The sequence below is a fragment of the Helicoverpa armigera genome, chromosome 10 (assembly GCF_030705265.1).
Source record: "Helicoverpa armigera isolate CAAS_96S chromosome 10, ASM3070526v1, whole genome shotgun sequence".
Classification (NCBI taxonomy): Eukaryota; Metazoa; Arthropoda; class Insecta; order Lepidoptera; family Noctuidae; genus Helicoverpa; species Helicoverpa armigera.
Genome location: NC_087129.1, coordinates 5595540 through 5703903, shown reverse-complemented (window position 1 = coordinate 5703903; position 108364 = coordinate 5595540). Strand labels below are relative to the sequence as shown.

The 108364-nt window shown below is 36.6% G+C and overlaps 8 protein-coding genes across 21 annotated transcripts; 3 read left to right on the top strand and 5 right to left on the bottom strand.

The window, feature by feature from the left end:
- Nucleotides 1-9214: 9214 nt before the first annotated feature.
- On the bottom strand, nt 9215-26377 carry LOC110377332 (cell surface glycoprotein 1). Of its 8 annotated transcripts, none has more exons than XM_064036459.1 (9): nt 26147-26377; nt 20254-20434; nt 18675-18809; nt 15902-16081; nt 15006-15265; nt 11367-13704; nt 11079-11285; nt 10703-10827; nt 9215-10367 (listed from the first exon to the last, which is right to left on the bottom strand). In XM_064036459.1, the coding sequence occupies exons 2-9, from the start codon at nt 20357-20359 to the stop codon at nt 9591-9593; spliced, it is 4128 nt and encodes a 1375-aa protein (XP_063892529.1). In that variant the 5' UTR covers nt 20360-20434; nt 26147-26377; the 3' UTR covers nt 9215-9590. The 8 variants fall into 8 exon arrangements, with proteins under 8 accessions (XP_063892529.1, XP_021191854.3, XP_063892531.1 ...); XM_021336179.3 differs by lacking the exon at nt 26147-26377 and adding an exon at nt 20648-20778; XM_064036461.1 differs by lacking the exon at nt 20254-20434.
- An 863-nt stretch (nt 26378-27240) lies between these two features.
- On the bottom strand, nt 27241-30717 carry LOC110377313 (uncharacterized). Its single transcript, XM_049841008.2, has 10 exons — nt 30650-30717; nt 30187-30378; nt 29892-29996; nt 29550-29805; nt 29063-29190; nt 28574-28768; nt 28121-28488; nt 27985-28039; nt 27730-27897; nt 27241-27457 (listed from the first exon to the last, which is right to left on the bottom strand). Exons 1-10 carry the CDS (start codon nt 30689-30691, stop codon nt 27290-27292), a joined length of 1677 nt encoding a protein of 558 aa, XP_049696965.1. The 5' UTR covers nt 30692-30717; the 3' UTR covers nt 27241-27289.
- A 1676-nt stretch (nt 30718-32393) lies between these two features.
- LOC110377324 (proteasome maturation protein) lies at nt 32394-33872 on the top strand. The gene is made up of 4 exons (XM_049840940.2): nt 32394-32554; nt 32632-32790; nt 32983-33084; nt 33653-33872. The coding sequence occupies exons 1-4, from the start codon at nt 32552-32554 to the stop codon at nt 33812-33814; spliced, it is 426 nt and encodes a 141-aa protein (XP_049696897.1). The 5' UTR covers nt 32394-32551; the 3' UTR covers nt 33815-33872.
- Nucleotides 33873-33923: 51 nt separating this feature from the next.
- On the bottom strand, nt 33924-35450 carry LOC110377325 (2-oxo-4-hydroxy-4-carboxy-5-ureidoimidazoline decarboxylase). Its single transcript, XM_021336170.3, has 3 exons — nt 35207-35450; nt 34864-35017; nt 33924-34169 (listed from the first exon to the last, which is right to left on the bottom strand). Exons 1-3 carry the CDS (start codon nt 35400-35402, stop codon nt 33992-33994), a joined length of 528 nt encoding a protein of 175 aa, XP_021191845.3. The 5' UTR covers nt 35403-35450; the 3' UTR covers nt 33924-33991.
- A 24671-nt stretch (nt 35451-60121) lies between these two features.
- On the bottom strand, nt 60122-72751 carry LOC110377322 (homeobox protein CDX-1). Of its 3 annotated transcripts, none has more exons than XM_049840879.2 (3): nt 72287-72751; nt 62170-62333; nt 60122-61802 (listed from the first exon to the last, which is right to left on the bottom strand). In XM_049840879.2, exons 1-3 carry the CDS (start codon nt 72621-72623, stop codon nt 61560-61562), a joined length of 744 nt encoding a protein of 247 aa, XP_049696836.1. In that variant the 5' UTR covers nt 72624-72751; the 3' UTR covers nt 60122-61559. The 3 variants fall into 3 exon arrangements, with proteins under 3 accessions (XP_049696836.1, XP_021191842.1, XP_021191843.1); XM_021336167.3 differs by having other exon boundaries at nt 62170-62330; nt 72287-72750; XM_021336168.3 differs by having other exon boundaries at nt 62170-62315; nt 72287-72750.
- A 6677-nt stretch (nt 72752-79428) lies between these two features.
- Cass (cassowary) lies at nt 79429-82987 on the top strand. The gene is made up of 8 exons (XM_021336138.3): nt 79429-79660; nt 79757-79918; nt 80114-80458; nt 80565-80768; nt 80900-81094; nt 81217-81477; nt 81559-81723; nt 81844-82987. Exons 1-8 carry the CDS (start codon nt 79586-79588, stop codon nt 82132-82134), a joined length of 1698 nt encoding a protein of 565 aa, XP_021191813.2. The 5' UTR covers nt 79429-79585; the 3' UTR covers nt 82135-82987.
- Nucleotides 82988-83363: 376 nt separating this feature from the next.
- Nucleotides 83364-84853, bottom strand: LOC110377305 (mediator of RNA polymerase II transcription subunit 7). Its single transcript, XM_021336139.3, has 3 exons — nt 84469-84853; nt 84126-84394; nt 83364-83954 (listed from the first exon to the last, which is right to left on the bottom strand). Exons 1-3 carry the CDS (start codon nt 84655-84657, stop codon nt 83750-83752), a joined length of 663 nt encoding a protein of 220 aa, XP_021191814.1. The 5' UTR covers nt 84658-84853; the 3' UTR covers nt 83364-83749.
- Nucleotides 84854-87385: 2532 nt separating this feature from the next.
- Nucleotides 87386-108162, top strand: LOC110377297 (tyrosine-protein kinase Btk). Of its 5 annotated transcripts, none has more exons than XM_049841021.2 (18): nt 87387-87627; nt 87711-87867; nt 90858-90965; nt 95309-95440; nt 95593-95686; nt 96335-96523; nt 98831-98901; nt 99195-99272; nt 99989-100053; nt 100133-100198; nt 101257-101385; nt 101891-102084; nt 104285-104456; nt 105453-105618; nt 105920-106015; nt 106094-106235; nt 106352-106485; nt 106898-108161. In XM_049841021.2, the coding sequence occupies exons 2-18, from the start codon at nt 87718-87720 to the stop codon at nt 106997-106999; spliced, it is 2088 nt and encodes a 695-aa protein (XP_049696978.2). In that variant the 5' UTR covers nt 87387-87627; nt 87711-87717; the 3' UTR covers nt 107000-108161. The 5 variants fall into 5 exon arrangements, with proteins under 5 accessions (XP_049696979.2, XP_049696978.2, XP_049696977.2 ...); XM_049841020.2 differs by having other exon boundaries at nt 101891-102093; XM_049841022.2 differs by lacking the exon at nt 90858-90965 and having other exon boundaries at nt 87386-87627; nt 101891-102093; nt 106898-108162.
- The last annotated feature ends 202 nt before the right edge of the window (nt 108163-108364 follow it).

Below are 108364 nucleotides of genomic sequence, written 5' to 3'. Positions count from 1 at the left end.
ACTGGAGACTTTGTTATTTTAACCATAATAAAGCTAGTTCACTAAAAACGCTTGACCTCAATTGACCTTTATTCTAGTTCACTTATAAAGAACGGAGTAGTTTAGCTACTTTCATACAGCAGTGTTTGATAACTTTATTCTGTGAAAAATTGCATCATCGAGTATACAATTTCAGAATCTTGATAAAAATCAAATAAATTGATAAAGCCTGCCGATATAATAGTACTTGGAAAGATTTGAAATATTTCTAAATCTTGTACATATAACTTAGCTGCACTTTGGTCGGTGCAACATTCCGGTTTTTTGTTATTTAAGTGAAAGTCGCGGTCCATGAGTCATCGTTGATCCGGTTTTGCTAATGAGTAGCGGACAGTCATGACGTCGCAATTACAAGAACTGGTGACGTCAATGACCTTATTTTGTTGATAAAACCTCTGACGTAGATTATACCTGGAACGTTTAATTTTATCTTAAATAGAAAAACATTCAATGCTTCCAGGTTCCAGTCGGTGGCGCTGCTACTGGAAAACCAAGACCGGTCGATTGGCGATGCTTGGCGACTATCTAACGGGATTGTAGATGTCAAAAGGCGAAAAGGAAAAAAAAATACAAAAAGGAAAAATTATCAATGGAAATATCGAACTAGCTAAAAAATCTGTAGAAACAAATGCGCACGGAGTCAACTAACTTTAGATACGCTAAGCGATTTTTCGCGAAAAATCTAGTTAAAACAATACAGATATCGATTTCTTTTATATCATGATCTTATCTCTAATTTTTACAGAATTACAGCTACAAGTTTATACCTGTATTCTATCTCTGAAGTCACAATTTGCAAACACACTTTACACCGAGATAAGTTTGGCGCCAAATCGCAAACAGTTTCTGCCACTTTCAGTACACGACTTTCAGTACGTCTTTGAAAATAATTTTCCTCTTCGGAAGGCAAACATATATGGATTACGTATTTTTACCAGCAATATAGTGACTAAAATTCTTGGGATTGCCGGTAAACAATTGATTTTCGCGAATACGAATATTGTTATATTCTAATTTACTTTTTTGAATGAGTTAAAAGGAAAATACTGTATATTTTTATTGGAGACGGAATGAATTGACTTTATAAACTTCTTACTACTTTACTCATACCGAAAACCACGCTTGTTACGATCAGGCAAAATCACATTTAAATATGCTGCAGATAGAGCTGTGATTTGTCTGCGACTCATACTAAATATTGCCCCAGCAATAGCAAACCAAACTAGCAGTTTTCCCGCGGTTTCACACGCACCACGAGAGAACTTCGTCCATCAGGTATCCGGACGGAACTTCATCCTGTAAGTACCTGGATAAATATAGCTATTTTACTCGGGCATAGTGTATGTACTTAGTTTTCAAACACTGAAATACTTTTTCCAATAGGTTCAGTAGTTTCGCAGTATTTGGGGTACAAACGGAAACCAATACTCCTCTTTATTACGAGCATATAGATATCATGACTATACAACAATACTATAATATTTCATTCAATATAATTTATCAAACGTTTACTGATTCATCATTAGTTAGAAATGACGTTATCGGTCCGTAGACATATGTAAATGATAAATTGTAAATACATACTGTATTTAAAGTCCTTTGCAGCAATAATTGTTAAGTATATTAAAATCTAGTACCCGGAAAATCAAACGAAGGGACTTCGTCTGTATTATTATAATTGTGTTCTTTTATTTCTTCATCGACAAAAAAATATAACATTTATAAGGAAAAGGCATTTGTTCAAGACATTCATTCTGCAAAGGAAACACATTTTTACATCACTTTTAAATACTTTTAGCCTAATCTGCAATTCGCTACACGCTTTATTATTATCTCAGGAAAAACATTGTTTGCTATTCCGAAAATCACTAATAGGTACCAGCAAGTTCTTTAGCAAACCAACGTCTAGTAATTACATATTTTTTGCATTCCTCTTTGGTATTGTCTACAAGTACATGGAATACAAATTATCTGGTCTCCAATACAATGTGTGAGAATATTTGCAGCGCCCAGCCTTAATTTACGACGAGGTGCTCTGGCACGCACAAACACTAGCCACGCCAGTGTCGCACTAAAACCTGCTTTTGAAGGTCACTAAACGAAAATTATGTAGAAAACTAATAAAGTGAAGGATAAATATAGAACGACTCGACACTAAGTTTATAATGTTTACAGTAAAATAAACTTAACGGACATCTTTTTATTTCATAATTTTTAGCCACTTAAAGGCTTGCATAAACTCTTAATTGAACTGTTTAGTACCTAATATAAATCTTTATTACTGAAGTATTATTTTGTCAATTTGAGGCAGAAGTGTGAAGGAACTACCTAACTATATCTTGAAGTTCAAAATTTCGCAAAACAACAAAACTACAGCTAGCATGACGATTGGCGAAGCAACTAATTGAAATAGGAGTTTTAGGGGTATCAAAAGAACAATTTAGACTATTCATTACTAAAAGAAAAACCAAAGCTCTATCGGCTACTATCTCCCCACGTTCATAGAAGGCAATCAGGGTATATAGGTTACTATACGTTACACATAACTAATCAATTGGCCAACTGTCACCGTTTACCCAAAACGCCTATCTTCAAACAAAATGCAATATACAAAAAACTGAACACGCTTTTAGGATACCTAACAGGGTATAATTTAGATGTTATGTTCCGAGTGTTATCGTTGTTAGATAGTGCAATCAGAAATAAATATACTTTGTAGAGTCCACATGATATGACATCTCGCAAAATGCTGGTTGCTATCTCCTCATTTGTGTTTACGCTACGATAAGCGATAAGAGATAAAATCGTTGGGATTTGTAATTATTTTTAGTGCATGCTCGTTACAGGCTCAGTGTTGTTTACTGCACTCTCAGTTCATAATTATAAAGTCTTATCTAAAGCCGAGACATAATACCTATATGCATATTTTAAGTCACGAATAAAATAAAATAAAATTGAAAAACGCTCCTGTTAATAAAAATGGAAAAATGTAAATATGATTAACAACACTTTTAAGAATCTGTCTGTAACCTAGACTTAAAATAAAATTAAACTGCAAATCTAGATAGATAGTACCTACAGTATTTAGACTAATTAGTTATATCAACGTTATTACCAATATCCACAATGGGTTCCACAGTGTAACGTTTCAATTATGTGTATCCCTTGGGTCCAATTAATTTAATTGGTATCGGTGGTAGTTACAATAAATACAGCTGATAATCTCACCGATTAAGGCCAACATCTGTTTTCCCCTGATTGGTCTCTGTCTGAAAATGTTTTCATACATTTGGCATTACAACGATTTGGAAACAAGAGGTTACCTGTTAGTTCAAAATTAAAAGAGCTAATTATTTGTACTATCGTTTTGTTTGACCTTCCTTAGAATTAAAATAAACGAATTCGTATTCAATCCACAACGTTTCTTACATGCGGAATATTAAAATACTACGTACGCCCAAAGCTGTGGCTCTGTTCAATTTTACGTGAAAATATTACTTACGAAGCATCACACTAATTAAATCATATATGTATATAGTGGCACCATCGAGCATTAATTCCACAAATTGGTCTAAATGACAATTGCGGTGCGGACCTCCGCCGTCGCTTCGGTCGCGTCGCCCTCCACAGTTAGCGAGCCGCCTCACCTTGACCTGTCGCGTGCTAACTCAAATGCCGCCTGAAACTTGCCGCTAGCGTTTTTCAGTTAAAACCACACGTCCTCAAAATGTACAAATATTATACTTAATATTAATTGAACGCAACAGAACATAATGTCAACCTTGTGCTTTTCGACAAGTACTTTTTAACGTGTTAGGTATGTTTTTTTCTTTTGTTGAAAGCGTTAATACGCGTTTTACGCAGAATTCACAGAAATTAAATGTGAATGTATTTACCCATGAGACAATTTACTTAATCTTTCCTTAACACTTCTCTGTCGATTGTTCTTTAGTTAATTCATTGTACAAAATTAAGAAACACAAGTTATGCATATATGTACCGTATCGGTACAGTTATCATTAGTTCTGGTACATAAGTAACGTATCAATTGTATGTTTGTTGTCATTTAATAACAACATTGGAAACATCGACGCAGTAAAATAATTACTATAAATTGGCAACACGAGTGGCAGTGTAATCATAGGTAAGTGTCCACTAGTATGTAAATGTACGACAATTACACAACTATGCCTTAATTAAATCATTATTGTCGTCTTTAGTGAGCAAATAAATAGATGGCGACGTGAATAATATCTACGTCGGAAAGATACGTATCACATAGGTAATCTATTCGGCTACAAATGATTTCCAAATTACTAAAAATGGTATACCTATCATAAAAGGCGTACATTATTCATAAGTCCAATTTGGTTAAAGTCCTTTGAAGATAAATACTGTGTTACCTTTGAAATTATCATACATGAACGTTTCATACGAGTCTATTCTACTACTTAAAAAATTGTTAAAGTAGACGTAGTTACGTTGTCAGTTGAGGGTTCAGTCAACTCTAAAGTACAATGGTCATTACGAGGCCCATATCCGATAACATGTACAAACAGCATCCGAGGCCTTGAATATCCAAATGTAGCCGACTGGACCGGTAGCGACCAATTAAACATGGTGGCAAGATCTTCAATTGTTTAATTTTTGTCAAGGAAATAGTAATCTGATAGGAGAGAGTGTGTTTTTGTGACAGTGAATTGTTTATATAGGCTGGCAATTGCAACTACCTCAGTGGTAGTATTTTTATAGCAATCTCAAAATGCGTACTGAAATAATTGTGAAAGGTATTATTTTTGTACAACGCTAACACTACATGTAAATACTTTGTGAATGTCGAACCTGACTGTAATCTGAATGAATAATCCAAAATTAGGCTTTTATTATGACAGCGAAATGTAAATGCACAACTAAGATTCTGCGATAAGGTTGATGGTGTGCGGTGTCGAACCTACACATGCTTATCGGGAACAAACATTAATTTGGTTTATTGTGGGGTGGCAGGCAGGGGCGACAGGGGTGCGGGACGCGGGGTGTGTTGGTGCTATTACGTCAATCAGCCGGCAATGTCGCGTGATTGTACCTACTTCATTAGCTCCGCACTTACTCGCTGTCCTGCAAATAGTGCATTAGAATTTTCTTCGCTTTCCCCCGTGACCAGCGCAAAAGTAAAAAAATACATTTGAGAAAAATTACGGTAAAAGGGTTGAAACTCGGGTCTCCAATGCTGTTACAGTAAGTAGAATGAGATACGCGTAGGAGTTGTGTGTGAGGTAAGTTTATGTCGAATTGCCTGTGAGCATCATAAAATAAAAGTTTTACACGTCTAGCACAAAGTTATGGAGATTGGTTTAGAAGATACCTGTATTTTCGCTACCAGAAGTCGATGAAAACCTACGCCCGCTTCTTTTCTTTAAACATGCAATCATGTAATTAAACAGTAATTTAAATAGTGTCGTATTAAACATCTGGCATCACGAGTTACGTAATAACCATTAATGTATTCATATTGTCTCACTGCTGCACTTTTATGTCACTCTTCTGGCTCTTATTAGTAGAACGATAAAATCCAAACTAATATTATAAATGCGAAAGTAACTCTGTCTGTCTGTCTGTCTGTCTTTCTGTCTGTCTGTCTGTCTTTTCTTCACGCCTAAACTACTGAACCGATTTGTGTGAAATTTGGTACAGACATAGTTTGAAACTTGAGAAAGGACATAGGATAGGTTTTATTACAAAAAAATAAATAAAAATAAAATTATTCCGGACATATAGCGCCATCTATTGGTCAAATCAAAAATCTGCTGGTAGTCACTATTCCACGCGAACGAAGTTGCGGGCAAAAGCTAGTAAAAAATAAATAAAATAACGTTTAATGACAAGAGAGTAACATAACATTCTGGTAGTTGACGTCGAGCCACAAACTAAGCTCTGCTTGTGTCTTGTGTCTTGTGATAATTATGTATATCATTGTTTCAACCTTACACGTTATGTTAATTAGTCCAACGATTAGCAGCTGTAACAATGCTGTTACTAAGTACATCCAAACAATATTTTCCCCTACTTCTTAATTAGAAACGAAGTGCTTTATAGACGCATTAGTGAGTACATAGGTACTCATGTTATTTCCTCAAGGGAAACTTAACAATTCAATAAATTATGTATTCCAATTAAAAATCGAACGACCCACAATCAAGTTACGAGCGTTTCCTGTTTTTAAGAGATTTGAATATGGATATCACCCGACGCCATTGTTTGCGATAAATAACGCACAAAACATGTGCTGCAAAAATGATAAACTGTTTTTTGCCGTCACAGAGCATGCCACGGACAGTCCTGAAAACCACATCGACTAATTCATAACTTCATCTTGTAAATAGATTGTCTTTATAAAACTTCCTTGGGGACATTCCGAAATTCAAAACTGATGTTCTTGAAGTCTGTGTTCTCAATCAAGGAAGACAAGTGCCTCTTTATATTTTCTCGAATTCCAGTTGTTTGTAAACATCTTTTAACAAATACACCCAAAAGTAAAGTGGCTAACGTACACAAAGTATTAAGATAAAGGTATCATAAACTAACATTGAGCCATAACAACTCAAGAACCCAATTCAACAAACCGAGTGTGTGATATACTTACTTAACTATTTAGGTGATGGAAATATCCACGCCCTTTATTTTTATAGCATAAACCACTTATGCCGTACTATTTCTATACACAAATATTTATTAGTTACTTCTGATTCAACATATCGTGTTGAAAACTCTACTATGTACGCATTAAAGTTCTATCTACTATCTAGTGAGGTGTTAAAAGGGTGTCGATAAACCATAAATGTAATGACGTCATGGCCGCATTTCTTACCCACGTAAAAGGGTGTTTTATTAAATGGATTCTAAAATATTTTTCAATAGAAGTCAAGGTAACGCAAATTATTTTCATCCGTTTCATTCTAAAGTAATGAAGACGTATTGTAGTCGCGAGCGCTAAGGATAAAATGGATTAAGCGTTTCGGATGGAATCTTACATTATCATCTTGTAATATCAGCAGATTTAGCCCAGTCAAGGACATACTTTCTTAATTCATCATGTTTTAAATGCACTAATGTACCGAATTTTAAGACTCAAAATCATACATTTAAAAATGGCAAATATTTCCCACTGTTAGCTGGTACTTAATTGGCCTTCACATAGTTGGATAAAAGCTGTGTTGTTATCGAAGGAAGCTGAAGCTTAATCAACAAAGACTACTATTTCTGTTTTAGTGACACATTATTCTAGTTCCACATTACACATTATAATTTAACAATTGTTTCTGTTTTAGTTCTAGAAAATAGGCCATTCGCTAGCTCAAACCAAGCGCTGTGTTTATGATCGTCCATTTTAGCAATCTGGGAACTGGGAAGCCCACGTACAAACGTGTCCACGTTTACTCAGAATATGACTTGTTTATTGGTTCGTTCATTTGTTTAATATATGTTGCGAGCAATGTTTGTTTTCTCAGTATTGAACATTTAAACGTTCTCTTTCGAAGGCGCGTCAACATACAAACTATGGCAATGTACATCAATACACAATGGTATACAATACAATATGGATTTCTGTAAGGTATCTATCTAAAATGGTGTCAGAATAGTATTTTCAATGATTGATAAAGAAAAATTGCCGTTTGACACCACGTAAATAGTAATTCGAGCGCTACGAGTCTGAAATAAAAATAGAAAAGCCTAATCGCGGTAGTTAACCGTTCTTTGTGTGTAAAAGTGTCATTAAATGAATGATACACATTACACACGAACGAAATAAATAATAATCGATTTTATAACCTTTCAACTTTTCGCTCACTAAACTTTTAGAGGGAAAACCTGATTGTTGTTTTACCTTTCCATTCTGAAATATCTACTTCACTTACAATTTTCCTAAGTAAGTACCAATCTTACCTGGTTACCCAGATACCTACCTTGTTTCAGGCGGCAACTACCTATCTCAATAGGTAATCTCCATATAATACACTGGTGCTCAGCTTCACCCTGTTAGACTGGAATCATTTATAATATAGGAAAATGAAATATTTTGCCCATCTATTCACCCCATTACGCTCAACAATATAAACACGACATTGAAAATAAGGGTGTTTACAGAAGGTCATGGAAACTTATTACTTGATTAATAAAGGTAATCGTTCCAATTATGACAACTTTGTTTCAGCCTTGGAATGTTCAAGGCTGCGTATTCGTTATTGTCGCAAAAGGAAATTAATACACGGGCCTTGTTACTCGCAGGTTCCATTTGTGATAGGTAGATAGGAATTTCACTAAAATAGATGGAAATCTTGGTAAATAAAGGTCTTTGTTAAAATTTCGGGAAAACTGTTTTTAATTTGTTTTAAACCTAATGAATTACTAATACCTAACCTAAGGGCGCCTACAACTATTGTATCGAAGTACCTTCTTCTTTGTGAGCTATTGCAGATTTGAGCGATAGTTAAATTTAGGCGTATAGGCATTTTATAACTTTTAGTTCAGTTATGTCATGTAGTTTCGAGAGCTTAACTGACCTTTTTTTTTAACTTCGCTGTTATCACTATTGGGTGTTTTTTTTTTTTCAAAATTATCGCTGGAAACCCATAAAAGATAGAACAGTTGGATTTTTTGTCACATTTCTACATTTCGCGTGTCAGTTTATCTAGGCGTCATTGTGCCGTTGTCACTCTATTGTTGCTGCGTATGCGTGGGCGCACAGTTCACTGTCCACTTATCCAGTACTACATTCGTAAAGTTTCCGTTCCGAAGCGCGTACGGCCGTGGCCACACATCCGTCTGATTATGTGTGACTCAGATAAAAAATAACAACTGCACACTGTAAATATTTTTGAACGATAAGGACAAATAAAAAAAAATATCGACATTGTTTTCCGCCTGTTTAGTTATTTTCTGAGAAATTTTGTAACAAAGCTTTTTGCCACTGTAATTTTAATGTAAAAAATATATGTTTAGGTTCAGGCAGTTATCTCTAACTAAATTGACCTTAGGTGTTACAATATTATAAGTTTTGTTAACAAACATACGCAATATAGCGTAAAACTATTGTTATTAGCTATAACACCTTTCCTAAAATCCGCAGACCTATTGTTAGGTACCAGATAAAATATTTTGAAAAAATATACACTTTAGATACGTAATAATAACTTTATTAATAAAATTTTCATCGTATAACAATATTAGTGCTTAAGGTTAAAAGTAAAACAAAACATTTTACTGTAAATAAAATTTCTTAAAAGTTAGATATTTCTAAAAAAACGAGTAAAATTGTAAATCAAGAGATTTCACTTTTCTATAATACGCATAGAAAAACGAATCGAAATAATGGTAAATAAATTAATAAATATAGCTGGCATTAATAGCTAGTAGAATAAAGCTTTCATAATCATAAAAAAGGATCAAAGGCGACTTACAATGGTTAATCATTCAAAAATATTTAAAAGATAATTATTAGTTTATGTTGGTAGGACGAATACTACAGCTAAATGGTTATGTTTAATCGGCTCGAGTTACTTGACACCAATGTCGCGTGACGTCACAACAGTAGCGGTGCGGGTGACTGCAGTCGACTCGTTGGCTGTTCTGGCCGCGGTTCCTACCTTTCTAATAGTAGTTGTGGTCGTTGTCTTAGAAATACCACCGTTGGCAAGTTTTTGGACATCAGTGTTGGAACGCACTTCTTCAGTAGCTGCCTGCTTCTTCTCGTGAGCACTTGCATTCCTCACATTCCTTTCAATATTCTGTTCGAAGCCTTCCCTTCTAATCACTTCGTTACTCCTTTCTTCAGTGCACCTGCCACCTCTTTCTCCCTGTTCCGCGGTCCTAATAACTCCATTCTCAACGGGAATGATCTCACTGTTTTGATAGTGCTCAGAATATCCATTACCGTCATTTGTTTCGATAGTGTAAGAGCCACGACGGATAGGTTTCTCTGGAACCCACACAATTTCCTGTGTAAGAGTTTCTTGGTGTTGAATTGGATCGGGAGAAACAGTGGAGCTTCGAATTTCACTGTCGTGTCTCACTTGGGTCAGGTGTGCGGGTGTGTATACTTCGTTTGTTTCATAAGAGTCTACTATTTGTTGGTTGACATTCCTGTTATCATCAATCTGCTCCCTATTCTGTTTGATAACAGTTCTTTGCACTTGAGTGACCTCCCTAGAGTTACCGGTAGATGTCGTGGTTGTTCTCTCAACTGGACGCTTCGGCTCAATAGGCTTCAGCTGTCCTAATAAAGGTGAGTGTTTGATACCGAAAGTTATTTGAGGCGTTCTGTTGACCTGCACCTGAAATCACAAAATACAACATAAATCAATATGCGTTGTTAAATAAAATCACAACATATTTATCGTGTTTAGGTATGTGTTATTCCAGTGTAAAGTATATATTAACATATGACCAATAATACATAACTGTACAATAAGTTTACGTTTAACCTTGTATAGGTTAAACGTAAATAAAAGCGAAGGAATCTGGTTTGATAATACCGACAATACATAAAATAAAATACACACAAATGTAACATGGGAATTCAACTCTTCTACAAGTTTGCGAACTATGCACATACATCGCGACTAGATAAAGCATTGGACGTATTTATTGCAATAGGAATTTGATTTACCTTTTCGGGGGAGTAGGTGCCAGGCGCGGGCACTCGCGTGCGATCGTCCACGGGCACCTTGTGGCGTCCCGATATCGTGTACACCGGAGTGTCCAACACTGACGGGATGCGGTATGAATTCGGAGCTGAAAATCATTCAACAATGGTATTAGTTTTTAATCTAAATATTACCAACATTTCTTCCCAGTCTTCTTGTTATAGGTGATTAATATCTTGGTGGTATTCTTTTTGCCCTACAGCATTAAATGTTAAACCCACTGCATAATTTTGTTACAATTGTTCCAATAATAAATAAATATTTATTAGTTCATCATCTGCCATGCTTTGTTACTGTGATTAGTAACACCACTATCTCCAGGCTATCTTGTAAACTCACCGGGGGTATCAGCGAATTTAGTTGTATGTATTTTAATACCAAAAGTGTGCTGTGGAGAATAGGTCAACATAAACTTGTAACCCTTCTCGGGGTTATAAGTACCGGGAGCAGGCACCTTCAGCCGCTCGTCTATCGGTTCCTTATGTCTACCCGAGATCGTGTATAACGGAGTCTCAACAGGCGTTGGGATATTGTAGGAATTCGGAGCTAGAATATATTGACAAAGAAATGTAAGATCGCTCATGAAAATAGTTATTTAAAAATAAAAGTAATGATTGGTTTATTTACCTGGAGTGTCCGCGGCCTTCACGGTATCAGTTTTGATTCTGAACGTGTATTGAGGAGAAGAATGCATTAACACTTTGTCTGCCTTGTCGGGATTGTAGCTGTTGGGTGCAGGGACATTGTCCGGTTTGTGGGGATTCGTCTTTATTCTGAACGAGTATCTTGGTGCACTGTCTAGCAGAATCTTATCAGCTTTCTGAGGATCGTATACGTTGGGCCCGGGTGTATCGTTAATTTTACCTTCTTTGCCTCTTGGGGCTAAAGAATAAGCAGGAGAGTGGTCATGAGTGACATTATCCGCCTTTTCGGGATTATAAGCATTCGGGCCTGGGGTGTTGAAGATTTTATCAGTATCAATTTTTGGTCGGAACGTATATGCTGGCGCATGTTCATGAAGAATTTTGTCGGCTTTTTCGGGACTATAAGCATTGGGAGCGGGATTGTTTGATGGCTTATCAGCCGGACCTTTTGTACCAAATGTATACTTAGGTGCTCCATCCAACATGTAGTCGTACTTGCTAGGATCATATGAATTGGGGCCAGGAGTATCTTCTGGTTTGTGGCCTGGATGTTTAATTCTAAATGTGTATGCTGGAGAACTCTCCAACAATACCTTATCACCTTTCTCAGGGTTGTATGCATTTGGAGCTGGATAGTTTTCGACTTTTCCGGGATGCCCTTTACCACCCATAGTAAATTTCGGTGTACCATTTAAAATATGTGGATCGTATTTATTAGGCGCAGGATAATCTGAGACCTTAGCGGCTGGTCCTTTACCTGAAATGGTATACTTGGGTGTATTGGAAGGCAAGTGTGGATCATAAACATTCGGTCCAGGCGTATCAGAAGGTTTGCCAGAGTGTCCTTTTCCTGAAATAGTGTACCTGGGAGAATTATCAGGCAAATGAGGGTCATAAACATTTGGGCCGGGTGTGTCAGAAGGTTTGCCAGAGTGGCCTTTTCCAGAAATTGTGTATCTCGGGGAATTGTCAGGTAAATGAGGATCATAGCTGTTTGGCCCAGGGGTATCAGATGGCTTCCCCTCATGCCCTCTACCAGCAAGAGTGAACTTTGGAGTTCCATCAGGCAAGTGGGGATCGTATGCATTTGGAGCGGGTACATCAGATACTTTCTTTTCAGGAACTCTTCCTCCCATAGTATATTTAGGTGTGCCATCAGGTAAATGAGGGTCATAGACATTGGGCCCAGGAGTATCTGATGGCTTGGCATCATGGCCTCTACCGTACATGCTAAATTTGGGAGTTCCATCCAATAAGTGTGGATCGTAATTGTTTGGCGCTGGTGTATCACTTGGCTTATCAGTATCAAATTTGGGTCTGAAAGTATATGACGGAGATGACTCGTGCAGCAGCTTATCAGATTTATCAGGATTATACGCATTAGGAGCAGGTACATAATCCGTTTTAGGCGTATGACCTTTTCCTCCCAAGCTATATTTCGGTGAACTGTGATACATTAAAACTGAATTTTCTGGTGCATACACGTTTGGTGCGGGGGTGTTGTCAATTTTGACGACCTGATCTTTTGCTCTAAACGTATACGCTGGTGATGACTCGTGCAAGATTTTATCTGCCTTATCCGGACAGTAAGCATTAGGAGCTGGAGTATTTTCTATTTTGTCACTATGCCCTTTACCGCTTATTGTAAATTTAGGGGCACTGTCTAACATATGCATCGATTTTTCCGGTGCATACACGTTAGGCGCTGGTGATTCACTCCTAAAAACAGTTTGTTCTTTAATCCTGAATGTATAAGCTGGGGAGCTTTCGTGCAGAACTTTGTCTGCCTTCTCGGGGCAATAGCTGTTTGGTGCGGGAGTTTCAGCCAATTTAGAAGAAACTCCTTTGCCTGATATAGTGTACTTAGGTCCACCATTCAACATGTGTATCGACTTTTCTGGTGAGTAAACATTTGGAGCTGGTGTTTGCTCAAACTTCTCAACCACTTCTTTAGAACGCATCGTATATGAAGGGGAACTTTCATGTAGTATTTTATCAGCCTTTTGAGGACTATAATAGTTTGGGCCAGGAGTCACATCATGCTTCTCGGCGACACCTTTCCCCGCCAATGTATACTTAGGTCCATGTTTGAGTGAATTAATAGATTTTTCTGGGGAATAAATGTTTGGAGCCGGTGCATTATGTACTTTAACAATTTCGCTCTTAGTCCCAAATGAAAATGCTGGTGACTTTTCTCTGAGTAATCTATCTGCCTTTTCAGGGCAGTAAGCGTTAGGTGCAGGAACTTGTTCGGATTTTTCAAGCTTCATCTTTCTTGAAATGGTGCTTCTTGCAGTTTTTTCACGCACTGTTCTTTTACCCTGGAATTACAGAAATTATGATTGAAAACATGTAATTAATTATTCTTCTCCATGAAATATCTCAATAACTTACATAAAATAAAGACAAATATATAAATTATATAAGTACCTTGTTAGTAGACGATCAGAAGAAGCAGCGAAAACATGCAGTTATTATTGCCCAACCATTTCCCAGAGTAATAAAATAATAATGGTTAGAAGTAGGATTAGATATGTTAAATATTAATTTTTGCGATAATACATAATTTTATTGTTAAACTGATTTTTTAGAAGAATATTTTAATAATCAATTTTATATACATCACAAAATAAATAAATACACTAGAACGATCACAAGTTCTTAACTCCCCAAAAGCATGGTGGCGTATGGTGAAGTGGATGAATAGTTGTTGTTACAGCTAGATGTTGGTTAGGCGGCGATTCCCTCAGGTGCAGGGTGAAGCACGGCCTGGCCCGCGAACCGCGAGTGCCGGATGCCGAACGTATGCGCAGGCGCCCACGGCAGGTTCACGCACACCTGCCACCCACCCCCAAACGTTAGTATGCAATGACGTAGTAAGTGGCAAAGCTTATAGAGCATTTAAACAGGAGCATCCAAAACCTTTTTCTGATAAGAGTCAGAAAGAAACCGCATTATGCAGTAGGTATTTTAAGTCTCCAGTTTACATGCTCTACGTAACATGAGTATTATGAAGCATTAGTCAAAGTCGATATTAGTAGGCGGAAGGCTCATGTCGTCAAAATGTTAGTTGCAAATGCGCGCCCACTAGCTATCTAACCCTCCGTGCGGGCGTAGCCGGCACTGCAAGCAAGCTTCCGCGTGGAGTGAGTTTAGGAAGCATTCAATTCTGACATTAATTTATGCACAAAATTCACGAGCGCGCTGACATCATTCACCTCGCCTCGACTCGGACTATTTCACATAGGTAATACAGACAATGATTAATTCAAGCAATAAAACAGAGACGGGACAACATAAAATACTTAGATTGGTCACAGTTATTTTTCTCTAAATGAATGCCATAATATGAAACAGTTTATTAAGAATGTAATATTCAAGGATGAAATGAGGTAAAACATGACATCATGGATGATTTATTATTCTGTCATGATTTTAAATCTGTTAGCTTTTCCCGTGGTTTTAACATTTTAAATCCTTGAATGAACTATGCAAGCACTGGTTTGGATGACGAATTTTGTTTTTTGTTAGTGAATTCTTGTAACATTATTAATTGCCAAACATCAAAATCTACAGACCACTAGTAATGTTAGTCGATAATGATAAATCTGTTTGGCTTTACCTTTTCGGGGCAATAGACGCCGGGTCCGGGTACGATAGCGGTCGGTGGTTTCGGCTCTCGTCTCGGCGCGATGGTGTAGGCAGGCGGGCGCTTGGTGAGCACTGCAGATGCCTTGTCAGTAGTGTAGGTGCCAGGTCCCGGTAGCGGGATCTTGGACTCCGAGGTCTTACCACGTCCTGTGATACTGAACGCTGGAGCAGCGCGTTTACCTCCCTCTTTTGCTTCTCCAAGCACCGGGGGCATGGAGTATGTATTCGGGGCTGAAAATGATACAGTCAAAAGTTTATAATATGACCGTTTATAAGTTAGTAAAAAGTTTATAAGTTTATAATCGATCAATAGTTTGAGCAGTTCTAGTAAACGTCTATCAACTGCGTGATTACCTAATGGTAGAAGTACATAAGTGCCCACAAAGCAGAGTAATAAATCATAAGTGAACAAAACAATGTGTCACTAAAACATCAAATGAATAAAAAATAAAAATGACATCAGGCATCGAACAATAATGAATATCTGGGAAGCTAGATAATGACTGGTCCTTGAACAGCTTTAGGTTTCAAATACGGCAACACAGTTGAAAATAAACAATGACAAATACAATAACAGATAAAAGAAAGACAGCAACAGCAACAATCTTTTCGAATGAGCTCAAGACTACATGAAAACAAACTCAAGTTAAAAATAAAGTCAGCGACGCAAATCCATACCTAAATACAAGCTAAATGTAACTACATCAACGAATATCGACGCATATGTGCTGCTATAGCTATACAGGAAATATGCATGCTCTTCTGACCTACAGTTACAAATACAGTAAATCAACATGAAGGTAATGAGGAGCGAGTTCAACTACATGCCCAAAGGCAGAGCATGCTACGGAAAGGTCGTGAGGACACCTGGCGTTTTGCCGCCGGGCTGAGGGGGGCTAACTCGCAGGCCGATGGAGAAGGCCGGAGCGTGATCGTAGACGGCACGGACCGCCTTGATGGGCTCGTAGTCACACGGCGCAGGAGTCGGAGCCACGCGCGGCGGCGGCCAGCGACCGTGCAGGGACGCCGCCGGCGCTCCGGACCGCCCTGCTTGTTCGATCAAGCGAGACATCGTACATAACTATTGTTTATCACATATTATATTCAATGAGTATTATTTACGTCTTGACAACATCATAACCTTCTGTTCAAGTACAGACGTTATGATATTTTTATATGAGGGAATTGTATGTGACTTGTGTAAATAAACCACAAAAAATGCTTTACACAGAATATAATTAAAGATTGACAATAATATAATTTATTTACACTTGAACGGTATACATAATTTAAGACAATTCAGAAATATGACAGTATTAAATAGTTAAGACTGGTTTTGTCTTATTTTCCTTACAATGCCTGTCGAACTTAAATATTTATTCCATAGAATAAAAATAAAATTCCCTCCTATCCTATTGAACAATCCGTCCTTCTGTTTAAAGCTATTTAAGTATAACATAAACTTACTAGGCCTTGCCCATATTGCACGTGCCAATTTACCCCCTGTGACTACCTACCCTTTGTGCTTTACGGTCCTATCTACAGTCATTTTATATAGTCGCTTTAAATGTCTAGTTTTTATTTTATTTATTAAATAAGACTGGCACAAACAGTTGCATTGTTTAAACCTTAAGTAAAACAATAAAGAAATCATAATAAGCTCTTGGACTGACTTATGCTAACTTAGCACGAACTTGTAAACTGTAAACCTAAAGCTTGTATTTTTAAGAGTCGACTCTTTACTTGCAGTTAAAGCTATTGGATAACAATTTCTGTTATAAAAGATAGTTTGTTAAATGATAATTATTTTATCAGTTTTAGTGCCAACTGTCAGAGAAAACCTTCATAATGTCCTAATACTTCACAATACTCCTATATATACATTTTGGAAAGTAAATTATCAAAAACAATTTCATAAAACGATATTAAAATAATTTACCAAATAAATCCTCTCAGCTGCAAGTGAAACACTGCACTCGAAAGCACTGATATCCTAAACACAACTTGTTTGAACAAGCCCTAGGAACGTTGTAGTATCGAGTGGAGCGAGTTGGATGCGCGACTGAGCCTGTATAGGACCGTCGCAGGCAGGGTCCGTTCGGCACCTACACGAAGCCTCTGACTCACCGACAGCCGATCACCTTCGCACATACGGACTTATTTGGCGACATCAGCCAAATGCAGTCGCAGCCGGAGAAACTTAGCAACTGTTCGATCATCCAATGCCACAGTAATTCTCCAATTAAGAACATAAACATAAATGAACGCGATATCTACGTATGGTATTACATTCATTCTTGATACGATTTATACCGGTTTTAATAAATGATTTAAGTGTTGCTAATTTGGTAACCAAAACAGGTTGATATTAGCTAAATTAACTTTAGCCATGACTGTCAGACTGAAGGGTAAAATTGTGCGTAATCACTCACATGAATAGGCGTATAGATTAGACCAAATCAGAACCATTGAATCTATTTTCCACCTAACGCTTTGTGTTTTGAGTCAATGACATTGTAAATAGCAAACAGAATTCAATGACAATTTATTTGTTGAATCAGAGCCGACCATGAGGGAACTTGAAAAAAAAACTCTAGCCTACGCATAATGTCGCTCCGGTTTATTTACAATATTTAAAATTATTTACATTTAACATTTTAATTTATTCAAATTTAAATACCAGAAAAATAATGGCTAGGATATCTGCAGTAAGTACATACTTAGTAAATGGAAATAGTCACGTAACTACTTAAAATACTTTAAATGCCTAAGGTAAGGAATGAAATAATACTGCAGACGACATCGGTTATGCAAATTAGACTGCAGTCATGGCCCACTTACAGATTATGTGTCGCAACGTGATTCACGATAAAAACAAAAATGTAACTAAAGGTACTGAATTTTCTGGAAGCCATATTGATTTCTGTCAATCCACAAGGCCTTTTGAGTGAGCCAAATGTTATAGCATATATATACAAAGACAGATACTCGTGGATACTGAGGTAATTAAGACCGCAAATGATCAAGACGAATAAAATGCTGCGTATAATTCGTGGGCGGCAGACTGTATAATTGTCTATAGAAAGATAAACGGCTTTACTCGAGTATAGGTAACCCGTGCAATTATCCAGTAAACGACAATTGCTGTCGGCTGCCCACGATACTATTATACGAGCTAAGAACAAGTAAATTCGATTGCTCCATACGTTACAGTCGTCAAGCTGGATGTGCTCCACTAGTTACGTGGTATCCGACCAGTGGGCGAGGTCAGCAATTTAAAATCAATATAATACCAATTAGGCGGTCAAGCTGTTTGACCTAGGTGTTTATGTTTTTATACCTCCATTATAGGAAGTAAAGATTAACCGTGCATCAGTATATGCGGATAATTTTGGTGTTTTTCAATAACTATTCTAAGCAACATCGGTCAGATTTTATAGGCTCCAAACGAGCGCTTTGACGCCCAAATGATGTGACTGTCGTAGGCAGGCGATTTGGTAAGTAGTTTTGGCAAAACAACCACAGAACACGCGACTCCTTTATGGATTGGATGCCATCGATTCACTTAACTGGCACAATACAGTATAAAAATTTCTCTTTTGCGCTTTTTTGGGGTAAACTGGTTGAGGTTTTAACTCACCTTTAGCCGTCATTCCTTCTGTGTTGTAGGTAGCAGGTCCAGGGCCAGCTTTGGAGTTGGTGCCAGGTGGATCGAGCTTATGGCCGAAGGTGAAAGCTGGAGCACGAGGTCTGCGCGATTCTTGCGGTGGTTTACCTGGATAATAGGAATAACTTTATTTAAGGAAGGACTTTGGTAAGTGCATTCATAAGCGTTTGGGTGTCAATTCAACCCTGTTTATATTGAAAATATTGCAAAATTGACATTAAACAGAAAATTGGTTTCTTCAAGCTTTTCCTCCTTTCTTCTACTCACTAATTATAGGTACTAACTACTGTAACTACTGAAAATCTTGTAGATAAACAATTTGGACGAAAAAGTCAAAAAGTATTCGCAGAAGCATATGCATCTAGTAAGAAAATGTCCTTAAGAAAATACATTTTTCACAAAAAACATTTAAAAACATACTATTAACCATTTACCTAATTCCTTTAAACCAAAAATCCTTTATTTTTAGTAAAAATTTGTAAAACCAAAAATAAGCAGAATCCGCATGTATCTATAACATAACTATAATACTAAGTAATTGCTCTCGCTTGGTCAATGTCACACCATATTGTGTACCGCACGCACTGATAGCCCTCACCTTGGACAGGGTCAATGCTTTCGCCTACGCCTCTTACCAAAACACCTATTTACTAAGAGATGATGATACTTCCTAGAAAATTTTAAAAGCTTTTCTACTAAACTATGCCTTATACAATAAACACTAAGTGCTACTATTGCTTGAAGGTGCGAATAACATTATTAGGTACGTGCTTGTGCAATATTAAAATACTCACATACTAAAGAATCCGTAGAATAAAGTGCTAAACACAATTCCAATCAATCTAATTTACTTAGCAATAAAACTAAAAATAAGTGTGCGAAGTTATTTGGCGAATAACATAATAAGTATGATCTCACTTTGTATATCAACACAGGGGACGAGCAAGGCCGGTGCTTGCGGTGCGCGATAATCTCACAACTCAAAACACAACCTCTATTGGTGTGGGATGGGTGACGTAAGCGCGAGCGCACGAGACCGACGCAACGTGAACAATACGGACGAAATAATGCCACCAAAGAAAATGACCATACCGACACCACGCAAACTTAAACATACTAAATAAATACTACATTACCATTGTACCAACTTCATGTTATATTGTAAACAATCGCTGCTTTACATAAGAAAACACTGGAATTTCCACCATTTTATTTAATTCGGACACATGTTTAAACTACACGTTTTCGTTCTCGATCAGCTCATTATAATTTCATATTGTGTTCGTCATATATCTTATTTTTTACACATCTGTATCTTAAATAAAATTAATATATGTATTAGGTATGTAAGATTTGTCAATCAATCTTTTTAAATTCTTGGAATTAAGAATTTCAAATAGCTACTATTTTTATTAAAACTGGTTGCTTGAAAACTTGTACTTGACTTGTTTAACTCTACGTTCTGAGATTATGCCTATAAATACGACATGATCACACTAGCACTGCGGCTACTTTGCATGCACTGCTACAATACTGGATGCTACAATGTTACCTATAAGTGTAGGAAGTGATACAACAGCTGGTCCCGGACTAGACGCCTCGGCTGCGATGGGGCCACGGCGAGTTGTCGGAGTCCAGGGGTTCTGCCGCACTCCCATTGGACCCTCACACGGAAAAAAACTCTTCGAGAGCGACGAAGATGTTCGTACCGGCTTCACAGGTCTTAAATACCCCTAAAATATCATTTTTCTTTAGACTAGCTTCTACTCGTAGTGATGAAATTCTAAATGTAGATGATCAGATTCTACGCGCTTGTCGTGGTGACGATGTAAATATTAATTTAATGTTGTTTTACGAAAAATATGTCATGTACACATGATACACGATTTTTAAGCAAATTGAACTACTGTTTAGAACCTAAACATAAAAATAAATGTGGAGTTTACTGGAATCGTTTGGTTTGGTGGACTCGTTTGCTGCGTAGTTTTACTCATTTCGTTTTAACTTCACCACAACAACCTATGATTAAAAGTATTTCGAAATTATAAATAACGTATAAGAATGTTTGATTTTAATTTAATAAGCACAAGCCATAGGAAAATCAGGTAAAAATAATTAATCAATTCCCAATAAAATTATCGTATTATGTATAAAATGTGTCAAAATCTGACGCGTGACATATCGTTTTTATCTTTAGCATTTACGTAAAAGAGGTCGTCTTTCTCCGGGTACTTGCTGATAAATTAGCATTAAAACTATTTTGATTAATATACCTATCTCGTTTAATTCTGTTGATTGCTTTGTTAACTCAGATCACCTCACGCGTCGAGGTGTCGTCATGCATCCAATTTGGTCATTTAGATAACTATAATATTTGTAAACGCCACATTAAAAAAATAAAGAACCATTTAGCTTAGGTTCTCCATAGTGAGGTTTGTTTGCATATATTGTTGTTATGTATTTCAAAATAAGACTCTAAACGTGTTGTAATTATAAGTATGAAAAGTAGGATTCGAACTGACTACTGAAAAGACAAAATTACAAAAATTGCTTAAATATAAGTAGAAAGTCTACATATACTTACTACATTAACAAAGGCAAACTATGCAATTAATTGCACATAAATCATTTAAAGTAATACAGCAAAATATCTGAGCAATTAAAGAGCCGTTAGAGTTATAACTCCCACACGAAAAGTCGGAAAACTATGAACCAATCAACACACTAAAATAAGACAAATAGGCTCGATAGCTAGAAAACTAGTATAGTTTTGAAAAGAGAATAAAGAATAATACATTAAAGAATAACAAGAATTGAGTTTGTCCCACATACAGACTTATATGGATAGATTCTATCGTTTCGCAAAAATCTAGGTAGAAAGTTGTAATTCCTTATAGGTACAGTTTACGTGACATAAGTTAACATGCGTGGCATACCCATGGCAGACCTACATATTTATTTCACATCCGGTTCGTTTACTGTAGTAAAACGATATAAGGCCGTGTTATAAATGGTTTTTACTGCCCCTTTTTCAGTAAAGGATACAAGGGTTTATAAATATTTCTTTTCTGCAGTGGTAAAAAACACTTTCTGCGTAGAAACATACCACACTGGTACATACCATTTGCATAACGTTCTGAAGATTTTTAAGGAAAACCAAATGGCTAGTTCTATTTTCGGTGTCAAAGTTAATAGCATTAAAATGCAAACAGAAAAACTAACAAACTCCTTTTAAAATTAAAGATGACCACAACATTATGCCTTATTAAGTTTTTTATCACATGGCCGTAACTCGATAATCCAAATCTAATCTTTTATGCATTAGGTATCTAAAATTCAAAACATTAAAAAAACTGTTTTTATTTTATAAAATTACGTCTAATTTTCAGATATTTTCTTCAAAGCAGTTATATCGGACCAATCAACCTCATCATCAACCCTCGGTCACAATTCTTGCAATTTCATTAAGAAAGTCGTAGCATATCTAGACGGATTTATTTTAATAATATAATTTAAATAAATTAAGCTCTCAACTTTTACATTTTAAATAAGAACCTAAACTATCACTTCCTATAAAATAATGATAGCGGGACTTCAATAAATTAATTCCGTGAAAGCGTTGACAATATTAAAACAAAACTTGAAAGTTGTTACGACATAAGTAAGCACCTACTATAGTATTTTATATGGTTAAAATCTCGTTAAGATCCTATAATGATGCTTTATGTATAATTTATAGCGGATTACAATAGGTAACTGATCAATCTATTGTTTTTCGATTAGAGATAGTTTGTGCGGAGCTTTTTTTTTAACGACATCAAAAGACATCAAATTAACCCTCCCGCTGTTGGTTAGCAGCGGTGATGGAGTGCCAGACTCTTACTGACTAAAAACCTTCGTGTTCCTTCGTAGGCCTTTTATGTACCAGGGCCGCGGTAACTCTTTCGAACAATCCCGCAACCCCGGGTTTGTACGGAGCTTACGTCAAAATCTCGAATGGATCGGTTATTGTAATCCGCAGTAACTGAATAAGAATTAGTAAATTACCAATGAGCTAATATTGATGAAAGGGAGGAGTTGTATCCTTTACAAAACAATGGTGATCATAATGCATGATATCGCTAAATCAATTGCCACCATACAGTATTTATAAGGTAAAACTAGTTGGGTTGCTCATTGAACGCCTTCGTGCGTCGCCCACATCCCTAAAGCCTGAGTGACAGGTTTGTTAAGTACTGATTTATTTTGTTCCTACGTAGCGTATGGTTGGAAAATACAATCATGTGTGTAGGATAGTCAACAGTAAAAACAGCTTCTATTAACAATAGTATTGTCATTCCCTTTTCAAAGGAACATTTGTAATGTTGAAGCCAGTTAACGGTTAAATGAAGATTTCCACATTTTCCTACTTTTCTGTTGTTACTTAGGTGCCTTCGTATTTTATATTTATTTGTGTAAAACTGATTCGAACAGTATTTCGTAATTCGTTTTTTTTTTAATGGGCAAACGAACCTGTTTTACCGGAGTTCAGGCTCCTTCGATTTTTATTAAGGTCGATTACATTAAAGGTAACAGGTACTTCCATGTTAAAAAGTTTCACTTTTCGGTTATCTTTCCAGTAGCCTTAACTATTTAATGTGTGTTAACAAATATGTACATCATAGGAAAAATAACATTAATGATAGGTAGAGGTAGGCTTCAAGGCAATGCCCTTTGGTTATAAACTGCATCAGCATTATTATTTATTACTTCTTTCCTCAACTCCATTTGTACCATCGACTTTCTTATTTTCCCAGAATTATCGGAATTATCTATTTAATTTTTAAATATTTATCTTTAATAATATGTATCAATTCATGTTATTGTTCAGTGAGAAAGATATTGTTAAACGAATAATAACACGGCTATAGGTACCTATCCTATCTCGACTGAGTGGTTTGTGGTTTTACGTACTGTGTGAATTAATAACATTTGACATCATTTCTCTACATACAAAACAACATCTTTCCAACATATGTACGTACATATAACAATAACAACGATTTATAAAACATAGGTAGATATATTGAACGTCACGGGCTGAAAGAAAAGCTAATTCAGTGCCAGCTCGTACGAGTCACTGTCGTCGTGAAAAATGAATAAAATCGTATTTGGGCCATCCGTCGCGTCCTCAAGCCTTCGCGAATATACAAACTTTTACATGAATGCTTTTTCTTTCATGGTACACGACTACAGAAATGTATATTTATGATACTTTGTTTTGATGCCCTTTTTCAGTCCTTGACAATAACAATGACAAATGCTTCAAGGCTGACTTTGTGAGTCGTTAGTAACCGCAGTTATTTATTTCAGATTACCTACAAATGGCTTGCAGCATACCTATAGTTAAATATATCGCTTTGTTAATAACTTAGTATTAATTAATTTGACATTGAGTGCATACTGTTGTCTAGCTTCAGTTATCCAATAACAGCCTTTTATCAGAGCACGAGTGTTGTCTCAATTGAGCTCATTTGCCGATAACCTGTCCGGCAGTGGCTGGGGCCGAGCATGTCGTCATCGACCATTTCGTTCGCGACGAGCGCATGCATTTCATTACAACACCATCAGGAAACATTTTGCTGAGGTCGAAATGTTAAGGTCGTTATTACAATCAAGCCTATGATGGTAAACACGGATCCTTTGATAGTGTATATTTGAATATTAGGTCATTTCACGTGCCGGAGCCGACAACAAAGTCTCTCAAGAATCAATAGACAAATAAGTTATCGGGTAGGTAATTTTCCCGTGACACACGAATAGCTTTCCATCAAGTTACTCTGACTTCTTCAGTTATACGTGGTCAGTTATTGATTGACAAACAAATACAACAATACTCGTAAACTGTTTGACATGTGTATGCAAATACAAATAAGTATCTAGTACTCGCTACTTGTAGTCTTCAATCAGCGTTAAGAAGAAACATGATGAAGTTTATGTGTGTAAAATGTAAGATAAGAACTAATCTTAGCTACTAGTATAATGTTAGAATGTAACACTTGTCGTATCGTAATCTACGACTATAGAACTTACATTGTCTGTAAGACTACTGTCATACTGCAGTGACCAGTATAATTCACCCACTAAGAACGTATAATAAACCTATTTCATCAACATAGTATAAGTAAATAGCAAGTGGTTAGTATCACTAATGTACAAAGGCTGTAACACTGTAATCTTCTGTGTACTTAAGTATTTACATACAGAGTGAAATTACTAGGTATTGGATTATTGGAAAGGAATATACAATGTAAAATAACAATTTCTGGGAACTACTGTAAAAAATATGTAACATCTAGCAAAATCCTTGAAACTTATTCTACAAAAAGTCAAACGGACGCGTGACACACGCACCGTTCTCACATGTAAATATTACTTCAGTAAATCCAATATTTACGAATAAAAGGCTCTAAAATGTTTTGCACACCAGCCAGCCTTGTATCACAATAGGAAGATTATTCCATTACAACTAACAACTGACTGTCAATTGAGTTAAGTGTGTGGAGATTGAGTTAACGACCATTTTTACAGCAAACATTTTGGCTAAAAATACTTTGTTTTTTTTTTAAACCTGGACGACTATAGTGATGAAAAGGTACCTACTGAGTTATATTCGTACATTTTTATTAAGATATCTTTTTGTTGCTACATAGACATATTTTCATCTGGGCATCGATTAAATCTCAAATTATGTGACGGTATTTTCCATTAGTAGTATCTTGATTTCCACACTTCCCAACCATTTCCGTGAGTATTATTGTGTCCTCATTTATACATTATTTTATGTATACTCATAAACCTGTATACACGATACTTACATCAATATTTAGCGATGTTTAAGTACAATAAAATTGTATTTTCTGAACGCTGTAAGTAGGCAGTTATTCGCACAAAACCCTCATATAAGTATTTATGATAGAACTTCGATCAAGGTTCGTTAAATCATTAAATATTCTTCAGCATCTTTTATACCTTGTAGGCCTACACTTAATAGCAATTTAAGATGTATAAGGCTTTTCCATAACAAGTACCTGCCTAACCAGTTTTCCAAGCAAGCACTTAAATACACACTCATATCGTACATTATCCTCGAGATGAAACTGAGAACTTATCTTGCATGAAAGTGGCGAGTTATCTATAAATTTTATATTCACAATATTTGAAAGTCCATTTCTACATAAAAACGATGATTCGGTACCTATTTTTCGAGTTCACGTATTTACCTAAGAAGATATACAGGCAGAACCTATTTACAAAGTGTTTTTGGGTACTTGACCTAATAAATTAGATATTTATATATTTTATTTTAATTCATAAGACATTGAATATCGTGTCATCATAAATATTTAAAATGTTTTTCTCAATGAACTACATACGATTGAATAATAAAATAGAAGTTGACTCACCTGCTAAATAGTGCTCTGATTTAAACAACTTCAATAGGAATCTACTGGGACAGCTCGTTCTTGAGATCTAAGTATCGTTTACACGTTCGTTCCTAAATCTAAACTAGTTTATTTATTTACGTTAGACATCTGTTAAGAGTCGCGAATTTTCGATCAGCCGAGGGCTGTCGTCGTATGGCGCGGCGGTCGCTCGTGGCGGAGCACTGCGGTCGAATGTTGTGTTTAGTTATCGCTGTAAGCCGTTTGATGTATGTCTCCGCTGGATTAGCTACCAGAGCCGCGAGACCAAGCGTGGGCGCTTCCCGCCAAAACCGGTTGCCTAGGTTACCGGACGCCATCAAAACGTCCCGTTTCACGCATGCGCGAAATTTCTACGCCTGAAGGAGAGTTGACTGGAAATATTCTTGTAAAATACTACATGAAATCAAATAAATTGATAAATAGCTTTAACAATCCCAAGATATTTTCGCTGTTCATTAGTAGGTCTAGGTACCTACAGTAATAACGAAGGTAACTGGGTACGCATACTTAATATTTCTACTCCAAACAGCTACAAATTAGGTCAGGTGATAAAAACCATTCCTTAGCAAAACATGACCTACTTACAAGCACTGTTTATTAATAAAAGAGCTGGTGACTAAATTGCTTCCTCGCCACTGGAGTGACACACCTTTGCGCCCTTGAATGGTTGACTGTGCTTCGTACTTACATCTGGACTAATAGAAGAAATCTGAGCTAATAGTCCAATTCAATGTGATATATCATGCGCTCCCCACGCTCTAATCGTGACAATTCCAACCGCGTATTCATCACTCAAACCGAAAGTAACTTGTGTCACCAAACTATCAGATGTCCTATAAATAGATATTACAATTAAGGACATTGTAGCTTCGAAGCAAAAATGAATCCACGGGGCCTCCGCCCCCATAGGTACTCCAAATATAGAGGTGTAGGTAAAAATGTAACAATCACAAAAAGCCTTCTTAGTTTTTATCGCTTGATCGTAAGTTAATAGTTTGGTAAAGGGCACTGCTTACGTATTGATTTCAACCTAACGATAATAGCTAACGTGACGATACAATTCAAACACCAAGTTATTTCTACAACTTTTATTTCGTGCTTCATAAACTTCTAATAGAGAATTCAAATGTCTACCATCTCCTCCATGCGTATAGAATAGGGCACGTCATGCAAGGAGGTCCAGTTGATGGTGTTGGACCTCGCCACAATGTCGCCCACGAGCTGGTCACGGAATTCTTGCCAGCGACGTTCTGAGACAAAACTTTGAAACAACTGCCGCTTTGTTGGTATCTATAACAAGAAAAAACGGATTTAAAACTTAAAGCTCTTGATCGTGAACTGATAAGCCATTCACTTCACTTTCTTCAATGCAAATACCTCGGGGTAATTTACATGCCTTTCCCAAGGGCATCAGTATGTAGGTAATGGTAATCTAGATTTACAGTAAAGTTGCTAACGGCACACTCGGTAACAGTTTATTTTGCATCTAACTTAATACCATCTAAAACAATTTTCATTTTGAAATCAAGAATGGCGGAATACCCTTTTCCTGATTTAATTACCTTCTTTTCAAGGAAGTGTTGTATGCGCGACCAGATGTTTGCTGTGTTCCGTTGCAGCAGCCACATCTTAGGCATCAACATACAGTCAACTGGAGTTACTGCAACAATCCTACGATCTCGCATATTCTCGCCGAAACCAAACGTTGAGCCGGGGTAAAACTTGCACACCTACGAAGAAATGAAAAGAAAAAAAAATGAAACGTTTTACAAATATGGAACAAACAAAACTTTCCCAAAAATAAAAACCAGAGTAACCTGCATAAAATAGGTTTTAATATTCAGTTTCAAAGGGGGGTGCTGCACGCTGAACCTGCAATTCACAAATCGTATGTTAATAAAGATCCATCAATGTAATAGGAAAAACATGTGTGGTAAAGCTTGCAAGGTATACCTTACGGACTCGCGATGTTGTTCAGAAGGATGCATCAACACTTCAGATTTGACCGACTGGCGACGGTCATCCGAGGCTTCTTCAGCATTTTCTTCAGGAATGGTTTCAGGCACAGCTGGGCTTGCATTCGATCCAGCTGCTGGAACGTCCGGGGCCACTCTCTCCTCTGGTATAATTTGTATACTATCTCGTTTAGTCATAGAACTGGATCTGTTTTTAATGTCCCGCAAAAGACTTTCTGCGCGTTTCGATCCTGATCGACTTGAAGACATATCCGAGGTGTCAGACTGCATCATATATTTAGTTTTATCTTTATAAGCACCAAAATATTTTGTATCTAAATCCTGCTCACTTTCTTCTTTAGGGACCTATAAAAAGTTAACTGTCAATATTATCTTAGTTCTAGGATACGATGATCTAGTTGCAAGTAATGTATGTATAATTGAACCATACATATGGATCGTAAAGAGAGTAAGACGTATGTCCGCAACCCGTGTGGACCGAGATTTGGAGGGTCTCAATCATCTGACATTGGCCTGACAAGATGAAGTAAATAAAGTTGGGAATGCCACAGCCGTCTCCCAATATTATGTCGTTTGCATTGTATGTCTTCATTTTTGCAACGATGCATCCTTCACGACTCGCTACCTGGAAAATAAAATAACATTTTTTTAGAACTTTCAATATGAAATTACTAATTACAAATATACGTACAATTATTTTAAAATTTAATTTATTTACTTATCACAGTGTCACTGTAAACAGCTGATGAAACGGATTGAAATGAAATTAGCACCGGAGATGGAAGGTGCTCCTACTGTGCAGGGTTTTTTTAAGGTTTTAATTAAGTCATTACCGAGTTCGAATACTTTTACAAAATAACAACATTCATACTTTCTATTGCCACCAAAATAACTTTTGCCCCTACGAGTAGGTATTTACCTCATCGAGTGCATCAAAGTAACTGAACGCGGACATGGCACGCCGAACTTCATCCCACTGCTTCTGCACGGACGCTTGGAGCACATTCTTGAAGTCTTCCTTCATCAAAGCTAACAATTCGCAGTGACCTAGTGAAGATATGCGGTTATTCGGATAACGTCCACGGACGAACTGTGGCGGGCAAATTTTACATTCCAGAGCTCAGTTGTTACCAAGTAACGAAGTTTGATCGATAGTCCCATCGCACTTTAGTGCACAAATTATTCCTTTTTTGTTATGAATATTAAAATAGGGCTTTATGCAATAAGATATAATCTTCACAGCTAACTCGCTTTTCTAAGGCATACTATGAAAGGTAGGTATAAATTATAAATATTTTAGGAGACTAGATTCCTCAGAAGTGACTTTGTCTCTTGATGATGAACTAAAAAAAAATCTACACATACCGAAATCTGTACCTACTCAAAATTAATATTGTGTTTCTAACCAACAGTTGTACACGTAGCCGTCCTAGGGATATTATGCAACAAGGACACTTCTCCGAACATGTCGCCCGGGTGCATGATACCGATGTCCACAGACACGTACTGCTGCAGCAACTCATCGAAGATCATCTGGCTGACCGTGACGTCACCCGTCACGATGAAGTACAGCGCAGAAGCATCGTGATGTTGACGGACTATAACGCGGTTTGGACCGTAGTACTTGAAATACGTTACCGCTGCCAACTTCTTTTTAACATGCTGAGAAGGCAATTAAAAACTCATTTTAACTTTTTTATTAAGAAAATAAAGTGCTACAAATAAGTGTTATGTTTGTTGACCCTTACGTTAGGATACCGCTTAAAACATTTCAGTCCGCCAATGATGCGGTAAATATACTTTTTCTCAGTGTCTGTCCTGTCACAGTTAGGCTTGTTCAGAAGCGCTTTATCCTGAAAATAGTGCTCGATTGTAAGTATTAGATTAAATTTTCTTAGGTAGACATCGGATCGGCAATCGGTTTAACAAGAAACTGAATTGATGATGTTCTTCAGACAAGATTGACATACATAATTGAACTTCATGTCTAAACTAAACTAAATGAATGGGATATGAAACTTATAAACAAATATATTTTCTAACATTTATATTCAAAAGGCGTTTCTTCTTCGCCTTCCCGCGGACGGCCTGAGCGACTCTCCTCTTCACATCTTCCACGCCCTCGTATTGGTCAGCCGCTTCTATCAGCCAGTAGCAGTTGGCCATCACCATGCGTCCTACTGCTTTAAAACGGCACTTGGCCCGAAACTTACGTCTCATGATCTCTTCGGGATCCTAAATGGGAAAGTTGAAAGGGAAATGAGAAAAATAACAGATCTGATAACGGAACCTTATTAATTCTGATTATTTAAGTAGTGGACAGTTACCTACTTGGTGCTTCTAATACCTTAGGAAGTAAAGTGTTATGATATCTAATACCTTAGCATTCCGTTGTATACCTATGGCTTACAAAGTTACCAGCCTCAGACAAGAGACATTGATGGCGAGCCAAATACAGCAATTACTAGGTACAGTAACAGACAGTAAGTACTTAGGTAAATTTTACCATTTCTTTTTGCTCCCTCGCTGCCCTTGTTGCAGATGCCATGTTTGTAAACTACTTACAACTACTTAAACTAATAAACAATTTAATAAAAATGTAATTATGAAGATCCTGTAGAATGTAGAAAAATCTCAATGTTTGCAATCAATGTCAATGTCACAAAAAATTTTGGAACCACTGTCAAAGTTTTTGAACTGTGTAAAAAGAGTTCCAACTCAAATAGTTCAATCTGTTTCTGAAATCAAGTAGGTTGGTATTCCTCGAAATTTTACCTAGACACATACATATAGGAATTTTATAGGTTCCGTTGGTAGTTTTGACTCCCCGAAACGAATGTTCTTACCATTTTTTTTTTCAATTTAAGATGCTTTTCAATGTTCTAATTGATGTTGGATGTGGGTTATTTTTGAACGGTCAAGAAGCTAGAAGCTACATCCACTTCAAATCGTATGTAAACACATCAGCTGGGCTCCCGACGACAAGGCTCGTCGAATGCTATTCGAGGAAATATATCAACTTAAGTGTAAGAAGCATTTCTTAGTAGGTACCTATATCAATTTCGTCATTGGTGTTGGAGGATAAGGCACACGAGTGCCTAAGTCAAGTCGTTGAAACTAGCATCGTGGTGTCTTCTAACATAACCAATCCTGATAATTGAACAGCCATCTGCAGAAGGTAATTTGGAAAAAGACCGTGCAGGTACTTATGGTACCTAAACCAATTTGGACTTCCAAATGAGCTTCAGTACCTATATTTGAAATGAATTTGAATGGGTTTGTTAAAAAAATAAAAAACAAGAAAGCCACTCACAAATAAGCCCATTAAAAACCCGTGCCATCTTCTAATTTTGAAAACCTGCTAATTTCGTCATAAATTCAGTTTCCTGAATTAATGATTTATACCTATAGCATCACCTTTGAGCATCACTGATCATAGGATCATAGGCTGACATCAGTTTGACTATTGCAAGGGCACCCACCTGACTTTTTCCTCTTATTACATAGTTAACTCCTTATGGCTACTTATTACTTATGGCATAGCAGTTTTTCATCGAAGCCCCCTCCAGCGCAATGCCTACAGTTATAGCGTATCTAATATTCCCTAAAATATCTAATAACAAGGAAACTTAGTTTAAAACAGTAACATAGCGTCACGTCACAATATCCTTCTGTCATCAGGTATTCCAGAAGATTATGATGACTTATAAAGGAAGGAGGTTTATTAGGAAACCTCGCCTCCTATAGTCGCCGTAACCAAAGTCGCAATAGAACCTTCAAATAACATTCATAATTCGCAATGGAACATACTGATAAGAACTGTGAACCTATTAAGTGACCCTACAAAGATGCAAATTAATTAATTTATTTTCAGTTAAAATCAGAAGTTCAAAGCAGAGTCATCTATCAGAATGTTCATGTATCAACAAATATAGTCAGCCATAATGTCAGCCATACATTCACTTAATTTTAATGTTTGAGTGCGAGGGCGCCACTGTCGCACCAGCAAAGCTTGTTTGCTTCACGGTCAAAATCGACAACAAGCAAATAATTAAATACATTCTCCTGCATTATCCATTATCATAATGACAGTGACCACACTTTTGTAATACATGAGATAGACTACATATACTACAATTTGTTTAAACTGTTGTATGTTTAATAAAAATTACTGAAATATAAAAAAAAACTGACTAAAAAGCGAATAACACCAACAGACCATATTTTTAATCTGTGATCGTGAATTAACAGTTTTTGACATTACGTATTTGACAGAATCGTCGGCATATTTCTAACTTGGCTTGGTGTTTTCAAAACCCTTTTGTCGCTTTTATTACAGCCTCAATCGGTCGAATCCTAATTAAATCTACGTATTAGTAAGCTTGTTTACGTACTACACACAATCAAAATGGTAAGTCTATTGAGGATTCAGAAGTGTGGTTATTGTTTACTACAAAAGATCTAACACGATGACTACAATGATTTCAGAGTTTCGGACTGCCTCCACTGAAAGTAAAGCCTGAACATGTCAGCAATATCAAGCCACAGGAAGGCCCGTTTGGTGTGCCTAGCCCGCTCGTGGCAGGTCTGGCTGCCACCAAGTCTAAACTGGGCATGTCACATCCAATAGAAATCTCTGAGAGGAATGTAAGTTGCATGTACTCAATAAAGAGAACCTTACTATTATTAAATGAACCGACAAATTGTATGATCCACTGTTCCCATCCCAAACATTTATATAGCAGTAAATTGCTTTGTGTTTTGATACCATGACTTGTCAATTTCACACAGATAGTCTTCCAATATAACCATCTTGAAAAAAATATGTTTTGCTTTCAGTATCATTTAAATCAGGAGAAAATGAACATGGCTATGCTCCGCAACATCCAGGGACTGCATGCTCCACTCAAACTGACCATGGAAATGAAGTTTACCAGCAAGGTAGGTTTACTATATTATGAATCTCTCATAATTAAAAAGCAATTATTATATATATATATATTATATAGACTTCACTGTGCAGATACTGTTTATAAACATGCAGGGATGTCTGCGTGGCTCAAAGTTGGCCTATCAAAACGACGGGCCTTGTGTTTGATCTCTTTTCAATTATGTTGGGATAGGATCCCATTCTATTTTAAGCTTGAGAAAATAAGGAGAATACATCTGTATCTGTAGCACTTCAGCATTCTTTAACGTCTTGTGTAAAGAACAAAGTACATTTCAGCATTTTGTTGCTGAAATCCATATACCTAATTATTTTCAAATATTGTGATAATATAAACTGTGGATGTGATACTTCTACTAAGGGAATGAAGTGGTTTGAAGATCATCCAGTCACCCATAAATAGATTAGGTGATTAAATTGCAAAAGATATAATCTGTAAGCTATAAAAATAATAACTTTTGAAGCAAGATTTATTATTTGTAGTCTTTCACCTGAAATCATGTGTATTATAACAGTACGTAATGATGTACAAAACAACAAATGTCACTTTTTATATTTCAGGTTGGTCACCTTCCATTCCTTCAGAGATCTAACTTCCAGCATGATGTGCTGACTGCCAAACACTTGGATATTGGCTTCGAAGACATTCTGAACACTCCAGAACTGTGTGAAGTTGCCGGCCAGCCTCATGCTGTGGTAGAAAGGTCGCTCGGAATACTGTGAACTTTTTAGTTTAGGTTTGTGTAATGTACTTCTGATTTTTAATAAAAGGTTATTCTGATTTTATTGTTGTCATTCCTATTTCGCCTCCCAAATAACTTAAAACTGAGAATAATTTTTTTTAAAAGCTGTATTCACATTTAATCAAAGTTATATCTTACAAAGATATTCAACAGTATTTCAGTGCTTTACAATATCAAGGATTCTAAGTTTACATATTTTCTTGACCTCATTGATGCCAGTAATAATTTCTTGTTCTTGTGAATTATTGTATCTACTTTGCAATCCTTCAATTATGGACTGCACCTTGTTCTCCCGCGCGCAAATGATGAATGGAAAACCGAACTTGAGTTTGTATCTGAAAAATATAGTTAAAACTAAAAATATAAAGGAAATAGAGTGTAAGTTCTCCCAAAAAGCATTTTTCTGTTTTCGTAGCTAAGTTTGTATAGTAGTCGATAGATGGCAGCTTTGTACACGTTAGAGCAAAATCACTTGCTAGAATGGCAAACCAGATGGCGCTGGTAACCACTATCACATGTAGAACACAAACAGTTCATCATGCAATGAAAAAACTATGCCTACCCGCATATACGAAAATTAGAGTAGCATGCTTTTTACGTTACAATTAAGTTTGTACCCTTGCAATACTAGAATTAAAGATAGGCGTTTTACTTTGGATCTTGCCGTTCGTAAATAGTAAGTACCTACCTATGTATTATGTAGGTATAGCAAAACAGACTGACCGTATTTCTTTCATATCTAAAGTTTGTGCCTAAGTTACGCACAACTTTACAAGAGATGATAATATTAATCTATCCTTCTATTCTAGGTATACTTGAGGAAACATTGTTTTGTTTGTTTGTTCCCGATTTAAAAAACTATCTAACTGTTTGGAAGCTAGACTATCCCCGAGTAACATGCTATAGGTACCTATATTTTATCCAACAACGGAAGAAGTTCCCCCGGGACGCGTGTGAAACTGCTGGTTGTGTACCTAGTATCTATATCCTTAGAAACTAAATAGGTACCTATGTAGTAAACTTAGATACCGTTGGTTGCTTTCATCCATAACTCGCTTCTGTTCCGCCGTGAGTCCGTCCAGCCCTGCAGCGCGTTGTTCCCCTGCAGACTCCGGGGTCAGTTCCCCGCGTGCAGCCAACCGCCCTGCTAAGTCAGGGTGCAGCTTCAAAATTACTACTTTATCTGAAAACATTATTGTAGGTAAAACATCGATAAGCTCTAAGAAATAATGCCCATAGATTTGTAAGTATGGAGTTTTTAGGGTTTATGTAGGGTGTCCAAAAATCTATAGGTACTTACTATTAAGTAAAAGCATTTGCATAGAAGAACCTGTACCTAAACGTTAATTTTGTTCAAAATACGAGTGCTCACCTGCTAAACTAATATCATCTAAATATGATTGGAACGCATCACAAAGCGCTGTTACATCTTGGAAAGGTCGCTTTTTCTTAACTTCAACGGCAGCATCAGTGCATAGTTCAATTACATTTCCGAAAACAGACTCAAACTGTTCGTCACTCAAAGAATTAACTTCAGAAATACTTATTGGCAGAGGAAAGGACGCCATTTGTGAGGGCTACGTATTAGCGTCACAACAAACGCCGGACAACTGTGTTATCTGTTCTACTATCGGGCGACGTAGTTACGGGTCATTATGAGATCAACTCATGTCAAATATCTTGATGTGTTTACTACTTACTAACTATATAAATATTTGTAAGTCATTTACCTCATAGACGATATCTATCGATGTTGTTTCAATAGACGGTTCTAGTCTACAAGCACTAATTGGTATTATGAAGAATCTCCAATCTCTGAATTTACAGAACCGCCACCATATCGCCACCTCAATATCAAAGCCAATTAGCCGTAGGTCTAGAGTCTAGATCACCATAAATATGAAGTTTTTGATAAAGTTCCAATAAACTAAATCTATATTTTCACAAAAAAGAAGCTTAAAACTAGTAAAGGGCGTGCCCCGTTTGCTAGAAGGCATCTCGGGCAATTATTGAGTATCATACACACATACTTACTACATGATCATTATTACCTACCTGTAGGTTCATAAGCTTTTTCAACAAAGTAGGTAACTTAGTCCTCAAATCCCAACTCCATGTGACATACTTACATATTCTCCCATTTCGCTAAAGGTTCACACCGAATCGTCCCCGAGCGTACGAACATCTAAATCGTTTCGTAAAGAGAAACAAAAGCGACATTTATGTGTCAGTTCTGGGAGCTCGGGCACGGCTCGAATAAATGTGAGGGCGAATAAGCGCGAAAATGCGCGAATAAAGTGGAATAAATCAGTGTAGTCGCGTTGACGGGTGGTGTCGCTAACGAGCCCTGGGGGAGAGCTGCCGCGCTGTCGCCCGCGACAAATGGCCGCCAGGGAGATGTCTTGTCTCACAACCCGCACTCCATTACAACACCGACTGTGGTAACCAGGATTTATTTTCTGCATGTGTGCTTAAAATGTGTGTGGATATGTTGCTTGTGGCTAAACAGAATTAGTGACTTAAAGATTCATGAAATTTATCAAATTCAAAAGATTTCTTACACCCAAATTGTTTGATTCCTTATAAAAACAATATAAGTAGTTTTGTATGTTTTAACGTTCGACACAAAATATACTTATTACTGGGAAGTTTTAAAGGTACCTAACCTTTAAAACTTCCCAGGCGAAACTGGCAAGATGTGATTTTTTACTAATGTCAGTTTCGGTGATATTGTTGATATTTCGATTTTTGTCATGCATGGTCACCCTACAAAGTATGAATGCGTTCCGTTTTAATAGCAATTTGAAATTTGATTCCGCTGCCGGTTGTTTAATTATATTTTCGCAATGCAAATTATTTACAAACTAAAAAAAATACAACGAACTTGGTAGGCAAAACTTTTACTGTATCAGAGTAGGTATTTCTTCTTATACTAATTAGGTAGGTACTAAATTGTTAAGACACACGGGCCCATTGATCCTAGGGTTAAACAAAGCTCGTCGTGGTCGGTACGTCGATGTACCTATGGCATTGTATGAGTCATAGAGAGTTTGTGTGTCCTGGCTGACATTTGAATATTTTTGGCAGTCCTTGCGGGTAAGCAAAAGCCTGGAACCTGACAACCAGTCTCAGTCTCAAAATGAGCCTAGGGTATCTGGATGCCCAGGAGCCCGATTTCCCTAAGTTAATAATGTCAAAAGTCAAAATCGAATAGAAATTGAATCGCAATATGATGGCAATAGGTAGCAGTTTTAACCATATCGAGCATTCTGCTACTAATAAAAGACCAATCGTAATCCAACGACATTCGATTGATATTTGCGATTGGTCTGCTATTTTGGTGATTTTGGTCTATACTTGGTAAATCATTTGCTGACAGATTCATTACTGAATGACAGAAAAGGATAAAAACGTTTATTTCAAAGAAAATATAGCGGAATGCCACATATGTACGCTTCAATCGTAATTGAGTCGCGATTGGATCTCAGTCGAATGTGAATCGCATGTCGCTTAAGTAAAATTAGGAGAATCTGGACCCAGGTTGTTGGTCTTCTCCTTCTTCTTAGCGTTTATCCCGTCTTGTGACGGGGTCCGCTTTCCGTATCTTCTTCTTCCACTTCGCTCTTTCCTGGACATCTTCCTCTTTGAATTCTCAGATTTCCATGTCTTTCTTTACGGCACTCAACCACCGCAGTTTTGGCCTGCCTCTGCGCCTTTGACCGCGGTCACCAACCCGCGGGTTGGTGTGAGATGTAAACCGATGGATAGTCTCACGCAGCTGCATGGTAGTTAGTTCGAGGTTAGGCAGATGATGATGAGAACGTTAAAGGTACGGTTTTATTTAATTTCTTAATAGCTCACAATTTACTGTAGCAATTCACGAATAGGTGGCTAAATAATTAGTAAAAATATTCGTGACGATTGTAAATACCATAGTAAATAAATAAGTTTGTACTCACGTAGCAGGTACAAATGGTACATAACATAAAGAAACAAAACATAACTAAGTATGCAACTATAGGTATCTAAACAGGATCCTCTCTGCGATGTGCCTGCGCCATGTAAAATAGGTAAATTGTGTAGGCACTAGGCAAGTGTCTACCCGTACCTAGGTACATTAAATGCACTTCAATCACTATAAGATTTATCGAAGTGTAGTCATGCCTCCACAGATTGCTGACGCAAAAAGACGGATTGGCCGTCCGAATCTAATTTTCAAGGACTGTTTTTGTGAGCGTGATATTATGGAGAATTTTGGGATCAGCACAAAGTCATGAGAAACGCGCCAGTTGCATAAGATGTGAAGAGGTGCAAATGATGAAGCCTGGCCCGATAGTATAAAGCAGAAAAAGTTTCGAATCACCGAAGCCGCTCTATCCGTGGATGACTCGTATTTCACCTGCTACAGATGTGGCAAAATGTGTCAGCCACAAAAATATATGCATGCTGCACTAACAAGCACTGCCACAGTCATGTAGGTTCTTATCATGGTTCTGTGTGGCCAGTGATGATAAAACTATAGAAACAAAACTGCTTTTTTTAGCAATTATTCGAGTAAGTTACTGGTACCTTTAATGCGTACCTATACCTAATGACTGAACGCTCTGAAATTTCTCCAGCAACCTTAACTGGGATGGGCTTGTCTAGTTTTTCTTTTGATTATGCTTTTGCTTTACCTACTTGCCTAGGTACATGGGGCAGTAAAAGGTAGATACTACATCCCTCAACCGATGGATCGGCTAGCTTAACTGCTTACTTTTAATCAGGTTCGTCTGAGATATAATTTAGAAAATATGGCTGTCTTGTCAAATTCATCTTGATCGGTAAATGTAGGGAACAGAGGCTGACGTTTAATTATTTTCCGAGGAAGTTTTGACTTAGTCTGTCGAATGGTGTAGATGTGTGTCCTTTAATAAGCTCTGGTGCCTTCCACTCTTATCTGTCATTTTCCTCAATGGAGCCAGACTGTATTGCAAGATGAAGGAGGTAAATTCCTACTTAGGTACGTTGGTCTTATCTAGATAATTATTTCTTGAAAAACCTACGCCCGACATAGCCGATTAGTTTCAGTACGTAGTTATGCCACGGATTACTTAATATGCCCTTGCTTAGGGAGCATAGGATACGTACGTCGTACGTATTCAAATTGTCGAATTATATTATTAGTCTTTGCCTTAATTTTCTGCAAAGAAACTACATCCTCATCCTTCTGACGTGAAAACCTGAAATTACCGATTAGTTTTGTCAGACGTGGGCATACGTCTAAGCTTTGGTAATAGGTACCTAAGCACCTTCCCTAGCTATTTATCTACCTACCTAAAACAAAAATGGGTAGATAGGTGGGCCGTAATTTGCCTTCAATTAAAATAATTAATTTCAACAGAAAGAACCGAGCTATTAACACGCTTCTAATAATATTAAGTGAAAACTTGCGTACTTAATAACAATTGAACAATCGTAATAATACTTACAGTGTTAATAAACACAGCAGTCATTCGGCAAACAAAACATTATGACGGTGACACTCTTGAGAAATCAAAATGTGGTGCTTTAAAATGATATGGAAACAATAAACATAAAAGCTGCGGCGTGGACGGCGCATGTGATTGCTGTGAATTAATTAAAGTGGTTTTCATTAGGAGCATAAATGCGAGTGGCGGCAGTGAGTCGTGCGGCGAGAGGACCGCGGGAGCGCGGCCGCCATGTTGTCCGGGGCTGGCAGAGCGAGCGCGCCGCCAGGGCGGGGCCTGATCGCAGATAACAAAGCTCCGCACGAACGCTGCCCGCGGCCCGCCACACGTCACCGCTGCCTCTACCTGCGCCCGATACACTTATGTATTCACCTATGTTTATTTATACATAATGACGATAGTTCGGTATCTGTCTATAACCTGCGCAGTTAGGTACCTCTGCTTAAAAATTAAAATTAGTAGAGATAAGTATTTAATCGTTCTTACTTCATTAATCTTTCCGTATCGCTTATTGTCTTAAGCAAAACGCAATAAAACATCTAAACGTAACACTAGCAAACATCAAAAATCGCTATTAGATCACGCTTTTGTTTACTCTAGCTCAGTTTATTTACATTGTACGGAACAGCCATATAATGATTACCTAGTGACATTTGAATGTGTTATCTCGTCGTGGATGCAAGTCCCACTATAAAACCCTTCTACGTAACACGTGATGTGAACGTGAGTGATTTACGGCGACGATCGGACTACAATATATCCCAAGTTTACTTTAGACTATCCGAGCGCGCCCTGCACAATACTTTGGATAATTTATTTACACGCGACGGGTAAACTTAGGCCCTTTATCTCTTTGTTAGGGACTTTTAGGTAAGATAAAACAGATAATGTGTTCCTTTATGTGAGTAATCGTAAAGTGATGTCCGCCCCGACGCGGCCTCATGGGGTTTATACCAATAAGGGTATTGAAACGACTCACTAAATCCGTACAGAATTACACGCCACACGTCTACCTACAGTTGTTAAAGTTTTCCTAGCGTTTATAACATTGACAGATAATCGTGGAGAATGTCTTTATCAAGATAATAAAACGCTTAACTCATAGCTACGTAGATCATTGATAAACAGATAACTATGTGGACTTAGACTTGCACGCTCTTACCAGTGGCGGATTAACCCTATAAGCACAACAAGCACGTGCTTGGGGCCCCTGTTCTCCAGGGGCCTCCATCCTCTGCATCGAGATTCATCCACAATATATCCGAAATCACAAGGCGCGAGCAGTTCGGGAGTGACCCTTCATACACCCCCGCCTCTAAACTTGATTGGTCGCAGTGCTGTTGATTGTTGTACGATCGCAGTGATTTTTTTTTTTCAATTGTGCAGTTTTTGTTATACAATTTTTTTTCGGCTTCTACTCATCGTTGGGCAAAGAATTAATAGGCAACGATAGCGTTCCGAAGTCGCTATCGTACAGTCGTTGGGAAGCTCACGCTGTAACTACGAGTGCAATATAACAAACATATCCGAAAATTTTGGATGCTTTAGATCAGTGGTCCTGGTGGTGGTGGGCTGGTGGTGCCTGGAGGCATTCCAAGTGGTCCGCGGACCGCCGGTTAAGTCCGCGGACGTTGTTATCGATCTTACGTTATCCATCTTACTTGTCCAACAGAAAGAAATGAAGGTTTGAAATGTAGCTCTTTTACGAAATTTTAGTTCTGAGTCTTAAAACATAATCAAGATTTCCCGCTCGCTTCGCTCGCGTTTTCAAAAACTGTATGTCCTCGTTTTTACATTTGTCAACAAATTAAAAGTTAAGTACGTTTGGGCTACATTGTACGTAATTTTGGTTCTGAGTCTAAAATAAAAATAATTAAAATTTCGCGCTCGCTTCGCTCGCGTATTCAGAAACTATGTGCCTTCGTTTTTGCATTTGTCAACAAACAAAAAATTAAGTACGTTTGGGATAAATTTTACCTCCGTACGAGTCCGAAAAAAATTTCGCGCTCGCTTCGCTCGCGCATTTGAAACTACATGTGCATCACGCTCGCTTCGCTCGGTCAATTTCTTCAACCTTCTATTTCCATTTAAGTAATAGGGGGTCTACACAGGCTCTGTGCTTAGGGCCTCGGATACTCTTAATCCGCCACTGGCTCTTACCCGTACCTATTCCATACCTACCTATACATAATTTTTAGATTAATCAACATTGCTAAGTAACAAACCAAATAAAAATGAAAACTCTCGAAGGTAAATGAATTTTACTAAGCTATGTAATACTTTTCCGCCAAGCTACGTATTTCGTAGCAATTGCCAAAATCGTAGCAAAAAACACTTCATACAATCAAATGGGCCCAATACTATTTTTATATGCTGTATATATAAAACACACAGTGAATATATATACCTGAAAACACGATGACAACAAGAGATGATATATTTTTCTAAATATAATTATTTTAGTTTTTAATAAGTACCTCGATTTCGTAGAACACCGTAGCAACAGTAATTTTTCTCTTGCGTAGTAATGCGGCGGTGTCGAAAGTATTATATTTATATTTTCATGATGGCAATTTTTTGTGATATTAAAAATATTTTATAGTTAAGACGTCGCTTATTGTAGGCAAGATATTATAATATTTTAAAATTAATACTTTCTCATCGACAGGACCGAGTATCTTTGTAAGAAAGTTATTTTAATACTGATGATGTAAAAAATACCAATTATGGTGATTTCTAACATTATTTAGTACTCTTCCCCATTCAAACCCATTTTTAATAATATCGCTAAGACTTTTTCACGAGTTTTCATTATTATAATAACCATATTTTATCAGCCACGGTAGATCGATTAACAAACTACATTGTCAATATAAAATAGTATTTAATCTTAAGAAAGAAAACTTTTAACGGTATGCATAACTTAAATTATTATTTCATACTCGGCTGCGGGAAGTTGTTCCCTCGGGATCGGGACGTGAGCGGAACTGTGGGGAACAGCTTAAAAAGGTAAAGCAAGGTTGTAGGAGGTGTGTCTGTCTGTGGAACTACTTACTGAACTGATTTTGAAAAATATTTTCCCAATAGAGGTTACGCATTTTTGTGAGTGTCATATTTTATCCTTGTAGATACGGCAAGCAATACTCAAGGGATGCACCTGACGCAAGCCAGACCGCGAAAACAGCTACGTAAAATAGGCGTATGTAAATCTATACATATAAGTAAGTAGGTAGTTGGAACTTCTGCCTATGTTTACAGTTTTATCACTATTTCATATCGTTGCTACGGCTAAAAGGCGGATACTTTACTTATATCTAAAGTTGGGAAAACCACTAGACTACAGAAGCGCCTAAGAAATATAACGCTACGCAAAATATAGACCCAAGTTCCTTTTTTTTCTTTTAGACAGTTGAGCTTTTCAAATCATTAGATATTGCTGTTGTCTTTAAGCATTTTGATCAAACGTACTTTTTATGTGATCTTTAAAGCTCTTCATTTAAAAATATCATACTGACAAAAAATCTTTTTTTTTTAAATAGGTTCAAAGATATTTTATTCTCAAAAAAGACACAGTCACTTACTTGAGAACAATAAACAACTTATATCTAATATAAAAAAACTTTTTTAAATTGATATTGCTTTGAAGGGTCATTGTGTTAACGTCTATAAATCCGGGGCTGCTTGGTGCCTAAAAGATCATCCCTCAAGCTTACATATTGCTTTAAATAGATCTCTGTAGCATATATTTTATATATATTACGAAGTCATTTACCATAAAGCGACAACATCCATCCTCCGAGCCTTTTTCCCAAACTATGTTGGGGCCGGCTTCCAGTCTAACCGGATTCAGCTGAGTACCAGTGCTTTACAAGAAGCGACTGCCTATCTGACCTCCTCAACCCAGTTACCCGGGCAACCCGATACCCCTTGGTTAGACTGGTGTCAGACTTACTGGCTTCTGACTACCCGTAACGACTGCCAAGGATGTTCAATGACAGCCGGGACCTACAGTTTAACGTGCCATCCGAAACACAGTCATTGGTGTCTAAGATATACTTAGAAACCATAAAGCGACATCTTAAGTTAAAATTGAATTAAGTTTGCTGCTGTGGGATTTGTCAGTGGGCATTAATTTTAAGCTCAAGCTTGGCGTATAATCAATCAATCAGCTTGACCGCTTTCAAATACGAAATACTTACGCCTAGTTTAATGTTACTAAATCGTTATGCAACGTTAGTGGAAGTTTAATTTATTTGTGGAGGTAGGACTCGGTCGGACATGTGCGGAGTTCACACGGCGGCTGATTTACGAGTCGAGTCGGCGCGGCGCGGTGGCGTGACGCGGCGGCGGCGCGGCGCGGGCGCGGCAGGTACGCGGCCGGCCCGACTTTATAGCGGAACTTTAATTTACGACCGCTCTAAATTACGTGGATTTACTGCGCGCCTTTATTGGCCCGCTCCGAACGCCCCCGCCACTCCCGCCCTTCTGCCTCCCCCACTTTTGACTGTTTCCCTCCTTGTACGACGAACTTCTGCTCGAAAAGTGCATGTAGCTTAAACTGCATAATTTAATGCCAGTAAAACTTATAGCGAATCCAAACTACCTAACTCATAAATTCCGTACGGATTCAGTAGCATGGAATATGAGCACAGAAGTATGAATCAGACGGTAAATAAATAAAACACTTATATTTGCCGCTAATTAGATTTTATGTGTGGTAATCATCATGTCGCGTTGTCGCTAGTAAACTGAGTCAATGTAAAGATAAACCTAGTGACCAGTCCATAACTTTCATTAGATGACTCATGCACTTATCCGTTGTACAAACTTTTAAGTGAAGCATTTTTTATCCTCACCTTGGAATGTATCAAGTAATCGTGAAAAGCTATGTCCCGGTCCCGTCGGCGAGCAGGCGCAAGGCCACGTCACATCCGGCCTTATCTACAGGAGAAAGCGGATGCTATGCACGCCGTCGGCGGTTACTTCAAAGCTTCGAAGCCCTTTGTCGGCATTTCATCTTAATTGCTCTTGCAAAACTACCTAAGTTTATTAGCCAGTAATGAAGTAAAATTATCGGCGAAATGTGTGCACGTTCAGGTACTGTAAACCTGATTCAGTTTTTAGCAGCAATTTGCAGAATATTCAAGAAATGATCTAAGTAGTGACAACGTTGAACTAGACTCACTAACAACGTTTATGTTCCTGAAAGCTATGAGAATCAAATTATACATTTAAAGCTCACCTACTCATTGTCTGAGTTCACATTCTTAAAGTAAATAATATAGACCAGTGTTATATAAAGATTATACATGGTAACGTGTTTTTTGCTTGTCTGTCTGTTCACCTAATGAGAGCTAAGTCATGTACCCGTGTCCTGAGAACCATTTAATGGCCTCTCAGCCCACGGCCCGGCTTTTAACTTCTAATCTAAGCCTATTAAACATCACGAAACCCTCTCCGATTTCTCGTGAATGCATTTCCAAGTAACCAAGCCGATATAATTGTAAAAAATAAAACTCGGGACGGACAACAAACACGTTTTACCTAAGCATAATTTGCATCTGTCTTGTTCAGTTATATTGTATCTGAAAGCGCTTTTGTTCAGAATTGTGTCTTATTTGTAGGGTGTGAAGGTTGAAGATAGTATGGTGGTGTTTGGTTCATAAGCTGATTAGATTGGAAGGTTAGTTTTATAGCGTTGGCGGCTGGGCAGTAATTGGAAGCGAGGATGCGCGGGCGCCGTAAAGCGGCAATTGACCAGAAAATAACGAGCCCTCGCCCGCGGCTATACTTATAGGCACATATGTCTCTTATATACAGCTGCCGTATGCCAACGTTTTTATTGTCTCCGAAAATATTTTTATCATTAAGTTACTATTTAAAACTCCCCTGAAAAGGCTACGAAGTAGTCACCTTTTTTGCGAAGTGTTTTGTGAAGTTTAAAAAATATATTATTCACTAATTTAGTTTTAGATATAAACGGATACCTAGCTGAAAAATTTTAATCAAGAGATATGAGGGTTTTCCACAAATGACAAAATCTGACCTAAGTGTGATGCATTAAGATGGGGTTTTGGAAATTCTTAAGGACACAGTCATTTAGGCAGGTATCTAAATGATGAAATTAAATGTCATAGGTAGGTATGTTATATCGCAAGGGATTTTTAAATGTATCCTCAAGAGAATAAAAATACGTAGGCAATATAATCAAATATATAAGAATTCGCAACTACGTCACAATGATTACAAGACAAGGTTATTCTAAATCTCAACCAGTCCCAAATTAACTCAAAAACCACAATGAGAAATAGTATAATTCTTATCCTGAATACCATTTATAGCTGTAAGTATATAAAGGACCGTTCCTGGACTGAGACAGGACATAATCTTGGAATTTCTGGGAAGTTCCATACATCACTGTGTCCGTGAATTTAATGATTTTTAAATACTAGTTCTTCGTAAAGTTTTCTATCCATCCATTCCATCGCGGTATGTAATAAAGCTACTTTTAATTCTTCCAGAATCTACTACTACTAGACGTAAGATAGAGCTCTCCAAGAATTTGTCATAATTTTAATTGCTCAATTAGCTGCGCCATTTTGGTTTGATTTGCAGAATTGCGTCTAATTCTACGTAGGAACATATTTAAGAGCTCTATTTACATGGAACCTCAGTATCCAAGAGGTTGTTGGTCAATACACGCTAGCGGAAACGGTAGTCAATTACTTTTATATTTCTGACAAAATCATTCCCACAGGTTTGCGAAGTCTGAGGTCCCAAAAAATAGGACATTAGTACAAATACATAAGGTGGAATGAACTTCAGCAATCTAAAACAAGTTCCAAAGAAAAAGTCTCGTGTCTACGGCACGTTAACAAGTGTAAATAAATGTGTATCAAAATACAATCCGTAATGGTTATGGACCCACGCTGCGAACGAATAGAGGAGTCCATACAACTCGATGATGATTCCATAAATTTATACAGTGCACAATAAAAAGGCAGCTCGGAACAAAACGGCGTCACCTCGTTTTATGGACTGGCGTACGCACTAAACGCACCAATCATTGTTCCGTAGACCTCGCCTAGTTAAAACAATCAGCTCGGCGTCGCAGCTAATTACGCTGTGTAAAATTGGTGAATGACCAACTTTATTGGGATTTAGCGACTCAATATTGTGGCCGATTAGCTCCGAGGTAAACACCGTAAACTGAGATTCGCCTTGACACACATGACTTGTCTCGGCGCGTCTATGTTGGGGCAGTCGCATTCACGTACTGTCGCTAATTAAACACCAATAAAAGCTTTATTAAAATGGCCAAATATATGAATGCTTTAGTACATACATTTACGAGTTGGAGTTACACAATGTAGCGAGGTTGTAAAGAGAAACTTTGACGTGACATTAAACTGAGGTACTGTAAGTTATAGATCAAGATTATTAACTTACATAAAAGGTACATCCGCCGCTATTTAGACGTCATATCTAGAAACAAAAATAGAATGAATAACTTAATTTTAAATAACACGATTATTTACCTGTATTTGGTAGTTGAAAGAGCTATAGGACAAGTAAAGTTTCTTGTTGTCACGAAAGTTACATGTAGATCGAAATTTAATATTTTACAGTTTGTTTTCAGATATTATGGTATATAACAGACCAGTAAATACAATACCTTTTTAGATAAGGTGCGTTTTGGCTATTCTCAGAAGTATATATTTTTATTGTGTTAGGTATTCTACGTGAGTGATATCGTTAATTACGAAAGATACGTTATCCACCTTTATACCTATCTTATGTAACTGCAGTTTTCTTTATGAAAAATATCTTATACCTATTTGTTTAAACTTGCTGCAATATAAGACTAGTCGTAAAACAATAAACTTATATAAAATGTTAATTGAAGGAATTGGCATAATGTGTGACGCGCTTCTGGATCAGAAGTTGTTGGCATTTGGACTTAAAATATACAGTCTTTTTTATGCTAACATCTTATAATTGCAACGCCAAGCGATTTTTCAGTAACTTTTATCGTCAAACATGGTGAAACTCCGATGTGGACAACATGTTAATTTAAATTAAACTACGTAAGTAAGTACCCATCAAAGAACGGCATTCTATTTCTGGTCAAAATTGAGTCGTCAAAGAATTTTATAACTCGAATTGGTTTACATAATGAAGATCTACGGACTACGGCACGCAGCGCGTAGGCGGGGCGACGCGCGGTGCGCGGGCGCCTGCGCGGGGCGGCGCGCCTCGAGCGGCGGATTAAACTCGGACAAAGGCAACACATGAAAAGCGCCGCCGAATCTGCTTATCACACCTTATTGTTTGTTGGCCGCTCGCTGTAATATCGCCCTCTATATATCAGCGTTCACGTGGACAGCCTTCATATATTATATCATACGCGCGTGTGTGTTTATGTAACGATAAACTTGGAGTAGGTATTACCACTCCACTCTCCTGCCCGAGTGGCTACGTTAATACTAATTATTATTTTCAAGTGTTCTCGATTCCTGGATAAATATAAATATTGATCTGGAAAAGTCCAGAAACTAAACTAATGATTTATTGAATCATGGATTCATAATCTGTTTATTATTTTATGCTAACCCCGTCATCCTGTTTAGAAGACAATATAGATATTTCACACCCTTATCTAAATATTTACAAGAACGTTAAAAAGATCTTGGGACTAAGTTGATCATGTCAACCAGTTCAACAAACATAGTTATTTCAAGTTAGTATTATAGATCAATAAACACAGATCTAGTAAGTGATGAGTGTTAATTATTGCTCTTAATCACAATAAAATTAAGGAAAATAATAGGAGTAGGTACCATAAATCCTATTGCAAGGATTAGAGGTCATTCATAGGGTTGCAAAGTTGCCTATTTAAACACAATGTTGCATCGCAAGAGTGTATCGACAATTGCTGAGCAACTAAGCCGTAGTTTATATAATTAGGAAGATGCTTACCTTCTTGAACATCTTGCGTGTTACTTCACCGGCAATCCGAAAGATCATCACTTACGTCGGCACCTTTTGTTTCCTAGTTTAACTAACACAATTACATAAGCTTGATAATTCATTATAGGAACGTTGATTTTTTTAAATATCCAAAATTGGAACTATCGCATTTCATTCCCCTAACTCATCAAACTGTGTGACTTATGCCCATTTTCACCAACAAATACCTAAATTAAGGGATCCCCTAAGAGCATTTACGGAACACTTAATAAGAATTTCGTTTTCACCAAAGTTTAGGTATCCCTTATGCATAGTTATTTATGTCAAAATTGGGAGAGCCCTTATTCTAAGTGGCACTTAGATTAAGAGATTGTTGGTGAAAACGGGCATTAGCAAATTATATTAGAACTCTTACGTGAATTCACTGCTTGCAAGACTCCTGAAACACATAAGTAGGTATTCAAGGTTTTTTACACAATAAATCCCAGTTTAATCCTAAAAATCAGGACTAGTATACATAGCATCGTCGCCATCCTCAAGCTCTTAGCCCAGTTTTATTTGGGACCGGCGTACCATGTTTTCTTCTTACATTACTCTTCTATCTGCCATCGCCTCAGAAGTATCTTATATTTTTCTAACCATGTCGACTTTCACATTATCCATTTCTTTCGTCATCCCCTTTCACTATATCCATCCACATTCATGTTCGTCACCTTCCTCGCAGCATGATCCTCATTAGACGGCATCACATGCCCACACCATAACAGTCGGTTTCCATATAGCTTTTCGGTTATCAGTGCCACTTTCAAACTTCATCTTGTATGCTTATTCTTCACTTTATTCATTCTCGTAACTCCATACATTTCCCTTACGCAGATCTGACCGGAGTCTTGTAGATCCTCTCCTTAAGTTTCTTAAGTAAGAATATAAAGGTATTCCGACGAATTAGTTAAATTAAAACATTTTACTAAAAACAAAAAAAAAGAAAGTACATAGGTATATTGAAAATGTTCATGAAAATTGTTTCAATGTTAAGGCTGGATTGCGAATTGCGTAAAATAAAAAATAGGTTCTGTGTACCTACTTGAAGTGAAACTGAAATTGGTGAAGCAAAGTGCTTAACTCTTAACATTTTACATAACAGTTTTCCAACGTTGAACATCCACAAGATCACGCTAGTAACTTAGTGCGTACATAAGTGTGTAAGGTACATAACTTGAAAACTTCAACGATGTGATTAGTTTTTTTGTCATTTTTTGAGTAATTGATGCCATAGTAAAATAAAATATTTCAATCCAAGGTTTCTGAGTGCTTTTAGCCTCATGCGGCCCACACGAGAGCAAAATTTAGAATGATTTTTAAAATGGTGGTACAATATCTGGGATCTAATAAATAAGCAACGAAATTAATTGGTATAACAATTTTATTGCTAAGAATCTTGTGCCAACGTTTTCTTCGTCGTCAGTACACTACCAACATTTATCTACAGTATTCATTGAATAATCTACGTTACTACACGCAATGCTATTTTTACAATATAATAAGCATATAAAAACCTAAGCGCTTTCAATGATTTTCTCAAAGCGACTGGCGTTGTTGTTTTATTGCTCCATCTGGGTATATAGGTAGGTGTATTGTAGGGCTCCAGTTGAATTGCAATTATAGGCATTGATACTGGTAGTTGGTACGTGGGGCGGAGCGCCGCAAATTGCCCACCGTCAGGGAACCTGGCTAACTACATATTTACAGCATTTTATGGCGCATAATCGCTGCTCTTATTAAAATTTAAGTGGTTTCCTTTCCTGACGTAACCGTGTACTTATATACGAATCTGAACGTTCGCTTGTAAAGTGCATGCAGGTACCGCAAAACCTTTGGCTTCTGTTGTAACAACTATCAAAATAGTCGTGATGAGTTAGCCAAAATCAATGTTACGCCAAGGCAAAATTAAAGTATATTTTATCGTGCGTTATAAATTGTAATCGTAAGGTTATGCCGAATACCGATAAACTATAATTTATAGTACAAACGTCACATGACTTTGGAAGCAAAGGCTGTTTAATTAGAAAGAGCGCCATTTTCTTCAATCAATTGTTGTGTAGATATGTATGTAAAAAATCTAAGTCATTGATTAGGTGTCATAAAACGCATAGGACAAAAAATTCGAACATTGATTTTTAGACGTTACTATACTAAAGAAAACTTAAATTCTAAATTATTTAAATTATTTAAATACAGACATCTTAACGCTCCGTTAACTGTTGCTCAACTCTTCCAGTTAATCCTATAAGCATTACTTTACGGACAATTAGTTTAACAAACAAACAACAGTAACCTCTGCCGAATTCCGCCTTCTTTGAACGCCCACTAAAAAGATTATTTCACTTGAATATACATAACAAATAATTCAATTATCTGCTGCAGTGTCGATAACGTTCCAAGTCGCCCGCACTGCATTGTCGGCTTTCTTTGAGGAATTAATACAATGGGTTTTTTACGTTACGAGGGATTTTCCCGCAGTTGGCAGCTTTTAGACAATGGCTTTGAGTCTGAGTCCACGAATGTCCGTGCATTTACCTAGGCGGTGGGTAATGCAGGTAGTCAGCTTTGTTCACGTACCGGCTAAATATTGTGTTGTTTTTACTTCTCGTGGAAACTAAAGTTTTGCGAAATATGAATTTCAAACGAAGTCTGCCTGACGTTAAATTATCTAGAGTAGAGTTAAACGTAATTAAGTCACATTTAATAAAGTTAATTTGGCCAAATAATGAGTATTTTGATGGGCAATTAATTAAAAGCCGGTTCCTAAAATCATTCACACATACCTATGCCATATATTTTAGACATTGTAATATATGTAGGTGCTTTAATTACCAGACTATTAAATTTAATTAAGTATTATACTTAAACTAGTACCTACGCTTCAGACATTTCAATCGTTATGCTTAAGTAAATTTACCAAAAGCAGAAAGATTGTTAGTAATATTTTCATCCTGTCCAATGCATAAGAAGAGAGATTAAAATATGAATCTACACGCTACCTCTATCAAAGCCACATTTGGTTTGGAATGTGTTAAGTATCTACAATAAATAACCTGAATCATAATAATGGAATGAGATATATAAAGTAGAAACTTAAATCAGCTTTGGTATTCCGTGAGATCAATTTGAAATTCAAGTAAACAATTATATGCTAGGAGGCGCGCAGCCCGGGTCCGCTCAGCTACGTTTATTGACCGGATCGTGGACAAAGACGCTGCCTTTACGACCTCGTAAAACCCACCATTGTTCAGGCCAACTCCGCAACAAACGCAGGCCCGCTTATTGTTAATACTTAAATAAGATATCCATTTTTTATTGTTTGGACCATTACGGTCAGCGTTTGTACATATTTTGACTCGAACGCCCTTTTGGGGTGATTTCCCTTTGAGTTGCCGCCCGCCTCCTTAGTTTTTGCAAACGATCACGTGCTAATGTTGCGAACAGTTTTCATCGCGCTTTTTCTATCTTGCCGACATTGTTTACTTTCGGCGTTTAACCATTAAGTATAATTGCAACAATAGTTTAAAATGAACCGTTAAACATGACGGTATATTTTGCCTTATCAGTTACTTTTTCGAATATACTTTAGCAAATATTTTTGCAGCTATGAAGACGTCGAACACGTTAAAACATGAATTTGGTCTTCCTCCGTAACTGAAAACTTTAAGATAACATTTTATTAGCCATCAAAGCCGTCGTAAGGCATCTACACACATAAGTGCACATACCTAAAATTATTTAAGATGACATTTTCCCAAGAATCTTTTAAGGGGATTTTTTAGAAAACTTCGCTTATCTTCAGCTGTCATTTCAGAATGAATTCTTCACTCAATTTAGGTATATGAAACAAGGAAATTATATTATTTTAAAGTTTCATTACATAAAGCCAACAATGTTATCTATATAGGCTCGCTTGTAACATAATTTCTCGGAACCAAACAGTTAAGTGCAATCGTTTAACTCATCAGTCGTCATGTTATTGTCACTATATGAAATGAGTGTGATTGTTGATAGCATTTGTTGTACATATAACAATAAAAGCCATCTGCTGTTGTTGCCTCCCAATTAAAGTCCATGTAGTACACATTTAATCATTAGGATATGCCATTCCTAATGATATATGTGTAACTTAACTGTGTGTGAAAACAGTATCTGATCATGGACCAAAATGGTTTTCTTTTTTCAGTAGATCCGCACATAACATTTTTATTTAAGAGTTTCCTACACATTACAAACTTTCATTCGGCCGACATTTCAATCATAAGTCAATATGAAAATGACGCACATTCACAAAAGATATTTACTTAGCCAGTAACAGACCGACTGAAAACTTTGATAGTAGGTAGTCATCATCAGATTTTTTTTTTTCGTAACTTTCGGCCCACTGTTTAGTCTGCAGTAAGTATGCGGGTGGGTAGGTACTCTAATCTTATTTAAAAATACATATATACTTACATTTGTACGTGTGAGGGACCTGTATATTCGACATAACGACGCAATCGTCAGGTAGGAACCTCCACAACTATTGATCGACGGAGTTTCGACGTATTTTATAGCGGGTCGTAAATTAAAAGTGCTATAAATATAAATCTTGGTCCGCGTCAAATCGCATCACATATTCATGCCTTGTGTTATTAAAAACCTAAATAACCGATGCCACTTCAAAAGTGACCCGTAGTGGGTACCTCAAATAAAATCTTATCTTGATGATCGGATGCTGAACGTATGTGTTATTAAACTGTGGTTGAATAATTTAAATTGTAACTAACGTTACGTTAATCTGTATAGGAAGGTGATGTATTTATATTTTTTCTGTTTATTTTAATTCCTCTAGGCCTCTATGGCTTTGTCGTTCTGAAAAAGCTAATTCCTTCTTTGGGAAACCTGTTGTTTTTTACATGTTGAAATAAAATATATTGTCAGGCGCCATTTTATCTTTGAGTGTTTTTATTCACATAAAATAAGATAATAAAATATTCTTTCAATAAATTAAAAACCTGTAACTTTCGGATTTTTATTATTTAACTAATTTGTCAAATGACATTTGGATTTTATTTTTAAAATAAAATATGTTAACATTACACCAAATAAGTATAGCTGAATGTCATGTCCTCCTCTTCTCAAGTTGGTTTCGAAAACAACAAAGTAGAAATAACAAGTTTTATTAACCTAAACTTCAATTCAAATCTGCCTACAGCGGTTCATTTAAAATTCAGTGTGAATTGCAGATGTCTCAACTTCACAAGGAAACTTGTCGGTCAAAAGTAGCAAAGCCAACGCATAGCATTAGTATTCCGTTTGAGAACAACCTATGAATTTCAAGAATTCATACAAAGGCATTGTCTAAGGTTTTTATATGTTGTGGCAAAACGCAACGATTTGTTTTATTTAACCCTTAACTTTTTCATATTGCTAGGTATACAATCCCTTTTCAATCAAAAATTGTGTTCTGATCATTTTCATTCCAGTTTTCCATCTTATTGGCTGATTACAGCATTTTCGTTAAAAAAAACATATTATGTACTTATTCTTCTGTAAAGCAATGCATTGGTATAAAATAATTTCCATTTACATACCCTATCTTGGCGCCGGTAACAGAAAAGCTGTGTGGAAACCGACGGTCATGGTATGGGAATGTGATAGAGAGGAATGAGAGTCACGTTGTGAGGAAGGTTTTGGACATGATATAGTGGAAGAGGACGACTAAAGAAAAGATAAATAGAATGTGGTTAGACAGACTGTTACTCCTGAGATAACATGTTGCGCCGACCCCACATAAAATTTGGTTAAGGGCATTAGGATGATGATCATGAGAACTAAACTGATTTGGAAAAATAGAACATCCGTATTGAGAACGCGTTAATTTTTGGGAAGACGGTTGACAAAGAACATTGACTCTTACTACAATCCTGTTCAATTCTTCTGATCCTAATATCTAAAGAACCTAATATAACCTAATTAAGTACTACATAAGCTATGACCACTTAGTTGAAATAGAAACAACACTGGTATTTTTATTGGAAGCCATTTGAAATATTCGTGTCAATTCATGGTAGATAGTTAGATACACAAAAATTCACTTAGCCTAAAAAATACACCGACAAGTATTCCTATTAAGGAATTGCAGAAAATATGTACCTTTCGTATATATGATGTACTTATTGTGCAAACGATAAACATATTCGATACTTAGATAAAAAATCAGCCATTGTTTGGTAACTTGTAAAAGTAATAATGACGTAATCGAAGCTTATGGCGTCACACTTTACAATGTTTTATTTTTATAGACGGATACATTAGTCAAAAGTATTGATTACTCTAGTACATATGTATGTACGTTATATAATATCCTCTTCTTGCCCTATACTAAATTAGGGTCAGAGCAATGTCTCCCGCTTCCATTCCTGTCTGGCAGTCATAGGTACCTACTAACATTGACTCGCTTCATTATTATGTCATCTCTCAGACAATCCGTCCGTCTTTTCTTGGGTCTTCCTCTGCCTATATTTTCATCCATTCATGCTTAACTTATACCTAAAGACCTACCAATAAAAAATAACTCCCAAGGACCAGGCCTATGGTCACATACTTAATTAATCCAGTGAGAATCCTCTCTGAAAACATAGGCCAGAACAATTTTATTTTTGCGAGCCGAACTTTTTTACAATAGCATAGATAATTTTATAGCACTAGTACGTCATTAATTGGCTAATATAAGGCATTAAAATAGCTACAATATTTTGGTCACAACGTTGATCGGTTTTTATTTTTAACTTGTTTATGATACGATGATACGTAGGCACTGGCTAATTGTTTTATCATATCGCACGGGAAGTGTGGATCTCGCCTATCTATTTAAGTATCCAAAAGTATTTTTAATTTTGTATCGATGCATGCATGAATAATCCGAGTGCCTGCTAACATATTAAATTATATTGAAAAATGGTATTAAATCTGAACTAGTTTTACATAGCCATTAGTAACAATGGACATAGCATTGTAGAAAGGTGGTAACTATTATGGTACAATCTTGAAAGAAGAACAGTTAATTTATCAGGAAAATTTCGAATATAGGTACTTGAACTTAAAGCTAAAACTCGTGTGTCCTAATAAAGAGAAAATGCACATGCCATAAAACTATGTTAGATTTCAACTAATGAACATGTCTTGAGCATGGTTTGTGGCAGTGGCGTGGCGGTGCGGCGGTACGCTTGATATCATACGATTCCTATCAACGACTTGTGTGCCTACGTCGACAAGATATGGCCAAGTCACCGAGGGAAAGCTGGATTAAAAATTAATTTAGGCGCTTTCATGTTCGCCGATAATCCAGACATTATCAAGATATCAAATCATGAGGATTAAACCCACCTAGTTAAATGTAATGCACACGATAACAACTGATTATTTATCTACTTACGTGTTATAAGTTGTATGTGATATTTTTTCTATAATGTTATAGGTACAAGGAAATCACGTTTGATCGTTGATCCGCATCAATTAATCCGAATACGAGCTGCGAGTCTTGTAATTTTCGCATCAAGGTTGTTACTAATTTATGAGTCTACATTTCTGGCTGTGGAATCTGACGCGCTCTGTGGCTTTTCAACTACTTCCTGTCTGTATGTTTGTTCTGTTTAATGACGTTTGTGATGATTTAATAGAATGATTACGGGTTGACGTCACCGGAGCCTGCAGTTAGGCGTGACGTGTTAACGACCTGTGAGACTGCTGTCAAAGGGCAAACATCTCGGGGTGAGCGCAAACACGATGAGCTCTGTTTGAAGAACGGCCTCTGTGTGGAGAACACTGCACGTCGCGGTGGTCGGGCACTATAGCATACATTCACATATAATAACCATACACTTGGTACAAAGCATGTTATAAATGACTCACTCCCAATGACAGGTCAGTTTTCATCCAGAAAATGATTATCGTATCACAGTCGTAGGCTTAAGTTAAATTCACAAGTAAGTAATTCATCATTTATTGCTCTGAAGTATTGTATTTAGGTTCTTATAAAGTTTCAAACGAGGTGCGTAGCATGCTATAGTAGCACCTATCTAAGGTTAGAGTGTCTTTTCCATATACTTCATTATGCCACATTCCATATACCTACGGCCATTATACTTCACACCCAGGGGTTCAAACTGCCAAACGGTGAATAGGAGTAGCCCTCTGTCTTCTTGACAGGTCGCATTAATTCATTGAATGCAATTAATATTGTAGTATAGTAACCAGCATCACCTCAATTGATGCTTTTAAAAACTGACAAATGTATGAAACTTGTTCAGGGAGTCAGTCAATATGCTCATAACATCACGATGCACCATTCTTGCGTATATTCTTATTAGGCCTAACTGATGTTGATGTTGCATGAATGACAAAAATACCTGCATTTTATTATTCGTATCAAGTGATGAGACATTACTTACTATTCCCTAGGCATGTATAATAAAAAAAAAACAGTCTTAATAATATATTGCAAGTTTCAAGCGTGACAATGCCTTCGTCCGCGACTGCGATTTCAATTCCTGGGTCTTGCTGAAAGTACTTAGTAATCTAATAATCTTGTTCACTTTAGCGACGGAAATTAAACAACTTTAGCAGGACGCACCCACTAAAGTTTATTTTCTACCGGCACAGCTATAAGACACAGCTTAACAAAATAATAATAAATCCCGGATGATATACAGTAAACATTATGCATGGTACTTAAAATTAATTAAGTAATTAGCCGAAGCTGCCGTTCATGTTGTTCAGGCATTTTCTAAAATATCAATTAGCTATGTACCTAGCTAGATGTGTAAGTATATTATATAGTACTTTCCCAAGCTTGTTTAATGAAGAAAGTACAGTGTGCGATTCGATAACTCATAAATCCATCCCGGGGTTTATAACAATTGCACGACTGCCTCGTTGGTCTAGTAGTCTCTTAGCGCGACTACTGAACTGAAATCAACTTGTGAGTTGTATTTAAGAAACTTTCACAGAGCAGCTCGGAGTCTGTAAGTTGGTGAATACGCCAACACGTAATAATTCCATTATGAGCTCGTAATAGTCCGTCTTGAGCATAGATATTATATGTCTATGGGTTGCGCCTAATCTCTCTCCAGCCGTGTCAGAATGCCATCGGGCTATGCCAATGAAGGAATAAAGAATGCACCTGTGCCTCTGCAAATGCTTGTGGGCAATTCATTATATTTTATACTGCTCAGCTGGCTGATCTCATTAGAAAGAAAGGCCGCCGTGGCCAACAATGGATTTGGACACCATTATGTCGTATCATTTTACCATAGGACATTATCCAACAGCGCATAGAAACAGCAATGTTGGTAACTATTTCATTTATTTTTAAAACCTTTGCCGTAGGACGTCCACTGTTGAACATAGAAATACAAAACATACCTAAATTAAAACACATCGGAATGTCCATAATTCCTGGGTGAGTCGGAAGTGCGGGTCCAGTGGGCGGTAAGTTACGAAGCGTCGGCGTCTTTGATGCAGCTCACAAAATGCCCTCAATAAGCATCGGTTTACTCAACGTTTAGCGCGTTCACATTCCTACCGCGCTTGCTCTACGGTCTAGGGTTGGCTTCACAGAACAAAAGACTGATAAATTGTAAAAAGAAATATAGAAATAACGTAAAATTCAGTATATTTTAAAATCGCCACTTGAAGTCCTCGTACGGTCGGACTGTAAGGCATTTTTAGTTGTTTTAATAGGAGAGGGTTGTTGCGAGTGCTCAGTATTTTAAACTACCATCATGTCGGTTTCATGCATTTTTTTTTAATTTGACGTATTTGATTTCAATAAACCTCTGTATATGACACCTAGCCGACGTAAAAATTGAGCCTAAGCACGAAGGAAAATATAGGTAATAGCATTTCCTGTCGTCCGTTCTACAGAAAGGTTTGATAAATTATATTTTCAGTCGAAGCCTAGGTATCCTTTCATCATCAGCTTATACTGTCCCACTACAGGGCATAGTCCTTCTTCCATGAAGAGAAGGAATGTGAGTTAATCACCACTCTTGCTGACAGACGATTAGCAATTTCAGACTTTAAAGTTCCTGAACTTTCGTGATTTTTACCTAGTGTATGCAAGATTCAGTTATAGAGTACATATAAATTAAGACCAGTTAAATAAATAGGCTTGGTATTAAACTGGAACTAGAGAGACTACTTTAAGCACAATAAATTATTTCTTCCAATTAATAATAATTTTAGTACACTGCTAAGAATAACAGAACTCGTTATAACCACTACGAAAAGCCCAAATGAACCTATTCATTTACCTTAAATCGGTACAACCCTATAGGGCCAATCACTCCCAATATTGACAGTGATGTTAAGTCAGTATTATGGGTCTAATTTAAAAGTAAGCGTTTATCTAACGCGAGGCTGCACACTTCCGTTGTACTCAAACAATGAAGTGACAAACGTATGAATATTTCATTCATTGGTCCATTCCCGTTCAGTAATTGCTCGATGTTCCGTATTTTAAGTGTTAAAGTATACGCATATTTCCTACTCAAAATTCTTGCTGGTCGGCCTGAGATATAGAACTTAATTGGATTTCATAGAAATACAAGCTTAAAAATGAAGCTCTGAAGTTAAAATACATTTTTGATACCTATAATAATCTCAGGTTTGGTGGATCGAAGAAGTTTCTATTAAAAATAATTCTACTTTTATTAAAAAGGAAGGCTGCTATAGGTAGTAACTTTCATTCTCAATCGGAGTTTTTCGAAAACGAAAATATCCTACCTAAATATTTTTAGGTTCAAGCAAGAAAGGCGAAAGAGAAAAAATGGAGAACTCTAAGAATACCTATAGGTGCTTACTATCCTTCCTCGAATAATGGGAATTGACCTTACGACCTTACTGTAAATCACGGAGAACGTGAAATTTTTTCAAATGGTCGTTTAATGTTTTTCATGTGAATGACTTACAATGCAGGATTTTATTTTGCGAACCTATGAATATTACTGAATATTACCTGCTTATTTCAAAAGGTAGGTAAATGTTAGTAAGTAGTAAATTATCTAAGTATCCGACAAAAATCCGGCACAGAAAATATTGTTCTAGCATTTGAAGTTAGTGAAGAGGTTTTTCATGTGATTTTTTAAATTTATACATAACCGGATGACTACATCCTAACTAATATTATAAATGTGAAAGTAACTCTGTCTGTCTGTCTGTCTGTCTGTCTGTCTGTCTTTTCTTCACGCCTAAACTACTGAACCGATTTGTGTGAAATTTGGTACAGACATAGTTTGGAACTTGAGAAAGGACATAGGATAGTTTTTATTTAAAAAAAAATATATAAAAATAAAAAATAAAATTTATTCCGGACATATAGCGCCATCTATTGGTCAAACCAAAAATATGCCGGAAGTCACTATATCATGCGAACGAAGTCGCGGGCAAAAGCTAGTTAATAATAAAAAGAGCTTTAAGGCCGCTTAAAGCTAAATTGGATAGAAAATCTTTTTTATTCTCAGAACCCTTTTTTGTCTTAGAACACCCAAAAGTAACACCCAAAGCTTGATCTTTGATGAAAATCTTGGAATGACTTCTTCTCTATTTGATAACTGTTTGAGGCACAATGCTCACACAAGTTGTAAGCCGACGGCGGACAAAGTCCATTCTTACGTAAGCTCGTTTTAAAACAAAGCAAACTGCGCGTATAAACGTGCGCATAACACTGCGAAACTAATCGCAATTATTCAATTTAATTATTAAACAAATCAAGCTCATCTTTGTTTAGAATATAAAGATCAGGAAAAGATACAACACGGTATAGATTAACATGAATTTATTTAGTTTATCAAATGTGTTTCGTGATAGTGCTGCGTAAATTCTAACAAATCATGTGTCCACAAACGATTCTCAAACATCAACCTTTAATACATAAAGCACAAATGCTACCAATTTATTTACGTTACACAATGTAAACTGATGTCCAACAGAGAATTATAATGATACAAACAAAAATGAATATTGTTAGCACCACAATATTATAACTATTACCACAAAACAAAACGATAAACGATCACGTTACTTCCTCGAACTGGGCATGTATCAATCAATAAATAATATATCGCAACTCAGCATTTAACAAATCAACTCAATAGTATGTAGCTTTAATTCTTTCAAAATTATAATAAACCCCTTCACTATGATTTTACCCCCATACACATTATTTCCCAAGGCATTGTCGTTTGTGAATTGAGTGATAATTCTTTATCGTGTAATGCTATAGAAATTGGCATAAGAATAAATTATTCTAATATTTAAGCTATTATTTACAGAACTGTTAAAACTAGGAATAATCTCATTCAACGTAAAAACTATGCACCTACTTCTCAAGGCCACAAATGCGAGGATGGTATTACACAATAAGTACATATAAAAGCACTTTTCACTGCCGTACGTAAATTCGTACTCTTATGAGATTCGCAATGAAAGTTAATTACTTAACTGAAATCAAATTAACATACAAAATTGTATCGTTATCTATGGAAAACAATACATAAAATTGAATTAATAATTATTACATTATACAAATTAAATATTTAATAATACATACTTTAGTAATATACAACCACCTTAATTTAAATCACTGGAAAGGCACTTGCAGCATTGAGAAATAAATAAACCGTTTAAAAATAATCAATTTAATAATACTTAATCGTAATAATAATATAAAAATATAGTTATGTCTATATTTACAGTCAAGTGACAAAATTCAATACATTACATTAATCTGTACCGTTTAAAAGAAAAGGTACTGAAATAACTATAAGGCGTGAACACTTAGTTAACTAGAATTAGGACTAAATCAAAACATAGGTAATCGTTTCTGGTGTCACGACTTTTCCAGTAATGGTGATTGTACAAGACGAATGAAACGTATCAAGTGACAAGTATCTCATTAAAGAAAAAGCCTTAACTCCAGAAAGCTGGTTAAGTGTCTCCGCTTACAGCCGTCAGGTAACTAACCGAGTAGTACCCAGGAGTATTAATTATAAAGTTTTAACATTGATGTTGAAGTCCGACACGCATTTACATATCCCACAAGATTGCACTGAATTTATCACACATTCGTCGAAGTCGTATGCATACACTGCGACGCCCTCGCGGGGCCATTGTTCAGTGTGTGGAGCGGCGGTGTGAGGACACCGAGGAATGTCAGTACGCGAAGTTATCACTGTGAGCACAGTAAGGCTGGTGCGGTCACAGCAGCGGTACTGGCGGCACGCCGGGCACCAACGGCTCGGGCACTCCCTGCAGCACGTTCTGGTAGTGATGATGATGCATCATGCCGTTCATCATCTGCTGGTGATGCAGCATCGTGGCGTGGTGCAGTTGCGCGTGCTGTAATGACGCGTGATCCCCTTTCTCCTTCATCACAACTTCTTCGCGTTTCTTCACCTGTTTGCGCTCCTTTGCGCGTCGGTTTTGGAACCATATTTTTACCTATAACAATGGGATTTCGTTAATGGGATATCCAAGTGGTTTTGATAGCAAATCAGTGATTTCTGTTTCTATTTTTAAAATAGCTTGGTCATTGCAGTCATGTGTTTTTTTCTTCTTAGCAGTTATTGTTATTAAAACGGGATGAATGTGGATACATCCAAAAATTTAGGATTGACCATTTTTATTTTGGTTGCGTATTATCAATTGCAGTCCCTATAATTAGGGTTTTCCTGTTACCCTAAACAATTTAAAAAAACCCCTCATTATTCCTAATTCATGTTACCTAATTAAGAAAATAATATTTTCCTTCTCATGTGAATGCACGGTATTATCCTGTTGAAGGTTTTACTAGAGGTTATTGAATTACCTGTCGCTCCGAGAGTCCGAGGCTGACCGCGAGTTCAGCCTTACGTCGTATGGTGATGTACCGGCTGTAGTGGAACTCCTTCTCCAACTCCAGCCGCTGATGGTCACTGTACACCACGCGGTATTTGTCCTTCGTGCGCGTTTTACCTGCAACAATGTCATCTTCTATTAAATATTATATAGTCTCCCCTCAGATTCTGTACATTGCAAACTTGTGGAAATCAGCCTTCTACATACTGAACACATATCCTGCCTAAGCTGGAGTTATGTAAATATTTTTTATAAACTACGTGTCATGAATGACGAAGCATTGTTTGTTGGAGCATTCTACTACTGCTTAAAATTATTGCACATTATCTAGGTGATGCATCGACAGGATACGGTAAGATGCACTAAAACATTTCGGCTGTTATTCACGCATGATTAACCAAAAACGTTAGTAGAACATCATTCGTCGATTTGCTTCATGAAAAGTCTTTTATATTCTCGTAACGAGGCACGCAGCCGCGGAGCGTAGTGTGGGGAGAGGGAACAAATCCCGAGGGCTCGATAAGGTAAATCCAGGCGGCGGGATCAAGGGACGCCGCGCGCTCGCGGCTTAGCGCGGATCTAGTCAGGACCACACCTTGCGACCGAGGGCAAACCCACTGCTCGAACATTGAACAGCACTGTGTTTCAACGTTTAAACAAAATTACATAAAGAATTCGTCCTTATTTTATAGATGATTCAAATCTGCATGAGTGCCTGTTTTTAATTTTCGTTCACTTAATGTGCTGCGATTGCAGTAGACGCAATTATTGGTTCCTATTTTTCGTTCTTTGTCGTAGAATTTCCGTATAATTATTCATTAAAATAATTAACTAAATGCACAAACGAGATTGTGTATTGAAACCTTATTGTTTCATAATGATAAATTGTACCGAGGTAATTAGAAGATAAGTCGGGCATGCGATTCGTTTCATATTTGCACAAGACCAGAGCAAATACTGCAAAAGATAAGTTATAAATTAGATTCGAGAGCATCGTGTAAGGTAATTTGTAATTTTCCTTGTGTTACTGAGTGGAAACTCAATTTTGAAAATTCTCCATTTAAAGAAGATTATAATCTTTATCTGAGAGATGCAATGTTTCTTAAGCTAAATAAGCTCAAATTTTGTTTGCCTAACGATCACAAGGCCACGTTTTGTATCTGTGTGTGCTTAACGTGAAGAATATTGAAACAAACCTGAAAACCCGCTATCGCATAGAATCTTTGAGTGATATTTACGTTTGAACTTTACAACACATATGTAGACACACAGATTAGACACTAAATCTGTATGGAATGGGGAATTCTGTGGGATTTTTCGTAGTGTCGAAAATGTAAATTTTGTTTACAATTTTTATCTGTAGTGTAGATGTCTCAACGAGTAAAATTACCAAGATACGTATATCTGTGTACATAACACTAAGACAGAGGTGAGGTGTCTGCTTGTGTGCCTTCTCGGAGTGTGTAAATATTCCTTATCTCGGTATTAAGAACTTCATAAATTATGTTTGTCACTCGCGAGAGAATCGCTGTGGAATTAGACATTTACGTAACAATCAGAGACAATTATTGTTAAAATTATGAGTAGTTATCCTGTTTTCTTGCCATTCTACATGAAGCTAAAATAATGAACTTGATATCCAGGTAACGTTAAAAAAAACAGGTAACTGGACGCCCAATCTTATACAGTATACTTATTACCACTTATGTTCAACTTTAATTGGTTCATTTCTAAAGTAAATAAAGTGGATAAGTATTCTGAATTATTAGCGGTATCTAATAAACAATAACAAAAAGGTAACTAACCTCAAAGTTTGGACTGCAGTAAATTCGATAACATTAACGCTTGACAAGTTATTAAAGGTACAATATACAAGCCGACAAGCAAGATTTTATTATATTTACAACATAATAAAAGCGATAATATTGTGTTCACCGTAAGGGGTCGAAAGACAACGCGTTGACATGTTTTCCTACACCACTCGAAGCCCAAGATAACTCTTTAAAGCGTTCGAATGACAGAAAATTATAAGTTAAATAAATTTCCGGTTAGGGGAGCAAACAGAAAGGGGATGGAAGATAACTGGTAGAACAAACAGAGGTCCAAACATCGGCGATACACTCGATGTGGCGTTTGATAGCAGGCGCTAACTGCCACGGTAAACTGCAGCCAAAACGGTGTTTTTTCTCCAAGAGAATAAATTCTTCATGTTCGCCCGAAAAATACTCATACTTCAGATATTTGTGCAAATTTTTTACTGCAAGCGTTACTACCCTACCCTGGCAGATAAGTAATAATGAAGGTCACCCTTATTATCGTATTGTTTTCGTTTACTTCTATTGTTTTCCTTTAAATGTTATTGACACTGTGACATGTAAATCTTTATAAAAATACAAAAGGATATAAAAGAAAAGCATTTTATTTGACATGTTCGGAAAATGCGATAATATCAGAGTGGAATTTTTGACTGGTTTGTTTGACTAACTACATTATAGGCTCTAACTATTAAAACTTCAATGTTAAAATAACCAAATTTATGGTGCAAGTAATAAAGTAAATAGGTGTATTATCATGGTAAGATTTAACCAAAAAATACTGGGTTGTTTGTGGTAGGCAAACATTGCGGGCGGGCGCGCCGGAGGGCGGCGGCGAATTCTGTTTAGTCAGCGGTTATCATGGACAAATAGGTGCATAGACCAGATAGCCCGACTGACAGATAACCCGGGCCAAGCCAGGCGGGGCGTATTATACAATCGAAGGTCTTAATGCAATTTTGAAAAAGGAACTCCGTCCCACCGACATTTTACCCGTAACACAGGAATTGCATACCTATTTCGGGCACCAGTCTCACACATTTTTTTTTTTTTACTCTGACTTTTAGATTAAGCGCTTTTGTCAAGCTGTAATTTGTGATGAGAGAATAAACATTTTTTTTTTTCATCATTCGTTTTCCATACAGCGGAAACGTGGGGAACTTTAAAAAAATATTTATTATTATATTTTAAACGATCTTACCAATTTTCAGCTTGTTCGGAATTTATGTAAGTTCAAATGTCTAGACTACGACTCAATCGTTGAGCTTATTTTTTACTGCATGGACTAAATCACAAACAAAATATATCAGTTTATAATTATACTTAAACAATAAAAAAGAAAATTTTGATTAATCAATCATTGTCACGGTGATTATGCAAAATATACGTAGAAGACGTGTAAAATGAAATACTTATGTAGGGTTCACTTACATACCTACATATGTAGGTACCAACCTATACCTAAGGTGTTTTTAATCTGAATCATGTTAAAATATAATTAGGTAGTGGCTACTACAAGATTTTATGTAGCAGTTATTGTACTTGTTATCGATTTCACCTATTTTCCCATAGTAAATCACTTCAGTATAACATTATTATTGTATGACTATAAAAGTATTTGTGAATGTATTAAACAATTATAGTATACGACATATTACTATTGTAATATAGGAATTATGATAAGGCAAGTCGCTCATTTACTTGAAGATAAACCTATATCGCGCACTCAATAATACGTGTACTTAAGTATTAATTAATCACTTTAAATAAACGTGCTATCGAATCCTATTCAAGAATAAATAAATTTTATAATAACTTTGAAATGTAAACGAAAGAATGAACTAAAATATTCGATATAGCCAAAGTTTCAAAAAATTACGTAGCGCGTAGGCGCTTAGGCCGTAGCAAAATATCGTCAACAGCGCTATTGCAATGTAACTTAAATAAAATGTACTGCTTTACTTATTTACTTGATATACAAAATTATACGTGTTTAAAATTATCTAACACGACCAATTGCTTGTCAAACACGTACTTCGGTTTAATTATGAAAGGAAAACTATTAATCGGGAGTTATCAGCGTCGCTAGCGGCTTTGTCGGCCTGCCGAAATCCCGCTTTCAGTTAACGCGCGGTAATCGCGACTCGGCTCCGATAGCGGTGTCTTTGAACATGTTGACTCAATCGCTTGTCATATCGCGCGGTTACCTTCTTGTAAGCGCCTGTAATGCGTTTTTGATGGACGAGGGCGCGGCTATCGGCTATCACGACGATAAATACTGCCAAAAGAATTATTTCGATACTTCAGCTTGAGATGACTGATGTTTCGATAACTCGCAGATCTGATTTCAGAGATTTAGAATATTATCAATGTTTATCTACTATATTCCCGAAGTACATAAAGCGAGGGTGAATTAACATCATCCGTGTGACCCTCCGCACTCCCTCGGGAGGCGCGGCGCTGTTTTTGAGGAAGGGCACGCAGAGGGCGGAACATAAAGTGGCTCAGGGCAACTTTATATCCAGTTTTACTTCCATTTAGAGCTCGAAATACATGAAGTTCCAATATCAATGGCGCCATTAAATGAATATTAAAAAACGCAAAATATTATTTGACAACCGATATAATGATATCTCTGAATACATTACGATGTCCAAAATGTCAACTTTCGTGCCTTCCATTATCCGATTTATCATCACGTGTTTATTGTTTCTAACGTCAAAACAACGCAAATGTATTTAAATGTCGAACGCAATAATGAATCGGTAAGCGTAGGTACGCTAATTACCGAATCACCATGATCGATGGTAGACGCACATCATACGTCATACATTGCACGCGGCATGTGATGAACTCGTTCAAAATAAACTGAGATCAAGTCAACAATCAGTTTTTAACGCACAGCATGATAGATATATTGTGTGAAAGTCATTTGTCATCTAAAAGAACGCAAAAAACTACATTATTTATCAAAATAAAAGATAATGACTAATAATCCCCGCCTACTGTCGGCTCCTGGCGTTTTTGCAAGCTCCCTGGTGCGCGACAACCGCATAGACAAGAGAGAGCCTTCAACGCCATCCGAAATAATTTCTCGACATCCATTCATGTTTCGACAGCCATTTGTCAGCCTCAATATATTTATCTCGGCGAGCGTGAAATGTCGACAGTCGACAGTAATCTCCCGCCGAGAATTGGGATTGGTGAATGTAGACAAATAGAGATTTATTTCTTCGAATGTCCCCAGGTTTGTGCAAACACGACTCGGAGACAAATACAGGCAAGAAGTTTTTGTACACAGAAAGCCGGTCGGAAAGGACATTGTTGACACGACTACAATATAAACACGTATTACATGTGTAAACTTGACACGGTATTGATGTAACGTAGCATAATACTTCCAACGCAGTATCTTTGTAACATTGCTCCAAATCTACATGAAATTCTTTATCTTTGCATATTTCCTCACTATTGTTGAACATAGATTTTTAAACTTAAATACGCTCAAAAATATTTGAAAGGCAATTGAAACGCTTGTTCAATGCCAAAAACTGAAAAATCTTTTTTGGCATTGCAGCAAGTTAGCAGTAGGTACGGTCAATATCAAATTGCGGTCGAGTTGTCGCGAGAGCAAGTTGGCAAAGATTTAACTTGTTCAGTTGGGTCCCGGGGGCGCCGTTGTCCGTGATTGTCGCCGGGAGCCGGAGCCGGGATCCCGCGCACAGCGGCCGGGATTAATTGCTCGCTCCATGCACTCGCTCCCTAGGCACGCGTTAACACACAACCATTCCAGTAAACGCAAAATAACACATCTAATTTTATGCCCAGTGATAATTGCAACGACTTGACAAAATTACGAATAGGGAAGGGTGACAAGAACAAAATGTGCACATAATTCAAATGCTATGGTTTTTCTAATTAAAATAGTAACTTCATCAGTTATCTACCAGTGTTAGTATGACAAGTTCAAAAAATACATTGCGCAATTACCTTTTGAAGGTTTAATTGGCAAGAGCTAGGACCAGTTAAGCCAGTTATCTCGCAGTTTCATAATAATTACTTATTCTGAATAATTCTGATGAAATACATTCTATTTTTGACATTCTGATTTTAAACAGATGCTTTTAGCAACAGAATACATTTAAAATGTATTAGTAGGTAGTACAATCTAAGGATGAGTTGCACTATTTAACTATAACAACAAGCAGCGGTGTACTTGCTGCCCATTGGCATTGATCAAAACGGTTATTTGACGACTGAAAATGGTTGAGTTATAGGTAGTTAAATGGAGCAACTCATCGTAAGATTCTTGATTTTTTTTACTTAAATAAGCACATCATTAATTTTATATCAATTTATTTATTTATGATTTTTTGGATGGGATGATACCTATAATATTTTTTTTAATCCTACTAATTACTCTAACCAGAACTGAAGTCACAGTTTCATGATTTTATACCTAATGTGAATTTATATTTTTTCTAATAGGCCACATTCAAGAGATTTTCCAAACGACACTGAAGAAGTTTTGTCCTATGAAAAAAAAACAAAACTTGGTCTAAGCCGAAGAGACGTTTACATAAATATTAGAACTACTTTTTACATTTCTGTAGTGAATACAAAAACGCTTCTTTCTTCGCTAATATTCACTTAAAACAAATCATAACTTTTTAATGGCGGTCAAAGCGTTTTCAATTATTTCTTACGTACATAGAAACTTAATACATGCTACGATAAATGGGAACACTGTTATTATGTATCTACTACCTGGCCAGTACCCAACCCACATTGATGCATCACTGCGCACATACCTAAGGAAACGAGTCGCATGCGCACGCAATGACGCCATCTTGGAAACACATTGAGTACCTATAAGGCAGAAGTTTCAGTTAAGCATACTCATAATTTAAATAAAGAAGAGATATTAAGTACTAAACAGAAATGAGACTGCGAACTTGCTGTCTTAAATCTGATCCGACAGTGCATTTCGAGATTTGGTTCTGTTCCAATATAATAAACGTATGTAATTTTTCTTTATTAATTGATTGCTAATCAATAAGCCCCTGAAACACTGTCAAGTGATAAAAAATAAGCTCTATTTAAACTAAACAGCCATAGAAAAACAATTGTTTTAATAGACTTGTTTTTATACAATAAACGATTAATTTATTGTAGGTATATTAAGATTTATTAGTTTATCGGTAAACTTATGCTCCTTCAGCTTAAAATAGATTTAACTAAAATTCAGAGATATATCTACTTAAACATTACATGGACCACCAATTACGATACCTACTCGCATATATACTTAATAAAAAATGCAAACAAATCAATTAAACAGTAACAAGTTTTTATTACTTTATGATGTAATTTGTTTATGTGATTACAATTAGAAGTGTAATAATTTAACTTTGAAAATCAAATAAAAAGGCATTAGTTTACGTAGGTAGGTACCTATAGCCGCTGAAAAGGCAATTTAGAATATTGTAAAACCGACCTATCCAACAAAGGAACCTTATACCTACTAAACTTTTCTGTGAAAGTGAAGAAAATGGTGTCTGAGGGAGATGTACAGGAAGAATGTATTTTAATAATCAGACAGATGTACAGGTTACCTAAGTGTCTAATCGGGTCATGTCGAGAATTATTCTACAATATTGAAACACTATTGAATGGGTAGAAGTGATACCAGAAAAGAAACAAATTAAGGGTAAATCATTAGCAGCATTTTTTCAAATCACATGCATTTATATCAATTAGGTAAATCTGAGTTTTCTCGTTTTCCCGACTTCCAAGAAGTCTTAACGTAGTTATGTTGTGTTATGTGCCATATGACATATACCTAGGTGAAATGTTAACTTTTTATTGTAGGTAATAGGCAGTGCAATTTTTCGTTTCATCTTATTTATTTTTTTTAAGTTCTTCTTATTGTTTAATAATCTGTTTTTATTTTTCAAATATTTTTTTTTTTATTGTTTGGTAATCTATTTCTTATAAACAATAACAAAAATCCGTACATGAATCAGTTAAATATAGGTATAATTATAAATCATACAAAAGCAAGGTTAGAGAAATACCTGTAAAACAATTATTTCGCCGCGGAATTGTACGCAAATTCGTTGGAATCCATCAGTAGCAGGTGTTTGTTACCACACAAATACTTTTTTAACAACAAACCTTTTAATATATTAAGTAAATCCATTCTTATCCTGTGATCTGAACCCAACAAAGTGCAGTTAACAAGTTTTTAATTGTTCAGGTAAAAAAATATATACCCGTACGGTCTATTGATTGTTAAGTTATCCATTGCGTCCATTTTGACTTTCCTTAAATAATTAAAATATTCTTGATATCTCGCTAAACAAGTTTGGCATTTTATTTAACACCTCTGTCTGTATATTTTTATTTTTTATCTTATTGATGATCAATAAAGTTTATTAAAAGTGTTTTATGTTTATTACACGTCAACATGTTTTTATTTACTGGGGTTTGACATTTACTGTTCAAATGGCGATTACTTAGGTACATATTTTAGTTATTCAAATGTCTGAAATAATGAAATTCAATTGCATAGATTAGTCGGTTCCTAAGTAGGTAAATGGTGTTAACAAAAAATCTTACATTGCATTTAAATTAGGTCATTAGTAACTATTTGTTTGTGATTAAGGTAACTTTAACTTTACATTGATTCAAAAAATGTCTTTATAATCCTTCTCCCTTCTCCTCTATTTATGTTCTGACACTACACGATGATAGAAAAATACACCTATCTATTGTTTATGTTTGCCTAATTGTTAAATTGCATTTATGAAGCATTAAATATAAGACAATCACGTTATTGCCTACTTAGTGGAGCCATTTTACAAACAATGCCATTTACATCTCAGTTGGGCATTTAAATAGTAAACTTTATGACCAATTGCCTTTGTGATAAAGAAATGCCGCCGAACATTTTTAAATGGGCTGAACAGAATTGAAAGTCTAAGTAGGTACCTAGTTATGTTAAGTATATAGTAAGAGTCAGGATTATTTGTATAATTTTCTCGCGCCCTCTTTATTACAAACCCCAAAATATAATATTAAAAGATGAATGCTAGAAATTCTACTGAAAACCTGAAACTCTAAAATGTTCCCGCTATAGTTCTCGTTATTTCTCATTCTGTATGAGAAAGACTCACCCTGTATGTAGTTTCAGGTACCCTACTGTTCCCTTGCTGTAATTTCGTATTATTTTAATAACTCACTTGTGTACGCTACCTCAAAATCGTAAATGAAATACCTAGATACCTACAAATTATCTGTTTTTGTATGTTTATAACAAAAGAGTTAATATGGCTTTTTGCTCATTGTTATGTTTTTTACAAAGGCGGATACTGAGATAGACAGACTTGCTACCTAAGTAAATAAATGATGTTCTAGAAATATATTGAAGTTTTGTAATGTCCGGTAAAGTAAGTGTGTACATTTCTGACCATTAGAAAACTAAATGCAAACGCGTTTCGAGTTCACATGACATACTGAAAACATTCTAGTTTGTTTGGTGCATGCAGAATCAAACTAATCTTCTCGTATTATTATTCTTCATCAGATTTATGACAGCAAATATTATTTCATTATAGATATGAGTCACAACCATCGGTCACAACACAATAGTGTGACAGCCGTTACATGGAAATCAATAAAATTCTTTTAGTCCTTATCGATATCAGCGAATTAAATATTATGCTTTAGTACAGTATTATTCATCGGTTCCTATGTATAATCGAGCGACGGGATTAATTGACAAACTAGAAGTATTATAAACTGAGTTTTCATTTAGGATTTAACAAAACAGGTTCTGTAAATTATGCGCTACGTTACGTTAAGTTAGCACGCTAAAAAATGTAATTTGTTTGTTCTTAAAGCATAAATAATAATTTTAATGGGGTAATAACGCTGTTTTTAATAGTACACACATTTCATAGTCTCCTAATATCCCAAAAAAGAACTTCACTTCAGATCTGCATTTGAATAATACTTACTTAGGTTGTTTTTTGGGAGATATTGAGGGAATGTGTGAATGTTAACTATTTACCTTCATTTGAAGGTATTTAACAGAGCCTACACCAAAAACAGATTCTTCGTTTTGTTGGTGCATTAGGTAAAGGTGGGTAGATTTGAAAAATATTGTTTACTTTTTAGTAGGAAGGTACGCTGATTTAAATGATTGAATTAATGCTTGTTTAGTATCCGTGGTGACGTCTTAACTTTAAATAAATTGAAAAAGATAAAAACCTGGATTGGGCTGTGTCTGGTAGTTAGGTTTCTTCATCCATTCGTATGGTGAGCGCGGCGGGGCTGGTGGTTGCGCTGGTCGTGAGCCGGGGGAGCTCTCGCTGGGGCTGGCGAGGTCGCCTCGCGCCGGGGACGGCATGTCCGCGATCTCCCGCTCCCCAGGCTCCCGCTTCGGGAAGTGATGAGGATCCGGCGCCCATTCTCCACCCGCGGGCGCTCCGTTCCATGCGCACCACTGTTGCTCCTCGAAGTTCTGGTGCTGCCAGCCATACCAGCCGCTGCCGTATTGCCCGCCCTTGCCTTGGTACATGGCGAGCGGATTAACGTAATTCACCATGCTTCGATCACCGTCCGAGCATCGCACATACACTCGCTGTCACAACACCACCGTTCTGTTACAGGTGCAGGTACGACAATCTAGATACACCACACGCGACGTAGCGGACGCGACTGAGCGAAACGAAGGAGGTAAGCGAGGCCGGCTGCTCGGAAAACGGGAGGGACGGTGTCGGTATCGGAGGGCGTCGCCGAGCGCGGCCAATGAGCGCGTCGCCGGCCCGCCCCGGCGCCCGGCCGCGCGCCGGCCGCCCGCCGGCCGCACTCCGCACGCCGCCGCCGCACTCACGTTTCATTTGCCTAATTACTACAAAAATAATGAACATCGCCATAATGAAGTGTGCCTTTTGTCAGGAATTCCTTTAGGCACATATTTTATTTTTCATAGCTGAACTGGTTTATGAACGAAATGATCAATCTGTCTAATACAAATATGTATGTAGAGGTACAACTTGTTCATGTTTAGAAAAATCGATATTTGAATCCTTCTTCCAATGGGAACATGCCATGATCATACTTAGGTATACTTATCTAACTTCAAATAATTACTCAGAAATTAAGAAGATACTTACTTAGATACGTAAGTAAGCAAGAGATTTTTTTAAATGTAGGAAATGGAAGCATTTGAAATCTTTTCAAATTAAATCATCTTTTTCATGAAACTGAAAATTTAGGCAAGTATAAGTAATAATAATAACGTTAACACACTTGGGAACAATGAACTAACCACCTTTCATCGCAATAGGTTGAGCCGTTTTTAACCCCCGACGCAAAGAGAGGTACCTACCTACTTACAAGGTTTAACTGGTCTGTCTGTGTATCAGTCTATGGTATCGTAGCACCCAACTAAATATTCTAATTTTCGTTTAGAATTTTTGTGATAAATATAATTTTATCCCGACTGCCATAATGCCTCATGAACATATCTGCTGAGTCGTTTCATATATAGTAAAAAGGCTGTTTTATCAACAACAACAGCAGCTCAATTTTAATAATACTTTATTTGTACTTTATTTACATAGATATTTACAATACATATTTACAATAAAAATCAAAAACTATCCTAGTAAAACAAACAACTAAAAAGCGTCAAAAAATTCGTCCCCATCGCTGTCAACTGGGAGCGTGCCCAAGAGGCTGGCAGCATTACCTCGTTGGATCGCCATGCTGATTCTTTGTCCGAGGTAATAGCCAGCCTTCTGGTCGCGAGAAGCGTCAACCAGCCGCCTTGAGAGATCTTTAAATAGAATGTGGGCATTCGGACCCCACGACCCGAGGGTTTCAACCCCAAACGGTTCGAAAATATAGTTTCCGACAAGGCCACTATATTTCCGCCGCTTGAGGTTCTCCGCAGCCGCAGCGGCAGCAGCAGCACAGCACGCAGAACTTGGAAGGTGTGATGGCGCAAGAGTATCGACACAGGTTGCGTCCCATACTAAAGGCCTACCCATCTTCCAAGGGAATAACGACATGCCGTCTGGTCTCTTACCGTCGTCGCGTGCCAAGCCGTTTGGTTCTAATACAGCTGGTACCCCGACGCGACGGCAACAAGAGCTCGATGTATAATGTCATTGATGTTTGCATGCCGGGCAATACGGCCCGCACTGCGGCTGCACGACAGGCCGTGGTGTCCGAGGCTGGTGACAGCCTCACCACAGTGGCAGCGATGAGGGGAGCAGCACGGTGCTCCTATACGTAAGCAAGTAGCGAGGCGGAAAGTTGTATCGTCAAACATGGTGCCAATATTTGACGACGGTAGTGCCTGAAGCCAAAGCCCCGACTCCCATCTACCCACAGCCAGTAGGCGCGCTCGCTCAGCAGGAGTAATTGCCGTTTCTATCAAACTATTCCGGGTTACTCTGCAGAGCGGCTCATCCCACTGTCTTTGGGAAGACGGGTTGCTGGGTAAATTTTCGTTCGGGCAAGTAATTTTCCATGCATCCATAGCCTCGGCTAAATACGGCACCTCGAAATCAGCCAGTGTTGGAGTGAGAATATTCCTGGTTAATTTCTCAGTGCCGTGAACCGAGGATATGAATGCCGGTAAACTAATACTGGTAATTTTGCGGACGCCGAGACCTCCCATCCGGATGGGCAATGTGGCTTGTTGCCAGGCTCGGTCGTCCAGGGCCACATTGCGAATGGAGCTGAGGGTATGGCGGATAATTTTATCAATTGGGTCTAAAAGGTGGCTATGTTTAAAGAGATGAGAAGAACGGAGGTAATATGTAAATTTAGGACCAAAACAGCAGTGTCGAATAATTGTGATGGCCGAATGCATTGTAATTTTTAATTATTTTAATAATTGAATATTTAATTCTTTATTTTAAAAAAATAAAAATTCGCATCGGTCACAAAATTTTAAAAATGTTACATTACAAGAACTACTTACTTTTCGCACCTGGATAAAACATAACCTTGCCTGATGAAAGGTCCATCCAAAACTGAAATGTATTAAAATTGGACCAGATTTTGATGATATTAGCTAACATGTTTAAGTAAGTAAATAAATAAACAAACAAACTCTTAAGCTTTGTAAAAGTTTCTAAGTAGCTTTAGAAAAATAGTTGGTTACCTATAGTAAAAAGTAATTAAGTAAGCTAAGAGGCAGTATCTTTAAGTACCTATAGGTTAGTAGATAAGGAGTGTACCTACTGAATTTTCATAGACAAAGCAGGTATCAATGTTTTTTTTTTTGTACGTGCAAGTCATGAAATAGTCAGTTGCGTAAAACTTACATCTTACTAAGTACTGTTGCTACGATACTCTACCATTATTCCTTTGTAAGAGTTATTAAGAAAAATATTTTAAATCAACCTTACCTAAGTAGCTTCCGTAAAAAATACTTATGCACTTATTAAGTGGCATGCTCTTAAGTGGTATGCAGTAAGTTAAGCTGGTAAGAAATTACTCCAAGGTTTTAAATAATTTAAATCTTATGCAAGGATGAAAAGATGAGAAGTAGAAGATTGTCATGGTAGGGGCATGTAATTAGGAGGGATGATACGCATGCAACATAGTGTGTGCTATGTATGTTGGTAAGATGTAGTAAGATGGATGGAAAGTAAGACCTAAGAAAAGATGGATGGATTGCCTGAAAGATGACATGAATAGGAAGGTAGTGAGTGCCAGTATGACGAGTGACAGGGGAAAATGGATGAGGATGACATATTGCGCCGACCCCAAATAAAATTGGGAACAGGGCAAGAGGAAGAAGAAATCTTATGCGAATGCATATGTCCATTAATGTGCGCAAAATCCGCAAAGCTCAATGAAAAGAAGCTATTACCCACAGGAAAAAATACCAAGAAATTAATGCGATAATAAGCATTGAGTAAGTATACCTAGATTGTGTCCTATCTTATGTAAAATCCATCTGCGCGTAACGTAACTACTTAGATAAAAATAATAATTGGGCTAACCCACTAAAAAGCAAACATGTTAACACCACACCGCTCAAAACGGAATACCCACCCATTACACGTAAACTCATTGTTCTAATTAAAAAGAATGGCTTAGAACTTTACAACAACAAACAAAGGATTAGATTTTCGGCACCATGCCTTTTTCAAAGTAACCATGAGTAGAGGAACTTAGGAGCCGATACCATACGTGCGTTTATTACTTAAGCTACACTTATTGTTATTTTTTTTAACAATACATGAGGCTTTATATTTTTTCTAAGAAATTCTATAGCACAGACAGACACATGCCTATGTACCGACGGCGTCAGCGGAAACCTTCAAAAAGGAGGTTGTTATATGGTTATTGTTATGTATTGTTTTCTTATCTTTCTAAAAAACAGATGTGCATGAAAAATGGCAGGTACATAGGTATTCAAATAAATAGGGATGCGCGAGTGAATGTGGAGCCAGTTAAAATTACCTGAATGCTGTAGGTACCTATAACAGAGTTAATCCATACCCATTTACCATTTTCGAAGTATGTCTTAGGCAAGTATAATTACTTATTAGGAACATCTTTTAGTTCAATATTTTAAAATTGTTTATTGAATGTCCAAATAAAATTGTTTAAACAATGGTTTATCATTTACAAATAACACATAAATAATCCAAACAAACAAAATAATCTATATCATAACACGAAAAATGCATAAATGAAACATAGGAGCGATGTCGTAGCCGCGTAGCAGTTTCGTAGCAATAGACGCAAAAAAATTGGAGTGTAACTTTTAGAATTTTTTAAAATTTATTTTGAATAAATGATTACGTTGGTTGCGTTGCAATTTTGAATCATTATCATTTCAGTCATTATCAGTTCACCAAGATCAGGTTTTTATGTAGGTAAGCTAAATAGAATTTCTCACAAAAACCAAAACCGCTTACCAAAACGCATATGCTTATTATTATATTTGTGTTATGCATTGATTAGATAGATACATTTTGAGATTTCTTAAAAGATTCAGTATGTGTAGTAATGTACCTACAGTGTCCCACAGAGGGAAATTAATGTGTCTGGGGCGCTAACCACCCGTAGCTTGGACCCTTTTAACGATATGATCCTCCTAGCCGATTGTCGGCCACGGCGGCTGTTCTGATACAAAGAGATTAGCCAACTGCGCAGGACATAAATATTATTGTGCACAAACATTTGCCCAGACACAGGTGCTCTCTCTATTCCTAGACTCTAATAGCCCGATGGGACGGCAATCCGACACGACCAGAGACTGATCAGGGGCGCGATTCTACTAATTTTACTTTAGCGACATACGATTCACATCCAATCACGACTCAATTACGATTGAAGCGTATTTCTTTAAAATAAACGTTTATATCCGTTTTTGTGATTCAATAATGAATCCTCTGCAAATTATTTACGATTGCAATATGATTGTATATAGCACTACCGTATAGACCAAATGGCAGACCAATCGCAAACCAATAGAATGTCATTGGAATACGATTTGTCTTATATTAGTAGCAGAATGCCCGCTAAGGTTAAAACTGCTATTGCGATTCAATTTCTATTCAATTTTAACATTATGGCTGCTTTATGAAAATTATTTACTAAAATCTACGTTACGATTAACAAACACTATTTTATCTATCTTTTGTTTTGCTTTCTAGATAGGAATTTCACATAACGTGTATGGAGCCAATATAAAAAAAAATATATTCGGGTTGCCATCCACGACAATGAGAGTGTAGGAACAGATTGCGCCTGTATCCACCCAAATGCTATAATACCTACAGTAAGTACCTACATAATAAGTAGTTCATACATAAGTATGTCCTGCTCTGCTCCTCATGCTAATCTTCTTAGAGGGAATAGCCGCCGCAGTCGTGCTCGCAACTTTCTAACAAAAGACTACGACTTTTTTTATATATTTTTTTTCAGAACATTGTAGAAAAGTAGACGCAGTACTAATCGATGCAGTCGATGTCCAGGCACAGGGCCCATAATCAGGGATATAGATGGCGCAAATCACGACCGAGATAAAATATAACCTATGTTAGCTAGGGAAGAATTTAGCTTTTTAAGTTGGTTTAGTAGTTTCGGAGCCTTTAGGTACAAAGAAACAAACAAACATTCCTTTTTATTATACAAGTATAGATAGATTATTATATTTCGTATAGACCACGGGACTACAGAGTCCCGGATTTTTGGTAGGCGAACGTAGGGCCGAAGCCAACACGCTGAAGCCCTTTTGAGACAACTTTAACGAAATGGTGACACAAAACCGACGATTATCCCTGTATTCACTAAAGAAATGAACCTAAGGACAATCGCCAGTTCTGTGCTAAACTACCTATTGCTTACTACCTATAGTTAGAAAGTAGATAGAAACATTACTTTGCACAAACGCACACACAAACACAAAACGCACATCTCTCACCCTAAACCATATACCTGCTCCGTTCCGTCGTGGGTAAAAACGCACATCTCTCACCCTAAACCTTGTGACCTTAAAATACTAATATAGGCTTTTAATATTAGCGGGAATTAGCAGTTTAAAAGCAGGGAAGATTCGAAGTGAAGACTGTTTTTTTTTGTATTTTTGCTTCACATATAGCCTGCTGAGCCGTTTATGTCGCCTTTCTTCATTTTTTAGGAAGCTTTAACAATAATACAACAGTTTTAAAATTCCTCACCCATATTTTGACTCATTACAAGAATTCATGGGCACAATTCATAGTTGTTTGATTTACGAAAATGTTATTATTAACTAACCTGTGGAACGATATATTGCAACCACCGTAGGATTCACTTTTACAAGTATAAACGCAACACTTTTTCACCATTTTAATAGTTTAAATTGATTTAATACAAAAAAATATATAAACAAAATTTTAAATGCTGATTACGCGCCAAGAATGTTCAGGGTTACCGCTAGAAAAAAAAACTTGAAAAAAATTATGTTGTTTATGTTTTAAGAATAATAATTTATATAAATAATTTATTCGTATAATAAATTAATGCGATTTTTATTAATTTGTTGACTTACAATTGTTAAAATAAGATATAAATATATGTGATTCAATTGTTTTTTTGGGAAGACAAAACTGTTGATCACAACATTTTTTTAAGCTGGCAAGGTGTTAGAAAGAGACAAACGGCCTCCGTTCTGACTATCCCTCTCGGCTCGGATTTGCTTCTGTTTATTATGCAACAAATTTAGTACCTTATTGCGTTGGAATAGAGTTCATTTTCGTAAATATATATTTTGAGCGTGCGCAATCTTGTTTATTATATTACATCTATGTGTCAAAATTAAGATTTGGCACAAAGGCTAGAAGGCCATGCCATTAAAAATTATAAAAAAAAAACTGTTGTCTATGTAAATATTCAATTATCTGTGGTTTCGTTTGGTACGCGGTGGCGGCGGTGTTTCGTGATTTCATCTCGTGTGATTTACGTTATATTTCAGTTAATCCAGGGCGATACTAGTTGAAAATTATTTCTTGAGGATAGTTTGTAAAGTTCGGTATTTAGACATTAAACATGTCGGCGGACAATATTGAAAAACTGTACCAAAATTATGGTATATTAGCCGACGCTAAAGATGACATTTCTAAGGTAACCTAATCTAACGCCCCTTAATTTCACAATATAAATGTTCCCTTTACTTACAATCCACAACTATATTCATCATAATTTTGTGTATTATTTTAGCATGAGAAAGAATACTTGGAAATATTAGCAGCAGTCAAGGGATCTGACAAGGAAAAACGTTTAGCGTCACAGTTCATTGCGAAATTTTTCAACAGCTTTCCAACTTTGGCTGATCAAGCCATTGAGGCTCAATTCGATTTGTGCGAGGATGATGATGTTGCTGTAAGTATAGATTTTTGTATATTCTATTCATCAACTACCTAGCCTTATTCCAAATACATTGGAATTTGCTTCCAGTTTAACCAGATGTACCAGTACCAGTGTATTTTATATCTTTTCAATTATATAACTTGATCTTCAAAAGCAGTGCTTCATAGTGCATTCCTGTCATTCATCACACTTTTTCATCTCTTACAGATCCGTAAACAGGCTATCAAAGATCTGCCAACATTGTGTAAAGATCATAAAGAACACACTCAAAGAATTGCAGACATATTAGCACAACTACTGCAATCTGATGACTCTACTGAAATAAATGTAGTCTCAAACTCATTGCTAACCATTCTGAAGATAGATCCTAAAGGTGCACTCACTGGAATGTTCTCTCAAATACACCAAAATGCTGATAGTGAAGTCACAAATGAAATTGTTAGGGAGAGATGTATCAAGTTTCTAGCAACTAAAGTGAAACAACTTGGCAGAGAAGTCATTACTAAAGATGCTGAAGAATTGATTATTGCTGAATGCAAGAAACTCTTGGAAGTAAGTTAAATCATAGACAATTCAATCAAACCTATTTACCTTTGATACTAAGGCACATGTGCTTGATGTGAAATCTGACCAACTAACATAATTATATCTGTTTTAGCTGCAAGATGTTGTTGCTGAAGAGTTTGAGCACATAATGGAATTGTTAACCTGGTCCAAGTTAGGAAAGACTCCAGCTGGTAAAAAAGAACTGGTACAAATTGTAGCTGCTCTTGCTTTTACACCTGATGACTGGCATCCAGAGGATCCTGAATATGTGGATCGAGTTATACATTGTTCCCAGCATGCATTGCCTTTGTTCTCTGTAAGTTTTAGACATACTCATTTATGAAATTTGAAATACAAAAAATGTTGATAAAGAAAAACATGATTAAGCATACAAGTTTTTATAACCTTTTCTGTCATAATATTAAATAAAGCCATTTTTTTCTCTAGGCTCTCGTAGACTCCACTCAGTTTGTCAACTTCTTCTGCGACCATGTACTTCAAGGATGGAACAGCATAACAACACCAGAGGGTGGTACAGACACTAAACTGGAGCTGTTGAAAATATTTGCTGAGATAACAGAGCATTGTGGAGAACTTGAGAATCCACAGCAAAAAATTGATGCAGTGTATGATTTGCTAATGGTAAGTCAAATTATGAACTCTAATATTATAAGAAAAATTTTACCAATGTTAAAACAAACACTTCATATCATGAATTTAAAATTAAGTTGAAGGTATCTAAAAAAATACAATTTGGTTTGCAGAAATATTTACCAGAAGCACCAATTGAACCTGAAGGAACTGAAGGTGAAAAATCTGAAGAGAAAATAGAAGACTCCAAGACCACACCATCACTTCAATTTTCTCATGTGGAGTGTGCACTGTTTGCCCTACACTCACTGTGTCGCAAGGCACCTGACGCACTGGTTTCAGATGCCACTAAACTGAAAGCCTTACGTCTCCGACTACAATATACTGCCCGTCTTACACAAGGGTACATCAAAAAATTAAAGGAGGTTACACAAGTATGTTTTATGACTACATGGAATATTATTTTGCCAAATGTCCTAAAATTTCTCATTAGACTAACTAATATTATTTTGTAGAGCCAAAAAGGTGAAGACGCTAATTCTGAGGAAAACAAGTTAAAAATTGCTGCTCTGAAGACAACTTCTAATATCAATACCCTTATAAGAGATTTGTTTCGCACTCCACCCAGCTTCAAGAGCAAAGTTCAACTGTCATTCCAATCCAAGAAATCTGAAAAAGAGGTAAATATTAATTAATTGGCTGGGGCACTGCTGTGCCCTCAGATGTATAATAGATAGTGCTGTATCCATAATTTTCCTTTTCTAAAGTAAGCATATTTTAATATTACAAATTTGTTTTAGGAGAAACACACTGCAGATCCTGATGATACAAAGCAATCGCCGGTACAAAAACGACACCGCCCCATTACGTTTGATAATGAAAATGATAAAGAATCTCCTGAGAAAAGGTCACGAAGTGGAGATAGGAATATAAAAATGTATACGCCGCCGTCAGGCAAATACAGCTCACGACTAAATAATAATGGAAGGTTCTCTGGGAATAATTCGGGAGGGAGGGGAGGACGAGGGGGATATGGTAGACGTGACTTCAGAAACAACGGAGCCCCGTTTCGGAGGCGGAATAACTACTAATTTTCGAAGTTTCCCAAAAATGCACCAATAATGACAATGATTTCAATTCAAATTATATAGAACATATTTTCTCCTGATGACAGCATAGCATAATGCTAGATGGATTTTCCTTTCCTTTATGTGAGGCATTGGGAATTCAAATCCAATTCCATCTGTTTGTTTATCAGATAGAATAAGGGATATGCAGTGCAACTGCACATGATATATTTTGTTTCTTGGATATGTCTGTATTGATTAGGCAAGCTGATTAGTTTCATCAATTCCTTTATATCAGCTGCAAAGATTTCACATAAATATTATTTTGAGTAGGTGATGTTGCAGTTGACTTATGGGCTGATTTTCGTCTACAAAATTTTTTTTAGGGGAATTTTATTTGGTTGCATAGTTTTTTTTTCGTTAAGGGCAATAGATGGTACGTTGTCAACAACAATTGAATGCAGTTGTTCCTTAGTTTCAGTACCCATTTCGAGTAGTTCTGGTGCACAATGGTAAGTAGCCCATTTGAATTATATTTATTTACTAGTCCCTAGAGCAACTGACAACTGAGTAGGATAAGATGTATCACCACTTTGTAAGTATTAGAATATAAACAAAATTAGAATAAGTCAGGAATCTTCATCACGCTGACATTGTGTGGAAATGCTGTTAAACTGTAAGTAGCTAGTAGTTGTAAGTTTTCTACATACAGATCCCACCAGCTACTGGAAACAACGCAACATTTCTCCATAGGTTCGTTTTATTGACTCTTCCAGGTATTTGTTGAAAGAGTATGATGACAGAAGACTCCTGCAATGGTTTTTTAAATTACAGAATACTTTGGAATTCACAACAGGATTAAAACATTTTAATATAATTATTTTCTTTTATTTCAAAAACAAAAATAATCCTACATGTAATTTATACATCAGTTCATATCAATATATCAACCAGATGCATAATATCCAACATCATCAGTCTCACTGCAAGGCCCTGGTGTCTTCTGATCTGATACATAGAAGAGGAATGATCATTATGCAGCACTCTTGTTCAAGGCAGATGGGCTATTTCAGACTTTACAGACACTTCAAATTTTTCTCAAGATGTTTTCCTTCACCTCCATTCAGTCATTGAAGTCCAAGTTAAGTACTAATAAAGACCACATTCATACCTTGTTTAAGTAGCAAATCTATGGAGTAGACCTTTTGAAAAAAATATATAGAAACTGATACACTTATAAATAATACATGAGCTTGAGATTCATAAACTTTTATTACTTACAATTTATTTCAATTTCTTGTTTTATGAAGAAAAAAAATCCTTTTAAAACACAATCAGGTTCCTTATTTGAAATAGCCACACCAGTTGGCCAACTCACCATAGTGAATTTGTAAGTTACTTAATTTGTAAACAGGCAGAAAAGAATTGGGAAGTAGTCTTCTGATAGCTTCATATCAAAAATAACAAATTCCTTGATCGGAATACTGTCCAGGTCCAGAAAATTGTTTGAAAATGGGCAGTCCAACTTATGTATTCCTTACACACTTGTATTCAGCTGGATCTAAGCAAGATTTAAGCTAAAAGTTTATGAAATAATACAAAATGACTAATCCTAATAAATAACAGGGAAATAGATGTCTTATCTCATATTGTCCACCACATTACACATGATGCGATCCAGTTCATAACATGGATCTTGATTAGACACATCATTGGTGTTACAATCCATGTGTTCCAATATCTCTACAGGCACCTTAAAATTGGATTCTATTTCATTCTGATCTGGTAGACTTTGTAGAGCACTTTGCAATATATCTTGCACTTTATCCAAGTGCTTTTTGAACCTGAAAGGAAGTTAATTGCTTTAATAGGTGATTGATTTATAATTATCATGCAAGTTGTGGCAGTAATTTATTGATGCATTACTACTCATTTTTCTTAGACACAAAATTACAAGAGCAGGTTGCAAATTTATTTCCGCTCAAACCTAAATGAAACAACCATTATAACAATACCTTGTTGCAGTTTCAACACGTTGACGTTTCTGTAGCTCCATCATCACTCTTAAGGTTTCTCTTGCTTGGTGAGGTCTAAATTCATTTAGTAAATGATGTATGTGTATGAAAAGCAAACTGAGATCTTCAACCTTCTCAGCCCTTTTAGGAGAATCAGGACAATGTACCAACAAGTCTAATAAATCCAGAAAGTTAACAAGTAGTGAGTGATTCAACTTCTTCAGTTCTCTCCTCCTCTCAAAATGCATAGGATATAATCGCCGAAATCCCTAAAACATAAAATTTCTTGTGTGACTGCAGTATTGTTAATGAGCTATCTCTGTAAAACAGAAGAATGAATTACCTGGCTCTCCAGTGACCTGATTATGGTGTCGTCCGCATTGAAAGTGTGTCCAAACATGGAATACGAATCATGAATAGGGCGCGGTGGTAAAGGTGCTCTATTTCTTCGCACATTCTCATCAGTATAGAAGTTTATATACTGCATGGGCGGCAATGGCAATGAACTAACTTGCGCTGTTTCGGAAGACATGATTTCGATTTGGAAACCAAAGGTATTACAAAAAGGCGCAGTGAATCTTATGAACTAGTTTATTCAATTTTTTATAATGTACAACACACGGGCATAAATTGCACAAGAAAGAGACTATTATTTGGAATAAGATTCTGTTTCTCAAGAATGCTCCAGACATACAATTAATTAATACAATAATGACATTATAATCAATCTATCTGACATTGACATGGACAATTTGTAAATGACATTTGAAACAGGAACAAGCACAGTACAGTTACGGGCTTTCTAGACAATCAATTAAATTGAATATTCATCGTTATTGTAGTCAGCGGCGGCCCTAGCCATTGCGAGGCTACGTGCGGCAGGTCTATGCGAGGCCCTTTGTCCTACGTGAAAAGTCTGTTGTGAGCTAGGAGTTATTTTCTTGTTAATAAAAGGACTTACAAGCGGCGCTACCTTCTAGGTTCGGCTAAAAAGGATGAAAAAAATAAAAGAAGTGGAAAATACAGCACCCGCGAGCGTAGCGAGCGCAAAAATTTTTGAGCTTTGGGTCACTAAAGCACCTAAACTTGTATATTAAAGAACGGTGCAAGGTGAAGTGAACATTTTTGAGATTGGGACATAAAAGTACTCTAATCATGTTAGAATGAACGGTACTGACAAGCGAATAGCCGCGAGCGTAGCGAGCGCGAAAATTTTTGAGTTTTGGGACATAAAAGTACTCTAATCATGTTAGAATGAACTGTACTGACAAGTGAACAGCCGCGAGCGTAGCGAGCGCGAAAATTTTTGAGTTTTGGGACATAAAAGTACTCTAATCATGTTAGAATGAACTGTACTGACAAGTGAACAGCCGCGAGCGCAGCGAGCGCGAATTTTTTTAAATTGATTGTTTAAAGACTCTCAAATTAAACTCGGAATTAAGCACAAATAAAAAGAATCCGTGACTGGATCGAGAGCCAGTTGTTTGTGTTACGTTGGTGTTCCAATTTTTTTGTTAAATTGGGAACTCAAAAAGTAAACGCAGAATGAATAAGAAATAAATAAAGAAAAATATTTTTTTTCTTCGACCAGACATATATGTATTTTTTAGTTATATTTTTTTTATATGAGTGTGGGTCGTAGCGCGAGGCCCCCCCAAGCGCGAGGCCCTGTGCGAAGGCACAGTTCGCACACCCCTAGGGCCGCCACTGATTGTAGTAGAGTTAAATTGAAGATTGTGCAATGATTTTTAGGCAAGGCTAGGATTGTTTTATGCCGCACCTGAAGGTTTTATTATTTAGCGCCACATTTAAGCATGAGTGAAGAAATAACCTAGTAGGCGCGTCTTAGACGTTCAATTAAATTACGTAATGTTACGAATTTAAGACAAAGAGATGATTTTTAGCGAAAAAAAATTAACTAATCAATAATTTTATTCTAATAATGCATAATGTAATTTTTTCGTATGTCTCCTAGACCTAGACGACGGGACTAGAGAGTTCTAGACTTTAAGTTGGCCAAAAGCAATACACTAAACCTATTGAGAAAAATTTAATGAAATTGTGACCAAAAACCATCCAAAAACCGACCTTACACTTTAAAATGGACAATCCCCGTTTCTATGATAAGCTATTGTTAACTATGAATAAAAATTACTTGAGCTCTTGTGATGGAATGTCAATGGACTAGGAATGGGGAAACTATGGGAACCTCATCTGACGAATGCCTCACGATAACAATGTAAACACATAATGTGTGATGGAGACTCGCCAGCTCACTAACACCAAGGGGGCAAGGGGGCATGAGCCTTTGAAGGGTGAAGATGTCTCGCTGTAGGTACTTTTTAAACTGGGATTACGAGCAGGAGCACTCGGTATACCCGAGGAGTTGCTGCTCCCTGTCATTTGCCTCAGATGCCCTGCGGGTAATATGGCACAGTTTCTGCAGATCCATGGGCCTGTGCAACAACTTCATGTGAACGACAATTAAGGATAATTGGTTCGGTCAATGACTTGACTTCATTCCCTTCATTCATATTCAATTTCATTCTTGTCTATCTGTCTGTTTCTAGGTCTCTAGCAAAGAGTAAAGTAATATATAGGGAAAAGAGAGCCCTCTTGCGTGATAATCATGCAAACCTATTTGTCAATGCGCCATCTCTCTCTTTATTGGCCCCGAACTACCTACATAGCTATAGCTATAAAAATATATTTATGCATCATATTCATAACATTTTCTATTAGGGTTAATAGCACCATGTAACTATAACATTGGTTATCGTTATAGTTACATTATGCTACTTACCCTAATAGAAAATGTCATCGTTAATATAGTAAAAGGTCGAAGAAAAACAAATAATTATTATGTATTATTACTTTTTATACGCGTGTACGCAGAATGCAAAAGCCGCCATATTGATATTTTGTTATGATCGATGATCGGTTTTGTTAAGTTACTTGGAATACTGACACCAGGTCTTTTTAGATTAAAATTGATATTTGTGCTTTTTCAAACCGTATTTAATTTATTCGCCTATTTTATCTTTTTTTTAAGTGTCTAATATTTTCCTCATACTTTTCTCTAATTAATATTGCATAAATAATTTTATATTGACAAACAAAAACGATTATAGTGTAGTGCCATCTGTTGGTAATTTAAAGTATCTTTTAGATAGTAAATAGTTTCCGGGCCAAATAAAAGGTGGCGACTCTTCATTCACTTAGCTGTCAAAATGTACGGAGTGTCACCCCCCTGGTCTCTAGTCTATCATTCACTCTTTCAGTCAGGCTCGCGAAACAGAAATAATAAAGTTTTGAGATAATTTTGGGTCTTATTTTAATAGTGATTTAGTCAAAAGTATTACCACTTTTGTTGTTTGATAACAAAGTATTGTTATCAACTGTTAATTCGGGGAATGTAATTGAGAGTATTGCCATAGTTGCAAAAATATAATCGGTTCACGTAAAGGACTCGTCTATTTGTGATGGATTTGGATGTTTGAAGGTATTTAGGGTTTGGTTTTACGTGATTTACTGAGTGTTCTTCGTAGTTTTTGCTTAAAGCGTATGGTTTATGTTTTATTTTAGGATTAAAATGGCTGGAAAAGATGATGATGAAGTAATACTGCAAACGTTTATGGTCAAGAGGTCACAAAATAAAAAGTTATTTACACCGGTTAACTACAAGGAGCGCTGGCTGGTTCTGACTCGTCGAGCACTTATTTATTATGACACGGATGGAGAGGTAAGTTTCACAGTTTCAGAATGTTTACCAATCTCTTGCATTAAATAAGATAGTTTAATCAGTACCTTAAGTTTATACATATAAGCCTACAGATATGGACATACTAACCACTGATCGTAAAACAGTAGCTCTACGACAATATAAAGCTAAAGTTCTCCTACATTTACTTCTGATATCTTTAGCTGTGCTCAAACAGTCCTATGACTGTGGATGTAATGGTAAAAATAATCATAATACATTAGGATATTTCAGCTAATTCACCTGTTTCTATCTAACATGTTTAATCGGTCAATGTTGAAGCTTTGTTTTAGAGAATTTGAATGAAATAGCCAGCATGTGAAATAGCCATATTTTTTTATTTATTCGCATTGAACCTAGGGCTGTAAACGGATGGCTTTGTTTACTTTGAATAATCTTGTGATTATTTACAAGTCTCAATATCTATTTTGATATTATTTGTTAATTTATCCTTTTTTATATTTTTGTGCCGCTAAGGATTTATTTTAATACTTCGAGGTGAGTCATTTGAATGTGAATGTTTTATATAACAGTTTCCATTTTATTTTAATTTTCATATAAACCCATGTATTAGTTATCTGTATCAAATCACTAGCATTGATCAATTAATATAATTTTGTGCGAAATAATTAACTAACTGATTTTCCCCCATGATTTTCACTTACACACACAATACATTATCTGGTATAGTTAAAGTTATCTTTAATTATGTTATTAAATTACTGGTTGTAAAATATCTACATTGAATTTGTATGAATTTTTTTTTGGGTTGGTGTAAGTGTAGTCTTTTTTTTTATAAAGAGACCACTTAGCCAGTTGCCCTTTCTTCTACATATTTTTATTATACCTTGTATTATGAATTTATTTAACAACTCTAGCTCATGTAGATCAGATGATTGTATATAAATTTTGACAAAAATAAAATGTTGTGTTTTTGCAAGCTGGATTTGAATATGAATTTTTGAAGCTACTTATTTAAAACGATTAGGTAAATACATGGTGAAGAGACAATAATTACAACGTAACCTGCATTTTGATAGTGTAATGCTTGGATTTGCAATGCTCATACTGTGATTTTGAAAAACGCTATAAATCGTAAAAAAAAAAATGCCTAAAATCAGTTTTGATCTTCTCTTGATATTTAACTATGTATTTGTAGACATTATTTATAACATTTTCACTGTATGTGTGATATTTCAATATCCAAAAGCTAAAAAAAAAATATATAAAAAAACCTATTACAAAAAAAAAAATACAATACTTGTAATTGAAAAATTGTGAAAAAGTATGATCTTTATTTTTATAAGTAAAAGCAGCTAACACTGTTCTAAGGTTTTGTTTTAAGTTGAAAGAAGTGTAGGTAAATGCATTTATTGTACATTATTTTAAATACCTAATAGGAATGTGATTTTTTTGTGTAATGTAATGTGAGAGATATTGTAGAAAAAATATTATCGTAAAAATAGATTGTTATATCGGTCAAAAGTGAATTAAAATGAAGAAATGTTTTTCCAAAGCTCTTATTTTGCCTAAATTACTATTTTTATTTGTAGCACTGTTAAGTATAAAATTGAAATATAGATATAAAATTATAAATTAATCACTTACTTAGTAAATACTAACATAGCAATTATTTTTACAGTATGTTAATTCTAGTGTAGATTTCAGAACATTTCAGGTTCCCTTCAAATATATTTTCAAAACATCATCCATCTTCACTTCTTCAGATAAACAAAAACTTAAGAGAGCTTAGTAGTAATAACAAAAGAATTCCTGTGCACAGGTAGTCAGCCAAGTGGAATAATTGAACATCAGCACCAAAACACGAGATATGATTCACAGCCTAATTGCTGGTTCACTCGAACAACATTTGGTGTTGTACCCATCTCAACTATTTATTTCGAACAAAAAATTTAGGTATCCGAAAAAAAATTAATCATGGCTGAATGTGTTAACCTAGCCACCATCTAATGTTATGTAATGTTGTTGCTGTCAAAACCGGAACTTTATCTGTATATTAAACATAGTTTTAAGGATTTTTGTAACGAATTACGCTGATTGTCTTTATTACAATGTCTGTTATCTACTAAAGTTGGCAGAGTAACCGAATTAACACGTTCTCCGATCTTTTAATTCTTAAGCAAAGCTTCACGGTCCTGCCAAGCAGCAGTCGCTATTGTTGCTATTGCAGTCGCTATTGTATAAGGCAAGGACCTTGTCGGTTACAAAATCTAAGAATCCGTCAAATTTCAACATATAACTGGTGAAAATATAGGAAGAACTAGAAAATAATACCAGGTTTTTATTTAACAGCGTCAAGTTCTTGTTGAATCTAACAAAAAAAAAAACGTAGATGCTAAATGTATGAACTAGATCTAGAAAATAACACCATTATCTATCTCTCGGTATACTTACACGCTATATGTAGATATGTATACCGACGTAGGTCAAAAAGCAGCGCATGATTTTCGGAAAGAAGTGCGGTTTTGGATTCGTTGCTCAACTAGGTTCCCTAGACAGGTAACTGGAAATTCCGCCATCTGCTCATCCATAGTCCCAGCTACCGGTTATTCGCTGGATGTCACGCGACCAGGTGGTGCTAGTAAGATACTAGCTAGACTTAATTTTGCACCTGATTATAATATAAGCTTATGTTCGCCATTATTGTCTGCATCGCATATTTTCGGTCTTTATGTGGGTTGTCGTTCATCCAAACTCGATTAGCCCTTTTTAACTTACTCCGACTAAAAAAGAGAGGTGTTATAAGTTCGACTATTATGTAGGTATGTGACGCCACCGAAGCTCTTAAAACGGATGAACCGATTAACATGCGTTGTTGTTAAGGAAAACACCAAAATAAAACACTTTCACGCTGTGAACTTAGAATAAGGAAAAATAATTTACCTGTTCTACTTTTGTGCAGAATCAAAGACAGGCTAAGATCTAATAGATTTTAATTTTATTTTGACTAGCTCGTCACACCATTTCCATCGTGGTCCACTACGGCTTTGCGTCGCTGTATCAGGCGGCCTCTGCGTAATAACTTTGGTCTTCAGTTCTTCAGACATACGACAGACGTGGTCAGTCTAATCTGATTTTAGTTTTAGAGGTACTTTTTTAAATAATTTATTAAGGCCACGATATAAAAATATGTATCCCGGATCATTAATAAAATACTAACTTGGTGACCGTAGAAAAATGGGATCTCAACGTTTTACTTTATTTGCTTACGTTTTCTATCAGCCAGGACCTATGATATCAACTTCTTACCACTGTCAATAACCTTATAAAAGTTCTGTTCTTCTCTCAGTTTCGGGTTAATTATTTAAACAATAATGTTTTATGTTATCTTACTCATTCTGACGGCCGGCCCACGGACATCTGGCAATAATCCTCCAAGGATCTTACAAGCATCTAATAAATCATATAAATGAAGGAAGGAATCGTACGTCTATTTAAGTGGTCCCTAGTGGATTATATACAGGATAGTGGGTCCACCACTGTTCTTTGAAATATTTTTAATCTAATCGCTGCACTGCAATTCTTGCGCTTTATCAAGGGTCATTGCACCGTCAAGCCATAGAAGAAAATAGACAAGACAATTTTTTCTTCTATTAGACCAGTGATATCTCACGGTGTTGATCACGTTGCATATGATAATTTTAGTGCTTGGGTTTGTTTTGGATATTGAACTTTTAACCTACATTTTGCAATTCTGAAGTGACTTGAATTACTCTGTAGCTGAGTTACAAAATATGTGCATATAGCATCAAATAAAAAAAAACTGATGTTGATATATTTTCTAAGGCAGCTAGCTAATAAAGTAGTTAGACTGTTAGTATAATAAAGCACTGGGATGGGCAGGTAATGTTAGTTTTGTTCGACGTTTTAAATGAAAGCTGGAGGACGTAGGGGTGAATGTGGGGTAGCGCATGCGCGAGCTGGGTGTGTCTGTCGTCCGGCGCGACGCCCGGCGGCGGCAGCGGCAGTTCCGCAACACCGTCCGTCGCCGGCCCGCACCGCACCCGACCACCGCTGGTAAAATACCAATCACTTAACTACATCACACATACTACACCTTCACTTCAAATCACACCAATCATATTTTTAATTACACGTTTATAAATTCATAGTGCGCTGTTACCAATGTCTGTTTTTGGTGTTATTGAGACATCGAACCGGGTGGCCAAATACGTGCTCTTTCCTTTTTCAGTTCCCACCTACGCAAAAACCACTTTTTACATCTTTTTAAATCAGCATTTATGTTCCTGATTGTATAATTACCGTGTTTGATAAAATTTTGTTTATGGTTTTAATTATTTTTCGTTTCCCGTGACTGCTTAATGTACGACAGCACAGACTGATAGGTAGCCTCAATTACCGGTGATCAGTTTCTCCAGCCATTTGCTGTGACGTAGTTTTCTTATAATTTATGAATTCAAATTACTTCGCGATATAAGTGCCGAAACATCAGTTATTTTACTTCATTGTTACACGCTATCAAATTAATTTTATGCGTGATTTTTCCGATTCACGATGGTGAATTTTAGTTTTGAATTTGTTTAAAAATCAAAGCTCCTCATTATTTTTAATGATTATTATATTAATACATTCAATATTATTTCTATGTCACTTTCAATTTGAATGGTCTATTTCCGAAATATAATAAATACTCCATTTAAAAGTGTTATTCTTTATCGAACAGCTTATTAGTGTAACAATATATTGTTAGTTCCTTGTGAATGATATTCAAAAACATAGGAAAACAAAGAAAAAGCCCCAAGCTTCTACGATGCATAAAACTGCACAATAACAGAAAGCTCGAAAAGTGCAGTAAAATAAACAAAAAGTGTGTCGCTGTCGGCTCTCCCGCGCTCAAATAGACTTGGCAATCACTCCCCACATCGTCAACCCCTCGCACTTCGCAGTAATGTATGTACCGTCATGCCGCGTGTGGTCCCTCGTTATGTGAGCAATTTTAATGGAGAGCCCTCCGCGACGCCCGCTAATTGTATGAAAAAGGTTCACTTTACCACGTCGCTCTACCGTGCTCAGTTGTTTCAATTTACTTCAAAGGTTCTGCTTCTTTCATTCTTCAAAATATAAAGGTAAAATTTACGTAGTCTGTGACCTTTACGAAACTTTTTTTTTAACTGCCTGTTATACAATCTTAAAAATATTTTCCCTTAGAATAAATCCCCTTCTCTCTTAAAAAAATAAAAACAGCTAAATCACTACAGACTAGGATCCTAGAATATCGCAGTCACTACAAGAAAACAGCTACAGGTCATACGGATCAATTGACAATATCCGAGGTAGCTTTGTCGGGTATTCCTGTAAGCGGAGCTGTATATCCCCCCGCAGGAAATCAACTCCGTGATTTGATTCATTACGCAACCCGGTGCTCGGTCGTTGTGCGCTTTCAGGTTGATATTAGATCATGTCATCTGGCGTCAGGCAAATTCGATAGAAAATCTGCATTTGTACTGATGAACTCGTTCTCCAGCATCAATCAAATAGAAAGGGTTACTTGATTATGGAATTCAGCTCAGTTTGTAGCATGGGAGAAAAATAGGATGTAAAAACAGTCAGAATTACCAGCCAGCAAATGTTTGCTAAAACTTTGGCGTAAATAAAGTTAAGTAAGAGTTCCGGGACAGGTTGTGATGTCGGTAATTGGTGTAGTGTGTTACTTAGAGAGGGCTGCTCGCTAGCCGGTTGGCATGACGCCAGACCAGTCGTTGCTCTTATTGCGGCTTGCTACCCGACACACAAGTGTAACATATGCTTCGTCATCCATACCTACTTACATCGATATGTCAATGAACTCAACGAGATATTAAAGAGTTTGTATTTTTGCTATTTCATAACATAATTAGGTCATTTTTCGTCTCCTAATGACTTGGTTAGGGAGGCTGGGTATAAGTAGAAAAATGTTACAACACGAATAAAGTCTAAATTTGAAGTAGAAGCTTTGGCTTGCGGGAGTTCTCTGAGCTGTAGTCCGTCTCTATTATAGACCCCATAATGGCAGTCAAGCTCGTCTCGTATAAAGCTCTTGATATACACGAATAAAATAAGATCAAACACAAGGCAGTTCATACATATAATCGAGGGGCTCCCTTGGCTGTATGTAAATGTCGGGTCATCGGGTCTCATCATCAGATCCTGGACCTGATGACAGTGGAAGTACATACTAAGTAACAAAAGAAAATTCCGTTGACGAAAAATGTATTTACGTAAAATTAATTTGGATCGTAAAGCGACGCCTGTTTATTGTGTATAAAGTTCGATTTTGCTTAATAATGTGCTGCTGGATAATCGACAACTGCTAGTGAATATGGAAATTTTCACGCATCAACGAAATAAACGTGCTTGGCTCCGAAAAATGACCGAGTTCAGTTCCGACCAAAATTCAATTAGTGCGAACTGTAGCGTAAACTACGTCTTTTGTCCAAGTTTAATTGAATAAAAATATTTTGAGGCATTTATTATCAAAAAAGTATTCGTGTAGCCGTTCGTGCCATTTTGAAATAGATATGTAGTCTCTTCTGCTTGTCTCTAAACACTCGTAGTTGATATACTTAAGGGAATTTCTGTTGAAACGGGTTCTGAAAATTCAGTCATTAAAAGGCTTGTTAGTGAAAAATGTAATTGTCATTAAAATGCCTTTAAATAATATTGAAGTTTGAAATATTCCCCACAAAGGCAACCTAGTTTTCATCACTGTTTTACAACCATCTTTAACTGCACCAAGGATCAATAAAATAATTGTGGCTTTAAGGCTGCGTTCAAGCCTGTCTGTCTGTGACTGTCAGCCGCTGAACGTCAGCGTCTATGCATATTACTTACGCATAGCGTATCGTCGGTTAGATATGAAAGAAAAAGTGAATAATGTTTAGAAATACAATAAACTGCGTAACGTTCATTCACATTCGGCGGCTGACAGTCAGTTTGTTTTGAACGCAGCCTTACCTAAGTTATTTTCCTTATTTTCTTTTCTAACTTATGTGTCTTGACACTTGTGTACATGTTTAACAATATATAACACTTGTTTCTGTAACATTTTCTAATATAGTGGGGTAATTTTTCATTCCGTTACTTATTTTTCGGGAAACACATATTATGTTATTCATATCATGTTCTAGCCGCGGTTATTAAGATACTGTAAACAATCGAATATGGCCTCGCTATAATGACTAGTTGACGTCAGGAGTAGGATGTTACTGCTTGCCAGTAAGACACTAACAGTGTGTATTTTAAGGTGAGCCCGCGGTGTGCGTTGAATTGTTGAATGGGTAACTTCCTTGAATCTTAAAATGTTCTTGCGAGGAACGGACGACAGGCTGCCAATTGTTTAGTTTATTTCTAAAAAAAAGCTTGATAATCGGTTGTAAAATGGTTTATTTGTCGTGTGTGACAGAAACGGAAGGAGCGCGGGCGCATCGACACTGGTGCGATCCATACTGTGGAGCAAGCGCAGTTGGGGGAACTGAGCAAACACATACCCGAGGGTGACGGTGAGAAGAGCCCCGTTTATAGATATCCCTTTCAGGTAATCATATATCACATACCTAATAACATGTGCGGGTATAATTGATAATTTACTCTACAGTTTGTTTGCCTAGTTGTTAACTAATTTTCATGTAATAAGAACCTTGTAATATATGTTTGCATAAAGGCTCACTTGAATGTGTATACGGTCAGGTGGGGTACTCGGAACAAAACACAGACTACACATTATATCTCGTGGCCGGTGACCACACAGAACGCCTGCAGTGGATCCACACAATCAGATCGGGTACGTACCCACCCACTGTTATATAATGTCGTTTACTACGTGTGACGCAGGTAAACCCTGTATCTGACGTTCAATTTGTATTCTATATAATTACATTATTATTGAATAGGATTTGTATTTGTCAGTTTAGGACAATCGACTTCGGTAGGAAGGATAAGGGCTAAGGGAAAAGTTGAGTTGATTACATTTATCAGAAGTTTTCCTTTTACTTTTCATTAAAACTTTAATAAATGAAGGTCAAAATACAATTTTAATTCCTCATAGCCACTATTTAGGATTCCATTTGCTACAGTTAAACTTTAGTTTTTTGTAAGCTTAACCAAACAGTGATAGCTCCCGACGAACTTAATAAAACTTGATTATCATCTCAATACTCATTGATCTTTGATGTTGAAAAGTTAAGTAGCCACTCCCCTTTACTAACACATCTCAAGGGTTCTCCAAACATCTTAGAGCTTTATCATGAAGTGTTCATTTTCAGATTTTCGTTTCTAAGCTTTTATTTTATTATAAAGCCTGCTTAGGTTAGTAAACATGCAATTCGTGGAAAAGGAGAATATTTCATAAAACTTAGAGAAGGTTAGGTGCTTGAATTTAACGTCGAGAAAAGCAACTAATTTGGGATCGCTAAGGAATCGTGGGTTGCAGTGTGCGGTGTGACCGCTCGAAGAAGCCGGTACCACCCCGGCGCGTGGTCTGCGCGCCGCTGGAGCTGCTGTGACGCGGAGCGAAGGTCTGCCCCTGGCTGTGCAGTCTCAGACCTTTGGACCCTCATAGAGTCCGACCTTGACTTGCTCGCACCGCCGCAGGACAATCGACTATCGAACGACGTAGCACGTGCGTATTCATTACATTAAAGCCTTTTTAAGCATTCTTGCAAATGGTACTTCCGATACACTTTCGTTCTCGTTATTCATTATACTCACATGTTTCACGTTACGTATTAATATTAATGTTTTTAGAATTATAAAAGTCCAATAAAAAAGTTATCATACATACATATACAACAAAAAAGTAATTACGTATACAAATATAGCACTCTGTATAAGACCAATCTTAATAATTCGAGATAACTCGACAAAAAAAAGTTGGCCATTGCAATCGCAAGGCTTCTGTTGAAGATGGTATAATCTCCAAGCGAGTAAATTGCCGTTAATGACGTATGTACAAGTTACCTGTCTTGTTTCTTCATATCAAGAGACTGCTAAGTGAAAGGGAGAGCAAGCAACGCCTGCGCGCGCGCATCGAATGGTGAATGTAGGCCGAGCGCGACCATCTTTTAGCCCTCGCTCCTCGTCTCGACAACTATAAAGCTTAGTTCGCAATGGTAGCATACAACCATCTCATAAATAATACTGTTTGACTTTCACATTTGACTGTATTTATTTGAAATATTGTGCTAATGCACAAATTACACAAATACTATTAAAACATCTGTTGATAGGTTAATCTTCATGGTTTTTAGTAAAATTCTGCATAAACATTATTCTTAAATTTCCAAGACACCACTTTACTAACAGTCATAGAGCACTTAATTATATTTTTTCTTAGTTTAAGACACTTTTGTACGAAAACGGAAAACACGTTTAAATTGTTTGGGTTTTAACCAATAATCATGTTATGGAATACTTTGTACGAGCTTACCACCAATAAAAGTTGTTTCAAACACGTATTATTTACGTGCCGTATCGCACGGCACTATTATGCATAACGCTTTACCTTCGCTCCGGTACTTGGACACGTTTGTAGGCAGTCGGAGCGAGGTGTCGCGCGCGGACGTCCGGTCTCAAAGTCCCGTTCCCATGTTGCCGAACAAACCTGAAGACGAACCTGTGGTGACTAAGAAGAAGTCGAAAATACCATGTCTATCGTTAGCGTCCTTCCTCCCGGCTCTAGAGGGTACGGTACATTTCGTCTGACCTCTATTTATTTGGCCTCGTCGCCATCGGTTGCGTTCACTGGTCTCGTTGCACTCACTTTCTTGTCTTGGTCAGGTGTAATGTAATACGTTTGTGTAATGCCCACTAAAGTGATACTGTGCAGTGATCCTGGTACCCCGGGAGCAGTGTTTGAGGATAGTGTACAGTTCCCCGGATTTAGGTCAACATTACTTAGTGACAACAAGATATTGCTTCAGCAATGGGTTTGTTATTGTGTTAGATGAATTGTTGATGTGGTTTATATTGAAGTCTCTTTTAAGGTTATCATACTTTCTAACGAGTCACTCGCATCCCTATTTTATAATTATATCTAAAAGAGTTGCTTAATATTTAGGCACAGTCCAATCTGTTAAATATGTAAATTTTATTTTTTGCCTAGTTTTTTATTAATCCAACTAGTCCTTGTTACTACATAGTAACGTATTTGATTCATAAGTGCTTATTATTATGATAATTTCTGTCAAAAGTATAAATAGATCCGTGGCCTTAAAACGATTGGTTTTACGGTGTATAAGTAACTGAAATGTTAATAAAGAAATACGAGCAATCAATTTTGGAGGCTTTATCGGTGTATTTAAATCTATGTTTGGCCTTATTTTTGCTAATCACATCTGTATTATTTATTAATATATGGTGATATTTCAAAAAATAATAGAGAAGGCCTTAAATGTTTTTTTTGTTACATAAGAAGGAAAGAAACAAAGTAATTAAATGAATTAACTTTAAAAATACTAAACTTAGGTCTAAATTAGGTATTGCAGAAATTCCAAGATACCTTGATTTATGTGTCAAGAAGCTGATAAAATAATTTTATCTGATTAAAAATAAATAGATCCCAATTTCTAAACAGCTAATTTATTTTTACGTGAAAGTATCTAACTTTCACTATTTAGTATTGAGACAATTTAAAATTATGTAAAAAACATGCAGATTGTCAATATTTATTTTCTTCATTTAAGCCTCTTAGTAGAAATTAATAGGCATAGGATTTTTTATTAAAAAGAAACTGTCAATGATATTTATTCAAAATTAAAGTAAAAAAATAATTTAATATTTAAAACATCAGTATAAATAAACATTTTCATTTCCAGTCTAAAAAAAAAACAACTTGTTCCTCATTAGATAATCTTATCTAACTTGGTAATTATAAAAATGTACATAATTAAAAAGTGCATGTAATTAATGTAAATATTAATTTGTTTAGCCGTCACGGCGGCAGTAACCATGCCGGGAGGAGGTGGCGCTCCTCCGGGCACACCGTCTGCCAAGCCAAAGGTAAGCCCATATGTACCTTATGTCTTGTTTTACGTATAAGAATGAAGTTTTGTGTACATACAATATTATATTTAGGTCATTATGTATTAAAACACTAAAATTACAATACAGACTACTACTTTATCAGACAGATGTAACTTCATTTCTACTGAAAAAAAAAGAAAACATTTTAACTATAATTTTAATTAAAATTATGAGGAGGTGGTTAAAATTAAGTGATAATTACCCTTAATGACCCTGACCTTTCAACTGATAATTTTATAATTTTCAATATCTATTTCATTGTTTCACAGGAGAAGCAGAGAACCAAAGTAGTGGTAGCCCTTTATCCGTTTAAAGCTATTGAGAGTGGCGATCTATCACTGGAAAAGGTTGGTTTGGACTTTTATATTCAAGTTATTTATGGGCTATCTCCATTGATTTAGAATAGTAGACAGATTGGCAATAAATTGATTTTCAAATTCAGTATTTGTAGTATGGTGTAGATACATTTTTCAAAATATCTCGGCTTTTATTGTTAATGTTTGCGTTTGATACATATGGAGCTATTAAAGGCCCCAAGAGTGTTAGTTTTTTCACTCGTACCACATATAGTAAAGTTATTTGTCACGCATTGCTATCAAACGGTAGTAGGATCCAAAATTTATGGTTATCTCCATAATAAAGGTTTTGTCTCAAGTGTCGTGACACCGCTACTTGTCATATTGTAGAAGGATATTTAGTGTCAAATGTTAAGTATTTTCATATGAATCACGACTTTTTCACCACTGTTCTATAAATGGACGACGTTTGCGGATAATGGTCATTATTAATCAAGAACAAAGTACAAAGACTTTTGGCGATATCCGTAGGAGTAGAAGAAAAAAAAAAACAAACACCATAAGGCAATTAGCTATGTTTTTAATTCTTCTAGTTTTTGTAACTTTTGTGTAAGTGTGAATACACTTGACTATAAGTATGTATATTTTACACAAGTACCTTGTGGAGTCAGGTTGACTCCTTTTGTTAACTCTGCATTGTTGAAACACAATACCCACGGGATTTATTATGGAAAACGACGCTTTACTCATTAAAATGTATGTTTTAGGGCGCCGAGTATGAAGTGATAGATGACTCTCAAGATCATTGGTGGAAAGTTAAAGATGAAAACGGGTACGTAAATAATTTTTGAGAATGTTTGGTTTATCAGAATTTTGGACTATTTAAAAGATATATTTTACTCTCTTTTCAGGCTGGTAGGCTACATCCCTAGTAATTATGTAAAAGAAAAGGAAACAATAGGATTGCAGAAGTATGAGTAAGTTAATGTTTTTACTGTTTACATTATATTATTTAGAAAAGTTATCCTAATCATGATCATATCAAGCAGGCAATTAGTCACACATAATATGAAATAGGCCATTTATTATGTCATTTGCCAAACGTAATGCGTTATTACGAGGATATTTCTGTAATTTTCAAGTTGACCTCTTTTATATATTTAACAGGCTTTCGTTTATAAATATTTTTATAACTTGTGGTTGAATTTATATCAGCATCTGCCGAGCCTCTTACCAAGGATTCGAGTGTGACCAACTGAGCATTAGAATTTTCAAGGAGCAACTACCTATCTGAACTTCTCAACTCAGTTACCTGGGGATCCCGATACCATTTAGTACGAACGGGATTATAATTTTTCTGCCTTATGACCGTGACACCCGGAACCCACAAAAACGCCCCAAGCATTACTTAACCTCCGACTTGGCTTAGCAATCTAACTTGGCTCCAAGCTCCTGTACTAAAAAATAATGTTATAGATAGTACAAAATATTGTAATCAACATAACTGGTATAGGTATTCATTCAAATGAGTACCTATACCTATGTACATACCTCTAATTGTATGATCATCTCGTGGTTTGTAATGGTATAGAATAAGTCCTTTGGTACATGTTGCCATTGTAAAAATAAGAATCCAATTACTTTTAAATGTATCTCTGTAATGAGTTTACTGTAAACTCTTTTATGCAGGACAAGATTTTTTGCTTTTGCCACAATTTACTTCCAGTGTATTGTGGTTTTTAAAATAGCAAATATTAGTTATAGTCTGAGCTTTAAAATTAAACTTGAGATTGTCTTGGTAACGTGTTCTGTTTTAAAAACAAACAGATTTTGAACTGTTTCAATATTTTAGAAAAAATATATTTTTGGACTAACTCCTACAACTTTGCCTCACAACTTACTCGAAAATAGTCATTATGTATGTACTTAATTTTTCTAATTTGTGTGTTAATCTTAAGGGTTTAACATTTAAATATGCATACTTACCTATCTCCTTATTTTTAACATTATTCTAATTAATTCTCCTTGAATGCAGGTGGTACGTGGGTGAGATGTCCCGCCAACGTGCCGAGTCGCTCCTCAAACAAGAAGACAAGGAGGGGTGCTTCGTAGTGCGCAACTCTTCCACCAAGGGCATGTACACGCTCTCTTTATATACCAAAGTGTAAGTATGCCTTATCATCATGCATCCTCCTGCCCTTATTCCAATTTTATTTGGAGTTGGCGCAGCATGTTTTCTCCTTCCATACTCTCCTATCTGCTGTCATCTCACATACTTTTTAAATAAAAATTTCATATTATATAGGCAGGATAGGCCAGGTAAAATAATTTTGCCTGCACTCCTGTCGAAATATGCGAGCAACAAAATATGTGACCATGAAGTTCGTACTTTGAATTAATTTTATTTTTGCGACTAACATCAATTGTACTCCTAAGATTTTTATTACAAAACTAGCTTTTGCCCGCGGCTTCGCTCCCGTCAACTGACTTCTCTACTTTACCCTTTTTTTTTTCATAAGAACCTTCTCCTGACAATAACAAACACAACAAAAAAGAATTAGCCAAATTGGTCCAGGCGTTGTTGAGTTATGCGCTTACCAACACATTTTGAGATTCATTTTTATATTATAGATGCATGTGCTTACACAATATAACTTCTGCAATTTCAGTTACCACCCTCAAACGAAGCACTACCACATAAAGCAAAACAGTCGCAGCGAATACTACCTATCGGACAAGCATTGTTGTGCCAGCATTCCCGAGCTCATCAACTACCACAAGCACAACAGCGGAGGGCTATGTTCCCGCCTGAAGACGACGCCGTGTGACCGGCCCGCGCCGCCCACCGCCGGACTGTCGCACGGTCAGTACGGTCAGTCATCGCCAACTTAATATACATTTACCATTACTAACGTCATCTCTTGCTTGGGCTGGTGTTGCTATTAACTTTCATGTTGCCATAGTCGCCTTTCATGATAAACTGGTGGGTCCCGGCTGTGATTTGAGCATCTTTGACAGTCGTAACTGGTCGTCGAAGCCATAAATTCTGATAGCCGGTTTTCCCAAGGGGTATCGGATTGTCCGGGTAATTGGCTTGTGAAAGTCAGATGTAGTCACTCCATGTAAAAGACTGTTTCTCAGCATTTGGTTAGACTGCACGCTGAGCATATAGTTGCGACTGTCGTTCATGATAGTGCGCACCTGCCTTAGAAAAGTTTTAATTCATAGCCCGACTAGAATTATTGTCTCTTTAGCCGTGCGCGGCTTTATCAAACGCCTCAAATAATTTGCGGACATATTCTTGCCAAAAAAAAAACCTCAGTGTCTAAACAGTTAACTTGAAACTGGCAAAGTATTTTTTTATGTAGTGTACAGAATTGATGAGACAGTGTAGAGACTGTTTATTCCACCATCTTTATAAGCAAACTCCTTGCTCTTTAACATAATTGTTTCTATACTTTTTAGCGTTTGAATGAGGATTTCATATTGGGTGTGGCAGTCATTTTAACGTGCACAACATTACTCATTATTTGCATTTCCATATTTTGGTTTGGGTTGTGGTTAATCGTAACTGTTGATAAAAGTTTATGGACCTACTTAACACATTATTAATTGGATTTTAAAATGTCTAACTGCTAAAATGGATTGCCTGATAATATCCTGCCATAATGGATGATTATGTATACCACCCATACGGATTTACCATATGTAGGTATAATTCCTGAGGCTACTAAAACATTGTGGTTATTTGTTACCTATTTACGTAGGTAAGTAACTTTATTTGTACTGAGTTTAACAATAGCTATGATAATAAATTGCCCCTTTTACGGGTCATTTAGGGATAATAACTTTATTTTTGAATTTCCTTGATTATCATACTTTGATAGTGCGACACAATTCGATTTAGTTTCACTCGCGGTTCAGTGAGAGAATCACGTTTTCGGTGTATAGAATTTAGTACTGCACTCTATACCTAAAGACGCATCAAAAGGTAAGCCCTAACTGAATAATTTGTTTGATAGTATTAAAATATTATTGCATTAAATAAAAAGCACTAATTTGAAGTATTGATTTACATAATTAATTAAATGATAATTTCCCGTAATTTCTGTTTGAAATAGTTTCAATGTTTTGACTATGACTGAATATTTTCTCAGATCACGCTTAAAATGGCAAGTTCAAGCATATCTCCTGAATCTAGAACAACATCTGATGAAGACGAGGTGATGCCTACTGAAGGTTCCTCTATGTCATCCCGCTATGATGTTTTTAAAGGTTTCCTAGACGGTTAAATTTAGTGTTATCACTGTCATGAAAAAAATTTTGCTCTGATTTATTTTTTTATTTATTTTCTAATCAAATAAACAATGATGTGTAAGTATGAAACTGAAATTTGATTTGCAATTTACATATATTTGGATTTTAATTATTGCGAATAGGAGGGCAAACGTTAAAAATAGGAAAACAATACTAAAATATAAGCTATTAAAGTTAATAACTTCCCTGTCCCATGAGTCATATGTGATACACACCGCTTGTTAAACTATTGTGTCTGTATCGTATCGGACAGTGAAGTGGTTGTCCTTTTCGCCTAAACACTTTCGTTGTTCTACAAACAATAAAACATAATTGCACAGGGAAGTTTTGTTAAACATGTTTGTTGCTCGAATTGTAATGTGACGTCAATTGTAGAAATTATACTTGTGTAACGCTTGTGCCATTTAGTTAGAAATTATCCTCATTAAAATAAAGTAGGAATCATCAATAAATAATCAAATATGTTCAAATACGTCAAAAAGTTAATATGCTCCATTCTTAGAATAAAGACAAGATTCGTTAGTAAGTATTTTTATATAAACTTCATAGAATAAGGCTTTTTTTTTAATTTACGGTCCATCTGCCCTGCCGCTGAAAACTGACCGCTGTTCTTATATGAGGTGAATTTACCGTAGATTTTCAGGGGAATAACAAGAGGTTTTAAGGAGTCGTACCATCTGTACGCGAAATGACACGTTTTCCCCTAAGGACCATAGTAATAAAAACTATGAAATATTATCTTACAGATAAATGGGAGATAGATCCGTCGGAACTGGTGTTGTTAGAAGAGCTTGGCGCCGGCCAGTTCGGCGTAGTGCGGCGCGGCAAGTGGCGCGGACGCATCGACACCGCCGTCAAGATGATGAAGGAAGGCACCATGTCGGAGGATGATTTCATCGACGAGGCGAAGGTTATGACGTGAGTATACAACCTTTTTTTATGTAATTAAATCTTTGAGTGAGCTGCAGGTTTTTAATCATCTTACAAGCCGTGTCAGTTTTCTCAAATCCGCCTCTGGCGTGGATTTGTAAAATGACTGCTGCTGAGTAGCATTCTGGTACGCTGGGTTTACGTTCCATCCTAATCACGGGATAATCTTTGGGTGGTCAGACTTTATGGTTGATTTGGGTTATGTATGAGCAGGAGCAGGGTGATTTCAAAGCCTTTTTAGATCTATTATATGTACTGTCTACAAATGGTTCCAAGTCCGAGTCAAGTCACAATAGGGTATTTTAGTCTAGATGAGAAAAAAATTAAAAGTGTATTACAATGATTGTTTAGAGGAAAAGCAATCGGGAAATGTTAGTTTCACTTCGTAAGGTACATAAATATATTTTTTATTGCAGTTTAAAGTTTTTAGGTTTTTTTATCTGTCTTTGAACACTACGAAATGTCGCCGCCATGCTAATGACGTCATTACGGTAGTAAACAAAAGTGTCAAACAAATTTATATCCACTGGTACTTGAATCCATAATTTGTCTGGTGTTTTTACACTAGTGTTCTCACATTCAGAAACAACACACCAACGATACGGAGCATAATTACTCATTATTAAAATTTTCAATACATATCAAAATATGTATTACTGACAGCTGTAGTTTGTTTACTAACGTTATGACGTTATGACCAAAAAACAATCATGGCGTCCGTTGTGTGCCGCGTTTTCGCGAAATACGCGCGAAATTTGAAATTATGATAAAACAATTAATTTATATTCGTACATAACGTGAGAAAAAAAAATATTTTTAATTTTTTAGAGATATATTAAGACTAAAGAATTTATTTAAGATATATTTCAAAAATGCATGTAATACCCTATTTATCATTTTTATCATCTTTTTCTAATTATATCATTATTAGCATTTCTTTGTATTATCTTTAAATATACCTAACTCTAACGATGTCTATTACAGCAAACTTCAGCACCAGAACTTGGTGCAGCTATACGGGGTGTGCTCGAAGCACCGGCCCATCTACATCGTGACGGAGTACATGCGCCACGGCTCGCTGTTCAACTACCTGCGCCGCACCTCGCCCGACCAGCTCGGGCCCGCCGTGCTGCTCGATATGTGTATACAGGTAATATTAGCTGCTCAGATGCTACATCATAATTTAAACGACCGAAAATGCAAGAATTGTTGCGGCGGATTTTATGTAGCTGCCTTTTATTAGCCTGTATCGTGGGTCCAAACTTTGCGAATCACCACGAACGGCGCACAAAGAATGCCTTGGCTTGAGTGTGTGTTGAAAAATATTGCATAATGCCAAATTGAACGGGAGCATGGGGAAAAATAAGTTCTGATATCGCACCGCAGCACCGCATCTTCCTAAGAGGCAAAAAGGTGCACAATCTAAAATAAAAAAATATTTGTAATTTCAGGTTTGCAAAGGAATGGCGTATTTAGAAAGACACAATTATATTCATCGGGATTTAGCCGCAAGAAATTGTTTAGTCGGTGATGAAAATGTTGTAAAGGTACGTTTGGAGATTTTTTCTTATTAATATTTAGCTATGAATTGTAAGTGATTTACTAATAAATTTGAATGATTGCAGGTAGCAGATTTCGGGCTGGCGCGATACGTGTTGGACGACCAGTACACCAGTTCTGGTGGTACGAAGTTCCCCATCAAATGGGCGCCGCCCGAAGTACTCAACTATACCCGATTCTCTTCCAAATCAGACGTCTGGGCTTTCGGTAAGTTTCGATAGAATATTCTAGAATTAGAAGCTTCGATAAATGCCAATATAATTAATTCATATTGTGTTATGTATGTGAAGTGTAATTAAATATTTCTTTGTTCTTATTTTCAGGTGTTCTTATGTGGGAAGTTTTCACTTGTGGCAAAGTACCTTACGGACGGATGAAAAACTCAGATGTGGCGGACATGGTACAGCGGGGTATGCTGCTCGAAAAACCTAAAGGCTGTCTTAACGAAATATATAATGTGAGTATCTCATTATCCTTGTCACAAAATTACGCAAGGTATATTTTCAAACCTATTAAACTTTCAAAGTGTTCTATTCTAAATATATGGCTCAGGAGTTGAATATGCGTGAAAATCACCAACCTACATTGAGCATGCGTGGTGATTAACGCTCAATCCTTCTCTGTGTGTGAGGAAACCTGTGTTCAGCAGTGTGACGAGAATGAAGTATGATGTTAGGCAGGCAATACACGGACCCTTGAAGCAGTCATGTGCGACAGCTTCAAGCTGTCGACTGCACACTGAACTGCTGAGTTCTATGGACGCACATACACAAACCGCTCGAGCAGTTGCAACTGATTCGGGCGGTCGACAGCTTGAAGCTGTCCGTGTATTGCCGGCCTTAATGTTCGTACTGTTTGTGTTCGCGCAGGTGATGCGCATGTGCTGGCGGCGGTCGCCGGAGGAGCGGCCGTCGTTCCGCGTGCTGAAGGAGGAGCTCGGCGTCATCGCGCACTCCGTGCTGGCCGACTGACTGCGCCTGCTGCTCGCGCTGCTGCGGCCCTCGCCCGCCTGACCACGCACCCGACCGACCACAGCCGACGACTTGCACTGCCAGCTGCCTCTATTATGAATCTAATCAAAATATTGCTGTTAAAGTTGCAGCGGTTTCAAACTGGCGATATTTACCAAGCGCACAGCTTACTCAGTGCTCAACATTTGTAGAACGCGCGGCGTGTATGAACGCTCTGATGTGTGCGCCCGCGAGCCTTAACACTGACAGCTACCAGCTACTAGACTCTTTTAAGCTCGGAATGTGCCACGCGTGGGTGTCCGTAAGCTAAATCGAATCACTAAATACACTAGAATGAAACTGCTGTAAATTTAAGCAATTGGACTATGTTGTCCTAACTTTTCTACACAAATGTTTACTTCAATAATAATATTTTTTCATGGCATTCCAAGAAGTCGGCGATGGTTCCTGTTTCAGCACATTCATGTCGCACTAAAACCGTTGCAATGTCACATGATTTCAGAAACAACGTAAGATCTATGTACGCACGCGTGTAATAGCACAGGTGTTTGCTTGCGCCACACTGTTGAGTTGCGCCACATGGGGCAAGCGCCTCCCCCCGCAGTCTCGTGGCCGCGGACGGCAGCAACGCTAAACCAAGTATACGTTAATTAATCGCTTCCGAAAAAACAATAAACACAACAAGAATGTTGATTCAAAATTATGTTTAAAAAAATATTATTTCGTAATTTAAATTGGCAAAACTTATTAGACTCGTATTTTTCTATTCCCCACAAAATAATAACAACGAAAATGCGACGTGTTAAACTTTTTTATGACATTACTGGTTCGTACAAATTGTATAATGCCATGACGTAAAAACCTGCAGTCTCGAATTTTAATGCAATATTTCTTGCTAATCCAATGGACGGACTAATTGAATACAATATTTTTGTCAACTCCCTAATACTTTCCTGGACCACGATGTTGAAATAAAATTCAATGTTTACTTTGTGATTTCGGCCGCGTTACTCGCGGTTTTAAACTAGGGCATGCAATTTCGGTAAAACGAAAATTACCGGTAAAAAATCGGTAATAGAAATATTTTTACCGGTAAACCGGTAAAACGGTAATTTTTGTAATTTTTTTTAAATGTGATATTATAACAATAAGATTGGGTAGTCTTAAAGCAAAAACTAAATAAATATGCAAAGTATAAAGTGGTAAACGGTTTTTGGGACGTGGGCCGTAACAAAAAACATGTCAGTACCAACCGTACGCGATGTCGCCGACAAAATGCAAGAGGAACGGCTGCGATGGTACGGACATGTAAAAGGGAGTGACACAGTGAGGACATCGGCAGTGTGAATGTGATACTCAATCTCA

Coding starts and splice junctions, on each gene's coding strand:
- LOC110377332 (XM_021336179.3), bottom strand. CDS start 20,695: ATGAGTAAAACTACGCAGCAAACGAGTCCACCAAACCAAACGATTCCA. Junction 13,705..15,005: donor GCGTCTATTGCCCCGAAAAG/GTAAAGCCAAAC, acceptor CTGTAATTCCAG/GGTAAAAGAACAGTGCGTGA. Junction 10,828..11,078: donor TAAATTCGCTGATACCCCCG/GTGAGTTTACAA, acceptor AATGATTTTCAG/CTCCGAATTCATACCGCATC.
- LOC110377313 (XM_049841008.2), bottom strand. CDS start 30,691: ATGGCATCTGCAACAAGGGCAGCGAGGGAGCAAAAAGAAATG. Junction 29,806..29,891: donor GTTTTAAGCGGTATCCTAAC/GTAAGGGTCAAC, acceptor TTGCCTTCTCAG/CATGTTAAAAAGAAGTTGGC. Junction 27,458..27,729: donor AACACTTCCTTGAAAAGAAG/GTAATTAAATCA, acceptor TTCTTGTTATAG/ATACCAACAAAGCGGCAGTT.
- LOC110377324 (XM_049840940.2), top strand. Junction 32,791..32,982: donor TAGAAATCTCTGAGAGGAAT/GTAAGTTGCATG, acceptor TTTTGCTTTCAG/TATCATTTAAATCAGGAGAA. Junction 33,085..33,652: donor AAATGAAGTTTACCAGCAAG/GTAGGTTTACTA, acceptor TTTATATTTCAG/GTTGGTCACCTTCCATTCCT.
- LOC110377325 (XM_021336170.3), bottom strand. CDS start 35,402: ATGGCGTCCTTTCCTCTGCCAATAAGTATTTCTGAAGTTAATTCTTTG. Junction 35,018..35,206: donor AGATGATATTAGTTTAGCAG/GTGAGCACTCGT, acceptor TAATGTTTTCAG/ATAAAGTAGTAATTTTGAAG. Junction 34,170..34,863: donor ATGGATGAAAGCAACCAACG/GTATCTAAGTTT, acceptor TATATTTTTCAG/ATACAAACTCAAGTTCGGTT.
- LOC110377322 (XM_049840879.2), bottom strand. CDS start 72,623: ATGGTGAATTACGTTAATCCGCTCGCCATGTACCAAGGCAAGGGCGGG. Junction 62,334..72,286: donor CCAGACACAGCCCAATCCAG/GTTTTTATCTTT, acceptor AATATTTAATAG/AAGATGACATTGTTGCAGGT. Junction 61,803..62,169: donor TCGGACTCTCGGAGCGACAG/GTAATTCAATAA, acceptor CCATTGTTATAG/GTAAAAATATGGTTCCAAAA.
- Cass (XM_021336138.3), top strand. CDS start 79,586: ATGTCGGCGGACAATATTGAAAAACTGTACCAAAATTATGGTATATTA. Junction 81,095..81,216: donor CAGTGTATGATTTGCTAATG/GTAAGTCAAATT, acceptor TTTGGTTTGCAG/AAATATTTACCAGAAGCACC. Junction 81,478..81,558: donor AATTAAAGGAGGTTACACAA/GTATGTTTTATG, acceptor ATTATTTTGTAG/AGCCAAAAAGGTGAAGACGC.
- LOC110377305 (XM_021336139.3), bottom strand. CDS start 84,657: ATGTCTTCCGAAACAGCGCAAGTTAGTTCATTGCCATTGCCGCCCATG. Junction 84,395..84,468: donor TCAGGTCACTGGAGAGCCAG/GTAATTCATTCT, acceptor TTTATGTTTTAG/GGATTTCGGCGATTATATCC. Junction 83,955..84,125: donor CGTGTTGAAACTGCAACAAG/GTATTGTTATAA, acceptor ACTTCCTTTCAG/GTTCAAAAAGCACTTGGATA.
- LOC110377297 (XM_049841020.2), top strand. CDS start 87,718: ATGGCTGGAAAAGATGATGATGAAGTAATACTGCAAACGTTTATGGTC. Junction 100,054..100,132: donor AAAGTTAAAGATGAAAACGG/GTACGTAAATAA, acceptor CTCTCTTTTCAG/GCTGGTAGGCTACATCCCTA. Junction 106,236..106,351: donor ATCAGACGTCTGGGCTTTCG/GTAAGTTTCGAT, acceptor TCTTATTTTCAG/GTGTTCTTATGTGGGAAGTT.